Source organism: Megalops cyprinoides, chromosome 8 (assembly GCF_013368585.1).
Source record: "Megalops cyprinoides isolate fMegCyp1 chromosome 8, fMegCyp1.pri, whole genome shotgun sequence".
Classification (NCBI taxonomy): Eukaryota; Metazoa; Chordata; class Actinopteri; order Elopiformes; family Megalopidae; genus Megalops; species Megalops cyprinoides.
In genome coordinates, this window is record NC_050590.1 from 28,947,443 (window position 1) to 29,061,489 (window position 114,047).

General features: G+C 41.3%; 2 protein-coding genes across 3 annotated transcripts; one reads left to right on the top strand and one right to left on the bottom strand.

The window, feature by feature from the left end:
• Nucleotides 1-21,509: 21,509 nt before the first annotated feature.
• Nucleotides 21,510-25,966, top strand: LOC118781654 (glutamic acid-rich protein-like). Its single transcript, XM_036534662.1, has 5 exons — nucleotides 21,510-21,575; nucleotides 22,376-22,451; nucleotides 23,619-23,724; nucleotides 24,526-24,656; nucleotides 24,936-25,966. The coding sequence occupies exons 1-5, from the start codon at nucleotides 21,510-21,512 to the stop codon at nucleotides 25,766-25,768; spliced, it is 1,212 nt and encodes a 403-aa protein (XP_036390555.1). The 3' UTR covers nucleotides 25,769-25,966.
• Nucleotides 25,967-30,658: 4,692 nt separating this feature from the next.
• On the bottom strand, nucleotides 30,659-109,130 carry LOC118781549 (tubby protein-like). Of its 2 annotated transcripts, none has more exons than XM_036534501.1 (12): nucleotides 108,847-109,130; nucleotides 49,213-49,264; nucleotides 43,700-43,862; nucleotides 40,694-40,828; nucleotides 37,357-37,521; nucleotides 36,334-36,455; nucleotides 34,766-34,957; nucleotides 33,657-33,769; nucleotides 32,090-32,204; nucleotides 31,383-31,481; nucleotides 31,099-31,270; nucleotides 30,659-30,952 (listed from the first exon to the last, which is right to left on the bottom strand). In XM_036534501.1, the coding sequence occupies exons 1-12, from the start codon at nucleotides 108,900-108,902 to the stop codon at nucleotides 30,819-30,821; spliced, it is 1,518 nt and encodes a 505-aa protein (XP_036390394.1). In that variant the 5' UTR covers nucleotides 108,903-109,130; the 3' UTR covers nucleotides 30,659-30,818. The 2 variants fall into 2 exon arrangements, with proteins under 2 accessions (XP_036390394.1, XP_036390396.1); XM_036534503.1 differs by lacking the exon at nucleotides 108,847-109,130 and adding an exon at nucleotides 54,025-54,401.
• Between the last annotated feature and the right edge of the window lie 4,917 nt (nucleotides 109,131-114,047).

A 114,047-nucleotide genomic window follows, 5' to 3' on the forward strand; every position in this document is an offset into this window, starting at 1 on the left:
GCCTACCTCTAGGGCCTTCAAGCTGCTGATGATTTCATCAATATCTTCTTCCCTGAAGATGCATCCTTAAGCTTCTCTAAAAGGGTTTCCTTCAAGCAAAGACTTCAATGTGAGCTTGATGTTTTAAAGAGTACTAAAGTATAGCAATACATTTTTTTCCTCTATCAATCAGTTAATTTGCTACCCCATCATCAAGGGATATGGAAAATAATGGTTAACAATTTGTATTGTGTACATCTTAATGTACAGTGTCAAGAGGCATTCCTTTAGAACCTAACTATGAGACAAAAGTTTGATTAATTTTATCAATTTTCCAGCTATTTCTGTAAAAACCTTCCTATTTTAAGACCAAGGTATTGTCATCTAATTCAATTAAAGGCAAAAGTAGATGATACACAAGCTAAATTCTCAACTGCATAACCTTCTCAGAAATATGATTGTTCCTCTGAACAACTTCTTATTAAACTCCATTTCCTATAAAAAATAAACAATCCTAAAACTTAATATCAGTTAGCTTGTCAACAAAAAGAAAATGAAACACAAAACAAAAGGAAATGAGCAGAAAAAAGCAAACTGTATAACTGTATAACCATTCTTACCCAGTTTATCTATAGTTGTAGCTTTATTGGCACTGGCTTGTGGCCTCCTAGCATTCAGCCTCTTGCTGAGGAGATAGTGAGACAGAAACAAAGACAACGGCTGTCCCTACCATATTTCTTTAATTTGTGTCCTTCAGTCACACTCAGAAAGGCAACGGCCTCCAAAAAACCAATTCAACACTGCTTCACTTGTAAGGAAAGGAACAAAAATCTAAATAAATATGGTCGTAATATTGTCTGCCCAAGAAGGCACTGCTTTGTGCCTACTCCGGTGTGGGGTGGACAGTGGGGGGTGATTGGGCCCGCCCTAGGGTTGGTGTCGGGGGGGAGCTGAGGAGATGCCATGGGCCCATGGCACGGATCCACACAGCTGGGCTGCCTCCCTACGCATCTCCCTCTCTGCTGCTTCAGGCTCCCTGCCCACCCTCATTATTTCTCTCCTCTCTATAATCTTTTAAACATGCTCCATGCTGCTCTCCTGGAAATTTAATTACATTTACAAGGTGACAAGACTTTCCAAAGTTGTTTGATTTCCAAAGGCAGGCGCATGCTGCTGTTCGCAGATGTGGAGCGTTAGTGGCAGTGGGAACTCATCTTTTCACTGTGGTATTTGATTGCAATGTCCTCCCTACTGTCCCTGTGCAGAGAGAATTCTAACTCCACAGGAGAGATATCAAAGGGAATTCTGGGTGTGGAGTCACAGTCCAAGCTCACTAAAATGTAAACTTAAAACCTTAGTAAGGCCATCTCAGAAGCTCCCATCTCCTGCAGGAGTGCATAATGGTCACTGTGAGAGCAGCATAATCATATACATCATTGGTACCACATTCCTCCAGCGACCATCTGATGTAAAGCAGGTCAGAGAGTCTATTAAATGCCTTCAAGGTACCACAGCCAGCTAAGTTCCAGTTTGTGAAGTTTCTCGAAAAAGTGTGGGTCTTCAAAGAGCCCTCACTAGCTCTTCATGCCACACTCCTGTTGACAGGCACCTTGCATTGATGTCTTTGCTGTCAGTGAAATTAAAGGCTAATTAAAAAAAGCAATTTTAATTCAAAGCAAAAGTCTCTTTCATTTTCACAGACACACACATACACACACACAATATGCATATCTCTCTTACAGTGTTTCATGTCCTGCAGGTACCCAATTAAGAGCCTGAAAATGAAATTCACGGCATATCCTCATAATTAGCATCAGCTACTCACAGGTATGCTTACCCGGTAAGGGCAAAGCCAGCCAGGAAGTTGTCTGTCAGGTGCAAGGAAGTTTGCAAGTGAAAAAGAGACCACATCTTTTGTGGGAAGACCTGTGGTGTTCCAGCACAACCTCTGTAGGTAGGGGACGAACCTATATCCATAGCATTTAGTGACCACTGGTTAAAATTAATTCTGGCTTTGAGTTTCCACATTGACTTACTTTTCATAGGCAAGTGCAGATGCTTCATATATGATTAATTAACAGAGCCAGTCAGCCATCTGTATTTTAATAGAATAATAAGCATACAAAGAGGAACACATCTTTTGATGTGAACCTTTGGGGAATGCAGGCAAGCTTTGCATTTCTACCTTGATTAAGCTCAATACACCTGCACCCCCCCCCCCAACACACACACACAAACACACACATCCTCCTTCCATCATCTCTTTAATTTGAGAGAATAGGACATACAGGCAAATCAAACACTTTATAATCCTGCCCACATCTCCAACATTCTGGAGATTTTTTAAGTGAATGTTTCACCTCAGGCCGAATGCGAGTAGCCTTCAGATAAAAATTGATTCCAGTAAATTCTCACCTGAGATCCATCACCGCGAAAGGCTTTTAAAGGTCACACGTGTAATAAGTTCCGATGGTCTCAGTCAGTCAGATAATGGGCCTTTACTTGGCTGTGGAATGCTGCGGTACAGAAATAATTGAGTAATCTGTGGACCATTCAATTCAATAGTGGGGCTAGGCAGCACCACTCAGGAGTTTGGGAGTGCAGTGAGGTTGTTCAGGTGAGTCTTTACACTAAAAGGGAAATGGTCCCCCCCCCCCCCCCCCCCCCCACACCTCACCCCTTCCCCCCCACAGCACTTTGGATCAGTGACATTTAAAAGCTTACTTACAGGAATGAATTGTCCGAGCTTGTGTCAGCATTTCAGATTAGGAGAAAGGGGAGGATAAAAAAAAAAATGCTGCTTCAGAGTACAAAAGACGGGTTCCCTTTAACTGGTAATTGTTACTTGTTAATGCTGCAATGTATTAATTTTCAATTGGGACTATATGGAAATAAGCCCCATATCCAATTAAACGTATATTAGGGTGTGATTCAATTAAAGGAGCCTCATTTCATTACAACCTGCCATTCTACACCATCCTCAATCATGAAGTCTGCTATTGAAATTAAGTCCATCAGCCTACATTAGCGGATTGTTTAACTTACAAAGTTGATTGATTAACTTACATAGTGATACTTCTGCACAAGACATTATAGTGTAGCTTTAACTTACATGTAATTCATATGTGAGAAAAAATCCATTCACTCATTGTTTCTTAATGTAAGAATGCATTCTTTGCAAAGATAAACATGAATAAACAAATGAATACATGAAAAAACAAATCCTGTATTGTAGTTATTAATTTTCAAAACCTTATGCAAGTTGAGGTACATGTCACTATTGATACATACATGATCTATAGAAGACATTTGAAGTAAGATCATTTGCAACACTTCAAATCATTTCAATGTTCCAATGTTCTATGAGGTCTACAGTGAATGTCCAACAGTAGATCTTTTCAAGCACAGGCCTGAGTTACCAGCATCACAGCTATGTTGATTTTCTGGTTGTATAATACGTTCTGTCAAATAATGTAAACCGAACTGACCTTAATTTGATGATAATGGTAGAAATTCTTCATAGATTTTTCTGTTTTTGCAAAACATTTTTATTAACATTACAAGTTAACATTACAGTTCCTCAAAATTATGAAAAATGTGAGTGGTAATCCATTTACAGTTTCTGCATTTTACTAACAATGTATTTCTGCTTGTGTAGACATGGAAAATACATGTAAAATGATTGTATTCCAGTTTCAAGAGAAAAGGGACAACAATGTTTTGTTCATCAAAGGATGCAATATCAGTACTTTTGTAAGAACAGTTGTAGTGTCTCTATCAGTGTTGTGGCAAGCACAGTGACATGCTAGCACTACAGCAACTGTGCATGGAGCAGCTGATATGGATATGCATGGATTTGCAGCTGTCCTGTGTAAGACATTCACCTTGAAATCCACAAGGCCTTGAATTTAACAAATCTATGTGTGTCTCAAAATGACTATCTGTACCGCCACAGAGGCACTGCTGAGACCATGAGTGAAAGTTAAACCGCCAGTGAAATGACTAACCTGACAACCTACCAGAACAGAACACCTATGTCAGAACATCACTGGTGAATGACCCGCTGTCTCACACCTGCATTATAGTCTGGTGTCACCATGTGAATATGGAGCATGTCACCTGCCCTGGTGGCCTTGTCCAGAGCTGACATTTTGTTCTTCAGCAAAGCCTTCTTTCCCACTAAAAGCGCATCCTCTCCAGGATGATCATCAGATTGAAAACATAACTTAAACCAGAACAGATGGCCTGACAAACTACAACACGGTAATTCAATCTAGAGCCTGTGAGGCAAACCACAGACTGCGCCATCCCCGCAGCTCAAATGCAGAAACTCTCAGCTGAATTGCCATTTCATTTCTGACGGTCAACCTCCCATCTTAGTGTGTTTCCATGTTCTCCCCATGCACATTAGAAGCCGTTAAAAAAGGAAAATACTGTATATTTACTAGGCAGCTTCTACAATAAGCACTGAGAGGAGCTATTAGGGCCCAAACAAAAGAAGAAATGTGTTGTAATTGATTGCTGCCAAAGATTACCCTCCCTGAGAGGCATCTAGTGATTTTGGCAGAAGTGTCTGACAGCTAAAAGCGTCCTGCAAAATAAAGGAGCTCTTTCAGCATCGCCCATTCACGCTGACACGCCAGCTCGCAAAACAATCAGCGCACTTTGTTGCTTTGTCTGGAAACCTGACTAACAGTGCTCCTGCTTTGGTTCTTTCTTTGTAAGCGTGAGCACATCTCGGTTCCCTGTGATGCGAGTCCTCCAGCAATTACAGCTGAATCTACCAGCGCTTACTTCAAGCGATCGCGCATCAGCTGCAGACACATTACACGTTCCCTGAAGAGATAAGACGCGCCATCAAGCGGGGAGCGGGGAGCAACCTGGAAATCAAGCAATTAAAACAATACTGTATTACATTTCATCTGAAGACAGGCATCTGTTTTTTATAAACTCCAGTTCCAGAATGATTTGCTAATGTAAAAAGTCACAATTATGATAACATTGATGAATTAAGCAAAGTTTTCACATTATAATATTAGAAGAGCTACATAAACTCTGGGGACTTCAGATCATGTTTTAGAACAGAATATGATGACTAGAGGATAATTAACAAAAATATGGAAGCAACAGCGGATAATTACACCTTCATTTATGAGGTAATGTATGTATGGCATGTAACCATTAGAAACTACCAAACACGGAACAAGCTGATTACAGTTAAGACTTTACAAGATGTGGTGGAACATTTAATTAGACAAGTTTGTGAATGTGTAAGTTATTACAGTAAAAACAGCCTCAGTGCTTCATATCAGGCAAGTCATTATGTTTTGGCATTCCAATCTCCAGGTCTGATATCCACTCAGTCAGATCATCTGAAAGTACGCTTTTGTACCGATATCCACTATCAATGCAGTGAGATGGTAGCGTCCCCCTACCATCCTAAAAGCTCAGTGGCGCCACCTGCTCTGAAGTCCCCTCTTACATGTAAACCAACGCCCCAAGTACAGGTTGCAGTTTGCACTTATGGCTTCACTGTGGTCTTTTGATTTGGAATGAGATTGTCACAAATCCTTTATCTTCAAATCACTGGAACAATCATCCATGCTTACTTGTTCTATGAGGAGAATACCCAGCAGGCCACGTGCAGACATTTTCCAAGTCTTTTGTGACAGGTTTTATGGGTCTAATGCAGCTTGTGATGTATAGCGTAATAACACAGTCCATGACTGTAGGGCCTCACTCTCAATATTGTGTGGCTAGTGTATCATGCAAAGTCACAGTAATGAGCTAACATTTGCGTGCAAAATGAGTTCATTACTCTAAGATGCACTGGTGAGGTAACCACAGGAAAATGGATGCCTTCACTAGGAAGGAACTGGTTTTCAGACATAAATGAAAATAAGTTAACTTGTGAATAGTGAAATGAAACAATAACTACATTTCTGTTACCAAAAGAATCATTGCTTGGGCTTGCCTCTCCCTCACTTCATACATGCTTTTGAAAGATTAGTGTGGCAACAAGCATTACAGTAATTCACTTTCAACCACCTATAAACACAGGGTGAATGAAATTGAAATCATCATGGAAACCCAAAATACAGGGCATGGGAGAGTCTCCAATCGTGTTCAACTTGGCTGTTTGGCCACAGGTCTCATTTATCACAAAGACCTTGTCTTTTTCCCAAAACACTCTCCATAGCTCTTTTAGAGATTTTCTCAATCTCTCTGTTCTCAATTTCTTATATTGAGATGTTTGCTATGGCCTTCCCTTTTGTAATATGGAAGAGACCCTATACTGTGTGCAGCCTTTAGTGGTTCTGCTCAGTTTACCTTTTTGCTACTCTAAAGAGGCTGTCTACGTAAGAGGATAGGGTTTACTTATGTCTGTTATATTGTACAGAGGCTTATATACTGTACAACAATAGAAACACGAGTACTTTCACACACACATCTTCAGGGCTATTGTCCTTAGATGGAGGAAAGTTCATCTAACACTGCCGAATAAACAATGTCATTGATGGGTTAGATCAATGCTATAGTAATAGAACTTTGATTGTATATGTGATTCTTGCCCGATTCTTGGGAAGCATTATCAATTAGCACTGAATGGCTATATTCAGAAGAAGCAAATTATTGTCGTTTTTGCTTATTTGTTTGTTTTGTTTTTTTTTTTTTTAATTGATATCTGACTTCTCTGAGAGTAACAGCAGCACAGAATGTTTGGGAGAGATGCTGAGGAGATTTTTAAAAAACATACTGTGAATATTTTCAGTCTGATGATGGTGAGAGCATTTTAAAGCTATGTTGCTCTCAACCCTCTGCTGAAGGTCACATTCTGTGGATTAAATCGAAAGCTGGCTTTCCTTTTATCGTCCTAATGGTACTTGGCTAATGGAATTCTTCAGTCCATGAATACACGGTGCTGATTTGGGCTAGCTAATGTCCATGCCTGTGCGGGAAGCAGCTGGAACTCATCTCCCCTTTATTCTGCTTGACCTGTCTTTACAAAAATGAATATGAAACCTGCATAAAAGATGAAAATGAAATACACATTATGTATTTACTGTATCCTGTCAAGGTTACCTGCACAACCATTTCATTCTCTGGTAATTGTTGCGTTCACCTACCTATTGATAATTGCAGCTAAGTGTCATCTCTTCATCAACTTCATCAGTCATACCTGTCAGCTCTGGTTTTTAAAGGCCCTTTTAAACCTCTTTGAGTTGCCTCCACATAATGCAGATCATCACAGCCCAGCTGACTGCTGTTTTGGAATGTAACACTTTCACCAGCCCACCCCTCATTTCCCCATATTTATTAGCATTAAGTATATATAAGAAGACTATTTTTACTCTGTTGATGAAGCAAGAAAGAAATCCTAATCAAGGAATCAAGCATGCTGCTGAGGAAAAACTATTTTTTTCTATAGCTGTTTGCAGAAAACAGAAAGACAGAGGAAAAAAATACATACGCCAAATTCTTTTCCTTGTTGCCAAGGCACGCACGGGATGCTGGCAGCTACAAAGATTCAATTATACAAAGTGCAAAAAATAATTAGAAAAAATAATAGCACTCCAAAAAAATTTCCCCTCCAGAAATTGCGTAGAACAATAAATCTGTTAATTAGCTCATTAATATTCAATTGGGGTCAGTGGACTTAATGGAACCTTTTTCAGGGGCCATGGAAATATTTAACACCCTGCCTTTCCACAGTCTATTCTTATTATCAACTACGTACAGGCAAGCCTTATCTAGCCACCAGATGGTGGAGAACAATACAGCGCCATTATCGTCTTACAGCAGTGTGTGTGCCTCTTAACTGGTGTGTGTCGGAGACAGTGAAGTATAGATACTAAAGCATTTAGTGTAATTGATATGTGGTATATATGGTATTGTTGGGCCTGTTTGTTTGCACTGCTGGTATTCATGGGCAAAAAGGAGAGGCGAAGATTGATTTTCTTTGCTGCCATCTTAGTTCTCCGCAGGTCACAGATAACTTGTCAATGCAGGACTCGGCCCGCTGTAAAAGGCATCAAGGCAAAGCTCCAGGCCTCTCCAGAGAAGAGAGAGCTTTCTTCCCTCGAAACGCAAGACCAGCAGCATCTGCCATTTATGTCTGCTTTGAGCACCATGTTTTATTTGACAAGTATGGTGGGAGGAGTCTTCCAGGTACAGAGTGTGCATTTTTGGCAGCTTCAAACCCTTAAAATATGACCAGCTAGGAAATACGCCACCATCAAAGGTAACATGAAGGGTGTTATTTATTAATGCATTTTACCCTTTATGCAACCCTGTTTTGGAATTGTTGATTGGCTACCTGGCTCATCACATCACAACAACCTTTGCCACATCAGGAGCACTGAGGTGAGGCAAAGGCAATCCTCTGATACACTCGCTTGCTGCAAGTCACCCTGCAAGTTACCCAGCGTACTGCATTGGAGTGGGTGCTCATTGGAGGATAGGTGCTACTCCACAGACATTATCTGAACAACTTGCATTCACCTGATGGCACACAGGGTTCTTGAGAGCAGTGAGACGAGCAGCTGCTGGCTGACCTCCCAACCCTAACACCAGCATAACAAGACCACTTTGTTCCGCCGTTGTTGGCTCCCGGTCATTATCGGCAAAGGACACAGCTGGGACCAAATCTGAGCTGTACAACCCTTCCATACTGACTACCAGTGAAAACACACAGTCTGATTCAGCTAGGATACTAGTGCATTCCACAGAGGTTAGAGAAAAACAGTGCTCTGATATTGAGCTGTTCAGTACTCCCCTGCAGGTTCCACCTTATTCTTGGAATTCCGCCCGGAGAAAGTTTCTCTGAACCAATCAGCCAATCACCAGGGAGTAGAGACAGGTGAGGCCTAAGCTCAATGCAGCTGATCATATGCATTGATTTAAAGTGTGGCAATGTAGCTTGGCATTCATGGGAGACCCACACAGCATGAGGTGGTGCACAGCTGGCTGGATCACAGGTAGTGGAGTTGAGCAGAGTGGAGTGCAATGCTTGAGAAGCCATTGATGGCTACATGAAAGTTGCCTTTCCCCCGCTTCCCTCCCGCAGTGCTGCCCCTTCATGTATTTTCATTAGTGTGCTTATATAATCGTTTCTCTTTTGATAGAGTCGCTGCTTATTGAGTAAAGAGGCGTCAGTGCCGGCGCGAGAGATGTCGTTTTTATGATCTCATCTCTGGCTTCAAAGGCTCAATCATGGAATCTTCAGTCACGCCGGCAGAAACTTAAGGCGGGTAACCAATCTTTGATTAAGCTTCGCCCTGTATCACTGAGAGCCCTGGTGAACTCGCAGGGACCTCTGGCCTCTCTCAGTCGTTAAGGCTTTTCAAAGATTCAGATTACTGCAAGGCATTGTCCCTGGGACACAGCATCATCTTGTTGGAGGGCAAATGAAGACAAAACAGCAGCACAGAGCTGGCAGGGAAAGGGTGAGGCCAATGGCGAAGTGAAATATAATTAGCACAGAAGTACAGATGAAAGCATGGCTGTCACTGAAGAGAGACATTAAACCTTAATCCACACGGCACATGTCGCCTTTTGCAAAGCTCATATACTGAACAAATAGGACTCACAAAAAGACACACAAGCTTTTACTGTCCATATTCTTCAGAGCTGGAGCACAGCAATCCAAACGTGCGGTCAGAGCTAAAGCCTCTGATTATCGATTAGTGATTTCTTTTTCCTTGTACGATACTACCTTTTTCCTGCCCTGTGGATTGACGTGGCTTGGGCTGTGACATTCATTTTCCATTTACTTACTCCATCTTCTTTATGCTTTGCTACATATACAATAGTTAAATGTCAGCCATTTGAAACAGAGTCCTTCCCACAGCACTTATAAACCCCTCATGTTGTTTTGTATTGTGTCTGCAGCAGCACAGATGGGGGCTTGTCTCTCTGAAAATAAGGTGAAACATTAAAGCGCAGGAGTGTGCTTTCTTTCTCTGCTTGAAGTAAAGACTTTATGGATTTTTACTGAGATAAAAGCCGCCACATTTGTTCTAAACATGTCCGCTTATTGACACCATTCGCTCTGCACAGCAAGATTATTTCAGACAGCATTATCTTCTTAGTTGGTTGTAAAAATTCAATTTTACTTTGGTTTATCTAGACAGAAAATATCTATAACAGTTACGCTGGAGGTGAAGGACTTGGCACAGATTTCTTTTCACCTTCTCGTCTGGGCAGCTTAACAAGAAAACAACAAGGATGCACTTGGCATGGGAGTAAACTCTGCTGGTGGTGGTGGGCTGGAGAAATTTAAGACCAGAATATGAAGGCTTTCAGAGGGAGATGGAGGTGAGAAAATCCTCTTTGAACTGACCGTTGCATTTGGTTTTCTATTAGCTGCTGAAGAAAGCAGTTGCAGAATTTGCTTTACTTACCCAGTGCAGTATTTCAATATCCTTTCATCTGAGAAAGTCAAAGACATGTAGACAACTGCCCTGCAATAAGCAGAGGAACAGCACAGATACTGTAATCTGGCATTGAAACCTGTTGTGGAAGGGTGGTCCAATTGGCTGCGAGAGGACTTTAAAATGCTCCTTCTTCATTTATGGACCTGTGCTGAGCTATGCTGGCCTATGGGAAGCCAGCCAAGTCATGAAAAGGCATATCTGGTTTTATACTGCAATATCCATGCTGTAACATGTCACATAAATTTGAATAGAAGCAGCGATATATCTAAAATCTCTCATTGTTCATCTCTCTCTTTTATGTTGATCAAAACACAGCCCTTAATGTAATGACAAGACATGGAACTACATTCTCTCTCTGCCAACTGTATACAAACATACAATGATAGCACATCCATCAGATGGCACAGTTGCTGTCCCCTTGAAGCCTCTCTCAGCCCAGATACAAGCCAAGGGCACACGCTAAAGGCATGGGCGAAGGCAGGAGGCACCCCCCCTGCTGGGTGCAATAGGGATTTGAGAGAGTGAAACTCTTCTCCAGCACAAATTCCAGTCCAGACAGCAGAGAAAGGATTCTCGCTGTCAGAAGGTCAGCTCTATCCATGCAGGCCTCTCACTGCACCCCTGCAGACCTGGTAAGGGTCAAATGCTGCAGTCCACACTTTTGTGGCTATTCCTGACTCTTGGTGATGTGGTTTGCATCTTGTAAAACTGCAGGTTGAGACAGGGTAAGATACTAAGGGAAAATTCAAGAGGTGCTATTGGGTAAGGGAAAATGTTTAGCTGTGGAGCAAAATACACCTTGTTATCTTTTTAAAACCCCACATGTGGTAGCTCTTTTATAAAATAATGGATACAGTTATCACAGCTGAAGCGTCACCATCACTCTGGATCATGACCCATTCCAGACCCACATCGGGGATATGGTCAGGACAAAGGAGACTGGGGAGTGTTATAACATCCAAGGGCTGGTGTATTGTAGCTCCTGTGGGAATGCAGGATTGAGAACTAGCCTCAGGAGTGAGAGCACAAATCCAAAGCCTAAGAGCATCCCACATTTTCTCGTGTAACATATATCGCTGTCAGGATGTCTGTTCCTCCAACCTCACCTTGTCAGCGGAGCCCTGACTATTTCATCTTGCGTCTGCAACTTAATTCCAGGAGAAGGAAGGACGATTCAATTACATCCTTTCCCTGACATTTCAAAGCAGGTGGACTGTGAGAGCAAAACAAAAAGCACGGCATTTAAGCTGACATGGGCGCTTCTCGGCCACAGTGCCAGGGAAAGGGGGGGGCAACAGAGATGGGTGTGCCCGGTGGTATGAATCCAAAAAAAGGTGTGGGGAGATAATCACGTCACGTTGATGGGGCTTAGGGGCCTCCCCCTCAGGAAGCAGTGGCTGTCATCCATGCACATTCCCACCTTGAGTCCTGTGAAGCTTAATGTCACCCTCAATACCAAATGCTTCTGAACACGATTATGCTACAAATCCAAACCTGTTAATAAGACACACCATCAGGCAGAGTGACATACCCTTTCACTTTCAATCAAACACACACATGCGCACACACACACACACACACACACACACACACGGCATGACATGTAGCTCCCATTCCTTTTTAACTGGAAAGACATGCAAAGCTGGTGGGGTCACATGACTGGTCACCTGACTGGGCTGACTGGGCTGCCCTCAGGCTTACGGGGTGAGTCTGTGGTAGACTTGACTTTGAGCCCCATCCAAATTCAAGCATTTTGCAACCTGTCAGACACACTCCCGTCAGTTGATCATCTTGAAAACTCAATTATACTCTACAATTCCCAGCACTCACGCTGCTGTCTAATAAACTGCCGCTGTCCCAGCCCATTCACTTAACTAAAAGGGTGAGCTCCGTTTTAACTCATGATGGGGAAGTGCACTTTCCTGGACTTCAAAGGGGAACACAATATTGAGGACACATCATACTCAATTCGAGGCTTAACTCTATTACAGCTGAACATCATAAAAGCTACCAAGGTTCTCTGTGATAAATTAAACCCAGGAAAAGTCCTTGGTTGGTTGGACACATTTACAGACTTTTAACAGCATTTGGCCTGGGGTGTGCTTGAGATTCATTGTGGTTATTGACTTTTCTCAGAAGCTTTAAATTAATTTCAGGTTCCAACAAGGCATATGTTTTTAAATTTTTCCCCCTTTGTGCCCTCTTAGACAGAATTTATATGCAAAGTACTGCACATTTTGTACTGTGGCACAGATGCTCCCAGCTGATTCTGCAGCAACCCTGCAGGTATTGGTGGAGCGCAAGGCAGGTTAATACCCTGCAGGTATTGGTGGAGCGCAGGGCAGGTTAATACCCTGTAGGTATTGGTGGAGCGCAGGGCAGGTTAATCATGCGCAACCTGCAGTGCATGCAACGCATTATCACTTACACCCCCATGCAGGGGAGGGGACGAGCCTGGCGGGACGCCCGTTAGAGGTCTCTATTGAGATGTCCCGTCCTATCTCTGTGCAAGCCTGTGTCTCTCCTCAATAGGACCTGAAGAGGGGCAGATTTTAGTACAACAAAAGGCAGTGTGTTTTACACCACTGATATGGGTGCACTGCAGTCAGACAATGTGGCAGCACCTCCAACACTCCTTTCACCCCTGTGCCCCCCATGGAGCCTAAACCTTCCCTTATGTCCAAAGATAATCAGCTAATCCAAAATGTGCAGCAACATGAGACAAAGAAAAAAGAGGGGAAAAACAAAACCTAAAAGGGGGAGGGAGGGAGGGAGGGAGGGGTTCTTGTGGTTCTATATGCTGGCTTTCGCATTAATCCACTGGAACGCCCCATGTTTTGCGACTTATTTTGCCAGTGTGTGTAAATGCTGTATAACCATTAAATAGGAGCTGAAATTTTCAATGGATGGCATGTGCACGTATTAATTGTAAAGGCCATTATTTGGTGTCCATGAGGCTGCATCAGCTTAGCCACTCCATTCCCCAATTTGCATACAAAATGCTTTATTTTGGCAATCAATGAAAGTGCCTCACTGTATGTGGGGCTTATCACACGCTTACAGGAAATGGATTCCTTCGCCATCTCGTTAAATTCTGTTGATGCAGAACAATTTGAAACATGGCACAGGCTGCAGTGACATTTAAAGATGCCGTCGCTTAATTATATTTTGCAAAACATTTGGGGTTGTTTGTCACCAGGGATAAAGTGCTTCCACTACAAAGTGAACTTGTTCACAATTCAAAAAGAATCTCTGCTTTGGTGTAGCGCTAACCATTATCTCTTATTAGCAATGGTAGAGGGCGTTCAAGGTGCCTTGTGTGGATGGGGAGGGGACATGCTGATGCTTTGCTGTTCTCCTGCTGGTGATCCTTTGTAACACAAGGAAGATGCTCAAGGTTCACTCACTCATCGAAGGACCTGGTCCTACTCTCAAAGGGACAGTGTCCACCACTACATAAACCAGGCTTGTTATGACAATGCTGGCACATTGACAGCCAATGTCTGCTTACTTGCCTGTTCTAAAGGTTTTTTTATATCCACTCTGTGTCTCCCATATATGCACCTCGTCATGGCCTCCCTCCTCAGATCCAACACCACAGATGTTTCACATAGAAATAACAAACACATTGTTTGTTAAAACAATAAAAACTGACTGATTCTGAAAAGCAGTCCTCTAGTTCCATCAGCAAGGATTCTGGTGAATGTGTCTGAAGTCTTCTCAAAGGGAAGCCATTCCAGACAGAAGGAGGTGATGATGTTCCATTTTACAACTTAATGGGAAAACTGGAGTTTGGTGATACTGAAGTCCATATGCTGCAAGAGGGCAGCCATCTCCTCTGAGTGCCAAAAGCACTACTATGAGGTTTCATTCTACTCTGTGCTGTGTTTATGGTTCTCATCCAGAATCTTACCTCACCTCCAATTTTACATTTAAGTCTGTGAATGTCAATGGCTTTAATGTAGTCTTAGCTATACCCTGTATTTGGCAAAAAGTTGGTATATTTTGAGCCTGCTTTTTACAGTGGTCATGCTGACCAAGCCCAAGAGTAAAAAAAAATCTGAGCTGTATTTTATTTACATTCCATATTAAACTGTCACACTCCCCAGTTCCCATTCCCCACCAATCATTTTATCACGTTCACACTGAGCTGGAGCACCAGGTTCCTTTCAGACAATATCACTGCAGATCTTGTCAAACTGGTCCATCTCATTTGCCACAGCAGCAGTGCTCTGCATACAATGACACGGCTCTCCACGTCCTGCCAGTCTTTCACACCCTAGCTCCAGTGTTCTACAACCCACTGGAGATCCCCTAAGGCACAACCATTACATTTTTATTCTTCTTTTTAAGTTACAATATGGAAAAATATCCTTCCTAATATTTATATTACAGTAGTAATACAATACCCTCCAAAACTCAAATGATTCCTCCTCTGTGGTGGACTTCATTAACACTGCTGTCTTTTGATAGAGATGGACACTGGAGTACAGAAAGTGCATTCTCAGAGAAATCCTGCACACTAATGGTAACAGGCAATGGTGAGCAGGGACAACTGCTCTGTAAAACGAAATAAAAATGGGTGAGGGAGTCGTGACAGCACCTGGTTATGTTTACAGTTCCTGTGTCAGATGCCAGCCTCGACTCCTTGGGGCCTAATGCGCTGTTGTTTGAATGCCAGGGCCTGCGTGATGCCTTCAAGATCAGATCACTGCAGCCTCATAAGTATGCGTGCTGTCAATACCTGCAGCTCTGCGAGTCCTCAGCAGCTCCCTGCACAGCCTTCCTGCAGCAGGTCTGGGATCAGTGTCTCCGGCAGATGGAACAGGACACCATGGCACTCTATTAGGCAGTCAGCTCATTGTTACTCCCCAACAGAATGTAGGCGATACAATGTGTTTGGATCCTTTATTGTGTCTGGTCTGTTGGAAGGGATGGGTAGGAGTGATAGCAGGGAACTGAAGCTGGGAAAGTCACCCACAAATCTGTCCCCAATGGAGAGCCCCTATGAGGCCAGCCATCTGCAAACAGTGTTAACACCTCCACCAGGACCACACAGGGCCCTGACCCCACTGCCAGGATACACGTATAGCATTTCTGTACATGTTAATCCACAATAAAGCCCAATAAGGGTGGGACTCATGCAAAATAATCTATAACTCAAGCTTGTAGGTTGACACAGGTATTTACAGTACAGAGGGGTCATTCATTTACCTTCCCCCATTTACATAGCTGGCTGTGTGAGGGTCAACTAAAAACCATAACAACCACAAAACTGCATTTGCTGTCCTGCTTATTCTAGTTTTTCCAAATTGGAATTTTCCTTTGAAATATTGTGCAACCAGTGTTTACATACAAAATAGCTGTCTACACCTCAATGCTATTGCTATAGCATTATACCTCCTGCATTTTATCTCAGAGATTGCCTCCTCAGCCAGTAAGATTTGGGTATCATGTGGCTGTCCAGTGAAAGCCCCTGAAACCACTAGCTCAACCACTATGGGAGTCTATGGGAAGCCAGCTCACTGTGAGTTGGACATTTCAACCTTAGTTAAAGAGGACCTTGTACTGTTCTTGAAAAAAATAAGCAGTTTATCTTACAATTATCATTTAACACATCTATCTCATTCCAACTTCAAATTGCTCTCAAATCTTCTGGAAACAGTAATCATTTCAAAGTGAAATCCAGGGAACACCTTCAGTTGAGTGATTCAAATAAACAAAAACTGACTCATATGGTTAATAAACAAGGAGTCATAAATGCTTGGCACATTCATCCATGCACTTTCCCTGAGTTTTATTTTAACTCAGATTTACCCTTACATCTGAAGGCACAAGAAGTGACACACATGCATACACACAAACATATACATACACATTTAATAGTTGAATTTACTATGAACAATCACAATTGTCACAGTGAACCACTGCTGCCTCTCAGTATTTTATGAATAGCTGATTATTCGATCTCTAATAGATACATATGGTCCTTCTTCCAATGCCATGACAGTAAATGTGAGGTACACTCTGACAACAGCAGCCACGGCACTCAAGGACTTCTCTAGGCATATTAACCCATACCATTTTCTTTTTATAGCTGTCTTTGTCCTGTAGAGGCCTGTGTCTTTGATGATATTTGCAGCAAGCTTCTTCTCAACCAATACCAAATAAAAATTAAACCTATTCAATATATAGAACTACACTGATTTAATAGCTGAACTCACCTAAAAAAAAGCCCTTACCACTCCACTCAGCTTGCTATTTGGAAACAAATTGAATGATTTAGACAGAGGCAGGTGAAGAGAAGAGAAGAGAAGAGAAAAGATGTTTGAAGTAAACCCAGTTTGCTACCGCTGAGTAAGGTGACATTGCCCAACAAATCACTAGCATGACTATAAGGAAAGAGAACCATTTCTATTTCTGAAAGCAATTTTGTTTGGTGAAGGTGCGTTGCTTGCCACATATGTGAACCTATCGCTCACAGAGCACAGAGCAGCATGAACATTTCATAAGACATACCCGCCACATTTTTTCCCATTAGCAAAACAATAGCCCTGGCTTTTTATAAAATCAAAATGAAATTTCTCCTGGTCCATGTTTCTGTGTGTATATGTAGAAAGGGGACTGTGGTTGATGGCATCATAATGCTATGTTTAGCACTCTACTGTGTGAATGCAGAAACAGCCTGACTTGTACTGCAGCAGGTCCTTAGTAATGTGATTGGGCCTAATGAAGAGAAATTAAGTAATCGAAAGCCTGGGCAGGAGCTAGGCCGTGCAAACAGAGGGGAGATGCTGCTGTGGCCAGTTGTGACTTTGCTTCACCTATTCATTTCCTGCCAATGTCTCCAAAATTTCCCCTTTGCTCCCCCACAAACCACATTTCAACCATTCCCGACAGTTCTTTCAGTCTGCACCCATGCCTACACGTGGGCACCATGAAAATGCAAAGCTTCCCTGTTAGATGGGGAAAAACAGACAGCGGGCCATTTTTTCCCACCAATCTGATCCTTAAGTTTCTCTTAATGTCACAGCAGAGCAGAGTGTTGGCTTATATGCTTCCGTACACTGTGATGAAAAACTTACTTCAACATCACCACAATTATGGAGAATATGGAAAAGTGCCCTCAAGTCACAGCTCAGTTGATGAGAATAATAGAAAAAGAAAAATGAAATGAGGGGCAGGAACAGGACAGATATCAAGTTCCACTGGCTTCTCAAGCACCCATAAATTATTGAAAGTACAGAATCAGAACATGAAAACCTTAATGCTCACACAATTATGACTGCAATAGTGCTAGTAGCTTGTGCCAATATATGTTGCCAAAATATAAGACCGTATCACTGCCTGTTGTATTAAACATTAGAGTGGCTGGTTATAATCTGCACTAAAATAATACTCTGGTTGGCACTGATAATTTAACCATAAGGCATCCCTCCCAGTAAAGGTACACAAACGCATGTGTGTTTCCCTGGATTAAAAGATTAAATTCGGGACACAGCCAATAATACACAGTGGTGCCAGCTCTTCTGGGTTTCTTTCAACATAACATCACAAAATCCACATTTGAATACCAAGCCAAACGAGCCACCATTTCTATAGAATTTTATGACAGACTGCTACACTTTCAGAAGCTCTGCACAAACTGTTTTTTTTTTTTTTTTTTTTTTTTGTCAGAAGGATGAGGGGGTGGTGGTGGGGGCATTTAAGTACTGTTGTTTACCATTTTGGGCTCAAGTTTGCATGTTTTGTCTTCCAAAAACCATGCTTTTCAAAAAAAAAAAAAAAATGTCAGCACGGTCTTGGATCAATGACAAACTGCCGAGAGAAGAAGACACACTACACCACTCAGTTCCATTGTTTTCTCTCTGCACGCATTCTTGAAATATTGAATTTCAGGCAAATCATGATTGCTTAGATAATTCTATTTACAGACCCCATGTGGCCACACTAGAATCCCTACTCATTAAACAAAGAAAAACAACAAGCACACAACCCACTTTAGGAACAGATGATTATTCTGCCAGCTTGGATGTTGGCCACCAAGGATGAAGGTACAGCCAAATTATGAAGGTGATGATGATAATATTAAAAAAGATAAATATGTAACAATGATGGATGATAAGGAGGACCTTATTGGAGAACCTTTGCTGTAACTGCCAACTAGCACCATTTCGATTCTTATTGCATTTAAGGCTTAAATGTATTTGAATCTATCCTAACAAAAAATTTCACTAAACAAAGTAATACTAAACCATTAAAGAGTCATTACATGAGCCCCAACTGATAGTCTATATTTTGGAGACTTTTTCGTACAACTCCTTGCAAGAAATGTTTTCAGAAAACTAGATAAATTAAGATATAAAATAAAATAAGTGCTGAAAGCAATCCCTGTTTACTTTGTTTGATATCTGAACTAGGCCTACACTTTAGCTAAACCTTTTGTTTTCTATACATTCAAAAAAACATCTAGTACATAAATCTGTAAATAAAAAACGTCTGATTAAACCCCTACAAAGTAGAACGGAAGGCACCAAAATACAAAATAAAACTTTAATCACAGGGCGACACTATTTTTTATGTTCTCAGTCCATATCACTCATTTTCAAGCAACATATTAGTTGCTTTACTAGTATTTATTTGGAATTTTATGTTGATGTGTCTTTCCGAGCCCTATCGATTGCAGAACATCGTCATTAGTTCCTTTCTAAGAGAACGGGAAATGTATGAATTTCAGGTTCAATTTAAAACCTACAGTACCATCTGCTGGAAATATATGGGAACAACATGAGCTAATATAACTCGACAGAAATCAAGCGACAAGTTCGAAAAGTAAACCAAGATGATGTTGATAGTAAGCCGCGATGGCTAAATGTCACCCCCTGAGAAAGAAAAAAAAATACATTTATCTGCATGTTTAACAAGCCCCCTTCAAAGACACCTTATTTTATTTGCATAATAAATGCTGTATGGTTTGCTAGCTAGCCTGCTATCCACGTATAGCATGCTACTTCAAAACATTACGGGACCAAATGCACGGGGCAACGTTGTCACTGTTTTTAGACATTTGCTTGCCTATAAAGGTTTGACAGTCAGCTAGCTAATATTTACAACTGCTTGTGGGCTGGAGACACGTTTAATTTAATATATCGCTGAACACCGTGTATGACAGAATTTTAATGAATAAAACACTGGAAAGAAATGTTATTTGATTACAGCTCTTTAATGTGTGTCGTTGATGAGCTGTCAAACTTGACCAAAAATTCATCAACAGTTAACTATCCAAGCCCACACACATATACACCAACTTCCAGGTCGCTGAACGGCAGGACGCTAGTAAGCTGGAGCTAGGGTGCACTTTGAATCACGTGCATCAGGACATGCCTAAGGTCACTTCCGTTTCCTGGAAAAAAAAAAAAAAATAGGGAGGAGTGGTGAGGCTTTGGAAGGGTGCCGTTATCAGTTGTATTTTGAAATTTATAATTCTTTATATGACCATGTAAATATAACAATATATCACAAAATGTCAATGTCTGCATTGCAGAAACTGACGCTTGTCACCTGTCTCGTCTTCTGTGTTTCTCTACTACTTCCAAAAATGCTCTTATCAAGAGGGAAAAAGGAAGTAACATTAGGCAAACCGGAGGGTAAGGATTCAGTAAAATCACCTGCTCTAATTCGTTGGGGGTGCGTGGTTAATAACTCATAGCGAGCTAAGTTGCAGTGTTATATTTATATCAGTGCTGAGGGGTTTTGAAATAACCTAGCAACTAGATTTTTGTTTTTGTAGTTCTAGCTAGCTAACAATTACTGTTCCAAATGAGCAAACTGCAAACGTTGTTTGATTAATCGCCAATCAATAGAGGTGTATAAAGCTAAGCTCATATGTTGCGAACAATTGCATACAATGGTGCTTTGAAGTCGAATCGATTCGGATGATTGATATCGTAGCTAGGTATATGGCTAGCTTTTTAAATTATAATTTGATACAAGAATATGGGTAGGCCCATATCATGATGTATTCATCCCCGGTCAAGCCAATGTAAATATTCATTGTTATTCTCTCCTAACTATCCATTGCTGCCCTCACTTTGACCATTGTGCCATATGTTTTGTGTGAATGCTCTCATGCTCCCAATAAAGTTAATTTGATGTGACCCCTTTTTTGTTTCCCCAGTTCCTGGAAACCCTTCCTTTCACAGTTCAACCACCACCCCCATAGTTATGCTTATTGTATTCTTGCCATCTTCATACCATGGACCAAAGTACAGCAAATCCATTTGTGAATTGTAAGTGATATTGATAGTGTGAATTATATATAGCTGTTTGGGAAAACAGGAAGAGCACACAGGAAATATATTCAGAATATTTTTGAAAATATTTCTAGTAGAGTAAACTGCACTGCAAGGGTTCATGCAAATACTGATGAGCCTGACAACCACTGCTGTGTCCCTCTGGCGCGCTAATGCTGATCTCACCAACATCAATACACTGACTTTATGCCAAGCCACACCATGATAAGTAAACATTTACATATTTAAGGAGATTTTAGGGTATATATCTGGTTGTATCTGTAAGATTTTAAACAGATGGTATCTATATGGTCCTGTTTTCTTCAGTATCATTAATTGATAGCCTTACAATGGCCACAGTGATTCTCAGTAGTCATGCAAGAATGTCAGGTGATGACTCAATCACAAAAGATATCCATTCCCACATGAGAAGCCTCTACAGCGGGATGGATTCGTCTGGCTCTGGTCCCAACAAAATAATTAGCAAAGCTTCTCAGAAAATAGCTCTGGATAGAGAAATTTTATGGATTGTATAATATATTATAATATAATATTATTATAGTTTGTATTACAAGCAGCATTTGTGCAAATGTAAATCATATGTAAAACCTCCCCTGATAATGGTTTGCTGTCTGTTTCCCTTGGTTTAGTCAGGTCTGGGCATTTGCCTCTCATGATTCACCAGCAGCGGGTACCAGAGAGCCCAACGAATCAGGGCATGGGGGCGCAGTACTCCAGGGCTCACAAGCCAAAGGCCAAAGGCAAAGGGGCTGGAAGTGGGGGCAGGGGCAAGTACAGCTTCATGCGTCAGGTCATTCCCATCTATGGATTTGGGATCCTTCTCTACATCCTCTTCATCCTGTTCAAGGTGAGACTCTCTGTCCCGTGGCTCCCACACAGGCTGAGATATCGGGCCTCTGCTTTGCCATTAAAGGAAAGATGTTGTACTCATTGTATCTCAGGGGTTCTGTAGGAGCATGAGGCAAACACATGTTCTTCATGTTTCTTCAGTACAGCTTGACCTGAGATGACATAAAATTCATTATACTCACAGGAAGCAAATACTGAGATTCCCTATATGAGATGCATGATAACAAAATGCTCCATTTGGCAGCACAAGCTGCAGGAGCAGGCAACCACATTTCAAGAGTGCCACATTTCTGCAGTCTAATGAATATGCATGGTCAACTTTAGCCTAATAACTGATCTGTGTACATAATTAAAGATTCTGATGGAACAAAAAACCACATGTATTCCTTGTATCTTTGTATATTTTAATTAGGAGAAACTGATCCACGTCAAGCTAATCTCTTCGCACATAGCCTCAATAGCTCCTGAGAATGTTGAAAAGGCAATTTACACATTGTTGCTGAAGTATCATTTCTAGAATACATAACACTGGTGCAGTAGTCATAACAGTCTTTAGTTTGCATGGGTAGATGTCATTTTATTTTCCATCATGAATATGCAAAATGTATGGTACATTTTGAAATAATACTTTACAAAATGTAAGAAAATAACCTGTAAAATGAATCGGTTTCACCAAGGGACTTCATTTATAGAAGCTCGGATGAATTTTTATATAATTATCCTAGGCTATTGCTACATTCAAAAGATCCCTAATTTGTAGTATGTTTGCTAAAAAAGGATTCTGCTTTTCTTTCATAGTTCATGTCAAAGGGTATGCAAACAAAATCTGATAGTGGATTCTTTGCCCTGAAATCAGAGGACTTGAAAAAAAAAAGTAAGTATTGATGTACCGCATTCATGTTCACACCTTTGAGATTCATTTAAATTGTTGTTCCATTACAGTTCATGATGCAACGGATAGTACACAGATTTTCTGTGCACCAGCGATCTCTACAAGACAGACTAATTACTTTGAGTCAAGATGATATGCTTGCACAGAGGAGATGAAGGCGGTTATAAATGCATTCAAGAAATCAATTCAGCATGCACCATGGGGTGCACCGCAGCCACATACACAGAGATTACAGATGAGTGTTCTTTTTAAACAAGAAGTACACATCCTCTCGCAAGTACCCGCTCCCCCCTCCTCTGCCTTTTGGACTCACTGGGATCTTGTTTCTCTTGAACAGTCATTTCGATTTCCCTCTCTGTCCGACCCCCACTGCATATGTCAGCAACGATAGGCTGCGAGTCTCCCCTCGATAAGGCAGATTAAGATCCTGTCTCATTCTGGAGTGGCTTTGTTCACTCGTTTGTTTGACCTGGATTAGCAAAAGCAAGTGCTGTAATGTCGCATCAGCCCGGTGGCATCTAAAAGCAATTAGATGCACATTCTTTTGGATCAGCATTAAGAGGTTTAGTTACATTCTTCAAGTGGATGCCAAGGACCAGGAAGAGTAAATGTGACAGGATAGGAGCATCTCTGACTCTATATACAGCTATTAGTGCTTAAGCTTGTGTGGGGTTCTTCTTAAAGTTCTTAAAGCCGTAACACACTTCAACCTTTATACTGCCTTATGGCTGATGCTATGGTTAATAATGAATGAATAAGATGTCACCACAGTCCTAGTCTGTAACCCTGTCCCTGTCTTAATCTTCTTAACCATCTATGCTTGTGACCAATGCCGCTTCTGAAATAGTTAATGGGATATTTCTAAAGAAGGCAATGCATTAGTGAGACTCATGCAGTAGATTACAGGTGAGGTCTGATAATTTACAGATATAGAGTAGATACCTACGGCATGAGTCCCATTCCACATCCACATCTCAACAGAGATGCCAGCAGCAGGTTGGTATTTACATCACATTCCAATTACTTCAGGAGACCTCAGGTGCCACATCTCTGGAGGCAAGGTTTGGATTTGAGAGCTTTGGTGTGTGTGTTTTTGTGCATGCATATCTGTGCTTTCTGGCAAAAAGACTCACCCATATTTCACCTTAGTCTCCCCTTCAGATGATCATGCGCTGGTGCAACTCCAGGAGAAAGTGAAGGAGATGGAGGAAATGATGGAGAGCATTGTGTCCACAGTGAGCCATGACGCCAACAGGTAAAACACCTGTATTCACGTGGATACTCTGCTCTATGTCAATAACATAATGAAGAGGTCAAAGTGACCAGCCCAGAACAAGTCAGGCTAAAACACATGAAAATGAAATTCATGCTCCTCCCACAATGCAGCTGATTTCTCATTCTGTTGATCATATGTGTCTTTGTACATGGTTTGTTGCCATTGGTCATTTTTTTGTTTTCTCTCAGGGATGCATTTTTATCACATATAAATTTTGTGTAGCACAGGGAAACACAGTGAAATGGTCCAGGTTTATATCTGTATTCTAATAATTTTCACTAAATTATTAGAATAGTTTGGGTGTTGTAGTGAAACTGTCATTATTGTAAGCTGTCTTGCATAAAATAATCTGAGTCATAAAACAGGATGAAATGGATGATTGGGGGCTGCAGGTGAGGGTGTCAGGTGAGAATGTGTGCCAAAGAGTACCACATTTCTAAGACAGGGAGCTACTCACACTGCATAGATTAAAGCCGACCCACTGCTCTGCCTCATTTTTCCCATTTGGCACTTTCCCCAATTGTAGGGTGGAGAAGTGTGGATTGTGGGGAATAGCACCGCAGTGCTAATGACACTCCAAACAAAACTACTAATTGTGGCCTGATCCAGCAGGATCAATAAGTTGGCACAAGTAGAAATCTCTGTTTCAGAAAACTGTCTGTTACACAACTCCTCTTGTGCATCAGATACTGTATGTACGTACGTCCCATCCTCTCGTGGAATGTTTTTGTTCAGTGCTACACTGAAAGGGGTATTCATATGTCCTGTTTTAAAATGTAGGATCAGAATTGTCACCACAGAGTATGAGGAGAAACTGCTGTGCCAACTGAGGGGGATCACCCGGGTGAAAAGGCCTGGCAGGACCACAAAGGAGATCTCCCCAGAGGTGGAGGCTGAGGAGGAGTGGGAAGGTATGCAATACTGGGCAACCACAATGTTAGCATGCAAAGCAGTGCAGCTGTTACCTGGTGATCCAGTTTATCTTCACAGTCCTTTCCACTGGTTTAATCTATTACTAGTGAAAACATAAATTTTTATGACCCCACCCCAATTTGTTCCCATTTTTAAGGTTTGAGGTATTTCCTAAAAAAAGTGAGTACACCAAGTTAAGTGTTTTGATAGTTTGTGACATCAAACTGAAGAGAGGCACTGTAATTCTTGGTGCATGAGCAGCCTGTTTGATCCCACAGAGTACCCAGAAGCGTTGCTCTCCCAATATGAGGACCCCACCTGTGGGATGAGATTTGACCCCATCCTCCTGAAGGAACCCATCCACACCCATCCACCCACTGCTGAAGAGCTAGCAGAGAGGATGGAGGAAGAAGAGAAGGACCTGGAGATGGAGCAGGGTCCACGCCTACAAAGTGACCCCACTGAGGACCTGGAGACAGAGATGGACAAGAAAAGGCCAGGAAGAGGGCTGCAGGTCAGCTTCAGTGACCAAAAGGATTTGCTCTGCTACCTGGAGGATGATGTGGAGAACGACAACAATGAGGAAGAGGATGAGGACGAAGGGGACCCTACGGTGAAGGCAGAGAGTCTGATGTTGGACTGCAAGGTCTGCACTGACCTAGGGGAGGTGGTACAGAATCAAGTGGAGGACCAGGAAGATTCAGAAGACCTAGAGGAGCCGGAAAACATTGAGGGGCAGGATTATTTAGAATACCTTGAGGAGCAGGAAAACGTGGAATACCTTGAGGAGCAGGAAAACGTGGAATACCTGGAGGAGCAGGAAGACTCTGAAGAGCAGAATGACATGGAAGATCTGGAGAAGTGGGAGGGCCTGAGGAGGCAGGATGAACTAGAGGAGGAGGACGACTTAGAGGAGCAGGAGGAAGACGAAGATTCAGACGAGCAGGAAAATTTCAAAGAGCAAAAAGACTGGGAGGAGTGGGAAAACTCAGAAGGTGAAGACATTGAGGAGTTATTTCATACATCTCATCAAATGGAAGATGATCACCTGATCAGCTTGGTCATCACTAATCAGATGCTCAGAAAACGCAACAAGAATGAGGAAATATAATAAATTAATTTTAAAAAATCCCCCACAAACTCCTTTTCCTTTAATGATACCCAAACACAGCAGGGAATCACTTCTGAGCTCATTATGGGATTGAGCGCTAGCATAGGCTCATCCCCTTGGCCATTTCAATCATTCCTAAACCCACTCTGGATGAATGATACCACTCCTGTGTTTGTGATTGTACCAGTCTGGACTGATCCCCCATACAATAAAAAATATAGATTGAGAATATATTTGCTATTATGAGCTATTTTAGCTCAATCAGTATATTTAAAATATTCAATACATTTTATATACTGCGATGATTTCCATGAATGTATTTCAGTTGTACTTGCAATATGTTTTGTGCTCATCAGTGCATTTCTCAATATATTACAATATATTTCATTTTGGTATGGGTCCCTATGTTCTTGGTGATCATTCTGAACTGAACACACCCTGATTTCGACGGGCTTCAATAGGCAAAATTGGAACCACTGTAACAGCTGGACATTTCTATTTTTGGTGGAAATATCCAGTACCCTTCCTGTAAAAAAGAGCCGGTGTAAAAATGTTTTCTCTCAACCATTCATCATGAACTCTCTAGTCAGTAGAGATCACACACCCACTAACAGACTCTAGGTGCATCATGGAAATGTTTCTCCCAAAGAAAGGAGAGCAAGGCATTACTTTTGTAAGATTTTGGTTAACTATTGCATAGGGACAGATTTCCTTCAGCAAACTCAAGGTCTCCTGGACCCAATTGTTCAGAAGTGATCTGGTCGGATTTCGTCTATCGGATTGCATCAGATCTTGAAAATGGGTTGTTCAAAAGAAAAAAAGGATTCTGAAATCCAGCCTTGGTTTTGATCTGGATCAAACCTTTAGTATGTGTTGTTCAAAACTTTGTAGTAGGATTGGGATACCATTGATCAAAAAAATCAGGATTATCCTGATCCCAGCAGTAGGGTGGATTCAGGGTGGATTTCAGGAACAAAATGTAATAAAACTTGGTCAAATAATACAACATTTGTATCACGTAGTATATATACATTTATTTGTATTTTGCACTTGATTTGTTTAACTGTTACAGTGATCAAGTAGATAAAGTAGGCATTAGGCTACCTATTAAGCCTTTCAAAACAGTAAAGTAAAAAAAAAGGATTTTGTCCCCATAAAATAAATCTTCCAAAAAGCTGTCAATATCAAACAAAAAATATTTAATTTTAACTGTCATTTATCACTGTATGTTATTTACAATGACACATCAGAGATGAACCAGTCAAAAGTAGTTACTAACAACTGCATCCCTTATTGCACGTCCAGTCAGTCCCTCATTCTGAGAGAACGCCGGAGGTTGGTCTGGATCTTCAACAGGCTCAGGTGCATCATAAACATCATCACAGAGAGGGACATTGCCCCTGGTAGCGATGTTGTGCAGGACAATACAGGCAAGTATTATGTTGCACGCTCCCTGTGCTGTTTTCTGTCTCTTCAAATAAAAACACTTGAAGTGACCCCACACTGGCTATTCTATCTGTTGTTCTTTACATAGCTAGTAGCCTACATTGTGATATGTAGTCCCATTGTGAGCACTGGTAATCCAGATTTGGTAATCTTGAAAAGTTTGTATCTGGATCAGGGTGATGTTGCTTTGAAAAACCGGCACAAAAGTAAAATGGATTACCTGATCCTGGATAGCAGAACATGGGATTTCCAAATCCGGATCATTCTGATCCAGATTAAACTTTTTGAACAACTTGGTCCTGTGGATATCAGACATTGTATGGATTGGCTCTAAGAGAATCTTAGTAAATATGCCTTCTCCACAGTAAACATTTCTAACTGTGTATCCATACAAGATTGTACCATACTGTAACATATTGAAAAATATGCTGTTCAGCCCAAGAGTATATAGCAAATACATTTAAATATATTAATGCAAAGCACTAATATATGTCAATATACCAAAACAGTAATAACACCAACACCACACCATGTTTTCAATACATTCACTGAAATATATTCTCAAAATATTATTTTTTATGGGTGTGTACTATTTTAGTATGTGAGTACTGCATGAGGAATGACAGTATGCTGATGTAGAATCTGTTTTTAACTTAAATTAAATTATCCATTGTACTGACTGAGTTATTTTCCAATTAACAGTAGTAGTATTAGATTTATTGGATGTAACCACACAAAAATACTCTAAAAACAAAAATGGGAATGGGAAAAAAATACTTCCACTCCATTGGAATGAAATTTTATTTTCAGATAGTTGTAGTAATGTGTGTAAACAAACACTGCATATAGAACAATATCCACAGTTTACATAATTACAACAGAATAGCACTGTTACAGGTATAGAGTGACAGGGCTTTGAAAAGCACAGTCTCAGTACAGTATATTCAACAAGGAATTCAGCAGTTTGCCTCAAAACACAAAGTCATTAGACCACTTTACAAGACATATTTGTGAAAGAATGGTATTCATTCAAATATACATTTTTTTTTTAAAAAGACCAAAATTAAACTTAAACTTAATTTACAGCAGCCATGAATTTCTTTGAAGATTGTTGTTTGTTTTTTGCCTTTTCATTTAGGCTTTTTTCATATACTTGGTAACAATGAAAGAGCTAAAAAGTGAATCATTCCTTGAATCCTTTCATATTTTGTAAAACGATTTGATTCATTGCATAAAAATATGTTAAGGACGTTAGTCATTAAAGGTTTACATTAGGGCCATTTACATTATACATATATATATATATATATATATAATTATAATTTTTCAATTATCATCCCTTAAATATTAGAATCAGCAGCTTTGTTAATGTAAAAAGAGTACACAGTGGTTGTAATTAAACATGGTGTGTTATGTGCAAATGATAAATGACATGCAAACAATACATGGATGTTAGTGTGACTGCGGTGTACCTTCTGACCACGCCCCTCTTTTGGACCAGGTCAACCATGTGATCTGAGAGGTGGCAGGGACAGAGGGACACCTGTTTGCAACACTTATGAACAATGAGAGGCCGCAGGTATAATCTGTTAATCTGCTGCACTCTGTGTGCAACAAGGTTTACTTTACAGACAGTCAGGACTGAGTGTCACAGACAACCACTGACAAGTGCTCACAAGTCCTCTCAAAAAATATACATGATTTAATTCACTCTGCTATGAAAAGGAAATAGAAATCACAATTACTCCAATTCAGAGCCTGGTTGTTAGACTGTGGAAGACCCTGGCCTACCTTCAAAAATGGGCAATTTGTTCTAATCTTGACAAAAATGATCAATTTAATCTTTGGGAGACAAGTATAAGGCTTCTAGTATAACTTACAGTGATCAGTTACTAGTTGCTAGTGCTTTAACCTTGGGAAAGCAACTGTTCTGGTCCTGGTTCTGTTCATGGTTCTCTGAAACCAAATCCAGCTCCTGAACAAGCAAAGTACATGAAAGTGAGGCATAGGCCAACTGAGCACGTATTGCCTGAATCCCTCTAAGAACTACCAAGGAACAGAAATAGCTTTTTCCCTACAGACAAAGCTAAACAAAACAAAACATAGTTGTATTGTAAACATTTCAAATTAAAAGGCACCAAGGGTGGTTCTATGGGAAAATATAACACAGGGAAAGTATTTGGTCAGACAATCTGCCTTATGGGGAACATTCAAGTGCCATTTGCTTGCTGCTTCCAATTAAACACTTTCCTTGGGGTTCATTCTCAAATAGTTCATGACTGCTTTTTTGAGAACTGCAAACTGATGTCAAGCCCCTGTTAGAAAATGCATGATAATATTATATTATTATAGTATTGTTCAGGTGACAGGTGTGTTGTTCACAGAATGGTTCTTGGTGCCCTTTAAATACACTGTTCCTTTTGTACAGTGCAGAAATGGGCATGTAGAGGACAGAACAAAGGACAAAGCAGGTCTTAGAGCATCAAAAATCCTTCTGTCAGATTAAGACACTTTAAACACTTTATAGAATTTAAAGCATAACATTGGATTTTATCTCCAAAGGCACAATATTTACAGGTTGAATTTATACCATAAAGCCTAGTTAAAGTGCACCAATCTGTACATTCTCAGCAACAGATAATACTCTCACCCAGTTTTTGATCCATCACTGTACGTCTCATTTTAAAACAATACAAACAAGGTTTTGGCAAGCAGCCCTATCAGTCATGCTAAAGCATAATGTGCTTTAGTTCCCATACAGACACAGAATGAATTTATTTTAGTTAAAAAAACACACAAAATGAAGATCCGCAAGTCATGTGACAACACATAAATATATGTACAACAGAATAAACTATGGTGTGAAATTTCAGTTGTGGCTTCATATGTCATTGTATATTTATGAACCCTTTATATTGTTTTCAAAAAGAGGCTGAACATATTAATCACATTATAGCTAAAGTATGATAATTTACCTGCTAGACGAAAAACTCGTGAGCCAATGCTGTTCACTCTGGAGAATTAATAGGAGTTAATGAAGTTTTAGCACAGCTGTGGCAGTCCCCTGGGATGAGTTTAGTAATCAAGATGGGAAAGAACAAGAAAGCTGATGTCTTAAATTCTTCATTCAGCACATATTGAGTATAGAAGTTCATAATGTTAGTGCTGTCAAATGATATAAAAGTAAACTGCCATAACAATAAATGCAATACATGGGTAAAACCATATCAACATCACACTACATATACAATTAATCATTTTCACCAATTGTATTTGACACGTGATCTGTGAAAAAAAAATGTTCCAACACACCAGTGAGTTACTGTTTGTGCTTACCTCTGCTGTGTGCAGAGATGTCCTCACCTGCATGCCCCACACCTCAGTGACAAAAAGAGGGGCCACACAGAACAGGAGGGGCACTCCCTTCTCCTGCTTCCTCATGCTCTCAGCACCCACATACTGCCAGAGGAAGTTCTAGTTCCTTTACAGTCATGTTTGGAGTCCAAGGCCCCTTCGAGGGGCAAGGGGTGTGGGAGGGAGGGGGCAGCGGTATCAGCTGGGACCACAGGAAACAGAAAGTGGTGGCTCCACCCAGCTCCTCTTCCTACTCACAGGCCAGCTTACTGTCAAAGCTGGAGAGGGCAATGGCGAAGGCCTGCAGAGCACACATGGGATAGTTGTAGTCCATGGTGAAGACGTCCTCTGCCACTCTGCCGAACTGCATGACAATGTAGTCCGCTGGAGAGAAAAGAGACATGTCTGAGAGATTAATCTGAGGAACAAGTGTGCAGTCAAATGTAAGCCAAATATGTGGTTTTTGTGTAAAGATGTGAATCAATAATGGCTTTTTAAAAAAATACTTTTTTCAGCAGCTCAACACTCACGGTCGTTGTCATGGATGATTTGGAAATTCTTTACAGAAGCCTGGGTGACGCGGCCGTGGAAGTTGAGCACGTAAGACTGCGTGTCGTCATTCCACACCGGCGTCTTGTTGTGCAGCTCAATCACGCTCTCCGTGCTCTTGTTCTGCCACCGCGCCAGAAGGGACTCATGGTCCTGGAGGGGACAACAGGGACATGTTTGGGGGCTGAGTTCCGTACACACAGGCTGGGCTGACCACCCAGCAGCTGTTGCTAGAGATTGCCTCAGCGTAAATGTATGCACTCACATTCCGTGGTCGGATGGATACTCGCTCGTGGTCCATGTTCATTCCTGGAATGATGACACTCATTTTTCGAGGTCCTTTAAAACCCAAAACATTGGTCTCCTAAAAAAAAAAACGCACACAATTCAGACACATTAAATTGGATGTTGCTGTTTTATTTTCAATGTATCACTTAGTTTAATTACATGAGCAGCACACAGAGAAATGTGGAGTTGTGTATGAGCTAAAAGGATAATTATCTTAGCAAGGCCAGTGGAAGTGAACACTTTTAAGATAACAGTACAGACAGATGTGGGTTATCAAGTGATAAAAATATGTTAATTGTTTATTAATTATTAATAAAACATAATTAATTACAAAATCTAAACTTGAAGGGTTTAAAAATATACTGAATGTGGATGGAGTATTATTCAAGGGAGAATCAACTGTGCTGGTCTGTGCTAACCGTGTCAATAATGTTGCTATTTCAACTCAGGGCACTAGGTGTCTCTCTACTTCATATTTTACTAAATATAACCTAAAACTCAAGCCCAGGCACCTGACTATCTGAGAGTCTGTGTAGAGAGCATGGATTTGTTCTTCTGCCCCTTCACACATATGACATGCACATCATCAAGAATCTGTGTACTATTACTGCGGTATTCAGCCTCTGTTAATGGCTGGGAGAGAGAGCTACTGCTGTAATGCTTCTAGGTAGGAGAGACCCTTACATAGCAGATAGCTGCTAATTCCTGACGTAGGTTGCTGGCTTCTAAGCTGGAGGTGGTCTTGATGGGATTCAGCCCACTGTCATAGACAGTAAACTTGGTCCCCATAAGGTTTGACCTGCAAAATAAACAAGCCAAGGCTGCCATCATTCTGTCCAATGGGGAAAGAGATTAACAGCCATAAAGTCAAATGTGCATCAATCATCCTCAATCAGGCCAGGAGCTTTCTCCTACAATCAATCTTAATGACTAAGAGAAGTGGCAGCAGTGTTCACAGAGGAAAACAATACACTTGAGGCAAAGCTGTGGGCAATTATGGTGCTTAGAAATAAAATCACCTCCACTTATCCATAGCTCAGTCTCTACAACTGCTCTTAAAAAAATCTCAGAAATAGTTCTGAAAATGTCTGAAAAAGAAATCACATAATTCCCAGCACCACAATCACCTTCTTGGTATAAAAAAAAAAACAATTTAAAAAATGGCCCTGCACTAGCTACTCAAAATAATTTCATACTAATAAAACCCTTCAAAACAGTGCAGGATAATCTCGAAGAGTTGTCTTTATGAGACAACCAGGCCCTCTGATGGGCAGGGAAAGTTATATTCTGTTTTCACAGATTTCCTCATCTTTCTAAAGGACCAATGGAAAGTTTCTGGTGTCAGCTATGAGACTGTAGAGGTCAACTGCACATGTGTTGAGTCTGTATATGCACCACTCCAGGATCATCACAAAAGAACGAAGAGGGTTGAAAATGTCTGTCTGAGCACTCACATATGAAGAATGTATTTTTTCTTTTGAGTTGACAGTACTTTGGTACCTTAGGCATATCTCTGCTCCCAGAATGCACCTGTGCAGCGATTGTGGCACAACTGATATCATGAGGATCATTGATGTCATTTCATGCTCCCATGCACTAGTACTTCAACACTTGGTCATATACCCTGGCCCCACAGAGAGCCTGATCTTCACCACTTTCCTCACTGAGCTGCAGAGCATCTGCTTTCATGAAGATGAAGATTTCTATTGGAATTTTACCATGCATAATGAAAGAAGAGACCCTTACAGTGTTCAAGACCAGGCTTGACACAGTGCTAAATATACTCCATACACATAATGGAGAGCCTAGTTGGACTGAATTTCCTATTTTGGCCATTAAACTTAAACTAAAAGGCAAGCTACCAACAGGCAAAGTTCATTTGTCACTCAAATGAGAAGAGATGAGCCTTCATTCAGGGGTATTGAACTCACTTTCTACGAGATTATCAAGGTGTTACGCAGAAGATCAGAAAATTATATTATGAAAAGCCTGAAATGGCATATGCACTCTGAGCAAGCATCTTTGATTCTATGACGGCAATAAAAAAAAAACTTATAAAAGGATGAGAGCACATTTAGAATACAGGGCCCAGTTTTCCCAAAAACACCAGCAGCAATGTCAGCAATATGGGAGAAAAACAGCAAGTCTCCAAACTGAATGGAACAAAACACATCACAGAAATATTTAAATATTGCATAATGAACTGTGAGGAAAAATACCTCTGAAGCAGGAACCAGAGTCCCAGTCCTACCTCAGCTTCCCGATGAAGCTCTCTCCACCTCGAGATAGATCTGTTGGGTCGATGGAGATGAGGTAATTTGAAGTTTTGCTCTTCTTTCGCTTCCTACCTGCTAGTAGGAACACCTACAGCAAGTCAGAGAGAACATTATTCATGACATGCGAGAACCAGTGAACAGCCTTGGAGCACCAGAGACCCACATTTCCCAAAATTCAATGGAGTTCATCTATTTCCTATGTCAGGACTATAGTCAAAGTCCTCATGTTGACCAGGGCTATGTACCAAATCACATGATTTCACACTATGTACTTATGTACTTATTGTAGTGCCATCAAGTATGCAAGGAGACTGCATGCACAAAAGTAGTCTGACTTGAAGCACGCTGCTTGTTATCACTGTGCCAAACTTTAACCTTATATGTATCAAATCGCCTGTATATCAGAAGACATCATCAATGTTCCTGGTAAAATATCCAGTTAAATATACAAAGAAATTAAAATAACTTCTGACAAATAATATTTACACACAAATTCCTCCTTTGCGGAATTCTTTGTGTGCATTTGAACAGGTGTATTTTAATTGCTATGGGTTCCTGGAATGACTTGGAAGGATGGATAAAGTAAGCTTTGATGCATACTTTGATTTTTGGCCCTCCCAAGCACACAAGAACACACCCAAGGAACTTCAATGCTTGCTTTCTTGCACTTGCACACCTGAGATTTGAAATGGTACTTAATTTGGTGGCCACAAACTTCTGCTGATGTAAGAATACTAGCTAACATGCAAGTATGCGATTTGGAACACAGTTTCATAATCCACAATAAGCACTTTATCCAATAAAAATCTGAGAATAAGGAGGCTCCGAACTTAACACAGAAAAATGCTGATATCCTTGTAAGGAGATATATTAAAACTACTGTTAAAACCTCTTGTTTCTGCTTCATCATGCACTTTCTGAACAATGTTGAAAGCATTTCTGGGTTCTTGGGGTTCTGGCACTGAGCTGTCCAGCTTTCACTTGATTCACTGTTGCATCAGAGAGAGGGCATTATAAAGAATATGGGGTCTGTCTTATGAATCCACACTCTGACTGGTTCAGCGCCCTGGTTCACAGTTCTGACCTTCTTGCCATCCTCCCTCTCCAGGTGGAGGTAGTAGGTGGGGTACATTCCCCGGTCCATGCCTTTCTTGTCACGCGTGATCCTACATTTGACAGTGACCCCCTGGGGTGCTGGTCTCAGAGTGAACTCTTCCAGGTCATCCACATCAATGGCCGGCTCACTGACTGGGGGTGTGGAGGCTGAGGCAGCCTCCTGGGAGGGGAGGTAAATGAGGAGTGAAGGAGAGAGTGGGAAGCACAACAAGATTCAAATTATAATACGTTTTGGGTCACCCCAAATCCCCTGCACATCCAATTTTAAATTAAAACACTGCTGCCAGGCTTCATTTGCATGATGCTTTACCCTAAGGCGCTGCTACCTCTGGTGGTAGTTGCCCCCTGCAGACATTTTGTAAACAGCAGTAATTAAAAGCAATGGAAATGGGCAGATGTCAGGTGGCTTCTCTGTGGGATTATGAGATTGTCAGGACAGGATGCGAAACATACTGATATCATTCTTACACGTCTTCCACATGTGAAAAAGCTGATCTCCCTGCTGACCTCTCTTATCTTGCAAAAAGCAGGAGGACATCACAACACATTTCCTGTCCCTAACTCAATGCACCCAAACCCCCAACTCCCCCGCTCCCCAAGATAGGACATGGCCATCTGGCTCTTACAGTAGTCTGTTCTCTCATGCTGCTCTGGGATATTAATGATAATCATCTGCAGACTTGCTGCTGATACCTTTTACAGGAATCTGACAGAGCACTGCTGTGAAATACCAAATTCATATATTGAAGACCTGACTGCCATCTGCAGCTCTTGAGCATGTTTTCATAGAGGCAACCATGCAGTTATCACATAACAGTATTGCTGTGTTACTGCAGCCTTGAAATTATCTGCATGCAATAGTGTGAACAAATAGGCCCACGGAAAGTGGTGCTGCAAGAGTTGAATGGCATTTGGACTTATTTTATCCTGAGGAGCTGCATCCGAGTGAGTGCTGCTTCACAGAGGAAACGGCTCCCCCCTGGAAGGCAGCCGGTCTAGACAGTGGATCTCTTCCACTGTGGGACATGAGCAGAAGTGGGGACAGAGCACACACGTGGTGACATTTCTATGCGGTTTGGACTGTGACTCCTGTTGAAACCGCAGATGTTTGAAAAACAGAAAGAATTGGAAAAAAGAAGTATTACTAAATGCCATCAAAGACTGCTGTATGTTCTTTGGTGATGTGAAAACAGCAGACAGGCAGGGGACGGGGCTAGTGCCTGATTTCTGAATGTACTGAGCAAAGTGACACCCCAGGATGCAGGGGACGCTTTAGTGCACTGTGCGCCTGAAATGAAGGCAATAATTTAGCACAGCAGGATTAAATCAATATATGAAAACCGCACAGGCTAAAAAACCAGGGGTGCTGTATTAAGAAATGGCAAGCTTAGATAGAAGGAAAAGTCAGTACACACAAACAGATGTGCCCTGCATTGCTTTCTGAATGCATTCTGAAGAAACAGCCCTTTTACCAATTGAAAAAAGATGAGCCAGTATGATTTGGATCCCGTTATCTGCTGGAGAGCCACCCCATACCTTGCTGGACTTCTTGCTGGTGGCTGACCCGGGCCTGGTGTTGCTGTTGAGCTGGGAGGAACTAGAACTGTCTTCGTCTTCATCATCTTCCTCTTCATCAAAGTTCATACTACTGGAAATGCCTTCACAGACAAAGAGAGGACCTACATTATTCACGGTGTGCTGAAACACTCAGAGTTTGGGTACACATAGGATAGAGCTGGTATAAGAGTAGATACACACAGTGCTGACCACCAGGATGTATGGAAACAGAAAAGGAGTAGCAAGGATTTCTTTCAGTCTTTGTGTGCTGGTAAATGGTTGATTTTTGATTGATGGTTGGTGTTGAAGGGGTCTTGGGTTGGGGGAATGTTTGACACTGCGTGTGTTGATTTGAAGTGATATCCTGTAAGGTCCTTAACAGGACACTGGCTCACAGCAGTGACAGTGGTGTCTGTGAACGCAGGCTGGGACAGAGCTGTGTGAGATGTCTGTCCTCATTAAGGGTACCGGGGACAAGAAGGGCACCTGCTTCCTTTCCTGTGTGTCTGCTGCTGCCAAGGGCGGTGCAGGATGAGCACCTGCACCATTGTCGGGGTGTTCCTGAACCCATTCTGCTGCACCCAGTCAGCCAGTTGAGACGACATGCGGAATGAACTGATGTGAGCATGGGAAAGAAGGCAGCTGCTCCTTTACACCATGCAGAGGGAGAAAGAGACCTGCACACAGGGCTGGGCAAGCCCAAGAACTTTCCTGTCACTATCTCCTTAGTGGCATTAGGCCTGGAGGTTATTTCAGTGTGATGTCACTGTGTGCTATTTGAAAGAAGCTAGGGTGGTCTCAAAGGCAAATGTGTTAGAGCAGGATGTGACTGTACACAAGTGACATAACTCAGCTCTCAAAGGCCCACAAGCCATAAAGACACAGTGCCTTTCTTGTTGAATGTTATTGAGTGGGGGAATGCATTGCAAACTTGCAGGCTTCCCCTCCTTCCAGAAACAGGTGCACAAACACACATAGTACTCTGCTGGATACAGGTGGTACCTTTCTTCAGCATGGTGACCCTCAGGTCCTGCTTTCCCTGCTGCTGACCGCTGCCAACAGCCTCCCCCTCGCCCTCGTCCACGGCGGACTGACCCACTGTCAGGATCTGGATCTGACTGCCCAAGTCCTGCACCTCATCCTGGAAGGCAGCTGGGCCATCGATTCCTGCCAGACCATAACACCCCCTCACTGTCAGCCATGGCTGCCATGGACCTGCACCCACATCCACTCATGTATGTGTGCAGAGTAACACATGCAATGCACTACTACATGCATGCACTGATATATGCACACAAACCTATATACATGCATATAAATTAACATGCATGCAAGTACTATGAATGAATTCACTCAGACATGCACAGTCCTACATCAGATAGACCATGCACCCACACACTATCCTACATGTACTGAGTGCTCCATGTACTGACTGCTGATGAGCTACTGATGAGCTAGCGCCTATTTCATTGCCCTGCTGCACAATATCAAATTACACCCTAATTTAGCAGCAAGTAAAATTGTCCCTCTCAAGTTTGAATCATTCAGATCACACAAAGCATGACAGTTTATCTACAGATTGACTGCATGTGCCTAACAAAGGAAAGACAAAGGAAAGAAACTGGGGAGGCTTTTATCACTAGTGATTTAGAGCTTGAGTGTCCAGTGTGAAAAGAAGCTCTACTTTGCCAGACTACATCAGAGTGCATGCTTTCTGCTACAGCTCTTACAGCTATCAGCTTCTGTCTCATTTTTCATCCAATTAGCCCCAAACAAAAGGCCAGAACATGATGTTCCTAATGTTACAACTGTCCCTGGCGAAAGCACTTAAGAACAGGAAAGATAACTACCAATGCACACCAATGGGGGTGGTTAAATCAATAAAGTGTCATAGATGTTTTTTCTGCCTGTTTCTTTCTCATAATTGCAATGAATGAGTTGGAACAAGCAATTGTGGCTAGTCAAATGTACAATCTGAAAGGCTATTCCAGTGTTAATGTGAATTGCTGCAATAATATCTATCCAGCAATAATTAAACATGTAATTACTTATGGCAATACAACATAATTACCGCTCAATTTAGTACAGAGTCACTAATGCATTTCAGGCTGAGAAGGCTCTGGCTTGAGAGAATTGAGAGTACAAGTGACCCAGCTGTTTTTAACTGTTTGCCACGGAGTGAATCAGAGGATCAAAGAGTGAAGAAAGCAAAGACACTGAACAAACGAGCTGCAGTTAAGAAGCAGACTGTTCACAACGGCCAATGTCACAGAGCCAGGATTGCTGATGTCACGAAAGAAGGGCAATGCTTTGCATCTATTTCTGCAATAACAGACCAATGACAGTTCTGTTCCCCATTTCCCATCTGTTCATACCACTGACCAATTAAATATGTGCTCTGATCGAGGAACATATCAGCACCATTGTCCCTGGTGTGTTTACTTGGCAGCATGAAGGAACAAACTCTTTATGAGAATTTAGACTTTCAGCTCTGACAGAGAACACTGTAAAGCAGCCATTGGGTTTCTCCACAAGCAGACATTAATAATTTTTTCACTTTTTGATAAGAGAAACGGTCACTTTGGTACTACAGGTTTCAGTCTGTGACAAGAGTGTTGAAGGGAAAAATGATATAAACAGGAACAGCCTAACAAAATATGGCAACAGACCACAAGAAAGAGCTCATCTTGTGTGGGTTATGAAGTGGAAACCTTATAGAGAATGCGAAGCTGACGTCATGCCGTGTTGAATTTTGTTTACGCGCCATCTTGTGAGGATCCCGCTGCCTTTCTGCTCGTGAGTTGGAGGCTGTGTTTTGATTTTCTGTTGTGATTCTGAAAAATGTTGCCACAGTAGGTCAGTGCTGCTGCATCAAGAACTGCCATAGTAGGTCACACCATCATTCAGGGAGAAAACTGGACGATGGATTTTTTTTTTTTTCACCTTTCCTACGTGGAAAAACACGAAGGGAAGCAGGTTGAGGAGGTGAAGAGAAGACGCCGGATGGTGTAGGTAGCTGCAGTAAGAAGGAGGTCCAATATTATAGCAAATCTTTTTTATTAAAAATTCGACTGATCAAACCCACTGCCTTTGACTCAATAAAACAATCACATTGCTGAATGTTTTTGAAAGTTTTGTATTTTGTTTGGTTTAATAATTGGGCCAAAAAGAGGAGTGCCACCTTACCTTTGCAAGTATGACAGTGCTCTCACAGTTTGCCGGCTTGTGAATTTGCAGATCTTGCACCCAGCCACTGCAAAACTGTTCATGAGCTTCTAGGGATTTATAACTTTTAAACTAATGCGAAGTGTATGCACTCAGTCCAAAAACAAGATAATTTACAATGTCCGGGTATGTGAGTGGAGGTAGTGCATCCAGTCTCAGGCTGCCAAATTATATGGATCTATGTTATTTATAGTTAATAGTTTGTCCAAATACTGTTTACATTTACATTTACATTTATTTATTTAGCAGACGCTTTTATCCACTGTTGCTTGGCATTGCGATTTAATTTCCCATGGTAAGGTCCCTTTTCTTTCTATTTCCCCTTCTCCATCTCCCCTTCTCCATCTCTTCCTTTCTCCATCAGCTTTGAATGATTTAAACAACTTTTTAGCCAAACAAAACAAAAGCAGGTAACCACTGTAGCAGGGACAGGTAAACAGAGTGCATTCCTCACAAGATGGCGCCCCCATCCCAACATGCAAGACAGCGTGACGTACAGTATCTTCACATTCCCTATAGAGACATCTTGTAGGGACAATCTGTCTGGCTGCAATTACAGCAAATTGCTTTATTGGTGAGCTTCTGTTGCAGGTACTTCTCCCAATTAGAGTGGGAAACTAATGCAAGACCATTCCAAGGTTGTCATCAGGAAAGGATGTGCCAAATATAAAACATGTACACAGGTATGAGTATGTTGCTCATGTCACCTATTCGTACAATATTCTTACAATAGTACAATACAATAGTACAATAGTACAATATCCATGTCGTTGGATATTGCAGTATAGCCATTTATTAACACCTATGACCATATCCCCGCATATTCTGGCTCAGTCCGGGAAAAATATGATACTCTATTTTCCATGGCAACCCACAGTTTCTCCCACTGTTCATGTGCAACATATTGTGTTACACCAATAGTGATGGCAATATGAATGCATATGTGCGTTGATGTTGCGGAGACCTGCCGCCAAGCTGGCCTAAGTCCTGCAGGCAGACACAGACAGGTGTGGGACTGCAAAAGACTCATGCACAATGGGATGTCTTTCAGCACACATGTGGGCTTTCACATCCTGGGAACTCCAGACCAGTCATGCGTGAGCATGTGGCTAACCTTTCTGCTTCCCCTTTCTTTCCTTCTTGGCGCTGCCAGTCTGCGGCGTGGACGCGACGGCCTTAGCCTTTTTGGCCGAGCACGGAGCCTGAGGGTCGGCTACAACCTTTACCTCCTCCTGTTCGGCCTCTTGCACTGGCCAGGGCAAGATTGGGGGAGGGGGTGTGCAGGTAAAAACAAAAAGCAGAAGTCAGAGAGGAGGAGAAAGAGAAGGAGAGAGGGAGACAGGGAAGTAAAGAAAAGAAAGATAAGTTGTTACGGTGAAGGAAAAAGAAGGGGCTAAAAAGAAAGCAAAGGACACAGTGCAAGGTCACAGGGGTCAGACGTGGCAAAGTCCCAGTGGGGAGAGTACTGAATTAATACCCCTCTCTCCTCTCTATTTCCTGCTGTCTAGAAAGACAATTAATGTGTCAACTTTGGATTAAGACAACAGAATGCAATCTGAACATTCCCCTGCACCAGAATGTTCCAGGTTACATCATTAAAAGTCTGAATTTTCACACATAATGTGGAATATGAAATGAGTCCATTGATAGTAAATTCCTTACTAATTTTTTCCCTGGCCCTTATTCACCTTGGTGTCCTTGCATGAGCTGGAGCACCAGATTGCTATGTGTGGAGGTTAATATTGAACGCAATGTCCTGCATCGTTCCAAACACGGCCTTGCCAACATCTGACCAACTCAAGGACAAAGAGTTATTTATAGACAGAGCAGGGAGACCATTTCACATGCCATTATTTCAAACAGCAAGCAGAGAAAAAACGTGATCTGTTAATTGCCAAAGTGTAAAAATATGAATGGCCTTTAAGGGAATACATATATAGAGAGACAGAATCAGACAGACAGACAGACAGACAGACAGAAGGAGAGAAACAGAGATGAGAGGGCGACAGACAGGGAGAGAGAAAGAGAGAGAGAGAGAGAGAGAGAGAGAGAGAGAGGAAGTGGGGGAAGGGATTGAGTATTTCTTCCTCACTACCAGAGGCAGTCTTGCATTACAGTGTTCTTTCATTGATGCTACTGTAAGGGGGACTCCCACTCATAGCGCCCTAAACATAAACTGTGGAGACTGCCTGAACAAAACCCATGTGGGCATGTTTACAGTGTTGTAAATAACACACTTCAACCACTGCTGTAATTTAATTGATCTCATTTTTGGAAAAGAAGGTTACTGCCAATGAAAGCCTCACACTAGTGTTTATAAATGTATTTTAACCTTGTCAGGAACAGATGTTAGTCACCATTCTAAACCTCAGTTAAAACAGCGCCTCTGGTCCAGTGTTTGACATAACCTCTTCTGCCTGCCTTTTATTTATTCATGTTTCCCTCTCTGTGTAACATTTAGAGCAGAGACAAAGCTGGGAAACCACTCCGAATCGCATTCTGACCCATGAATAATTCATCGAGTGCGTAGGCTCAGCGAAACTTCAAGGGCTCTGAGCGAAAGAGCCCAAAATGGGCTTAAAATCGCTCAGGAGCTGGAAGCTGGAAAACAAAAAAAAAACTATGCCAATAATTAATGCCAGGGATGCTGTGGGCACAGGGGCATTGGAGCCACGTCAATGGTCCAGGAAGCCTGTGAGGACACTGAAAGAGTGCTAATGGGTGAGTCGCTCCCAAACCAACACAGATGTGGCGGCCTTTTTGTGGGGATGAGGCTGAAACCACACCAGGGAAAATCAGTCAGGAAGGAAGCAATAACTTCAAAGGCAGCAACTGCCTCTTCTTCAGTCTGTCAGACAAGTTTCAAATGAGCTGACTGGAGCAACTGTGTATCAGTAACTGTGTATCAGTAAATAGCCACCCAGTCTGATGTGCACGACAGCTTGCAGTGGCCTGCTGGACAGGCCATTCTAGAGCATGTGTAGACTGTTTCACACTAAGACTATCAGGCATCTGTCAGGACTTTTTCTCAAGGGGCCTCATACAAAAACGAGAAAACCCTCACCCTCCACTCTTTCAGGTGTCAGGAGAGGAGAGACAGAGGATTGGGGAGTGTTAGACCATTGACTCCCTCAGCAATAAATTAAAGTTCTCTAACATGTCTGTCAGAGCTGCAATGCAATGCTGGAAGGAAAGAAGACATTTATTTTTCATCACAAAACACAAAAACCAAGATATTCTTTCCATAAGAGTGGGTGACAGCAGGAGAGGATGCTGAATATTTTCATCACAGCAGGATCCTCAAACATGTCTGACTGGATTCAGGTTCAGAATTTCTCCACAGCAGAGACCAGGAGCTGGATGAGTGGCGGCTGCTGTGTGTGAGCAAACAGAGAGAGGCGGTGGACTGTAGGCTGCCCTCCGTGGCTAAGCTTTGGAAAGCAGCCTGGAGCTTGGCCTCTTCGTTTAATATGCACTACAATCACCACCACACTAATGCTACTCACGGTCCATTGGGTTGGGAATGGGGTGTAATCGTAAGAGCACTGGCTGGCTCATAAGAGTGCAATCAATGTGAATGGGCACCCCTGGTGAATCCAATCAACACACTGAATTAGGAGCACAATGACAATTGCCATCTTTGTCAGACAAATTTGATTAGGGTATGCAGAAGAATTTTCAGATTGTTGTATTTTTGGGAGGGACTTGTTTTGGGTACACTTTTCCCTGCAGCTGATAAATGTTTAAAGCTTCTGCAAACAGGATGAACTGTTGCATTTGTGTTTTGTGAGGCCTGGGTTTTCACTGGTATAAGACTGTAAGCTGTATAGCCATGAACAAAATTCAATAGGCTGAACTGATAAAACGGAACACTGTAAGGTGAGCAAACGCTGCTCACCGAAAAATTCATGCTGCATTTCCATTTCCATTCAGGAACCTTACAGGGCCACTCTGTCTGAGTAGAGTGAATTGATAACGCAGAGTCAACACTCGAGTAGCCCCAAAGAACACATGCCCTTGAAGCTGGTCTTAGCGCAGTCCTACCCGCTAACACAGTTACATTTTAATTAAACATTAGAGCGGAGGAGCTCTCAGCAGTGACACAGTGTGGATGTCTCACCATGGTAGATGGTGCTGCTGTTGCTGCTGAGGTAGGACTCCACCAGTGGGGCCTGCTCCTCACACTGCTTGGTCCTGCGAGTGCGGGAGCGGCCATCCACATTTGACTGAACCATCAAGGGCTCCTGGCGTTTCTTCTTCTGCTTCTGCTCCAGCAGAGCACGCTGCAACACACACAAGCACAACACATGTTCTCTCAGTGCATTGTCATACAAATACACACACACACACACACACACACACACACACACACATATACACACCCTTTTTCTAGGTGCAATGTCACACAGATGCATGCCTGCAACTTTTCTACCACTGGACTGTTACAATAACACCCTGGCACTCAGTGTGCTGTCATACAAACACACACACATATGCACACACACCTTACCACTGCATGGTCTTATTTCAGTGGCTGAGTACATTGAATACTGCGCACTGCCACTGGAGTGACACATGGAACATGACACATGACACTGGAGTGAAACATTTGTCAGAACTGATTTTAGTACATTGATTTCAAGTTCCCTGTGTTTGTCATAAATGATCTCCATTTTCCCTTTTCAGCTCAGTTCTCCAAGATTTCTCAGTTTGAAGAATTTCGGTGGCTGCCTTCCTCTAGCCCAAAACTGACACCTTTGGGATTAGTGTGTGCCGTAGTGCCAGCAAAAGAAAACGCACATATCTGAGCACAGATACAAAGACTCCTTTGAGCATCTGTATCAGAGATAACAGCAAATGCAACACAGAGGTGAGACAGACTAGCTCCTATCCCCATTTTAAATTTTAATGACCCCTCCACACCCAAAAAGTGGACATTCGAGTGTTACTAAGAGCACAGTATGAGGGAGATCCTGCCTCAAAGCTGGAGCTTTGTGAAATATTTATAACCCCAGAAGCCCTGAAGTGGCAGACAGCAGCAGACAGTAGCAACTCCAGCACTGCAGAGCTTCTAGGAGCAGGTCCAGTCAAGCAGAATCTCATTCTCTACTGCCTTTGGTTTACACCCTGTACCAGCCGCTGCACCACTGGGAATGGAGAGACCAGCCGTCCGGACAGAGAAAGATGGCCCTCACTGCTTGTTTAGACTTATGTTTCCTCTTGAGCAGCAGTGCAGTGTGGTGTAGCAGAGCTGGGCTTGTAACCCAGCAGCTAGAGCATTGGTGATGTATGCTGGAGCAAGGTGCTTAACCTGAAGTCACATCAGCATCCATACCTCAGTCAAGCTTGCTTAATACTCTGACTGACTAACTGAACCACACAGAGTGATGATGAAGCATGTAACCAGCATGCTGCAGGGTTGATGCCCAGGTGTACTGCCCTTAAACTAGATTCTTCACCTAAATTGCTTTTTTAAATTGCTAAATTGCTATATTGCTAAATGTCCAGCTGTAGAAAAACAGATTCTAAGTGAAACTGTAAGATATGCAAATGTATCATGTGAAATAATGGGCATGAATAGGAACATTTTTTGGCCCTTCACTATAAAGGTGTCATCAGGTACAACAAAGGTTTCAGCATTGCCGGTGTCACTTATAGCTGCAAAGAATGCCATGAAAGACAAATGGACACCTTGAAGTTCACAAAAGATTTCAGATCAGATATAGATCAGGGATGCCAGTAAAAGCAAGGCATCCTATGAAGAGTGCTTGTTTAATTCATTGCTGTTAGCTGCATGGCATTGAGTCAGAAAGCTACAGAATCACTTGCAAGTTGATCTGGTAAAATCTGGCTGAATTACATGGCTCAATAATTCTACCTGGACATTGAAATCACATGGCTCTTTTTCAGAAACCCATTCCAGTAGACTGTTTTAAAGCCAGAAAGACTGTGCCAGACAAATATTCCCATCATCAGCAAAGTCCCATTGCAGATAATGGGTTGATACACCTGTACACATCAATCACTTGGCCAAGTCTGTTAGTTGTCAGTCTGAGTGTAAAGTATGAGTGTAAAGTGACTTTGCAGAAGACCATTGAACAAAAACACTCTTACAATATCTATCTATAGGAAATATTACCTGGTAGATTGATTACACATTATATTACACATGATAGTTCATATTCCACATTTCTTTTAGCATATAGTGTTTTAAGCTCAGGTGACAGGTGTAGAAAATTACCCTTGACTATACACACTATGATGCGATGTATTATATACTCACAAGTAGTGCTGGGCGGTATGACCAAAAATTTGTATCACAGTATTTTTAAGATTTTCATTTTCACGGTAGGCTATATCTCAGTATATTTATATATATATATATATATATATATATATATATATATATATATATATAATATGAAAGACTTTAAAAAAATGTCAGCTGTTAACAGACTTTAGACTTTAGATAGATTTAAAGGTAGTGTTTCTGCATCCCCTGTTTCCAGCTCACCCGCCGCCACTGGTGTTACAAATTGTTTATGTGTCACAAATTGTTGTGTGCCATGGTGTTTTGCCCTGTTAAAGAGAGTAAGTTGTGGGTAATTAATTGTTATATTTATATTAATATTTATATCTTTATATTTATATTAATATTTAATATTGTGTTATAAAGTTATAATCGTTAGTAAGAAGGGTACACACAGTTAATTCCCCCCCCCCCCCCCCCCCAATATGGTCCGTAGCGCTTCTAGCGGCGAACAATATTATATAATTTGCTGCCTATTGAAGCGTTACAACTGTTGTTTCAGCTATGCTACGTTATGGCGGTATATGATAAATTCATACCGTACGGGAAATTAAAACCGGTATAATGGTTAACAGGTAGGAGAATAGTGGCAGTCACATGTTGACTGCACATCTCAGCTCTGCAATATCACACCTTTCATCACTGTGTGAAGTGCTTGGCACACTATCATCAGACTAAGAGCATTATGTTCTCTCAAAAAAAGAAAAGCTTTGACGTCAATGAAATAGGAATGTTGTTTTAATTATAGCTGAACCAATTTTATGGGTTCGTTTGCTGTGATATTTTCATTTTCTCACGCAGATGCACCCTTATACTAGTCTGCCTTCAGGAAATAGATCTGAACTACATATATTCTCCCTGATGATGCTTCCAGTGGAAGGCTGGAGCTCTGACAGAGGAATGTTTTTCTGCACTTCACTTGGAAAACTGCTGTTGGGTCCCCTGTCTCACTCTAACGTGACATAAATGCACAATTTCACTTTGATGCTTACAGCAAGGGGGGTTTATTTATGACTACTGAATAAACAATACAGTGAACAAATGCATGTCCTAAATTAACTAGTTCAGTATACAACACAAATCAAACTCAAATCACATAGAGAGAAGTCCTTATTGGCAAAAAGTATGTGATTCGCAAAATGTATGTTTAGTAATTCACATTTATGTAATGTGTAGCATTTACAGATAAAATATGGTACATGTTCTCTATATTTCTCTGTATTTCTCTTTAAATTTTAAATTTGACTTTTTTACAGCATGCTTAATTATTTAGAAAATGTGGCTTACTGCCATTGCTACATTGCATACTACTCACTTTCCAGATAAGCATCCACTCGAAGGCTACTCTCTAAAATGCTGGGCTACTCTCTAATCCATGTACGATATAAAGCTCCAGTAATGGACTGTTGCTCATAATGAATCCACCTATCTACCTCCTGTTTTACACAAACCGTACTGCTTCCCATCAGACCTTGTTCTTGAGCCCTGAACATAATGAAACACCACTGGGGTTGAAGGAAGAAGAGCTGTGGCTCCTCTAGGTGCCATTATGCAAAGCAGCCAGTGGCTATGTCATTCTGCCATGTTATTCTCCCATTCCCTCAAGTAGCTGTGGGGCAGGCATTCTGTGCCGCTGGTTCACCATAATAACATCAGCTGTGTTTCTTCCCCCGATGCGACCTGCTGTCTTACTGCAGCGCAAAGCCAGCCAGTGGCGGGGGGATCAAATGCCCACTATCTGCAGCAGCTGTCTGTGCAGAACCCCTTAGCCATATCAAGCTCCTGCTCTCATTCGCAACACATCCGTCAAACTCAGACAACCCCTGCAGAAGAACAACCTTCAATTACAAGGTGTTGCGTTTCATACTTCGCATCTTAATACAATGAGGACCCTCTGATTCTAAAGACAAAGCCATTTCATAGCTACCCTAACAAAACCTGTTAAAAGCGCTGGCACTGTGCTGGTAAGCATATTGAAAACTTTGGGAGTGGTGCATGTATAGCTTGTAGCACCTATCCCAGAAATGCATGTTAATGCATTATCTGATAGGCCAACAAATGAGGTCTCCCAGACAGCACTGAAACACTGTACTCCAAATCATCCACAGAGGTGAAGAGAAAATGAATCACAATTAATAAATAAACAGATAAATATATAAAGATAAAGATAGATAAAGCAGATTGACAAACTTTCATTATCATTATTCATCTCTGTTAAAACTTGAGCAATGTTTTGTGACCACTCGTCAGCTGGTGGGCTTTTGTGAAGTACTATGCAAAAAACCAACAACACAGAGCTTGACATGGCAGAATGGAGAAATGGCACTGAAAAAAATGACACTTTCCGTACCTGCTTCTGACACCTCTTTATAAAGCACCAACATAAACACCTAGGTTGAGAATAAATCTGCATGCTGAACAAATGCAGAGTACAGCAACCGCTACAAAGTGACTGATGTTAACCAATGACCTAATACTGATTCCAGTCTCAATGTTTGCACCATCCAAGATGCTGTTGTTCTAATTAAATGCTGCCATATTAATACCTGGGTTTAATCACATGTGGTTCTTTTACCTTGATAGTGTTATGAAATTTTAGGCATATATTGTTATGTATGTTAGAGCAGTTTCATTTTTAGTTCTTTCTACCCCATCTTCCTATATTTAATCAGTACATCATTTTTCAAAGTTTTTGGTAGAGTGTCACTGCATGATTCTTATCTCATCATGAACTCAACTCTATGAGTAAAATGCATGAACATTACTTCCAGGCCATTCTGAGTGTGCCGCAGTGAGAACAACAAACTGAGGAAATGAATTACTGTAGGGAAATAGGTGGCAAATGGAAACTGGAAAACTCTCAACCAAATGAAATACCCCTTGAAAGATTGCACAGGCAATGAAATAAGAGTAAGGGAAGAATCAGTTAAGTAGAGTCTGAGACATTACACGTTTGTCAAAAGCCATTATGTTTGGACTGCACAATTCTAGCTGAGCTCTTTTGTGAGTAGATTGTAAAATTGATTAAAAAAATTGCCAGTGCCTTGGGCCATAATCTGGTTTCTCAGGGAGAGGCATTTGTAGAGCTGGCACAGAGACTGTTCTGGCTACTGTCTGAAGGTCCCCTCTAGATGGGGAATTCAGATTCAGTCACCTTGTTCCTTCACCTCCCACGCTGCATACAGCAGCTCCTGTTAACACTGATTCATGGATCGCATGTCGATCGCCACCTCATCACCTGATGGAAGAGGAGGCGAAAGGGGGTTCGCTTCAGGACAGGGATGGGTCTGTCACATGGCTATCCTCCAGATGCGGGGACATACCTGTCTGTCCAGCTTTTGTTGTCGAAGGTTGCTTCCCTCATCGTCCAGAGTGCTGCAGAGAGAGAGAGAGAGAAAGAGAGGAAATTTTCAGCATGTATTCATTCACCTACAGACAGCCCCTCCAACCCCCAAATTTTTTCAGTCCAGGCAGACACAGGGGTTATACCTAGGCTTCCTGCACACGGACAGCACTTGTTCCATAGTGCATGCAGAGAGCTCACCTGCTCCTCTCACAGAGAACCATTTGGGCAATACACAAGTCCTCCCTCATGATACTTCATCACTACTGCATAATGAAGGGGCTACTAGGCATCATGAGAGAACAGCAATGTCTCTCACAAGTCAATGAGAATCACTATGAAGGCTACGCTGACGTCCAATCTCTGACCAATAGCCACTGCATGTTCAGTGCAGTGCATGGTTCCTCTGATGTATCCATTAAGTTTACACAGAGGACAGATGTGAATTACTCAGAGCACCTACAGAGATATGGTGATATTGCAAACAGCAACGGCTGAAATTCCCACACTTGTGGCTACAGTGAAAATAAATCCAGGAGAGGAATACAATTAGAGAAATCCATCAATGGCGCATGGCAACCAGTGATCCTATATCCTACATATATCCTTGGAAAAAGCCTTGATACTCTTCATGTCAAGTCTTTCTGTACAGAGCTGATACTAAGCAGAAAGCCTTCTCTTACAACACTCCCAAGTCTGAGACAAAGAAAGGTGCATCAGATAGGACCTGGCAGATACACAGCTAGTTTGAAAATGTAATTGTTCAAAGTGAAAAGGAACAGAGGCATGGGTCCACAGAGTAAAGGGGGACTTGGCCACTAATGCATTGGAAATGAATATGGCTGATTAGTGGCATTTCAGTGTCCTTCAGGCAGGGTGGGGATGTGGACTGAGAAGAAGAAGAGTTCACAGTCTGGACCCACTGTTCCTAATCAGCCGTGAAACATTCGCTGATTGCCCCCTAATTAGCGTTGCTCGGCATCACAGTGACAATTAAAAGTAAAAGCTATGTAATTAAAAGGCAATGAGTTTGTGCTGGAGCAGGTCAGACTGGCTGCTCAGGGTCAGCGTAGCGGAGCGGGGGTGGGGAGTAGGGGGCTGCTCTCTGAGTCTGACACCTCATTGCTTAGAGGAAGAGAGCCAGCAGGGGCCCAGGTGCTGCTTCAGAGTTTCAGAGGAGAGTGAAAGACTGCTCATTAGCCTCTTCACTCAGGACTCAGGCAGCTCATTAACCTTCTCAGTCACTTCAGCAACACACACACACACACACACACACGCATGCATGCATACATACTACACATAGATAGAAATATACAAAGACACCCTGAAACACACTCATACAGAAAATCACACATAGACATACACATGCACATACAAACACACACACCCTGCTGTGGACAATGACAGCCACTGATGTGTTATAATAGTTATTTTTATTGTCCATCACTACAAGAACATGTGTATCAGAGACAAGAAACAGCAGAGGGAGTGTCTGCAGCACATTTTGTCCTTACATTACTGTGTTGTTTTAGCTATTGTTTTTTTAAATATAACTAAGTTGAGTCCGTTCAAATATGGAGATCTTCTGAGACAAGACTTATTCTTAATACAGAGATACGTCTTTGACTAGCCTGTATTGATATTCCCTCATTGGAATACAAAACACTGCTCTCTGCCAGCTTGTGAATAATACATGAATTTTCTGGCAGGAAAACACATTCAGATCACAATTTTGTCAAGTTCTGGGCTTGAGAGAGAACCCAAAACCTTTCTCAGATAAATCATACATTATTTTTGTCCAAGGGTAAAAAAAAAAAAAAAAAAAAAAAGCATGTCACTGAAAATAATCAATACCTGGCCTTACTACAGCTGAATTCTGCATTTCCCAAGTTTTAAGCTCTATTCTGATAAAGAAAGGGCAAAGCACTGTTCACCATGAGAAACACGAATGGGCACACTCCTGCAAAACTGAAAAGCCACATTCCTGTCAACAAACCAAGAAAGGAGAATCAGCAGAGAGGAAGTAACAGCTCATTCTGTCTAATCACTAAAATACAGACTCCCACTAATTAGCATGCACTGACACTTCTACATACAAACAGGCATTTCTAATCCACTCCAACTAATACTACATATACACTACCATGCTGTATATTTACATGCTGATGTAAGTAGCATTACATAATATCTCTACCATTGTGTAATTAGCACATAAGCAGTATTAGCCTGTGATGTACTTGTCTGATATTTTTTAGTCAAAAGGTTTGGCAAAGCAACTCATGAAAGAAAAAGAAAATATGCAGAGCACATGTTTTTGCTAACTGAGCTGATGTTTGGAGAACATGAACAATGAAAAACAAAGTGCTCCAGGAATCTACCAGACAGTCCAGAATATTCAGCACCTGCTTGCAGGATGAGTGTGGAAGGAGTGCAGGTGGAGAAGGGACTTAGCAGGAGTGCAGCTATGGAGTCGGTCTGGGGCAGTTTGGGAGTAGAACTGTAGAATTTCTTGTGCTCTTTCTCCAAAGAGGTTTGAAACAAATCTGAATCTGTCTGCTTGCTGTCTCTCTACATCATGACAAAGGTACCACACCAGGGACTTTGTATTCCAAGGGCCTGTGACGGAACCTCATTACAGCTCATTGGTCCACAGACACAGAAAAAGATGAAATCAGTGTAAAAGCTCCTTTGGTTGAGCGGAAACATTAGTATGATATAAGATTATTATACTAGGTCAAGACAGGCAAAGAACAGTTGAAAGGACAGAGGCTGGGGAGAACCCAAGGTGTATACTGGTAAATGAAATACTAACCACTTTTAGCTGAGGGTTTGATATTCTGGCTGTATTTGGTGCCTCCAATAAATATTTTATCAAACTGTGTTTTTATCACAGCATAATGGATGCCAGGGTTTACACACTGGGGCTTGTTGCCAAGGCAAGAGGGGAGAAGAGAGCACGGCCACGAGAGGGGTACACAGCATAAGTACTCTCTTAAAAATGTCATTCTAATAAAGACATAGTAATGATGGCATTCTAGTACAGACAGAATAGATTTGGATGCTATGGCTCTGATTATTAAAAGGAAGTGCAGTGTGCTTTTCAGTTATAGCCCCTGACAGTGCTGGAACACATATCCATAGATTTAATCAGATTTTTCCAGATGTACTACTTTTGTATGGTTATTTGCAAATAAATATGAAAAGATTACAATGCCCTTTCATTTGTAACATAAGTTGGTCTTGTCATTACTGAGCTGCATGAAATATTTGACTAATATCATTTCAATCACAGCTTCTACTGGTTGGTTTCAGCATGTAACAGGTTATTTTTAAGCTCTGTTTCAGTGGAAAGAATTCTTCACATCTCCTTGCCAGTGGGGTTTTTTTCTGTACATTAAAGAGTATTTCTTGATTGGGTAATAGCTTCTAGCTTGGCAGCTATGGCTTGATAAAAAGACTATCAGAACCTATCTGTAATATTAGCACATTAGCACATTTCTTATTATGTGTTGAATATTTTGCATATGCTTCCACAGAGCATAAGCTGTGGTGAAAAAAAATGCCACAATCAAATTAACATTTCTGATCAGACTCTATTTATATATAAAATACATGTGGCATGTATGGATACAATAATATATATACGAGATACAAGATTTCCATAACCCTGTTTTACAAGCAATAACACTTTACAAAGCTCATATGCTGCTGTCTTTGTCTGCCATAACACCAAATGATAGTCATTTTTCATATATTTATATCACGAGTACAAGGCTGGAGCAATTGCATTATCTACCATGAGCCCAGACAAACTTAATCATCAACCATAATTGGTAAAAAGCATCATACAGTATGTAGGCTTTGGCAGATAAAAGCCAATAATGTGGGAACACAGCCCTGCCCTTGCAAAGCCTTGAATGTAAGATCTTACAAGAGGATACAAAATCACTTAAAGGCGACTAGGTACACCATTACTCTCTGTGCCCCTACAAGAGGTGGCCAGCATTCCTGACGCAATCCTTCAATGAAAGAGGTGGCAAGCAGGCTCTGTATCTTATAGCAACCAGGAGCCAATGGGAGCAGAGGAAGCGTGCAACCATGGCAATGGGACTGCTCCTGTAAGCAGCAGTGGTTACAATGCCACAGAAAGACACATATGTTACTTTTTACTTAAGGAAAAGGCTGGTTGCTAATTAGTGCTGACATCACTGACCACTTGGAATGGAATAATGCAGTTGTGAATGATGTACCTAGTCTAACCTGGCAGTGAGAAAGACACAGGTAATGAAAGGACATAAAAATACTATTTAAGACCCAGATCTCTGTGGAAAAAATATTACTTGTGGCCAGTTAATGAGACAGATTTTTGTAGATTCTAGTATGAAACACTGCCTGTACAATAGAATATATTTGACCAAAGTGAAGGAAGTACAAACTCTATCTGCAGAAATGAATAATAACAAATGATATATTCTAGCCGTCAGCAATTCATTTGACAAATCATTTTTATACACATCAGCGTCTTGACTGAATCAAGGCAAAGTTCAAAATTGTAATACTTTTATCAGCCTATGCACACAGCAAATACATTCCCAATGTGCACCATATAAAAGTAACAAAGAAGTTAGTAAGCATGCCATAAAAATAGCAAACACCCTCACTGTCCCATGACCCACATTGCTCCCTGTGCGACAGTGCTGTCCCCAACAAGGAAGCACACGCACAGCAACTTCACCCTTCCCAGGGGGACCAAACCTGTAAGGGACACAGAGCCATTGTGAGGGCATCATACCTGTAAGGGATCCAATCTGAGCAGTGCTTGGAGCTCATATCTCACTATTGACTCGTGCCTGTGGCTCAGCTGGAATGTCTGCTGCGGTGACAGACGGCCGTGACAATCCTGGCGAGAGAGCCCACGCGGAGAGCCAGCACGGCCATCCTCTGCCAGGGAGCAAGGCTGGAGGGACTCAGGCTGCAGACGTCTCCCGTCTCCGTCTCAGCGCCTCCCACCCTAGGCTTGGTGCTAGTGTCGGACACGCTAGCTAGAGGGGCCGAGCACTGGGCTGGAGTCCGTTAAGCGCTGCTCGCAATCCAGGCAGAGATGCTCCACGGCCGCGCGTACAGTAAACACGCTTCCCCCCGCTTGCTCGCTCTCTCTCTGTCTCGCTCTCTTGCTGTCTAGATAACACGCTTCCCGCTCTCTGTCTCCACAGCATGTATCCTCTCCTCCCTCCTGCTCTCTCTGTCTCTCTCTCCCCTTCCTCACTCTCTTTCCCATACACTCTCTCTCGTATAGCCCTCTCTCTCTCTCACTCTCTCTCGCTCTCTCTCTGTGTATCCTTATCTATCTATTTATCTCCCTCTTTCTTTCTCCCTTGCAGCTCATGTTACTCTGAAATCTTGCAGGCAGCCTTAAGATGACACAAGCAGGTTGCAGCACTTCCCTTTTGTTTTAATCCTTTGATGTTAGTGGTCCTTTTCACATACCTCCTCCCCTTAAAATGTGTAAAGGCCATGATTAATTAATTAATTCTGTGTGCAGAGTTCATTAGCATGCGACAGTGTAGAGAAGTAGTAATTGTCTTTGATTTAGCATGTGCCTCTCCAACAAAGCCTCACTGTAATAACATCTCAGAGACACATCTGCAAGTCCTCCAGTGTTTAATTAGAGGCAACATCTTTAGAGAAAAGAAAATGAATATAATCTCTGCATCCTCCTTGAAATTAGCGGGGACACAATTTGAAGGTTATTTGGTTTAATTTTCCTCTGTCAATCACGATATTAACATGTAAGCAGTAACTACGCCTCAATCAACTGCAGGACCCTGCTAATGCAATGCGAATTGCTGATTACCACTGCTCCAGGCAGCAACTGCTCATGGTTGGAGGATACAGCAAAGAGCCAACATGAAATCAGCACAGATTTTGCAACATTTACACTGGCAGATTTCTGAAGCATTTTTGTTGATTGTTGTCTGTTTTATTAGAAGGACTCCCGGGCACATGTCCACAATACACAGAACTGAGCAATCCATCTAGGGGTTATCCAGATAGACTACTCTATCCAGATAGACTGCAAATCCAACCCTGATCTCCCTTCTCCCCTCCCAAGGCTCCCCCTTTCTGAGGAATATACTGATATTTTGTTAAAAGAAGTTAAATATACAGCATATATAATAACCCTCTTCGTACCAGTTCATAACACAAGCTCCAGCAACTTGCTGGTGTACACCAGATTCTCAGTTGGTACTATTAAACTAGAATTTACTAGCACTCAATCCATAGAATTTTAACAGCTGCAGAAACTGAATTTCTGCAGGAAATCCCTTGACTGTAATAAGCAAAAAGGAGGAAGCTCTTGAGCTCTCCCCCTGATTCAGGGCCTTACACAAACAAATGTATCTGCACTCATCTGCAGATTCATGTTATTCGCTCCCAGGGGAGCTAAAGCCTTTCCTCATTAAAAAGATGAAAAATGAAGAGGCTTGAGGAACTCAGAGCTAGGAAGACTGTGGGACGAGCACTCAGTTGGGGTAGCCAAGCCCCAGGGAGCAAGCCCTTCCCTCTGAAAGGAGGCAAACAGGTGTAAATGCATCGCCCAGTAAATATTTGATGGCAGAAGCCTGTGGAGGGACACCTTTTGATGTTGCGCCTCAGTGGACTGGGAACTGGCAGGTAGGATAGCAGCCACCCGTCTGTCACTCCCACCCCCTTCCTGTGCACTTGGACCAGGGTACCCCACTTCTGCTTTCCTCAAAGAAGAACATTTGGATAAGAAGAACCATGGATAAGACAAAGACCAATCAAGTGGTCCCTGTAAACTAAAAAATACATGGTAGCTCTTTTTAAGTTGTCCATTTACAAGGATAACCAGCTGTAGCCCCTCATGTTATCAAAGCGCACTCCATTCATAGGTGGCACATTGGCCCAATGTAATTTGATTCTTATGAGCAGATTATCTCAGAGTATTGACTTTCATTCCAAAGGCATTGGTCCTTAATGACTTGTCCTTAATTGTTTTACTCGTAATTTGACTCTATGGAGTGTGCTGTGCTGTATTCCTTACTTACGCTATTTACGTTCTTTCCCCTCACCACCAAACAGACAGGCAGTCTCATAAGCAGATGCAGACCTGGCTATTTGGGGATTGTGGTGTTAATTATTCACCAGTTTGATCAAGCATGCCGGGTAGGAGCTCCTGCTCTCCGAGAGACAGAGGCGGTCAAGACAGCATTTCTCCTAGGAACTTCCCACGTCCCTCCAGAGCAGCGGAGCTCCACACAAAACCACTGACCTCTTTAACCTCAATCTCAACCCACAGCTGCTCTAGCTCCTCCACTGGGAGCCCAGCATTCACATTCAAATATCCTTTATTTATTTGACTTGACCTTCTTTCTTATCCCTCTCTGTCTCTCACTTGTCGCTCTCTATTTCCCTCTCTCCTCTCACCCTTTCTCCCATCAATGTCTCTCTGTCACCTTTTCTGAACAACAGTAATAATGTTTGACTACAGTATTCTGAGCCTTTTTCAAAATGCAGACAGCATGCTGTCTGTCCTTCAAGCTGCAACAGGTGGCTACATATCAGACAGCTGTGGGTCCATCTCTCAATATGGAAGACAGAGAATCATGGCTGCACCAGCCATGTGTCTCATGTCAAATAAGCTTTATTAGCATCACTGCACATAAGTACAACATTCCCAAAGCAAATAAGGAAACTGATAAAATAAATAAATGAGATATAAAAAATAAACGAAATATACATATACATTTTGAAACAGAATAACAGCTACATTTTTAAACTGCATGCCTTGCTCTCTGTGTGTCTCTGTCACCTTTACACATTGCACACAAATATGAAGTCAGATCTTATTGACAGCGATTGGCTGAAGGCATATGTGTCTGAAATCTACAAGAGGACTCACACTTAGCAGGGCACTTCTCAGCTTTATGAAGCACGTTTCAGGGAGGAAGCGGACAGAAGTGTTGTCTGATGCGTGGCATTGATTGTGTCGATTGTCCCCCATGTCTTGTCAGCCCGGCCACTGCTCAGGGTGACATTCAGACCTCGGTGGCATGGTAATATATCATGCTTCTGAGGACAAGACTGGAGGTGCTAAGACCAGATTACATTCCAGAGAAGGGGGAGGAGGGGACGACTGAGAGCCCATCCAATCTTCACAGCTTTTTGAAGGAATTGACTTAGCCTGATTTTTACAGGGAAGTCACAGCTCCTGATAAGCTGAAAAGTGAGCTTACTGTGTGCAGTGTACGAACCCAGTTTGTCAGACTGAATCACACCCAGACTGATGGGGATCTGTGTGACGGTCCATCAGCCCTTTCCAACCATCATCATGTCACACGGGGACACTCCACGGTAATGGCATGTTGCCCAGAGCAACAAGGGAAAGGAAATATGATTTAAAAAAACTGTTGGAATGCCCTATCTGGCAAGTGCAAAGATTTTCAAAGTTAGCCACTATGGAGCGTGAGCATGTTTAGTTGCTACCTGTCACATCAGACCAGAATTTCTGAATTTCAGATACATACAGGAAACATGTAAATTCAATATATATTGCATGACATATGAACTGGATGTGCCCATTTTGAGAAAGAACATTCTTTAAAGAAGCTGCAACAGTCATTGGCTTTTTCACTGGATCATTTCTTACTCATTTGAATTTACCTGCAACCACTATACCAAGTTATGATGGTTGTCTTTAAGACTACCCCAACAGCAAGCTGATATTGAACCCACTGTAAATTCATATTACAACCCTGTTGGTAACATTTATGCATTTATAATACACAGCACAAACTTTCCACTTTCAAGGTACAATGAAATCCCATTTTTGAGTTTTTCTTTGTGCTTGCATACAATTTGCAGTGAGTATGTGGACTATAAAATAGTCATGCAAAATAGTGTTGAGCAAAATCTTGACTACGGACTACTGTGCAATAGTGGTAGCAGCTGGCAGTGGCTTTTCAGATACCTCGGTAATTCATTAGTAATCACTCCCCTCCAGCTATCCTCCTGTGCAGTATCAGATGAAAAGACTGGACGGATGGATTATATCATTACAGTGTTAGTATAGATGTTCTATGTATGGATGGGATATTCAGCTCCTTGCCCTTCATATGGAAAGGCCTGTCTCCATTCTAAAACAATACATCAAAGCCTTCTGTTATCAACCAAAGCCAGAAATCTGGTCATAGTGTATAATACATGGGGTATTGCCTTTCTGGAATGGACAACAGTAGAATCCTGTGCTCTGACATACTAGTACGCACAACCGACACCATAATACAGATATCAGTACTGATGGGGAATGCTTGAAAAAAACCTTAATCAAATAATCAAAAAAGGAAAGATACAACACTCTATTTGAAGAGGGGCACAGGGGAACTATGGGAACAGATGCAATGAACATTTTTGCTACCACCTTTGTCGGTGTATATGCAGAAGTCTGAAAATGGCATGCAGAATCACAATAAAATCCAAATAGGTGCTATAGATAATCAATTTTCCACATATTTGATAGAAATGTATTGGAACAACTTGGGAAAAAATATTTATTCATAATTTATATTCATAAATGATTGATGAATTCATAATTCATCAGTTAGAAATAAAGGTTGTATAGTACCTTGTCTGAGATTGTTAAAACCAGCCCAGGGGACAGATGAGTTTGATACAAGTCACTATACACTCTGCTCTGCAGGTCTCTAAGCCTGGTAAAGTTTCTTACTCCCTCCACTGTGATGGGGAAGGGCTCATTACAATCTTTATCGCACTGTTTAGATTTCTATGTCCTGTATTACTCCATGCTAGCAAATTCTCAAGCAAGAACATCCAAAAATTACACTGCCATTCCCACTTCTTGACAACTTCGCTTTTTGTTATGTGAACATCTCTGAGGGTCAGCTGAGCCCACCCAAATGATACCAATTTCATGTGCACTAATGAGATCTTCAAGGTAAAAAAACGTCAATACTCAGAGAGAGAAACTGAGACCAAGGAGGTCACACAGTATGTTAGTGTGAGACAGACTGAGAGAAAGAGGGAGACAGAGAGAGAAAGAGAGAGATGGATACTGAGGGAGACATACAAAAAGAGAGACAGGGAGACAGAGAGGGACACAGAGAGAAGGAGATGGACAGAGAGAGAGATGGAGAGGGAGATGGAGAGGGACACAGAAAGATGGAGATGGACAGAGAGAGAGATGGAGATGGAGAGGGACACAGAGAGATGGAGATGGAGGGAGAGAGAGGGACAGAGAGAGATGGAGATGGAGGGGGGGAGAGGGACAGAGAGAGATGGAGATGGAGCGAGAGGGAGGGACAAAGAGAGATGGAGATGGAGAGGGACACAGAGAGATGAAGTTGGAGAGAGAGAGAGGGACACAGAGAGATAGAGATGGAGAGGGACACAGAGAGAAGGAGATGGAGGGAGAGAGAGGGACAGAGAGAGATGGAGATGGAGATGGAGGGGGGGAGAGGGACAGAGAGAGATGGAGATGGAGAGGGACACAGAGAGAAGGAGTTGGAGATGGAGAGGGACACAGAGAGAGTGGGAGACAGAGATGAACACAGCAAGATACAAAGAGAGGATGGGGCAGAGAGACTCAGACAGACGGAGATAGAGGAACATAGCAATCAACACAGGAGAAAGTGAGACAGAGAAACATATGGACAAAGAGACATGCTGAGAGTGTGAGACAGAGGGACAAAGTGAGGCACCCTTCCATCTGCGGGGGAGGTTTGTGAGTGGAGGTGTCAAAGGCTGCTGGAGGAGACTCAGTTTAGCAGCTTTCAGAAACAGCTCTAAAAATAACCTACTGTTCCCGCAGCTGATGTCACCCACCAGTGATGGAGCTTGTGTTGCTGTAGATTAGAGATCAAAGCACTGGAAACAGCATCTGCAAAAACACACCCCAACAATGCTAATGATATTCTTATTAGGACCTTCTTGACGTATATATGGTTGAGGCTTTATCTAGAGACCATTGTGTTGCCCTTCAATACATGTGTCAGTAATATCTTCAGGTTACTATTCCCAAAACAGACAGACATGGATTACAAAATATTTGATATCACATGTATTACAGCAAGCGAGCATTGTGCTTGCCTGGAGAATGTTCTGAAATGCAGCATCTTCCTAATGCACCCCCAGTGGATGGTCTGGCTTCCTGTTGTATCGCACTGTTCATTCACACTGTGAATTGGCAGTTCTTTGTGCAATTATACTTCAGTGATTTTAACAGGTTTCCCTCGGGCTCTGCAGTTCTGGGTATAGTGTTACTTGAGTGATCGTTACAGATCACCTGTAGATCTGCAGTTCTGGTTACAGTACTGTGTGAGTGACTGCCACAGCATTCCTCCAGAGTTGATGGGACTGTGCTGCTCACTGAAGCCAAAGAGCAGTCCCAGAGCCAGCTGGAATACAGCCTGGGGGCTCCCTAGGGAGCCAGCCTTATCAGAGAGCTAACACTCAGGGGAGGTGTGTCCTTCAGCTCTTACGGAGAGGGAGTGGAGCAGTGAGGAGTAGAGGACACAGGGTCTGATGGTCCAGTTTTCCTATTCTGGCCAGAACACTGCTATTGTGCAAAGCAATTCATTCAACTGCTGACAACATACTTACACAGCATATGCACTGTGTAAGTGCTGCAGGTGAACCTGGAAAAGCAAGGCTTTTTACAGTACATCTTAAAATGGATTTATTGTGAAGGATGTACCCAGGAGAACAAGCCTGTCTGCTGGGCATCAGTACACCTTGACCTGCTCTTGCATGCTCTGCGAGCTGCAGTGACATGCTGTATCGTGCCCTAGGAGGGATAGCTGGCTTGTGTCCTCTGCATGGCATCACCAGCCAAAGCTAGGGAGTGAACCCCCTCCATCTCTTCCCCCCATCTCCTCTGCCACTTAGCAGAACTGCTTAGGTACAACTTAGGTATTGTTTCAGTAAGAAGATGTTGCCAACCTGCTTGGCAACATCTTCCTTTTATGAAACAGAAAAATGACAGTCAGCACCAACTATAAGGTGGATGTCTACTTCAATCTAATGTCTAGAGCAAATGTCTATTAGATACTATAGGGTTATTATGATGATTGACAGGTAGGCTTGTTCAATTTCCTTGGTCCCATAACAACATATTATATGGCTTACTGTATGAATTACAAACCTGAAATGAATTCCCACAGTCACACAGTAAATCACTTTGCATGCTGCTTGCACTTTATCATTGCAGAATGACCAGTACTTAAATTACTACTTATAGAGGTTTAAAGTGAGTGGATTGTATGAACTATGTACACTTGACATATAGTAATTATAATACTGAATCTCATTCCCATTGACTACATTTACATGTAGCTGTATTCATTTCATTAAACTCTTACGTATCAGAACATAGATGGAAAAATCAATTCAAATTAAATCAAGTATTCTGCAGAATGGATTGATTCTGTCCATTCTACATGCCCAAATGCTACGTGACCTGTGCAGAGTGATTAAAGAGAGGTGAAATAACATTTGGTGGGAGCAGTGTTGCTTTGGGGAGCAGGGGAGTGACTGCCCAGAGTACCGTAGGCCTGGTAAATACCAGGCAGAAATCACAGTATACAACGCAAGCCCAAAAACAAATACCGCCCCACAGCTTCCCTTTGGTGCCATCGGTATGCATAAAACATGATTCACATGGCATTCCAGGGCTTAATAAATGTCAGCCTGGATCAAGTAGCAGCAGAACATTAGCCCAGAGCGGGGCAAAGATGGACTGCTCTGTCACTTCAAGGTTGCGGTCTATCAACCTGCCAATATTTACTGTACTGCAACAGTGTGCAAAAAAGATATACCCCACACAAAATGATAAGTTCATGAGTTCAAAGACCAGTCCAATTCACACAGTCAAGTATCTTGCGGTGATATGCCATGGCGCGCTATTGTGCTGGATCCTCTGTTCTCTGGCAGACTCTTCACCTCCAATTTTGAGGAACTGCACTATGAGGAAAGCAGATTGGACAGGGGTTTTGCACAAACTGCTCTGGGCCTGTCATCGGTAAGAGCATTTCTCATTCTCATCCCTCAGAGGGAACAAGGGGGTTGTGGGTAAAATTAGGGGGCAGCAACTTGCAAGAATGTATCATTGCACTCTGTCTGGGTGCTCTGTCTATATATAGAGATTAGTGTGCATGTCTCACCCTTTCATAGTGACTGCGCTGCCCCGGCCACAGCTCTGCCATTTCACTCTCCCTCTCTGCCTGTGTTATGTTATTGACTTCATTTTTTCCTCAATGGCACCCTGGCCCTGAGTCAGCCTAGACTCCCGTGGGAGCAACAGCACCACAACATTCAGTCTGAGGCTTTCATTCACTCAGAGCCCACAGGCAGCGTTCCTCACTGAGCATGTGCAGCATGTGCATCACTCTGACCAAACATACAGATTCATGAGTCCCTTTCTGCCTTGATTATTTATTATTCAATGACCAATTCATTTTATGTTTTCTCAAAGGTGGAGAGACTGATGACTACAAATGGCAGCTTGGTTCACACTTTTTCATCCAATCAATGGATTCATGTCTATGGCATATTATATAAAAAAGCATGACTCTTCCTTTTAAAATCTATACATCATTATTAAAAACACAACTCAACACTGTTAATAAATGTACTGTAAACACAAACAGATAATTTCTTAAGATAAATTCAGGTCTCCTTCAAACAAAGGTTAATGCCCCAAAATCACATTACATGTTTGCTTGTCAGGTCTTCACATTCACGAGTTACACATATTCATGTTGCAACACTCAGATGCACAATAGAATTGTCTCTCTACACTAAAAAGGAAAATCAGTGCATGAAATATCTTGCAGCACTTGATTTTCAAGATGTGATATCTGAAGCATAACCATCAAGTATAGAGAAACACTATCTGTAATTGACAAAAGCAGAGCTGGAAGATCCAAAAAGATGTCATTCTCAATCAGGTCTTAAAGGATGTGTTCCAGTAAAAAAATTACCCACTAAGAAAGAAGAATGAGACTAAAATGTTATAATATGCACAATTTTGCATAACATGGTATGCCAGATAGATAAAAAGATACAGACAAACAGAAACAAACAGATAGATAGATAGATAGATAGATGGATGGATGGATAGATAGATAGATAGATAGATAGATAGATAGATAGACAGACAGATAGATACAGTACACAGATAGATACAGTACACAGATAGATACAGTAGATAGATAGATAGATAGATAGATAGACAGACAGATAGATACAGTACACAGATAGATACAGTACACAGATAGATACAGTAGATAGATAGATAGATAGATAGATAGATAGATAAAGACTGTGCAAAAGAACAATCTACAGGAGCACTGCATGTACTGTATCTTTAGTTGACATGGTAACACGTACAAGTGCATCAACGTTGACACGTGTACTGTCATTAATTTTATGAGAATATCCTTAAAAAATTACAGCAGAGAATGTCAAGAAGACATTTTTTCATTTGTATGTACAAAGAATAGATTATTGAACCAAAAAAAACATTAAACCATGACTGCCATTGAAGTATGTGCTTTTATTAATTTTCTTTCAAAATGTAACAATGAGCAATACCTGCAGACATTCAAAGCATCTCCTAATCCAACACTTTTGCTAACAGAGTTTCCTATTATAAAAACTGAAACAAAATCAGCGGTGTCATAATGAAATGAACACCTGGATTCCCTTCAGTGTGCCTGATACATGATGTGGCCCTCCACTGTTAAGAGGTACTGAGTCTAAGGACAGACGTAGTGACATCTTGTGGGAGACAAGTGTTATTACTCTGGACTTTTTTATTTTTTAAAAAATATATTTTCCCTTACCCTTTATCTGTGTAAATTACAGCATTAACAACTGTCTCCATGGCATACAAAGGTGTTCATATTATGTGACTCCCCACAGTACCTCAAAATGAATGGTGCATAGATTGAGTTAACACATTCCACCAGCTCTGCCACCAGAACACAAGTCTTCTCTCTTGCCATTATTCTGAGCTTTCTCAGCTCTAAGTCTCATTTTTATAATTTCTTCACCATTCCTTTGTATCCAAATTAGCTAAATAATAATGAATATTCACAGCAAGCACACAAGAATTTATCATCAACAAAATTATTATGTTTAGTGCTGCCATATTTCAGAAATCCTAAACAGGAAAAGGGAGCACAATTAGTAACAGCCAAGATCATTGGATTTTGTGTTTCAGGGTTAAAATTCTGCTGTAGCAAGCAGTAAGTCATCATGAGTTCCAGCATTTATTGAAAGACATTGCAAATGTGAGAATGTGAATTTTAGAAACTATCTATTCCAAGGACACACAGAAACATAATTACATGTTAAGAAGTTAAGGTTCTGTCTGACACATACACTGAAAATGATTTCACTGGCTAATTAATGGGACTGAAATTAACACTGTGAGTTGCCGTTTTGAGTTTTTCTCTTTTTTTTAATTTTTACATTAATAATCACATATGAACTGACAAGCACAGTAAGAACATTTATTAAAAGATAAATGCCAGGAGGTGAAAAATAAATACAATAGAATAAGTAAATAAAAGAAAAATAACAGTAAGAATATGCCCAGCAAGGCTATCAATTGTGTTCCCATAACAAAAAGTCATGAAATAAAGTTATTGTTTCTCCAGCCTTCTTATTGCAACTTAAAGATATGAGATTAATCACAAAAGCACTTTTTTCCAGATTCTTATCCTGAGTTTGAAAACCAAACAAAATATATTTATAAAATAACTCAAAGTTGTCCAATAACTTCTCTCTAATGAACACTGATATGTCTTGCCACAGTTTTCTGTATACCGGCAGTACCAAAAGATATGTGACATTGCTTCTGGATGGAGAGAGCAAAATGAGCATAATGTATTTATATCTTTCACATATCTAGAAAGAAATTGTTTAACTGGATTTTAAACCATTTTAAAGGAAACTTCCTTTACTTTGTTTGTGAGAAAATATCTATGAGATAATGTCCAACTTTTTTCCAATGTAATATTCTGGTCAAACTGGGACCAGTAAGTTACAACATATGGAGAAGTGATAAACTCCCTATGAAATAGTTTTTTTACGGCTTCAGTGAAGCAAACCCTTCCACACATTGTTTCATTTGGATGTATTAAAGGAATAACGGAAGCATATTGAGTACTTTGCAATAAGGGAATTGAACCACTGGGGATATCTGCCATCACTATAGCAAATTCTTTGGGTGTTACAGGAATATTAAAATGTACAAGAAACTCATCATATGTCATAAGATAACCTCAAGAATTCAGCCACTGTCCAACCAATAAAATATTTCTATCAATCCAGTTACTAAATAAAATATTCTTATGCTTGTATAAATATTACAGTTATTCCACATATAGTAATGGTGTGGAGAAAAGTTGTGCTTGTAATTCAATTTCCATGCCAGTAAGGCTTGCCTATGATAAGATGAATAATTGATTTATCTGTCTATTTGATAATTACACATTAACAAGAAGGGAAGACCCCCAACCTTATTGAAGACATAATGTTCCACATGGATGAGCTGTTAGACAAGAAGTACTTTAACCAGCTTATCTTTAGGGTATAATTCATAGAAGAAAAATACAGAAAATCTAAACCGCCATTCTTAATAGAGTTGACAACCACAGGACTCGATTTTTCCATAAAAAATTAATCAGTATTTTATCCATAGCATTAGCATATTTGTTTTTTGGTTTGGGGATTAATCATATTATTCCTTGTGTCACTGAAGTAGGAAGAGAGGAATTCTGAGTACTTTCTGAGCAGACCTTTTAAAGAAATGGTAAAGAAATGGAGTAAATCAGGGAATAATTTGTAAAATTCAGCTGTGATACCATCATTACCCGGCGATTTATTGTTTTTGAGCGAATGGATGGCCTCCCTAATTTCACCTTCTGATATTGGAGCTTCACATGGTAAACAGTCCTCCTCACTTATAGAACTACGTTCATCAAGATGTTGACAAAAAGAAGTAAAGTTACTTTCATCAAACTTTGATCTGTATAAATTAGAATAGTAATTATTACAAAATTTAGATATAACATCTGCATTATCAGTAAAAGACCCATTAATATTCAGATGTGACAAAAAATTATATTTGGCTCTTTGCTTTTCTAATTTAAAAAAATAAGCTGACATTTGCTCTCCATGTTCCAGCCATTTCAACTTAGATCTTACAAAGGAGTTGCCGTTTTGAGTTGAAAAAGGGCTTGCATGTGTAGTGACGTACAGAACGTCTCCCCTGCCATTGCTAACGAGCTGCCATCTCCGTCTTGCGGGGCAGCTGTTCTGACAGGCACGCCCCGCCACACTTCGAAAATAACAGATCCTAATACAGCTGAGCTTCCTCTTGTGGAACCATGGTAACCGGGGAGCAATTACCATACAAAACAACTACTAGATAGCATAGTGCGCCATACTGTGCAAATTTGGTATAATATTATTTGAGTAGCTCACAGTTTACAATAATACAGATACCAGTGGTTGTAATTATAAATTATTCCGTGATTCTTTAACTTGATTAGCTCACACCTCACATAAAAAGTAAATATTTTTGCTTAATATTATAACCATAACAAAAATTATGGAAATAAAATGTGATCCCAGACCACAGTTGAAAATTATTTACATAAATCAGTAAAACTGTACTTGAGAAAACAATATAACATACACACACTGCAAATACAAGTTTAAGTGTGCAAATACAAAAAAACAAGAATAAGGAATACAAAAATATGTATAGACTTGTATTCTGTTAAAAATTGAAAAATGTATCAGCTAAAGGAAAGCTAATGAAACAGTTAGGTGTCATTATTTGGTATTTATTTCAATAATTTTGATGACATGTAAGGTGATGTGACCAGTGTGCCTGCACCTGGTTTTGTAATTAGTCCTGCGTGCTGAATTTGAATTTTGAATTTTCAGTCAGACAGGGTAACTTCAAGATATTAAAGGGGGAAAGTCAAGATCAAGACACTGTATTGTTTGGTTTATGCTTTGAAAGCCCAGCACAAGGTTTCTCATTACATTAAATAAGATGAAAAAAGTAATTTGACTGTGTAACTAGGAGGAGTGTCAAGGTCTCTGTACACTATAACTCCTGATGTTCATTTTGGACACTTTTTGTTTTTATCACGTGGGCACACTGTGATTCTCTGTGACTGCACTCTGAACAGATACCCTCTGGGTTCTGTGACTGTCTTTTATTTTAACATGAAGTGACATTTGCCTTATTTCAATTATACCCTTTTAATTTCCCATTCTGTATGCATTTTCCTCAACTTTATGCTTTCATCTACGCTAAAAGCATTTTCACCCCTTGAAGCCCCTGCTATCCAGGCACAAAAAGTTCTTGTTTAATGGAATTTTCAGAATAAAATTTAGTAAGATCACATTGAAGATCATTTGTTTACACCTGAAATAATCAAACATTGCATGAGTTAAGAAAAATGGTCTGCATGCTCTTTTATTTACAGAATAATACAGATAAACCTTACAGCCTGTATTGCACCACCTGCTGGGACAACTAGGGATTGAAAAATACCATCCTGGGTCATTCTCAATCACTCATCAGTAGCACGTTGGTTTCTCACTATATGTCGGTTGTAGTTCCAAGCATAATTGTAGCATTTGTATGTATCTACACATCAAATATGTATATATATGTAAGTACCACATCTCTGAGGTTGACAGCAAAACCTCAACTTCCCTGAATTAAAAATTGGCTGTAGACCTTTTTTCATATAGACCTCCTCTTCTAAGGACAAAACTGCCAAATACTTTCAAGGAATGAGAAACATTTGCAATCTTCAACTTTACACCTGCAGTCATGTTGTTTAATTGTTTATTTACTATCCCTTATTTCTTACTACTATTTTTACCTGCAGCCCTGCCCCAGCTACTGAAACAAAATTTATCATAAACAGCATTCATCTTGTTTCACTATACTACCCTGCACATCTGGACAGGATATCCAGGCTATTGGCCACTGCTGGATGAGGGGACCCAACCTGTAGGCCACCATATATCCCCACTGGACACCCTCCTGCCATATGCCAGTCTATGGATTTGTGAGAACTGACAGATTTTGTCACTTTTATGCCTTCATCTGTCTACTGTTTGTTTCCTTTTCAAATGTTTTCCAGTCGTTCAACCATGTTTACTTGGGGAGAGAGGACATCCCCAGTTCTTCCCCAATTTGCTTGAATTTTTTTCTCTTCCCTCTGAGAGATGTACTCTGTTCAGAAAATGGTGACAGAACACTGAGAATACCCTACTACAACAATATGTTGACTGGTTGATTAATTTGACAATGCATCAAATCCCCTATCCACTCTCAGAAGCGGTGAAAGTCTAGCATGCTTTGCTTTTAATCCTACCCTCTCTATTAATGCTGCCATCCACATGCCACATCCACAGCTTCAGAATAGATCAAACTGGTATTAGGACCAATCTCCTGTAAATGCTATGAACTTTGAGCTTCACTCACAATATGCCCAGCTGTCCCCCAACCTGATAAAAGCACTGTGCCTGTGACAGAGCACCATCGAGAGTAACGCTCCACCATGGAGTTAGTTTTGGTTATGTTAATGGATAATAACGCCTGCTCCACATGCATTGCATAGACACAGAAAACACTGGGCATCTTTGTCTTTTGTGTTAGCATCACTGTGTTTCTCGTTTTTGAGCTTTTGTGTATTGTTTCTTTTATGTCCTGTGTGCCTAAACAGTTCCAGTTTTCAGTGCAGTAGCTAACTTTGAGGATGCACACTCAATGTTAGCACTTTTCCGTCATCACTGCCCAACCAACCATCATGTCACTTTGTGTCTTCTGGGTCAACTTTGCAAAATAATACCCACAACATTTCAGTTTGTTTGCCACTGTATCTGTCTGATATTCTGTGTGTCCTGTTTGTGTGCATGCAACCCCTCTGTCTTGTCTGTCTCTTCCAAACCAAGGGAAGGGACCAAATGCTTGCTCTCCCACACCTTTTCCAGGTGTGCACATGTTCCAGGTGTGCAACAGCCCAGGTGCATCCGTGTTGTAATGATGGCATTATTGTTTATCATTATTTGTTTGTTTATCATTAGTGCTTGTCACGTCTATCTTTGTCATAACAAATTACAAGAAGTTTCATGATGAAATTTTGATGTGGTGCAGGGAAGGCAGGGGGGATGGGGGGGGGGGGGGGGCATTTCATTTTTTGAGTGAGAGAGAGGTGGTAGGCACAGGTTGGTTGTGTTCTGTAAAGTTGTAGCTGTTGGAGCAATAACTGTATGTAGACATAGGTATTTTTGTTTATTTGTTTTATTTTTGGTCTTATTCTTTCATTACTTTCACCTTTGTATGTACACTGTACACACTGAGCACATTACTAGCACCTGGGAAAATATAAACTCTTGCACTGATGTGCTACTGCCATGTCTGGCCATCATTTCACAGACCCTACAGTGCCTTTGGGGCCTGCAGTACCTTCACCTATCTCTGAGGTGTGACAGGGCCGATGGGCCACTACGATACTTTAATCCATCTCCATCAGAAAAGGTATTTGATACCATCCTCTGTCCAACTAGGTGCCCCACCATTCATTTCAACAACATCATAAATACAGCATCAAACACATGACAGGTTACTTTCTGATGGACTCTGAACAGATGAGGTTGGATTTAAGCTGTGTCTACTAGGACAATTATACGACCTTACATTGTGATCATGAAAAATACTCATGGCAGTGATACAATAAAAAATACACGAGTTTCAAGGTCAACATTATAGTTGTCTGCAAAACATTGTAGATGTCTGCGCTATTTCTGCACAGTTAGTTCTACCCAGATTATGCCAAAGTCAGTTGTAAAAGTACATAACAGACCAGACTGGAGTCAGGACCAGACCTGCCTACCCGCATACAGTCTGGGGATGATGATTAGCTGACAGATAATCATGTTACATTCTTATCAATAAATAACTGTAACCATGCTCATCTGCAGTAGCAGGGTTGCATTTACAGTGACAATCATACTTTAAGACAAGCTCCAATAAAGCATGATTGTCACCATGAAAATGTGAGAGTTGACAACCCAGAAATGTTTACCTGTATGTTTTCCATGTATTTTGCCACTAGAGGGAGCACACACATTACCAGTTCAGCCACGCTGCCTTACTTCCCACACTCAGGGCTGCCGAGTGCTGAAGCGTCTAGCAAGTAAAAACCGCCTATACTCTGTTGAATCACTCGCTACAGAGTTCCAAATTGTTTCTGGTTGCAACATCAGCACAAGAACTGTTCGTCGGAAGCTTCATGAAATGGGTTTCCATGGTCGAGTAGCTGCACACAAGCCCAACATCACTATGCGCAATTCCAAGTGACGGCTGGAGTGGTGCAAAGCATGCCGCCACTGGACTCTGGAGCAGTGGAAACGCGTTCACTGGAGTGATTAATCACGCTTCACTATCTGGCAGTCTGATGGACGAATCTGGGTTTGTTGGATGCCAGGAGAGCGCTACCTACTGGAATGCACAGTGCCTACTGTAAAGTTTGGTGGAGGAGGGATAATAGTCTAGGGCTGTTTTCAGGTTTTGGGCCAGGCCCCTAGTTCCAGTGAAGGGTAATATTAATGCTACAGCATACAAAGATATTTTAGACAATTGTATGCGTCCAACTTTGTGGCAACAGTTTGGGGAAGGCCCTTTCCTGTTCCAGCATGACTGTGCCCCTGTGCACAAAGCAATGTGCATAAAGACATGGTCTGATGAGTTTGGTGTGGAGGAACTCCAGTGGCCTGCACAGAGCCCCGACCTCAACCCCATTCAACACCTTTGAGATGAATTAGAAGGCCAATTGCGAGCCAGGCCTTCTCATCCAACATCAGTGCCTGGCCTCACAAATGCTCTTTTGGCTGAATTGGCACAAATTCCCACAGACACACTCCAAAATCTTGTGGAAAGCCTTCCCAGAAGAGTGGACGCTCCATATTAATGCCCATGGTTTTGGAATGGGATGTCCAATAAGCTCATATAGGTGTGATGGTCAGGTGTCCACATACGTTTGGCCATATAGTGTATATTATAACTGAAGTGATACTGTACATGTTTAGATATCATACACAAACATCAAAACATTATAGATCTGTAATATAAATATAAATTAGAAGCAGAATGTTGCACTGATGTTAATGCTACCAGTTCTAATAGCAGGTGATAAATGATTTTAGATTGCATTCAGGGCTCTTTGTTTCAAAGAGTGATATCTAAATGATGGGCATTTTACGTCCAGCTACATTTACATTACGTTTATAGTCATTAAACAGATGCTGTTGTGCTACTTACAAAAGTGTGTGCAAAAAAAGATCGAACAAAGAGCAGGGATGCTACTAATAAATGCTCACCCTGGACTTCATTATCTTGAAGAGCCATGCTTGGTGTTATTTAATGCAAAGGAGACCACTGCACTAGTGTCTGCCTCATAGATTCTGACCTCATACCAGCAGTAGCCAGCACATGGGTGGTAGTCCCTTAAACCACTATCTCTCCCCTCTGCTTCCTACTTATCAGAGATCACTACTACTGAAGGGAGAAGGGGAGCAAAAAGGAAAGGGAAAAGAAAAAAACAGACCATTGACGTCATGCTCATAGTGCTAGGTTTGCTGAAAATCCTGAAGCACATTTTAAGATGGTACTTGAGCAGCCAGGAGTGGAGTTGATTTCAGCTCTGGGCAAGGCTCCAGGACCACAGAGGTATCACACTTGCCACTGCAGTCTAAAAAAATCAATCAATCAAACAATGAAACATAATACACCACTTTTAGCAAAGAAAACCAACTGAAACCATACAACAACACAAACAAGAACTGCAGGATAAAAAGAGGAGCAATGACACAATGACAAACTACAGATATCTACAATATGTTAAATTGGCTTATTAACAAATAGATATCCTGATAACTATTTGTCGCTAATGTGTCACGGTCGCGGTGTGTCACATTTGCTCCTGAAGGGGTGAAAAAGAGAAAAAGGCCTCCCTTCAATCAGAGGTTCAGTCACACATACTCACAGTAGCCACTGGTGGCCAAACTAAGGCAAAATAAGTAACACCAAGGCCACACCCACAATGTGGCATCATCACACCCAATTCATTCTTTTCTGCTTTCCTGTGGTTCAGACTGTTTCTTTCTTTCCTCCATCCTTCAAATACCATATGTAAAATAAAGCTCTGCACTATGGAACTGAAATATATATACAACATAAGCATGGGAAATGCACAGTGGACTCATTAGTATTTATGAAAGGCACTGATAAGCAACGCCCATTCCACTTTGCAGCTGTGTGTTTATCCCTGCATCCTTCTGAAGCCTCATTTAAAAATCTCACAGGAGAAGGAATCTTTCAACATTTCAACCTCTTGTCAAACAAAACGGTCAACATTTTCAACACTAATCATTCAGTAGTATGTGGTAGTGAATTTCCACAGTGCTGAATTTCCATGGTAGTCTAACTGCAAACTGGCTGAGCAGAAAAGGAATTTGTGACCCTTTGGGGTAATATCTGCACATCACCACACATTAACTTTTATATACATTCATAAATATTCTTATCAAATTAGAATCCTTCTTTGTTGGGAGAGTTAGGAGAGTCCCATCCACAGATCCATTGAACCCATTTGCATTTATTTCATGCTTGGTCTGTGCATTTTGGGTGCACTGCTGTAGGGTCAGTTTCACTACATCAAAGCAATCAGGAGCCTCTTTCTTCTTGCTTTATGTAATGTATGAGAAGCATGTCCCAAAGGAGTAGGTCATATACATGGATTTCCATTGCTTGCTGATGAAAGAATTAGCATAAAGCACACACACAATGTATCACACCAGAATCCCTGCTCTTAAGTGCTCTGTGCATCTGGAATATTAAAGACACGACAGGCAAAAGCCTTGCAGGGAAGAGACATACCTTATTCTTTAAACAAAAACAAGAAAAGAAAGATTTATGTAACACTGATAGCATTCAATTCATACACAGAGCACCTCAATCTGAGAAAGACAGAGAACACACACACACACATACACACACACATTTTTGTTTTTTTAGCACTCTGGAACCTCCTGTCAACTCCCATTTGCTCCACAAGCGTTCACCATAGCAACAGGCTCCACAGGCGCTCCGCAGCGATGCTGCTGCTTGGAGAGAGATTCCAGCTGAAGAAGCATATCGGCTCGCCGCATGCCAAGGAGATCCTGAGCCGCGCTGTCTCTCTTTCTGCAATTTCCTCTTTAGAGCCTATGATTACTGCCACCCGCAGCTCCGACATCAGGCACGGTGCCGCACACGTCTCTCTGCGAGGCAAGGCCGTGATAGAGCGCCACTCCATCACCATATAATCCTCTCTGATGTGTGTTATGTCAATACGCTGCGGGGAAGAGAAAATAAGATAAATCTGATGACAGTGGTTGACGTACCATTGTGGTGAACGTGTAATGGGCATCATCTCTGCCAAGCTTCTGAGTTCTCAACCAGCATTTCCTGGGGCAGAGGAAATTCCTCTGTCAAGTCAATTAACCTTTGAAATATGAGTTTGCCCATGTAATTAGAAGGGACCTTTACACAGAGCATTAATTTGCATTACAATATCAGTCAATTATGCTCAGTCAACCAGTAGAGAAAGGAGAAGAAAACCCTCCAACATGCTATACCCATCACTTCTAACTTCTTCCCAAAGATTTCACAGCCACAGAAAAGCCTTTGATGAAAGTATCCTGCTTCTCTGAGTCCAGTGCACTGTCCTGCGCTGTGGAATTACTGTCAGCAGTACGTGAAGATGTGAGGCAAGTAACATGACACCTCAGGTAAGCCCTGTATTTTCCTCCTCTGACTTAAAAAGAGCAGCAGATAAACCTGCCGAAATGGTCACAAAGACATCTTGCACTGTGGGTCACTTACTAAGAAACGGCAGCCGCTAATGAGGAAGTGCAAGGCCAGAGCCAACAGCCATAATGGTCTCCCTGCTCACACAATCATCGGTCCAGATAAAGGCTCAGAACACGCATTGCACTGTCACTGGCAAGCAAGGTTATAATAGTTTTCCATTTTCAAATTCGTTTTTATTTTGATAATATGTTTATTTTTATTTTGATAATATGCAGTCTGAATTTCCGTTTAGTTTTAGTTAGTTTCACCAGTGTTTTCATTAGTTTCAGTTTAGTTTTTAGTTTAGTTTAGTTTTTTAGTTTTAGTTTAGCAATTTCATGGACTCATTTCTATTTCGTTTTAGTTTATTATAGTTTTAGTTTTAGTAATTTTAGTTAAGGAGAAAAATAGTCTAAGATTAGTGCAGCGTGAAAAATAATCTGCTTATCATTGAAGATATCAACATTTCAAGACTAAACTTAACTAACATATGCGATACATTTGTTTCAGACTACACAGGATTTTGGGAGTGTGACCAGTGGCGGCTCCTGCTAAATCTCTCGGGGGGAGGGGGCAATTGTTGCGATGATGGCTAAGCGGTGACCCGTTCAATGGGTAAATTAACAGCTAGCTAACTTGACATTGTCACATTGAATTGAGCAGGGGTAGCAGAACAAAATGTTACCTACTTCGCAGCCTGCTAGCCACGTTTTCCGTTCATACCAGCTCCGCGAAAATCCCCAGTTATACGATTACCCCCCTTTGTAGATACTTGCTTGATGGTTAAATTTGGTCTGGGTGGTCCTAATTCTTTAGTTGCCAATTTATCCTGCTTACTACGACGACTGAACGGTATTTTTTTAATGCCACGATCGAGTTGCTCTGAGTTGAGGTAACATTAGCCATGTTGACCTTGAATGTGACAAGATCACTGGCTGCCCCAGCGATCCCTACACCAGGTTCCGTATGACGAAAGCATGCTAGTGCAAGCCCATCCGGAACCCATACAGATTGCACTGCAGCGCCTGCAGTTCGAAAAAAATTCCTTAACATGAGAGTCTATCAAAGCAATCTGTGCGATTTTCAACCAGACTGAAATCGCCCGAAAGGGGCGGTACTCCACGGAACACGACTTGACACTGATTGGACTATGATATTCAGAGGCAGGACAAACTGTCTAGAACAGTCACAGCTGGCGTAGTACTGTGGTAGGATGTGTGATGTGAAAAATTCCCTCCCTTTCCTCCTTTGGTGGTGCGTCGCTCGATCGCCCTAAGGAACAAACCGCCCCTGAGTGTGACCCCCCGCCGTCTTGAAACGTCTTTTCTTATTTTATTTTTTTCATTCTTAGTTTCGTTTAGTTTTAGTTTTACATTTTCTTCAGGTAAATTATTTTTTCAGTTTACGAAAATGTCTAAAAACCATCACTTTTCGTCTTAGTTTTAGTATACGATAATAACCCTGCTGGCAAGTGGCTCAGTGACTTTAAGTGGATTCACTTTATGGTGTGCGAAACATCAGTGATTTAGACTTGGTTTAATGTGGAGTAACACCACAGCCATGTTGTTCAAAAATGATGTTTGCCCATCACAACTCATTTACATCATCTTCTGCTGTACTGTGCGTCTGCACCAGCGTCACACAGCTCATGCTGTTCTTGGGATATGGCTGTGTGCTGGACTGTGAGGCCACTGAAAGCATTCCTGTCATGATCAGGCAGGAGTCACTAAGTGGCAAAACAGAAAACAGGGACATAACCAGACATAACCATAATTATTACAAATAATTACAATTATTATAGATTGTTACAAATTAGAGGAAACCCAATGTCATTGCTTTGAGTAGACAAACTTATCATAATAACAAAATAACCAAATAAACTGCTATCTGTGCTATCACTTTTATAAAAAAACTTAATAATCATTGATTTCCTTTCTGAACAAAATGATTCAGTGCAGTAAAAATAGTCAAAATACCCATCACTATAGTTTATTTCAGTGTTTCTCAACCCTCTCCTGGAGGACCCCCTGCCCTGCATGTTTTAGATCTCTCCCTGCTCCAACACAGCTGATTCAAAAGATCAACTGGTTATGAACTCCTGAAGCTGCTTAATAACAAACTGATCATTTGAATCAGCTGTGTTGGAGCAGGTAGAGATCTAAAATATGCAGGGCAGGGGGCCCTCCAGGAGAGGGTTGAGAAACACTGGTTTATTTCATAGACTGTTAATATTACTAGTAGAGTTCAGTTGCTGGCTTACCACAAGAACTACTTATTTCTGAAAAGAGATGATAAATGTTTCTATCGTTGGTAACTTAATTTAGATCTTAGTGATGGAGGATGTATCAATTGCAGTATTTATGTTCCTCATTGCACATGGTATTAAAAAGATGCAAATTGCATTTTTCTTCTGATATATCAGTGAATATTGTCACAACTGGAATGCAAGCTGACCAATGGTAACAACTAATCATTTTATAAAGTACTTTTTTCAAAGCACTGCTGAGGACTAATAGACAGAACTAGTAAAGCAAGTAAAAATTCCACTGACATATTTTTTTGGGGGAAAAATGTTAGGTACGGTCACGTCAGTTTTAATTTAAGTCATGTGGTAATTTATCTGGAGGCATATTCTCAGGGCCACAAAATGTTTTGTCATTTTCTGATTAAGCAAAATTCAAAATTCTGGTATTTTGTTTCATGCTTACTGTATCACAGTGTATGCAGAACGTGCAGTGGTGTGTAACATTAAAGGAGCAGGAAGTTGAAAGGCTATCTGAGGATATCAGCTTAAAAACAAATTGAGTCAAATGAATTGCTAACTAAAATAAAATGAGGGTTAATCTCAATTATTGTTAGTTTTATCATACAGATATACTTTGGATAGTATTACTAATGGGAAATCAGCCTAATTATGTGTACTCAACCAAATGTGTTAGTTACAGTATGACCTACGTGAAGAATGTCAAAAATTGTTACTTTTTCTTTCTTTGTTATTAGTCCTTTCAGCTTGTAGTGAAGGGCGAGAGCAGTCGCCCCGCCCGGCCTTGAACCTGGGTCTACGGGGTACCAAACATGCGACTTTGACCGCAACGCCAAAGAGCCTGGCCTGGTCAAAGTCGCATGGTTGGTACCCTGTAGACCCGGGTTCAAGGCCGGGTGGGGTGACTGCTCTCGCCCTTCGCTACACAGCTATTACTTGTAATTAGAGCCCAACCGATAAATCGGTATGACGATATTATCGGCAGATATGAGCTAACTGCAGATATATCGGTATCGGCGTTTATAACGGCCAATAAATGACAATTAAAAAAGAAACAGAGAGACGGAAGATGGATCCTTCAACCATGTTATGAGTGTTGTCGTTGCGTAGTTTGTCCACCAGAGGGCACACTACAAACCCACTGTTGGCGACACATGTGATTGGAACGCCACAAATCACTAGGCTACAATCTGCTGACTCAAGCAGAGTTGAGCAGAGTAGCCCACAACGGAGATCATCTGTGTTCATGATAAGTGGATAATTGTCACAAGAAATACATTACTTAAATAATAATAAATATCTCCCATCACTCCTCCTCTTAGCCTAAATAAGCCTGACAACATTCATGTCAGCCATGCCTGGTTTTGCTGCAGTAACATGAAAGCCGGTACCGTCAGTCAAACATCAAAATTACGTTTAACGTTACGATAGTAGCTTACAGCAGCTTATAACGCTGTCCATTGCTGGTTATCCACAAAGGTATGTTAATGCCATGTTTATCCTTGGAAGACCGTTAACGCCATTTAGCACGTATGCTATTGCTATTGCTGGTGCAATTAGAACACTAGATTGGAGAAATTCTAGCTAATTTTAGCTTTGAGGAAACAGCAATTTAACTCTAAAAATATAGCAAATGCTAACTGAAAACTATGAGAAGCTTAATAACGCTAATGAAAACATAACGAACCATGTAAGGTAACACGCGTGCTTGCATAAAAAATAAGTTATGTGCGAAAAGGGTTAAACCAGAGGGGACACGTAAATAAACATGAGCTGAACAAGTATCTAACATGGCTTGGTAGCCAAACAAAGTTATCTAGCTTCTCTTTCAAATGTGTAGTGTGAAATCCCAAAGTCGCAAGTCCTCGTTGCAGACAGTAATGTAGTATTAGACACATTTAGCAGCAGCATTTACTCTAGGTCACTGTATCAGTTTACTGCATAGTTTAAGATGGCATGATATTTTTTAAACTTTTTTGTATTTTTATACATTTGAGTCTTATTTATCAAAACTTTAATATACACTACATGGACAAAAGTATTCCGACGCCTGACCGTTACACCAACAGGGACTGTAATGACATTGTATTCAAATACATATACTTTAATATGGAGTTGGTCCCCCTTTTGCAGCTATAACAGGTCAGGCACTGATATTGGACGAGAAGGCCTGGCTCGCAATCTCCGTTCCAGTTCATCACAAAGGTACTCGATGGGGTTGAGGTCAGGGCTCTGTGCGGGCCAGTCAAGTTCTTCCACAACGAACTCATCAAACCGTGTCTTTATAGTCCTTGCTTTGTGCACTGGGGCACAGTCATGTGGGAATAGAAAAGGGCCTTCCCCAAACTGTTGCCACAAAGTTGGAAGCATAGCATTGTCCAAAATGTCTTGGTATGCTGAAGCATTAAGATTGCCCTTCACTGGAGATAAGGGGCCTAGCCCAAACCCTGAAAAACAGCCCCATACCATTATCCCTCCTCCACCAAACTTCACAGTTGGCACAATGTAGTCAGGCAGGTAACGTTCTCCCGACTCACCCATCTGACTGCCAAACAGAGAAGCATGATTCGTCACTCCACAGAACACGTTTCCACTGCTCTACAGGCCACTGTCGGTGTGCTTTACACCACTCCATCCGACGCTTGGCACTGGACTTGGTGGTGTGAGGCTTGCATGCAGCTGCTCGGCCATGGAAACCCATTCCATGAAGCTCTCGCCACACAGTTTTTGTGCTTACATTAATGCCAGTGGAAGTTTGGAACTCTTCAGCTATGGAACCAGCAGAGCTTTGGTGACTTTTACGCACCATGCGCCTTAGCAGTCGTTGACCCCGCTCTGTTGTCTTCCGCTTCATGGCTGAGTTGCTGTTGTTCCTAAACACTTTCACTTTCTAATAATTTCACTTACAGTTGACCGTGGAATATCCAGCAGGGATAAAATTTCACAAATCGTCTTATTGTAAAGGTGGCATCCTATAACAGTACCACACTTAAAGTCACTGAGCTCTTCAGAATGACCCATTTTGTATCAAAAATGTTTGCAAATGGAGATTGCATGGTTAGGTGCTTGATTTTATACACCTGTGACAACGGGTCTGATTGAAACACCTGAATTCAATTAACAGGTGTGGCCAAATACTTTTGTCCATATAGTGTATTTTGTTTTACTTTGTTCAAAGTACTATTTATGACAGTAAAACAAGTTTATTTTTAAACTGCATTATGTCATGCTATCTTGGTGAGGACTCTTAAATAACTACACATAACGAATGTTAGGGAAAATCTTTGTTTATGTTATGTGTTTCTGAAAAAAAAGAAAGAATATCAGCTGATATATCATTGTCAGATTTTTAAATCCTCAAATATCAAAATCGGTATTGGTCTTAAAAATCCTAGATCGGTCAGGCTCTACTTGTAATATAAGTAACAGCTGCAAGAATCTGTATGGAATAATATTCAATTAGGTACAGGTAAATTACAAACACAAACAACAGCCATAAATAACACCTGAAACATGTATTAAACACTATACTCTGTCTAGCAATACTTCTTACAGATACAGAAGTTAACAAATTGACACTCCCTTCAATCAGCAAAGATGCACCTGGTGATCACCTTTGGAGATCTCATGTTCAGATTCTGGTTCAGGTTCTGGTTTGTTCTGTTCACAGCCTCCTTGGTGAGAAGCCATTTTAGTTAAACTTCTCCAATGAAACTAAAGCCTAGTAATCAGAAGTTGCCATTCAAAGTCTTGCTTGGAACCTCTCATCATAAAGGACAAAGATAATCAGCCTCGTGCTGAGCTTAATCTATCCAAATTGGCACCCTGGATTAGTACTATATTCAGTCCACTTCTGAGAATTGACGGCTGTCTGTCAGGGGGTTTCCATTAGGATTTAGCTTGGGGCTTCATTTCTCTGTTGGATACAGAGTCCCATGTGGACCTTTGCTCTCTTCATGCAGCCACTGCCCAAGGGCTCAGCCATGTCCTTTCCAAAGCCAAGTCCAGGTTCTCTTGCCGCTCCCAGGCAGGCCCTGAGATGAAGTCATCTGGGGTGTTGGCAGTAATGTTCCAGAAGGCAAGAAGGTAAAGAAAGTTCAAGACCTTTTAAGGGCTTTTCAACAGGCTCTGCCCATTGGTTCAGATGGTCCAGGAAGTGTTCTCAAGTGTTTTCAAGAAACTCACCCTTTGGGGAGTCTTAAAATAATAAGATTTTCGTACTCTGCAAGAATAATAGAACAGGGCATATGCATGATCCTACAGCAGCAACAGGGGAAGAGGCATCAAGAGAAACCTCAATAGAACACCACAGCAGCTGATGCCAAGGAATTACACTGTTATTGCCTGAAGCTACCTCTACCCAAAGAGACAGAGTCCTTTGGTGCAATGATGTGGAAATTGCTCAGTGGTAAAACTGGAAAAAGCAATATGCCATCTGCTGCACAAATGCCCATATCCTCTATGTGAGCGAGCAGCCATGTCTAGCATATGTCTCTGCAAAGCTGGCTGATATTCTGTCAATACCAGCACCAGACACAATGCATCCCAGTGATCCTACAACTACCTGGCTAAACTCTAAGCTCTGTAAGATGTTGCTTAAGTGGGGGCTCATGATCTCAGCGATAAATGCCCTGAGCCAAAGCAGATGAATCTTTAAATTGCATAGCCAGGCACAGCAGGGGATTTTCACCATTTCCAAATTTTACCAATCCCTGCTGCACAGGCCATCTATTTGCCCATGTTTTTACTGGCACAGGGTTCTTTGGCCTATCAATGTGCCAAATTGTTGCTTTTTATTAATAATGGTCCTTGTTTTCACAAGAGCTCAACCCAAGCCCAACCACTTGCTTAGCTTTAAAGTGCTAAGACTACTTCATCCAATCAACACACTTCCATATACACTATGGCTGAGCGTAATACCTCTACAGGGACTGTGCAGTCAGAAAATCTAATTGCCTTGCTCATCTCTCCAGGCTTATTTTAATTACTTTCCCTCAAACAGCTTGATTTGTGACTTATGAATCTTGATATCTTGTATCTTGATGAAGAGACATTTATGGTGCTGTTAATCAAAACAAGTTTTTATTAGTAAAGACATTTGTGAACATTCAGCAAAGTAAATGGGTCACTGCAATTTAGAAATGCAGTGCTACCTAAGTCCAGCACACATGTTCAACATGTGCCATAGTTCAGGATGAACCTCACTCCAAGCTCGAGTGCAGCCACGGCATGTCTTATGCAGCAGTGAATCAGCAAAAATGAACCCTGCAGCTGGAGAGGGAGGGAAGTCTTTTAAATGACCTCATTTGTCACTGGACGATACCTATCAGATCCCCAATAACCAACCCTGGGAGGCACATATAACACTTCAAGTCCCATCCCATCTTCGATACAGGTTGTCAGTCACTCAGGAATTAAGCCAAGGATACTGGCTGACAGCACAAACTCATCATTGGACTCTACTGAATGAGTCCCACGTCACTGGGTTAAAACGGGCTGTCTTTCTTTCCAGCAGCAAGTTTGAAATAGCAGCCTGAGCACAGCCACTTTAATCGCTCTTGTTGAGAGCAGAGCATGGTACCTCAAATGGACCCACCATCTGCGGCTCACCTGAGGCATTTGGCACTGACCTACATCTCAATGAAACACAGAGTACCTGCATGGCACTGACACCACTATCTAGAGTGTCCATTAACTCCACCGTGACCTTTGTTTAAAAAGATGGAAACAGAATGATAATTGAAGGGATCCAGCACCCGTGACATTTATCAATGAAAAATTACATACAGGGGAGATAATGCAGCCAATTTTCAATAGTTGGCTGACTGCCAGTTCCACTCATTTACAGTGAACCAGAGCTTGTCTGCTTCCCTCAAAAAATATGAATAAGCAATTGGCCACCCATCCAGGCACCAACATGAATATTTATGTCCTCCATAAAGTGTGATGCATAAACACTTTGAACCCAAGAGTCATGACTCTGCGAATAACAGATTTTTACCAGTTTTAGTTGTTCTCTCCATAAATGCAATTATGATAGCATATAACTAGGGAGTTGAGAAGTTGGTTCGCACCTTTCAAACACGTTATATTTTTATGTCAACTGAAAAGTGAGCACACAGACACAGACATACATACCAGAACAGAGTTTTGTTAATAAATAAATAAATACGTAAATAAATAAAAACAATACATATTAGCATACAAAGAACATGACTCAAAATAACTCAAATATTGCTGCAAAATAATAGTTTTTACTTTTTAGTACTAACATGACAGTTTCTTTCTGTATATGTGGTGGATCAAGAATTTGGATTATCCAAGCCATCACTCCTCAGCATTTGCAAGTAAAATAATGACTGCACAATACATTTGCTAACTGTTGAGGTTACCATGAGACAAATTTGAACCAATATGAGGTTACATCCAAGACAAAGGACTATGTGTTAGATTGAATACCCCTTCTTATGACCTGCATTCCAGTTACGGCCTGTATGAACTAAGCACAACTGGTAAAAGGGGTGCTGTAAATGAAGGCTGAGAAACGATGGCAGCATTAACTCCTGCAGCTCTTTCTCCTGCAGCAACAGAACAATTCAGCTGTAAAACAAATCAAATAAACACAACTATAACTAAGAGTCCCATGGTGTGGCAGGTGTGTGAGAGAGAGTGTATGAGTGAGTGTGTGTTCTCCACAATAACGCTGCCTTACTAATGTCTGGTCCTCTGTGACTCTAGATACTCAATGCAATTTGTGGCAGGGAGGCAGTCAGAGCAGAGACACATTATTCTCTCTGGCCTCACCTGGCAGTGCTGGAGGATCGAACATTATTCACCATTATCCTATCCTTACTGAATAACACATGCTGGCCCTCTAGCCCTTTGTGCCGAGAGACAGGTAGGCAGGAGCTGTGCAGGATTTAAAGATGAGATGCACTGAGCTTAATCAGATGATTCCAGTCCTGTATATATCAATATCAAAGATCAGAAACATGTGGTATGTCTGTTCCATGAAGGAGGCTCTAATGCTGTACAGGGCTGGATCATGCCCTTATTGGCTTTCTCCCACACTCCTTCAACGGCCATGGGGTTCACATAACCCAATGCTCCAGGCACAGTTCCTCTTTGGACAATGGCCCACTCCTGTCAATAGTTTATCGAATGGCCCGGCCGCTGCAGGCACACCATCAATTGCAATCTTTAGCTGTGTTCCAACGGTGATTCATGGCACACACAAACAAACAGAGACCATTAACAAAGATCTGGCTGTTACCGATAAGTGAGCCACTATGCCCTCTACTCCTGTATAGGCGCTGGTTCAAAAAAGGCTCCTGGCTCAAAAAGGGTATTAGAGATCTTGCTATCATTCCATTATATTATTGTCATTTAGCAGACGCTCTTATCCAAAGAGACATACATTGTTTACATAGGTTACGATTTTATCCATTTATACAGATGGATCACATCGCATCACATCACATCCCTCTCTTAGTGCTGTGTGTATGTACTGTGTGTATGTTTACACTGAAAGGAAGTCGACTACAGTTATAAATTTCAGTCTCGTACTAGTGTAATCCACATCCACATAACCTCTGAGCTACCCTGCATCCTATCCTAAACTTCCACTCAAGCCCTTTCCCAAACCCTACCAAAACCACTAATGTAATTATACATTTTAAGTAAGAATATGCGCTGTAAAGATACAATACTTGCTTACATTTATAAAGCACTCACTTATTTTTATGCTTTGTAGGGACATAGGCATATTGCCTACCTAATTTGAGGCATGCCCTTTTGCTGTGAGCTTTGTTCACCTTTTGGCCTCCTGTGAATGGGACCATGCAGAGGAAATTGCCTCTAGTCAAGCGATAAGCGACAAAAGCACAGTTTCATGAGTCACTGGCCGAGGACTCATTCATGACAGAATAGAAGTCAAAGGGCCGCACCACCCCCCTCCCCTCTCCACCCACCCTGCCCCACTCCTGTGAATTCACAGAATCCACCATCTCGCACTGCTGACATCAGCAAGCAGTCTATTACCACCCATCCGTCAGTCATGATAAGGCTAGCGTCACGGTTATGTAAGGCATTCATTCATCGGCTCAGACTTCTATTCCCGCTTTTGTCAATCTCTCTGAAGATTTTCATTAGTTCCACTTGTCTGTACAATTATGAACTCAGTAACATAACTGCAGGGGAGGCTGCAACCCCACGTATCTGTAGATACAGGGAACAGAGGGAGTATCTCCCCTCAGGATAGGGTGTGATAAATCATTACCCATCTACAACCCTTCAGAAGAGCGCCTCTGAATACTGTTTCACATTATTAATTCACATTTAAATTCACCCAGCATTTAAACCTGTCAGTTTATGATTTATTCTAACCAGGATGTATGACAATAACGGTGTGTGTGCTCTAGCCAGCTGAGCCACTTAAATGCTGTGATCCTCCTTAATGGATGAAGCTCCTCCTTAGGGAGGCAGCATCCCCCCAACCACCCCTGCAAGAGCAATACATCCTGTGAAATTAGTTTTATTGTCAGCAATATTTGGATTTGTTTATTTCCTCAAAGACTCACAATTTTTAAGTTTTGTTTGGCTTATTCAATAAAGCCATGTTTATGTTATTATTACAATTGTTATTATCACTCAACATGCCGTTTCCAGGAAAGAACTTTTGTCATATCAATCATTTTCTCATGATGTCTCTGATATTTTGATGTTCTGTGGTCATTATATGAATTTATGTCAAGTCAAGCAAAATACTACCAAAATTCACACAATTTCACAGACTCATCAGAATCCCCAAAAATGAAAATAAAATTTTTAACATCTCTTTTCTGCTCTGCAACACAGACCTTTTTTGGAATTGAGCAGTGGCCAGGATATAGGTCTTAACAGTCCCAAATTATGACACCTAACTCTTTCATTGCAATATATTTCAGCTTAATATATTTTAAATGTATTTCTCATGTATTCTTGGGTTGAACAATATATTTCTTTCCACTGAATCAGTACTTTTCACAGAGGTAAGAGGCAGTGGCTAGTATGAGTTTAAAATTCACTAAATGTACAATGTATCCATTCATAGCATTTAAGGCTCTCACCCTACCAAATCAGACATATACATCATAGTAATAAATGTTTTTTAAGTTGCTTTGTGGTAGTGATCACAAATGCTATATTCTAGTTCAGGAATGGATTCCATCCATTTTCTTTGAAAAGGGGTTGCAACAGGGTGTGAATAATAAATGGGAGATGTCCGCACAGCTTTCTTCACCCGGGGACGGGCTGGGGTCTGTGCACCATACATAATTGGATTCACAACGAATACAAGATGGGCACATGCTGGAGAAAATTGAATGTTGCTCCATGCTATTAATCCCCTTTTAACTTCACCTTGTGGTGAAGCCTGTCAGTGCATGATTTATTGCCACCCAGATGGACAACAGCACATGGAATATATACAGTATATGACAGCCTGTTCATTACCAGCTCAGAGGAATGAAGTAATCTTGCAGTCAATACCAGGTGGCATATCAGTGAGGCTGCATATATGGAGTGTTGAGTGGTGTTGGCCGGATGGGAACCACAAATGTAATGAAATGCATAACAATGTCAAGATGCAGTTCAGAGACACACATCTGCTGCAATGACTAACAGCATATTTAACTCAGCCATCTAAGGAGCCTGGTTATCACCTGCTCCCAGTCAGAGACTGTCCTGATGCTGCAAACCCTAGCAATGCGTGGGGGTTTCCACATCCACCATTCAAAAGTAACATGAGCTGTCTTGGTAAAGTATAGTTGCTAAGGCACATATCCAGTATTTTTATGCTGGCTGTGTTGCTCATTATATAATTAGACGATTAGCCTTGTGGTCCTGTCTTTTTGTTTACTAGGGTGCAGATCTTCTTATTCTGCAGAGGCTATAATGTTACTATAATTTTGTCTTATCATAACCACTTTATCCTCACCTGTGAAATGGAAACAGGTATTATTATAGGAATAATGGGATAAGAAGGAACTTGCTATGTGTATTAAACATACGCCTACATATCTGAGCCAACACTGTGATATGAAGGTCCTACTGTCATTTAGAAGTGGGCACCATCTTTAAAAGCTGTGGCACAACATGTTTTCAGCAGGTACTGCTGACAGCACAGCAGTGCTGCACTGTCATTCGTTTTGTCACAGTGCTTCCACAGATTACCATGGAAAAATGAGCAGCTGGAGACTAGAAGAGTCCTATCCTGTAAACTAAGCTGGCTGGTTTATCACAGCAGCATATCTGTAGAGGCCCTGCACTGGCTAAACTCAGACTTCTAATGTGAAAGTAAGCTGTGGCAACACCAGGCACCATATGCTCTGACTGTGCAGTTCACATACGACTTTCACCAGAATGCGGCTTACTGTCTAACTGTAGGAACTGTTCCCTGTTTACTGCTCGCTCTTATACAAAAAATTGGTTTTCTCAACCTGGAGGTATTATCTTATCATCACAATTGAGCAGTGGCCAAGTGTGAGCACTGAGCTTGTGTTCACAAAAGCAAGCTTCAAATGGAACTTTGATGGCTCTCCTCTTCAATATAAGTAGCATTTGTGACCAATGACCACTGTTTTCATTAAAGAGGCAAACAGGGCAAACTGATTTGATGCAAATGGTGGTGTATAATTTCTGTGCATGGTTTAAATTCCCCCTCCCTTTGTTGCCAAGGCAAAGGAATGACAGCCTAAGATCTAATGGTAAGTTAAATGAATATGGGAGCATTTCTTTGTGTTGTGTCAAGAAGAAGAAATTAAGTTCCATTTTGCTCAATCTCTCGATGTTGTAGAGAGCAGTAAAGTCCCTCGTAGTCTCACACATGGCTTCCCTGTCTCCATGGGCTGGCCTCTCGATGGCATGTGCACATATCCATGTTTCTTCTGAACTAAGATATAGTACCTACTAGGGGTGGGGTGATACAATCAGGCCGTGAGACGAGATGATCCTCGATACAGGGTTCACAAGACGATACAGTCTCGATACTCTTTTTATCAAATGTAATCTAACTAAATGGGTAGCCCAGCATTACTATCTAAACTGAAGTGTAACAAATCCCAACAGACAAACCTTGCATTTAAGGTAGTTTTAATGGCAGAAAACAGGGCTATTTTCTCAGCTAGCCACAACTTCAAAACAAACAGGGCTGGCAGAACGCACACCTGTGCATGCTCTCAGTGTCTTAAGAACAAAAAAAAAACCTAAGTTAGGAGGGCTGCTGCATGGCTTGAATAATCTAATCTTCTTACAAGTTCTTCTTCAGAAAAAATTAACAAATCATTTTCAGGCAGTAACTGAGACCTCTGAGAGCTTACAATGTCCCCTGCCCTTGGAAAATCTTTCCTTTATTTACAATCCAGCAATTAAAATATTCGTCCTTCCTGTAAGAGATAAAATCTTTTAAAAAGTAAAATATGGTTTAGCTTTCAAACCTACACCTGTCGCGCGTGAGGGCACAGTCAGACAAATATGAAAATGGGCTGCACAGAAATAAACCATATAAGTATCTCCGTGGCTGATAGGGTGACCAGGTGTCCCGCTTTGTGTTGTACTACACAGCATTTTGATCCTTTGTCCCACATCCCACATACTGAGATGAGATAATGTCCCACATTTTCATTTGTCATTTGGTTTTCAACTGTCAAAAATAAGAACACATGGATGCATTCTTTTACCCGCCCGGCACATGTGCTGCTTATGCTGTTGCAGCATAGTTTCTACTCTATTTAATCCTTTTGCACGTAACTTATTTTTGTATGCCATGTAGCGCGTGTGTTACGTTACATGGTTCAATATGTTTTCATTAGGGGTATTAAGATTCTCATAGTTTTCAGTTAGGATTTGCTATGTTTTTTTAACGTTTAATCGCTGTTTCCTCAAAGCTAAAATTAGCTAGAATTTTTCCAATCTAGCGTTCTAATCGCACCGGTTTTAGCATACGCAACGGCAATGTAGAGAATTTCTTCAGAAGACCTTACAAATACTTTTATCTTCCTCCACAACCTTATCATCGTTTCACACCGGAAATCCAAAGTATTGCCACACGAATGATTTAAGTTGTGTAGGTGCATCACATATGTCTTGCTCCATCCTTAATTGATTGAGAATTGGCTAACTATGGACGTGTTCATCTCTGACTGCATGCAAATGATGAGACCATTGTATCATTGTATCATTGTGTGGTGGCGTAATTATTATTATTTTGTTGGATATCATTTCACTACTTAAATCATGAAGGCTTTTTTGCATAACGGAGCCAGATGAAAATATTGTGACTCGTCATGAGATATTTCGACACATTTTTGTATCGTGCTGTATCGTGTCTTGAGAGTATTGTCCCACCCCTAGTACCTACATTTTTAATATATGGTAAAATAAATATATAGGTACTATATCTTAGTTCAAAAGCTACCAGCCCATGGAGACAGGGAAGCTACGAGGGACATTTTATCCCATTTACACTATATGGCCAAAAGTATGTGGACACCTGACCTGACACCTGACAGGGCAGAAATTTCATGAACTGCCTTGTGGCAAAGATGGCATCTTATGACAGTGCCACGTTTAAAGCCACTGAGCTCTCCAGTGCAACCCATTCTACTTCCAAGATTTGTCTATGGAGATTGCATGGCTATGTGGTTGATTTTATGCATCTGTTAACAACTGGTGTGGCTGAAACACCTGAACTCAATAATTAGGAGGGGTGTCCACATACGTTTGGCCATATAGTGTACATTAAAAGATGGAATGGAACCATAAAGAGCAGTGTAACGGAGTGTGCCCGAGCGGAGAGGTGGTCAAGACTGAAGGAGGGACAACTGCAGCCAAAGTTTCCAATTTGAAACTTTTTATTTACTTTAGGCTACCGGCAGGGTTACAAGCATGCTAACACACTAGACAAATAAACAAAACACTTTGGCAAAGAAAAGGAAAAGAACACTGAGACAATGCCCATATTCTAGTTAGGCCCTATTACACAGGTCCCATGGCATGACCTCTCACTTCAGAGGCATCTCTTCGTCTGAGCTACACAGCAGCCATATAAAACCCCGGTCTCATCCATTGCACATAGATAAATCAATTAACTACCACACACCATATTTCAATGCTAACAGCACCTAGGCAGAACACCTTCCTTACAAACAATCAGGTGTTTATCTTATCAATGCCCTTAGACCCTTCTTTGACGATTAAAATAAATTTGCACGGAGCACCCCTGCACCAATGAGCGCTTCCATATCGGAGCGCGAAAAGAGCGCAGAAAAAGCTTCCCCGTCCTGCACCCCAGTTTGCTCGCTCACATGCAGAAGACAACAGGAGTACAGGAACCACCAGTAAGTAGATCGATACACTTAGAAACAGCACAAACAGGCAACCAGCAAGTGTTCTGATGTTCAATGTGCGCACTAAAAGAACTCTTACATAGCCGCTTTAAATAAACTGCGATTCTAAATGAATGTACCGTGTTTTGCGTCTTTCCTTGTTTCTGATACATGACAACTTTTAATTGCTATCTCAGACTTACCAACAAACACATTAACATCCTAGAAACCGATGGAAAAGCATTATTTGCGGTTTCATCGTGTCATTGTTCATACGGAGGCGGAAAAGCCACCGATCCCAGTGACGGACGCGCTGCGCTCCGTCACAAGCAGACCATTTTCCCATGCATCATCCATAGCTATTACTCCATACAGATGGTAAGTCATGCTATTAGCACATTCTTGTGCATCCTAAAGCTTGTGCTAGCCTTTACCCTGGTAGGAAGAATGGTCTGGAATCAGAACAATACCTCATATGTCACTTGGCTGACTGGCCTTGGAAATGGAGGAATAGTTATTTCATGTGTAGAAGTTTCATGTCTGTTTGTGCTACCAACACATGGTTACACTAGTCCCATATGGTTACACATCACCAGCAGGAAAACTCATGGGGCAGAAGCACACCCTGTATGCTTTTATACACCCTGCCATTGTGTCCATTGTGTTAAGCAAGGTATTTAACCTGAACTACTTCAGGTCCCATTTGGTTGTATAAATGAACAAAATATAAAAGCTCCATGCCACCCTGAATAAGGGCCATAATTTTAGAATAGTGATGTGAAAATGCTGGGGACCTGCAAATGTACCACAGGTCCAGGACCAATGCATCATGTGGTCATGAATACAACAGAAGCAGGGCAGGCTGGATATCACAGCTCGGAGCCTGGAGCACAGCATTCACTTAATGCTTTGGGGCTTGTTAAAATTCAACACCCGACATCTCAAGTTAAAAGCATCATTTGAACTCCCTGATGAAAAATTTATAACCCTGTTTGCGTCTCAGACACAAAACCCAAACGCATTGTTTAAATGAAGCTCATGCACTCAGAAGTCATCGGAATTTCAATTGAGTGTCACACTTGAGAGAGATAAGAATGTTTATTTACTACCGAGACACGTCTGGCAAAGTCGTGTTTAAATTCCACATATGCCCCTTATTTAAGCCAGTGAAACAACAGTTGCTAATTACAAGCCGTTTGGAAATATGTGTAAAAAATGTACAACCCCTCAGCACACTGCTGATGATATTTCTATATGACTTTTATGCATAAAAGGGAGTGGGTAAAATTATATATGTAGACATATATTTAGGGCTGTCCCAAATACCATTTTGGGCTCCGGAGCTTCGATAGTAGTCAACAGCGAATATTCGAAGCTTCGCTGGGAGGTGGGGGTGGGAGTGCTGAGCATGACTTGGGACGGACTCAGCCAGACATTTCTCCGTTCTTGGCTGACATGGACAGCATAGCACTGCAACACATGTCTTAATTAAAGACATTAATTTTTAAGGATTCTGTTATTCTACAGTATTGTTGTTTGTACTGTTATTTGTTAATAAAAAAAAATTTTCCAAAAGGTTTGGTGTGTTTTATGCATGTTTGTAATCCCAAGGGGTTTGGTTGAACAAGGTCCTGTCTATGCACTTTTTGTGACATAATAACAGCTTATGACAAGTTGTCTTATCATGGATAAATTATCGACCTACATAAATGTTCATAATAATAGGCTCCGAATCTGAGACAACGCCTGAGAAAGCACTGTGAAACAGAAGCGCAGAAGCACAGGAACAGCATACTAGCTCCAACAAATTTAAGATTTATATTTATTTATGATTTAAGATTTATATTCATTTACAATTTCTTTGTCATTTCTCAGTATTCGCATACATTGAAACGAAATTTGTCCTCTGCATTTAACCCATCCTATACACTCATCGCCGTCACTGCTTACGGAGCCGCGGCAAAAATAGTCTCACACCCCACTGGAAGCAGAGAGAAGCATGGCATCGCTGCAGCTAGCATCCTCCCAGGGTGACAAACTTAGCTAGGAGTCGGTCGAAACAGACCCTCTGTTCGAGTCCCAAAGCACGAGCTTGGTGATGACCAGCTACTTTTTATTTCCCATCGCCATCTCTGCTGATGGAGACGTTCACTGCTGTGAGTGAGAGGGATGTCAGGCACCAAAGCTGAGATGGTATATATTTCCACATTTTAACAGTGCAATTAAAAAGTATAAATATAGTACAAGAATGTGCTAACAAAATTTATTTTGCAGTTCGTCTTTATTGTAAAAAAAAAAAAAAAAATTGAAAACCGAACACCTACCAAAAGAACGAATTTATATGTGTATTTCTGTGCCTATTATTGTGGTGGACCACCCTCACATGCTGATCGGCTCCACTCACAGTAGCTTCTATGAATGTTCCAAATCCGCTCTCTCCAATGCTACAGGATGTGGCACTCCATGCCTCGCCATCAGTTTGCAGCCTCTCAGGTTTACACTTCTCAGGGGGTTAAATGCCCAGAATGTATTGCTACATTTTTTAATCAACGGCAAAGCCCTGACACACAATGTAAAGTGCAGCTAACTACCTCTCAGACTAAAACAAGGGCGTTGTCAAATCAAGCCAAAAATTCCCATGGTAAAAGAATTTGCATCACTTTCACTTGCCTGCACACAGACAAGATACTGTGCAGATGACAACTGAAAAATGAGGGGGGCCCTGAAATTGACTTAGTTTGTTTGTTTAGTTTTACATTACAGTAAAAAAAGACCAGAACTGGACTGAAAGAGACATACATTTCAACATCTTGCAAGTGTTCTTTGATTAAAAGTAGGCCATGATAACTTTACTTATTTATGCAACTTTAACTTTTCAGCTTCGACCCTGCAACCACAGAAAATCAACCCACACTGGTGTGCTGGCAGGTGTTAATTTAAGATCCTGCTATTTCTCCTGACAGGTATTTTCTTCAGTATATTCAGGCTGTAGTAGTTGTTTTGCAGGAGCATGCAAAAAAAAAAACTGCTTGTCAAATGAGGCAAAAATTCATTCAGTATTTAAACTGCTAACACGTCTTGTTTATTTATGTTATGTGGGTTAGCTCAACTGCCAGGAGGTGTGTGACAACTCTAGGGAAACTATTTTGATCTTCTTTCATTGCTTAATGCTTATTATAACCCTTGTGGGGGCTAACCAAATTCACTACAGGAGTAGACTCCAAGTTGAGTCACAAACACTGTGGGTATTCTTCAGGGTAAGTGTTATTATGCAAATTTTACAATTAAAAATAATTTTCCAAAAACTGTTTTTCCAAAAAAAAAAAAAAAAAGAATTACACACCTAATGGTTCCTAATGTAAATCACAGCTGCATTGTTTCTAAGCATGTTGGAGTCTTAGTTGGGTGAGAAATTCATCCATTGGTCTGCCAGTTACCACTGATTGCATTGTTGTGGGTCTGCTGTAGTCTGCTTAATAAACTCTGTTGTGTTGACGAGAAATAATCTAGACCCTGTACTGTGCACATCCTGTTTATGGCAGAATGAGGAGTAACAGGCCTCAGGAAATCTAGACTCAGATGCTGAGAGGATGGAAGCAGTTGAGGGAGGGAATCCATACAGAACCCACATTAAAGGAGAGTATCTCCTCAGAACCATCACACAAGAACTCCCCCTGGCCCCTCTGTAGTTGCCCTCTAAATTTCATCACTCCATCTGTGCTGAGAGAGACACTAAGAACAGGACCTCAGCTTTTTTAATGTGCATCTATACAGTCACATTTCAGTTTCAACCAGTTAAAAAAGACAATGTAATTAAGCCAGTGATTAATGATGTTTGATGGCATTCTTACATTATGGAAATGAGTTGCAGGGTACCTGAATCACTCAGGTGGACAGATCATCACTGTCTGAGCAGCTGATGTTTTTGTGTGGGCAGCGAGGTGGGAGGAAATGGACAAAGCAACAGATTGGGTGATTTAAAGCGAAATACATACAAAAAAATAGTCTGGGAATGCTGTTGACTGACCAAATGCCACGTGAAAATTCACTGTAATGAGGCAATGTCAAAGGCAGGAGCAATGGTACACTCTGATTCTGGCCTTCTGCCAGTGTCCACATACTCTCATGATCAGACGGACAGCCTCTAGGGTGTTTGGCAGCCTTGTTATAATTTCTGTTAGAACTTCTTTCACATTCAGCTCCAGCTTTGGCCCGAGAGGGTCCACATTTAAATATTTACAAAAGTCACAGCCAAATCCATTTCAACTGGTCACAAATGGCCCCATGAAATAGGTCATCCATTTTGGAAGCAAAATACATTCAATAATATAGTTTTTCCTAGTTTTCACTATAGCTACCTTAACTGTTATTCTGCTTGAAATGGACAGAGCCTGGATTCTGTTTGTTTGTTATTACACTTCCATTTTGCTACAACTGGCCTACGGCAGTGGTCTCCATACTTGGTCCATGAGATCTAACACATGTTTTCCATATCATCCTAAACCACCAGATCAGGGAGGACTAGGGCCAGTTGTTAACCACTTACAGTTAAAAAGCATCTATTTTGAAATTACTGACATCTCAGAAGAATTCAGGTGTTGTGATAAAAGTGCTCTCTATAAGATGACTTATATGCGGTTTTTCTATTCGCAGATATGTACTTGTCTGCTATTGCATTAGTTATGTGATAAAAGGATATCTACCCCAAAAAGCAGAGAGAGTTTAGAATGTACAAAAATAACTCATTATAATCAATATATTTGCTTCGACAGTAACACTGTTACTCAATCAGATAAAAAAGGTTTGGCCATAACTTTCAATATCAGCATTCCTTTTTATATTATTAAAACCATCTATTTATTTCATCTTGAATAATATACATACAGATGTTTAGTATTTCATTTGAGATGGCATCAAACAGTTAAGCAGGATTTCAACAGTATTTTAACAAGCCATTTATATTACAGTGATGATTTTAAAGCTTTGTTAATTTTATGGTGAATAGGGTTTTATGTGAATCGATAAGAACATCCAAATGATGTAAACAGATGTGTCACTCTGGCCTGACTTTGAAAGGGGAATTTCTGACTTGATGTCAGTCCTGGGAGCCACACAATATCAGACTGTCAGATAACAACATTAATGTGCTAGTCTGGTTTTGCATTACTGCAGGAGGATATTAAATGGTGGAGAACTGATGGCAAAGTGTAAAATTCTGAGAACTCTCAATGTTCAAAACAGCTGATAGCTTTTGAGGAGCAAACATTTGATGTGCACAGCATATGAATGTTCTTTGACAAATAGTCTATGTAGTGCTATTCCTGTTAGTCTTTGGCACCACTTCAGTTGAAACTGCACAGTGTCACATTGACGGATGTGACGGATGTGACAGACGTGACGATGGCAAATTGTTTGGGGGGGGGGGGGGGGTACGGTTTCGGTATCTTTATATTTAAGAAAAAAATAAAAACACATCACCCTTTAAACAATGAACTCTTTATTATCCTATAGACAAATAAAACTTTCCATTCAGAAAAATGGCAGCATGACTGACTAGTAGGGCTGCTCGATTATGGCAAAAATAATGATCAGAATTATTTTGGTCAATATTGAGATCACGATTATTCTAACATGATTACTCATTGACTTTTGAAACATGCATTTATTGAACTTTTAACCCTTTCGCATAGTAACTTATGTTTATGCTATGTAGCGCAAGTGTTACTCACATGGTTTATGTTTTCATTAGCGTTATTAAGCTTCTCATAGTTTTCAGTTAGCATTTGCTATATTTTTTAACGTTAAATCGCTGTTTCCTCAAAGCTAAAATTAGCAAGAATTTTTCCAAACTAGTGTTCTAATCGCACTAGAGATGAAGCGGTACGAAAATTTATACCGTTGAAGAATCTCCAGAGCGCTATCACTGCCTTCCGCCAGGTTTTCACTGACACAAAACAAACCCACGTTGCATGCTGCGCCTGCACACCTGCGTCTGGGAGACTGTTGCTAACTTTGGTTGATGCTAGGCAGTATTTAACGTTAGTTTTTCAAAGCGCGGTAATCAACCATGGTTTTGATGAAAATTAAAATTTGAAACGGTAATACTAACCGTCGGGAATTTTACCGTGGTTTACCGTGAAACCGGTAACTGTTTCATCCCTAAATCGCACCGCTTTTAGCATACGCGCTTAACAACAAATCACACCGGTGTGACCGTATGCGAGAATATTTGTTTTTAGTTTCCCCTCTCTTCTCCAGCTGGTATTTGCATACAGAGCACTGATAGGCACCAGGGAAACTCTGACAGGCTCCAGAGATGTTCTGTGGATCTGAATGTGCAATATGCGTGTAGTCTGCAGTGCAATAAGCAAGTTTTGGAAATTATAGGAAAATGACAGGCATATCGTATTACCGCGGTTCACATGTGCGTATTGAACCGTAGGGGGTGTACCGAACGGTTTGACAAAATACAGTGTACCGTTACATCCCTAATACCTACATATACATACATGAGCTGTAAAGGCTGCTGTGGGATGGTCAATTATGCTTGCTTCCCAAGGAGTTGTGGCAGCTGCCTGGCTGGCTTCTGAAGCTGAGGGCCTCCTGCACGCAGGCCAAGAGGGTCCTCATAAGCTCCTTCCTGTTTCGGCAGGCTGACCCTTTTGCAGGGCAGGACCTCCAGCTATCACTACAGCACAGGACCCCACACGACACACAACGGGCAGTCTTCCAGGGGCAGGTCAATGCTATGATGAGTGTCTTTGGCATCCTTGAAAAGTTCCCATAAATATCCAAACCCAGCTGCTGGTGAGCCATATGCATGCTACTTTTTGGTTCTCACTCTTATTTACTTTGTCAGCCCAAATGGTTTACTGAAATGGAATTTCTTTTAGACATGCATTGATCACTGTAGAGAACTGTAGAGAACACCATTGTCTCATAAAGCCAGACAATATTTTAGTGTGGTGCCTTTTATGAAATGTGTGGGTGTTAATGAAGGCTAATTATCCAATTTGGACTGATTATGCCATGAAAACTGGTAGGAACAAACACTACAGAAAAACAAACATCCCTCCAAGAACTGAGTCTGATGTCCCTGATATAATATTTAAGGCTATTTTTTTCTCCCAAAGGTCCAGATCTGTTTTCAGGCTAATCTGACTAGGTTCAGATTGTGCAAATAATATTAAGTCAACTCATGAGCAAAAGCATTTAAACTAGTCAGCACTGAAGTTAAACCACTAGATGCATGACAGATACAGTAAATACACAGTGCTAGTGCATAATTAACTGTTGGTTGGTTTTCTGTATCCCCATGTAAACACTAGTTGAACACACACAGGCTGTTGCTGCTGTGTGGGTGTAGACAAATAGGTGACATTACTTCTGAAAGGGCAGTCACTAAGAGCAATGAACCCTGTGACCCTCACTGCATACATTTCACCTAACAGCTTTCCACCATGCAGAGTAAATCGCATTGCACAAAATACCACTCAGCTCTAAAATAATGAGTCTGCTTGCATGTCTTGAAAGCTGTTTTCATCTACCTAAATGAGCCTTCTTTGTCACCTGCAGTGTGGAAAACTAAACTGATGCAATTAAAATTGATCAACTTGCTCTGAAGAGATGGGATTGCGTACACAGTATGTCACCTTGACTCCTGGGGGAGGCAGGCACGCTGCTCAAGCTGGTGTGAATGTGACAAACCTCAAGGCCTTTGTTACATGGGTCTGGCAGACGTGGTAGGGGCAGATGATGGAGATCTTGACAGTAAATGTTGAGGTGGAGCACAACAGTGCAACCCAATTTAAACTGATGACTTGAGTAATGATCTCTGTTCACACTGGGAAAGGGCACAGATTTTCAATAAAGCAGTGCTTTAACTCACTGTGGCACTCCATCAAGCTCTTTCGTGCTGGGCTCCTTATGGGAAACACCAATGGAAGAAAGATATATGAGCTTGTCATCCCTTGCCTGCTATCCAGTGGCACTACTCCCTGTGACACCCCCACTCTCTCTCTTCCTCAGCCTCACTGCCCCCAGCTACCACCTACACCACCCTTCAAGAGCCTAGAGAAGCAAACTGTACATACCCAGATGACTGCCAGTGACTCTGCACAACACCTACAGTTCACAGGCATCCATTATATATCATGACTGGAGACAGTTTGGTTGGAGGCTAGGGTATACATTACAGCAAACTGATGCTAAATCTACCAAAACAGGCTCATCTCTTTACATTGTGGTCTCTTATTTTCCAAAGCAGCATTTTTGACAGAGGCTCTTCCTGAAAGACAGATTATTCCTACTAGATTACTTTACATGATCTGGAGTTGCAGCCTCATCTCTGTATTATCCCTGTACTGTCACTGCACTCTACAGAATAATCATGGATTAAGATCAACACACTTTTGATGTAGCAACCAAGACACAATATTATCATGAAGCACCAACTTTACCACATATTCTACAATAAAGCTCTAGACTCATAAACAATGTGAAAACATAATCTCTCTAACATTTACATAACTACTGATATAATAAACAAAATATTCATTACTAATGTGAAGCCTTTTCCTCTCCCTTGAGAGCCTTTACCTCTCCCTTAAACCTAATTGTTGTCACACATTTAATTGTGTCTACCTGATGATGACTTGTTTGGGGAACCAGCCTATTGGCTAATGAGCTACACCTGAGTGAAGGCTGATTAAATACAGGTGTGGCTGGAGAGCAGGAGGGAAGGCTCATTTTGTCCCTGCTTTTGGTTGATGTAGGCTGGTTTCTTTGTCTTTGTTGTTTGGTTTTAACCTTTTGGGTTCTTTTGGCTCATATATGAGAGAAAAGTCAGCCAGCTTCTCTACAACCAAACAAGTATTTTTTTTTTCCTGTTTTAGCTGCTTTTATAAGAATCAGTCCTGCATTCAATATTAACAAATCAGAAGCGCTTTGATCTACACATCAGACAGAAACTCATGATTACCCATTAGCTCAACCCACAACTATCATCACCTTTCCTAAATTTTGTATTTTCCAATAATGCTTTGGGTTTTGTGTATGACTGTCAGCCATTCCTTGTCAACCCTGTTCCAGTTGCACCATCTCCTGCTGTCATTTTGCAGACATTTTTCAATTGTGGAACTCTAAGCACCTTCTCAGTCGCACAGCATCAGACATCATGAACCCAAACCATATATTCATACAGGGATGCCAGTTTGATGTTTGAGGTTATCGTTAATTTTGAGGCACATTCTTCCACTGTGGCTCCTATCCTTTATCAGTTGAACCCTTTGAATGTCATTTCCCCTCCTGCTTCACACTGACTGCATTTGTTAGGTGATACAAAACATATGCCCATTAGAGGAATCATTTCACCCTCTCCTGCTACTTGATTAGAATTTGTAATTAGCGCAGCAACAGCTCGTGCCTGACATCCATCTCTCAGGCTGTCCCAGGCATAAACCATCTTGTTCACATCACTTGGTTTAGAGAGAGAGAAAGAGAGAAACAGCTGTCTGAAAAGTGCTCACATGGTTTACTATCAAACAAAAAAGACCATAATTATTTAAAAAGCTTCATCTGACAGCAGTCCTACTTTCATCTCCGATAGACTCGCCAGAGGGGCTCCAATTAAGAGACTGGGCTTCAGCATCTAATTGATAGGCGTGATGTTCAGACATGCAAAAGTTTGTGAACAGTGGGGAAAACAATTAGTGTCCATGTTTTGTTTTTTTCCACAAGTTAATCTGAAAATTCCACAATCAGTCACGCAAAATAAAACATCTGCTAATCCCCACTGACAGGCCCAACAGAGCAATCTCATCCAAACAAGCAGCTCATGTTAGAATCCACTGTGATTACTCTGGTGGATTCACACCCACACCATGCAGTCACAGTTTCTGTGACAAGCAGTCTACTCAAGTAAATCCACCACATGGATCAAAAAAACAGATTTTGGACCAACCGTGTCTGCGGATTTCAGAATTGATCTGAAAGCACTGCATACTTTGTAGTGGTGTACAAGGCAAAACAAGGAACAACCATAACAACAGCTCTGGCTGGGGCAAAAGTCACTGGAGTCTGTGAGAGTGATCTCAACTGACACTGGATGTGTGCAGAATGGTAAAGGCTGATTTTTCTGTGCAGTAACCACAGCAACAGGTAGCCAGTGAGAGGAGGGGCTGGCTCTGTGTCAGGGGCAGTGTGTAAGGTTGGAACTAGGCTTCCCTGGCAGCAGGGTGAAGAAACAGTTCAATGCCAGGGGTTGACCCACTGATACACCCGTTTTGGCATGCTCCCTCTGCTCTTGCAGTCATGTCATCGTTAGGGAACAGAAAGTGGCCTTTCTTAGACTGCTAACTGACTGCAATGTCTGTCTAGAGTCCTTCAACTCCATTCATTTGTTATGTGAGCCCACACACAGACACACACATTTTTGCATATTCCTTCACAGCGCAAATTTTATTTTAAAGTTTATCTCTGATGATTTGGGACTTGGCATGACAAACACACACAAGCTCTAATGAAATCCCTGTTGGCACAGTCTTTTATGCAGTTCGTTTGCATACTCTAAGAGATTATCAAAAAGCATTGGCCTTCTTAAATGGACTGGAAAACCAGGGGGTGTATTAACCATAATGATAGTTCTGACATAATTTTATGACTTAAGTCAGTGCAGAAGCTGACATTTCTTTGAGCACTGTAATATCTGCAGGAAAGGTTAATGTTGTTCCATGGAGATGTGTTCAGTATTCTTCAATTATTAAATAGATCCTGACATTTCCTGGGGGGTTAAAATAACTTGAAATGAAATGAAATGAAAATGTCTTTTTAAATGAAGAATTTCCTCCCTCACACTGTATGTTTGAGGGTTTTGTCAGTATGGTTGAGTGTATTTCAGTGTAGAAAGCAGTTGGGAGGACTGAAAAGCAGCATTTCAGTCCAATTATTCTAAAGTAACATTCCACAGTATTCAAAGTTAAAAGTACACTTGAGTGATGAGTAACACAGTACTTGACTAACAGGATAATATAAAGGAAGTAAGTTCATTATCACAACATGCCTCTGTATTCAGCCCACCAGGAGACTATGTAAAACCTCACATGATCAAAAGGGTGTCCTTAACATTCAGATTCACTTTCCAGAATCACAGATTATCACCACAAATGCATGCTACTGAACCTGAGCACTCTGACTGTAGCACATCAGCCTGATAGGACTGGTCTGACAGCACTCATAAACAAGGCAAAGGATTTCAATACAAGCAAGTATTTTTGAGTTCAGAGGGATATTTTGCAGAATCTCCTTTGTTGTGACTTTTTAGTGAACAAGAGGTTGTTCTTCTTTAGGCACAAAAATGTATAAGCCAAGCTGAAAAAGGTCGCATCCAATAAAGCATATGGCATAGTACAGCATGGTAAAGCAGACACGTGGTTTGACTGTACACCCAGCTGGAAAGCTGTGTGATCCATCCTTAACCACTTCATACCAAAGATTCTAAGCATGTCACATCTTCTGGCAAATGGTCCTAAAACCCCAGCAATTGACTGGAATTCTGTGCCTTGGGTATTTGCACTGTAGTTGTTTCAGCCCACAGCAATCAGAATAGTCTCTGAGCGAAAGGAACTATAAAAGGTTATACTATGATAGAGCCAGTCTGAGTGTCGGTAGCAAATGTTCACTATTGTCACATAATAAAAGTTATCCAAGTCTGAATAAGTATCATTTTGCAGAGCTGGTGTGGGGGATGTGTGGGATGTTGATGGTGTGGGGGCAGTGGGGTGGGGGGCAATACTGCATTCATTTTTTTCAGGAACCTGTGGTGTATAGGGTGGTGGGAGTGATAGCTGCACACGTGTTGGCATTTATGAGACACTACACTCACCGCAAAACAATCTCCTTGATTAGAATTAGTACACATTCAGTGCACATGCTTTAAATGCTGCCACACATCCAGACACTTTTTAGAGATGCCACATCACTCACCAGAGTCCCCGCAGCCACCTGGCAGTGAGGTGGTGAATTCAGCCGATGCAACACTCATAAATCTCACAGTCTGTATCTCTCGGATGCCTCTTTTGCCTCTGAGTCAACATGAGACAGGCGCTGTTATTTACTCAGTAGTGCATAAGTCTGCCCGCTTGGAGGAGGATGTGGAAGCCAAAGACAAACTGCAGGCCTGCATATGGGGGGCAGTGGGAGGGGGAAGAGTGGGGAGAGGTCCTGAAGCAAAAACCTAAACTCAGCTCTGTCTCTAAGGCACCCACCACACAGAGGCAAACAAACAAAGGTCTGATTGTGAATTCTAGGGGACCTTGCTATATGCCAGGCTTATTTAAGCTATGCAGCACAGACACTGTGAGCTGGTCAGCTAGTGCAAGCTATTTCAGCTAAAAGTATGTATATCTTAATAAATCATTGATAAAATCGCAAATTTGGCTAGACCTTACACCACTTTGTGCCTGGTCAACAGCATCTTTATTAATACGCAGTACATGTCTTTTTGAACATTTTCATTAATGTAGCCAAATACTGCATGCTGCAGACAAGGTGAGATCAACAGAAACATAGCCAAAACTATGGCTAAGGAGAGGATAGCTACACAACCATGTGCCATTGCTTACAACCCACTCCTGCTTTTGCAGTTTCTGTTTTCCTCCTTTCTGGAGCCAGTTCCCTGCAAAACAAATGTGACAGAAACAAAACCAAACCAGCGAGAAAGAGTTTGGCCCTTCACCACATCAGCTTCAGAGCAGTGCCCTTCTGAGACACTTCTGAGACATGGCTCCGCACATCAGAGCCATCTCCACAAATCTGTGCACAATTAATATTGGCAGGTCAATGAGGTTAAGCAAGGGCCTATGTACCAACCATTTCTGGTCATTATTCTGAGTGCAATGGGTATGAACTAGACGCTGCTGTCTGCTGGTACTCCTCTTCAATGCAGCTGATGTTACAACAATGAGGAAAGAAACAGGGGAACGAATATCCCTCCAAGACTCTCTGTGCCTCTGTAGCGAAGGGCGAGAGCAGTCACCCCACCCAGCCTCGAACCCAGGTCTTCCGGGCACCAACCATGCCACTTTGACCACGACGCCAAAGAGCCAGGCTCGTTGGTATGGCAGTCAGAGTGCATACTCAACCGTGGTGACAGCACTCGTCACACTGCCCTCCCCTTCGGGAAGCGTGCCCATGCGCTTCACGCACCATGGCGTCCCTCATGCATTCCCCTGTCGTACTTCTCCCATCCCAGGGTACCCCACTCACTAGTGCTTCACCCATCTCTGGGGTCCTTCACACCGGGGTCAACCTAACCTGGGGGTCCCTCATACGGCTCACACACTGGGCACGCCTACAATGGCCTTGCAGCCAGCCAACCCACTTCTGACACCATTTGTAGCGAAGGGCAAGAGCAGTCACCCCACCCGGCCTCGAACCCAGGTCTACGGGGCACCAACCATGCCACTTTGACCATGACGCCAAAGAGCCAGGCTCATTGGTATGGCAGTCAGAGCGCATACTCAACCGTGGTGACAGCACTCCGTCACAGCCTCCCTCCCTCCCTTCCTCTAACACACACAAAGACTCACACATTCACAATACATTTCTACCATTAATGGAATTACATCCTCGTTCTGCCTGAAACAGCAGTATGTTTGAAACATTGTAGCACTCCTCTGGACACTGTGTTAGTGCACAAGCAGGTGCATGTGAGAGCACACTGGCACCTTCTGTCCTCGCTGCTGATTGTAGTATTGCAGGTGCTCCGCAGTACATTAGCTACCTCCAAGGCACCTTTGTTCAGACCAAGTTATGTGCATGTTCGAGCCAAGAGGCCCATTTTCACCATCAGCACTTGAAACTAAATAGGCTCATTATTTCCAGCTTTCATAAAATGGCCCACCAAGCATTACCCAGTGTCTTTCTCTACGCAGTGTTTCATCTTCCTTTTCTGGGCCACTAAATAAAATATACAGTGTGTATTTGACTGATGCTGTTCATAAGAAGCCGTTCACACCGTTGCAGCACTTCTGGACATCTTCTGTTTCTTCAGGGACTCTGCTTTTTGTAATAAAGCACCAATACAGGACATACATTTTGCATTTAAATCCATTCAGACACCACAGAGGAGGGATTTCATGCTACTGTGTGGTTTATTTAGGGCATTTATCAATTGCTCTGTGGTGGGTTCCAGCCTTTTCAATGAATGTAAGTAAATCTGTGAAGCAGTCCTGTTAAACTGCTTTCACTGTCAACTTGTATTTAGACATTTTGAATTTCAGATTACAACTGTGGCATTAAATGCTAAAATTATGATTGTTAATTGAGAATGTTTGAGAGGGGGTAGACATGAAGGATATCTCCTCTAAACACCTTGTTACACCCCCTCCCCCATTATCACCACCACCACTGTTTGTGCGAGAGCCAGGGATGTTCACTAAATGTAGTGAGAGAGCACTCCAAACCTGGGAGACCCTGACAGAAATAACACTCTCAGCATACAGACTGCATCACTGTGCTTAATTCACTCCCTATCCACCCCTAATAATTTTTCGAATAGTACAACAGCCTGAGAGCAATGTGCACATCTGGATCAGAAATATTGGGCTATTCAGTTTTGGGAATCAAAATGCATTCCAATGGGGAGAACTATGACACCAGTAAAGGCGAAATGTAAAGGTGAGAAGTAAATGTGAATTGGTGTGGCTTTTCCTCCAACCCTTAATGATGGTTTGGATATATGCAACCTTTCAAAATAGCAGCCTATCACTTCAGTGCAAGGGCCTGCGGGGATAAATTCTATTTGCTCTGAGACTGTGATTCCCAGGGAGGCATAATGCCTTCCCATTTAATTCATGCAGTGCAGATTCCAATTACCAGGCTCTGCAGCCATCCCCATGTAGGCGTGTGGCTGCATGATATTAACATCAACTGCAATTCTATGTAAATATGGCCATGGGTCCTACATTGGCTGCAACTGCCTGCATGCCCTAACATAGCCCACATTGATGGGTGCATCTGCCCTCAGTCAACTATAGACTCAGAGACTGCACACAGAAACCCTGACATCCACTCCCTCAGATTTTCAACACAAGTGCTCAGTATGGCTCTATCATATTCCTGGTAGATTCTAACAATGCAATCAAACCAGTCAATCAGAAAATTAAAAGATTTCCCTTTTCTCTTCTACTGAGGAGCAGGATGCTGTCTCTGAACACCAATAACAGGTGGTGTTGAATCCAAATGGGGGAATAAACTCAGGGGTAGAGTTGGGCGATTTTCCCGTTTTCTCGATTAATGCAGTTTATTTTTCCAAAGACGATTTTCAAAACAGGAAAATCGTTCAAATCTGTTAAAAAACTGAAGTTGATAAACGTTCTATAAGTAAGCGTTTGATAACCGTTTTCATGATAACCGTTTCTAATTCATTCCGCGATTCATTTATTGGCTAATACTTGAGGTGGGAGGCGGTGTCCTACTCCTCTGTCAGTCACACTACGTCTTGAGTCTGTCGCGCGTGAATACAAAATCCCAACACAGCAAGATGGAGGCAGGTAGAAGTTCACTGCTGGTAGGAAAGAAAGCTGGAAATATTACTTCGATGATGTGGAATTGGTATTAATTTGAAGAGTCGGATGTGGAACAAAGCAATGTAAAGTGTAGGGTGTGTCGAAAGTCAGTTGTAACCAAAAGTGCTAGTTCAACCAATTTGTTCCAACATTTACGACAGAGACACCCTGTACAATGGGAGAAATGCGTAAAACAACGTGATGAAAAAAATAAAGCTGCCCCCCCCAAACCTCCTGCTAAAAGACAGCTAAGATTAGCTGCGTCATTTTCTGGTGCTGGTCCGTACGACAAGGCGAGCTACCAGCGGAAAGAAATAACGGATGCGGTGGCATTTCATATCGCCAAAAATATGATTCCCATTTCCACTGTAGAGAAAGAAAGGTTCATTGCATTGTTGCAAATAATGGATCCCAAGTATGAGCTGCCAAGCCGTAAGCATTTTGTGGATGTAGTACTACCCCGTCTGTATACTGCTACACGCGAACGAATAGCGGAGAAGTTGGAAAAAGCATTGTTTTATGCTACCGCGACAGACCTGGAGCAGTCGTACCGTGCAGCCCTACATGAGTTTAATGGTACACTTCATCGATGAAGAATGGACACTGCAAAGTGTTTGCCTCCAGACATGCTACTTTCCTGACGACCACACAGGCGAAGTAATGAACCAAGGGCTTAAAGACATTTTAGCTTCTTGGAAACTCAGGGTATACAGACAAGTCTGCATGACTACTGACAGTGGCAGTAACATGATCAAAGCTTTGAAGCTGAATGAGTGGAACCATTTCCAGTGCTTTGGACACAGACTCCACAATGCAATTGGTAAGTTTTTTTTACATTTAATTTCACAGGTGTAAAAAAATGTTTAACATATTCTGTTTATTAACCACATATTTGTATATGAGGGTTTAGAGGACAAAGAATATTTCAGTAGGCTATTTTGTATTGTGTAATACATTTCAAGTTTGAAATTAAATATAGTCTTTTTAGTATGCATTAGCAACATGATGTGTGGTACTAAGGAGTTGTGTGAAAATGACAGTCACAGAGTTTGAATGCAATCTGTTTTTTCCTTTTAACAGAAAATGGTGTGAAAGATCTGCGGGTTGACCGTGCAGTTGGGGTCTGCAATAAAGTTGTAAGTGTGTTTTTCTTCAGCTGGAAGAGAAGAAGAGACCTGGCTTCTGCACAGGCTGAGCTGGGCCTACCCACTCATCAGCTCATTACAGAGTCCCCAACAAAGTGGGGTTCCAGACAAAAAATGATCAACCATGTTTTGGAGCAGGAGAAAGCCATAGCCCGGGTACTGGGTTCAGACAAGAAGTCTCGGCAGCTAGTACCTATGTAGCAAGACATAGATGTTGGAGTCAGTGAGCAAAGTCCACTGCAAGAATTCACTGATGCAAAGAGTTTGTTAGTGTGTCCTTGTCCTACCTCAAACCAGTGCTTCATCTATTTAACAACTAGATTCTACAGTCAAAGGAGGATGAAACAGCTTACAAAACACATCAAACACACCACACTTAAGTACCTCAATAGCAAATACAGTGTTCCTGCCACAGACAAACTCCTGTCTATTGCCTCCGTCTTGGACCCCCTCGGTTCTTCTTACATAGAACACAGAACAAGTGGATGGAATCAAAGAACAAGCTATTATGGGGTTTATGTCTCTACCCGGTGAGAAAAACACAGATCAGCCTGACAAAAGTCATCAGTTCTGATGCAAGCAGCAAGTAGCCCAACATGCAACCAACAAGATAAAGCTAAAGTTGTGCCAAAGAAAAAGACATCACTAGCCGGCTTTTTTAGGAATACTGTGCCACACCAATCTACTCCCCTGTCAGAAGAGGACACAATCAAAGCAGAGCTGTCTGCCTATCTAATGTTCCCTCATACAGACCCTGATACAGACCCACTTCCTTGGGAGGAAGCAGCATGAGTCTAATTTCCCCAAGCTAAGCTGCCTGGCGAGGAAATACCTTTGTATTCCTGCAACCAGTGCTCCCTCTGAGCGGGATTTCAGTGCAGCTGGAAACACTGTGACCTGCCAGAGGGCATCCCTCCATCCTGAAACTAGACAGGCTTGTGTTTCTTGCAAGTAACCTGTAAAAACCGCTGCTGTTGTTGCACTTTTCTTGGTGTGTCTGCACTTCAAAGCTGCTCCTACTTGAATTGAAAGGACTGTTTTTGACTGTCAGGATGTGTCATAGGTGTTGTTGACTGTCTATGTTTTAATCTTATATCATAGAATGTTGCTGGTTTTCATTGTTTTTGCACATTATAATAAAAAATACTTTGAAGAAAATTTTTCTTTTTCAGTATAAGAACTAAAAAATTGAAATCAAGAATTTTGTCATATCGCCCAGCCCTACTCAGGGGCAGGAGAGAAAGGGGGTACAGAGTTTCACATTAACACCCTGAAGCAGCTGTTTTTTTTCCTTTTACTTTCAAGGGTTCAAGCTACAATGATCAGTGAATAAAGTAGCTGCCCCCGTGGCAGCAATCAAAAATCAATTCAGCTGTCACACTGCGCTCTGGAGACACTGATACACAACTGCACATACACCCCCATGCAAGACGCCCACTCCTGCAGCTGCTCCTCTATGTAAGAGAGGCAAAACTGCAAACCTCGGTAAAACCTTATAGTTGTTACAACTTGCTTAATCTGATTGTTCCTAAAAGCAACAATTTATTTCCACCGGAAGAGTGCCTTACAACTGAGTCCATTCATTTAGTGGTTAACAGTTTTCACAGATAACAGATACTATACAAGTCTGCCAGGGGAACACCTTAAAGAGGTCAAGCTATTTATTGCTTGTGTTATCAAAATGCATGTATACAAGACATCTACATGAAAAAACAATACTTAATACAATGTTTTTACTTTGACGGCAATAACACGACCCAACTCTTATATTTAAACTAACGGGTAAACATTACAAAGTATGCTGTAGCATGCCTTTGGATACGAAAAGGTACACGAACTCTGTTGCCTTGATACTTAGTTTTCTCGTACTGCTTTCGACTAAACCGTGCAGAGACTAGCATCCCTGAAGCAAACGACAGGCTCTTATATAGGCCACTCACATTCACCTTCAAGAAAATACCTAACAAGTAAAAGCGGGTTGCTCATGGAAACATCTGCTGTACAATTCAATGTATCATTGTTGAAAGCAGAGTCTTGCTGACAGACACGCTGCTGCACTGAATCTTCCCAGTTGGCGTGCTCATAGTGTACAATGAGCTCAAAGAAATTACATACACCTGCTCAAACTGAAGCGGTCAACTTATCACCGTAGATTAAAAAAAAAACATAAACGTAACGTGCAACCAATGTCTCATTTCTAATACAGTAAACCACGGTTATGCCAGAAATCAGTCGACGCTAATACTCTTGAGAGCATGAACACGATGCGAGATATACTGGAACACGATAAAAATATAACCTACCTGTCGTAACTCCAACGGCTATAGGACATGGTCCTGTTGCTGCTGACTCCATCCATGACCGTTTTTGCGGTGAGACTTAGAATAGTCGCAGATGTGTCTTGGATTGAATGATCTTCAGCCACGGTGTAGCGAGCGCCGGGGCTTTTCTGGTCTAATTATGTATCTATGTGTGACAACAAATCGCTTCTGTATAAGTGCAGTACGAAACGTTTCGTCGTCTCTCACAGAAAGAGACTCGACATGCATTAAGGGGTTCGCAGTCTGAGGGATGTACCATTCAGAGCGGAGAGGGAAGTGAAGTCGGATGAATTGTAAATGATGAGTGAACTAACAAGCTCTGCCGGACCTGCAGGAGGCAGTGGATATCTCAGCCTCATTGATTATGGTTTTTAAAATCGCTGCTCCGCTTATTGTGGGTAGGCCTATTAAACATCTGATACCACAGCCACCAGTGAGGCAATGCAAGGAGTCTTTATTCCTGTTACCACGGTGTTTTGTCTCCATATGCTTTGACCAATCAGCATTCTTAAACCTTTCAAACCTAGAAATCTTATTTCTTTATTTTTGTCAGGGTTTTTTTTTTTTTTTTCGCAGAATGGCACACTGGCATTCAGCAATGCCTCCCCCTTCGAGAATGCTAGTTTTCGCTCTTCTTGAATCAAAACATGCCACAATATAATGGATTCCGATTCTGGAACTGAAGTGAAACTACAACAGCGAAGACAAAATTGCTGCGGCTGTTTGAAATCCAACATCGAATACTTACTGTGATCTTTTTAATTTTAACGAGACAATCCTCAAAATAAAAAGTTCATATTTCTTCATTAAATATAAAAACGTGACCAATGAATTTTGAAAGAAGTATATTCCTCTTTAAAATGCTTTACTTACATGTTTGACAGGGTAACGGATGAGGTAGGTTACTGTAGTAATACAGTGCTGTTTAATATTTACATTAAATAAAGCAGACAGTCCTTTTGGACATCACTCTCTTCTAAGAGTTACTTGTGCTCGCTGCAACCACATAAAATGAATCAAAAGAGACTCAGGTGTACACCACACAAAGACACTGAGACGTCAGTCAGTACATGTACACAGTCTACAGCCTGATTGATTTACAATGGATGAGGGTCATTATAGGTCACCAAGCACATCAGGAAATTTCAATGTGGGACCATCTAGGATATAGCATATTTGTAGTCATCATATAGTCAAATCTAATGTTGCAGCATATTTCCTTATAAGGAACCCAATTCAGATTATTTCTGAAGGTCTGTGTGCCCTTTTTATTATGATACTGTATTTAAAAGAATCAGCCTCAAACATTTCTGGAAATGCTCAGTTACAAGAATGATTCTGAGTGCCACTAATTCATATGAGAAAGTGGTCACTAACTCTCAAAAAATTGCTGAATCATTACTGTTTTACCAGCTTAGAAAAAATGTAGGCAAGTGGGATCTGGGACATTACTGTTGAAGTGGAATACTTATTCCTCAAGTATACTCAATGGATAGAAGCACTTCAATAGTGTAGTTATTTGACTTGTTCATAAATAGGTTGTTTTAAAAGTGTGCTACTCGTGCTGCAACATCCAGTATTGATCACTATGCTCTTTACACTGGAGAAGACATTGATATTGATTGATTGTAAAAATACATATTTATGAAGCTGGAATAGCCTTTGTTTCAGTCACTACTGCAAGTGCTCCAACAAAAATACATAATATGTCAGATCAAATATGTCATATTGTATCTGTATGGAGAAGCATCCTATGCTATTGCCATCTTTTGACAGGGACCATGATGGCATCAATCTGAAAACTGTAGGTAATTACAGTATAGATCTGCCTGTTCTAAAAGCACTAGCCTAATACTACTTTCAACCTCCTTTCATTAAGACCTATTGGCTGATGGCTACATATATCAATGACAGTGTGATTAAAAATGTATTAAATATTGTAATCACACAGCAATAGCCTGGTCCCTGGACATACTGGAAAGACACAGTAAGACTGTAAGGCTGAAGACCTTGCTCCATTGAACAACTGGTTCTCAAATCTTGTGCTTGACTTGAGTGATCTCAAACACACCAGACTGGCACAGAAACTGACAGCAGCTTTGTCTCTGGATCACTGTCAAGACTGTGATTTCAAAAGCAGCCACGGCCATGTGAAGAATCTGGCTTTCTCCTACATGTTTCTGCAGCTCTTGAGGAAGGAGAAGATAGAAAGATGTGCAAAGGTAAAGAAGATGCAGGTGGACAAAAGGAGAGGAGCTGTTCTCCTGTCTTTGTGAGATCACCATTTTCAGCTGACAGTGAGACCACAAATGCCTGTCCGAAGTAATGCAACATTAGTGCTCTATACCAAGAAAAGGGGTTGAGTCAGCTACAGGTTTTGGAATTTGGACCAGAACAATCACGACAACATACATTCGTACCATGATGAGGAGGCAGCCATTGGAGAGGTTTCCACACCTGTTGAAGCGTAATGATTAACTGATTGATCAATCAGCAGAAAGAGTGTTTATCTGTTATGGTCCTAGCAACCTATCATCTATGCTGGCCTCAGTTCCATTTCACCTCAGTCAGCTTGAATGAACTATTGACTGGTCATTGATTTGCATTTGGTCAATGGTGTGTCAGTGGGTATGCAAATTATGTGTGCATTTTGGGGGAGGAGCCTTGGCCAGAAATGAGGAAGATTCCTTTTTAGAGATCAGTATAATTTGCCTTATTATTTACGGTTGGCACTCAAAAACACTGTAGTTCAGGTCTCCTGAGTGGCTCAGCTATTTAATGTGTTTATTCCTTACAGGAGTCCCACAGTCCTACTGCTCAGATCCTGGTTTGACACTGTGTCATTTGCTGATATTGACTGAGAGTGTGGAGTGGTGAAATGCAACTGGCATTGTTCAGCTGTGATAAAGTGGACCAGTGTCCAATCCTGCTGCTGTTGTGGCACCTTCTGGCAGATAATGAGGCAGCTGCAAATCCCTTGTATGATGTCAGTAGAGATGTGCTAAATAAATAAAATATTTGGGATAGACCTTTGTTCTTAATTTATTTTAATGTTCAGACAGCACTGTCTTTCCCACTCTTATAATTATTGATGTTATGCATATATAGCAAGCCACTTTTTATCTCCTTGACAGAATGTTACAATTTTTCCTTTGATTAGGACTCTCACTTGTCAAATGCCAAAAGAAAATAAAATGCTTAATGTGTCGATCAAAGCACCCCTTTGAGGATATGATAACATTTGAATCCATATGGGTAATCTGCAGTTAACATATCACATGCTTATATTCTGATCATTTGAACAGATAGTGCAGATTTGCACTATGTTGACTAAGCCTTCATTTTCAACTTAAAATTATTAATTAACAGAGCACACCCTAAATAATAATAGGACTTTTTTTTCAGAGATAAGACAGTTCACCTTTTGTTACAGATATAAAACATAAGCCTTAATTTCATCTATATGTGTTGTTATTTCATTAACGAGGAAACAAAATCATTAGCATATTTATTTATCTCTGATATTCAGCTATGTTAAGCAGAGTTCAAATTTCTGCAGGAAACAAAACTGAAAACGCTGCACCCAAAGCAATTGCTCCAATATTAGAAGTATTTTTGTTCTTACTTAATGTAAAAACAAAATAATAAAAATGCTGATGCTTATCAAATCATCAGTAAAAGAAAAAAAAAATCACTCAAAAATAAATTTCAGTTCAGTTCTCTTCTGTTCTATTTCAGGTTTTAACATTACAATTTAATTTTGATGTACATATTAATGTTAATGTAATGCAATTTAATGTATTGTGATTGACAGCTCGGATGTTTCAGTTTGTATGTTTTAACAATAAAGACTTGTGTTGTTGCTATTTTTGTCTGTAAAAGAACAGTATTTTTAGTTTAAAGTTTAGACTGCTCACTTTATGGCGTCTTGCTGTTAAATGTCCCTTTTTACCTGGGAACAATCAAAAATTTGTGCAAAACAAGACAGGTACCAGAGGTGACTAATATAATTACTTCATTTATGAAGCATTTTAAAACAGCAACAGCAAATGTTCACTGTTCAAATATAGAAGAGAAAACATCCTAATGATAGTTAGGAATCACTCAAAACATGTTAGCTAGCCAGCTGTCTCAATAACTATTCATCTACAGACAATGAACAAAGCAGCAGAAAAAAATGTTTTCGTAAGTCTGAAGTAAAAAAGTTGCTAAGCCGGTGCTTCTGTCTATATGGAAAATTCTACAATAGACCCCTCAAATGGGTTTGGGTGGTCGGGTGAGAAAGCACTCGCTGAGGGGGGCTGTCTTTACTTTTTAAGTGCATATTTACATGTATATGTTTATATTTATGGACAATTTATTTTTAATCAAATTCAAATCAACATCCTTTGGGGCGGCAGTGCACCATAGTGGTTAAGGAGCAGGACTCATAACCAAAAGGTTGCTGATTGGATTCCCCGCAGGGGCACTGCTGTTGTACCCTTGGGCAAGGTACTTAACACCAAATTGCGTCAGTAAATGCCCAGCTGTATAAATGGATAGCATTGTAAAAAAAAACTGTAACTGATGTAAGTTGCTCTGGGTAAGAGCATCAGCTACATGCCAATAATGTAATGTAATGTTGACTGGTAACAAAGTGTTCTGATTCTGCATGCAGGTCACTGGATATTTCTAGCACACCTTGCAATGATTTAATTCAATACAGAATCTAAAACAGAAGAGAAACACTGTGAAAAATGACTTTCACTTAGCTGAATGCCTAAATTGTTTTACAAGGAATCTCTGTTCCATGCCAGGCAGTGGACTCTGCATTTTCTTCCTCAAGGTTGCCCTCTAAGACGGACTTTGAGTTTTCAGTTCGATGGCATCCCACACCTGCTTTCAACATATAACAATACATTCATTTATAATTCAAGTGAACAAATACCTATTACCTTTACCTTCGAGTCAAATGAAATTGAGAAGTTTGGAAGTAGCTGGAAACATTTACGTGACAGAGCATTTGCTCCATAATGCTGGCCTTGCATGAATGGAGGATTGGTGACTCATGGGCTTAAAGAACATAATCCATGACTGGCCCCCCACTTTCCATTGTTAAAACCATGATACTTATAAAGCATATTCAAAATCACAAACTGAGTCGTGTTGTGAGAGCTGTCAGTTAAGAATGAAGTCACACACAA

Bases quoted from the DNA above. Each gene is read 5' to 3' on its own strand.
- LOC118781654 (XM_036534662.1), top strand. From the start codon at position 21,510: ATGCGTCAGGTCATTCCCATCTATGGATTTGGGATCCTTCTCTACATC. The intron at 21,576-22,375 runs GTGAGACTCTCT...TTTCTTTCATAG, and splicing joins TCCTCTTCATCCTGTTCAAG to TTCATGTCAAAGGGTATGCA. The intron at 24,657-24,935 runs GTATGCAATACT...TTGATCCCACAG, and splicing joins GGCTGAGGAGGAGTGGGAAG to AGTACCCAGAAGCGTTGCTC.
- LOC118781549 (XM_036534501.1), bottom strand. From the start codon at position 108,902: ATGGATGGAGTCAGCAGCAACAGGACCATGTCCTATAGCCGTTGGAGT. The intron at 31,482-32,089 runs GTAAGGGTCTCT...TTTTTTTTTTAG, and splicing joins AATTAGCAGCTATCTGCTAT to GAGACCAATGTTTTGGGTTT. The intron at 30,953-31,098 runs GTGAGTGTTGAG...TTTTCTCTCCAG, and splicing joins AATCATCCATGACAACGACC to CGGACTACATTGTCATGCAG.